Here is a 144,179-nt window from a genome sequence, read left to right as displayed (position 1 = left end):
CACAAGGACAGATAATTCTGTATAAATGAGGAAAAAAGTAATTCTGTTTCTCCTGAGATAAGGGAGGAGGAGAAATTAGGGAGGATCAGGGAGAGAGAAAGAAAAAATATGTTCATTTTAAAAAATAAGTTCAGTAGCAGAGCAGCCAGGGCTATATTCAAAGCATAAATTGGACCCCTGTTACATTTATCTACTATAAATTTCTATGAAAAAATGAGGGAAGACATCTCCAAGCTGCTTCCTGCTGAAAGAGGGTGAATTTGGGGGAAGTAACCCAAAGTTCTTGTTCTCTATTAGGTGGGGCATGAACAGACAAGGGTATTCAGCAATGCAGCAGTCCAGGGGTTCACAGTGGCAGATGGCAGCTGCCTGGACAAGGTATACACAGGGCAGAGATCATGCTAGACAATAATACATGAGAAAGAAAAACATTACTTTTTTGTTAACAATTAGTAAAAAAGCAATTAAAATTTTAGCCAGTCCCTGAAAACCAGAAAAGCAGTAACTTATAATTATGTCAGTGAAAAACAGATCAAGTTTATTGATGTAGGAGTTTAGGAAGATTTGTAGGTCTATGAGATCAGGCTCAAATTAACTCATGACAAATGTACAACTTAAGTTACATTATTAAAAAAAAACACTATTTTTTTCATGTAGGACTGTTCTTAGAATATACCCTCCTGTCAGGTGTTTAATAGCAAAATTCATCAAAACCAACATGTTCTTTTCTGTTAGTTGATATTCCTCACAGATCATTCTTGGGGATGTTCTTGAAGCCTCATAACTCCTTTAGGCTTTCTCTTTCAGCAAAACCCTGAGCCATCCTGGCAGATGCTGACCATACTTGACTTTTCTTGGAAACTTCAGAGACATTTATCTCTCCAAAGACTCTCCTCTTTGCTGAATGTGCACTTCACTCCTGTTCTCTAGGGTCCTCTCAACCTGTTTGATCAGCATATCAGGTCATTAACCAGAGTTTCAAGGCCCACAGAGGATCCTGTTACTCTCTATCTAAACTTGAAAGAAAGGGCCAAAATATTGCATGTTTTTCCCTTGGCCTTTTTACTTCCTTTAATTTTGTTTCCAACATTTTTGTTTTGCACATCTGGTAGGCCAGTTTCATCAGTCTCAAAGTGAGAATAATAAATTATAACTTCAATATCTACAATTTTACAGTTACCCCTTTTATTTAATTGGGGTTATTATTAGTACTGGAAGTTGGTATTATATACTCTCTGTTCTATAGGTTATTATTTATTATTTCAAATTAACTCAAGTTGTTTTATTAGAAACAATGCAAACAAAGCACTGCAAAACAATAACAGACATCAGTTATAAAACATACACAAAATACAAAATGAAAATAAGAGCAAAAAGTATTCAATTTGTGTAATAGCTGTGAATCAAGAAAAATTATCTCTATAATCATGACCTTTACTTAGCTCTATATTGTGTCCTCTGTTATTTTGATATCACAGTAATCTTTACAACAAAAATCAAATTTTTGGACACAACTTTAAATGAGCTTGAGTCTAGACTGTTTTGGAACCATTCCAACATGGAGTAAGGTGAGAGACAGAGCCTTAACTCAGCATGGGGCTCTTGACAAATAGCACAATACTGCATTACATCTGAAACACAAATCAAACAAAGGCTAAGGGAATTTTTAACTTTCCTTTTGTGAAATAATTAGCAAAATTCTTTCATGTTTTACAATGTCACCTTAAAAAGATCAGCTGTCTTTATTACCTTCCAAAAATACATTTAAATTTTTATTCCAGTATGAAGAGTAATATATATATATATATATATATATATATATATATGTGTGTGTGTGTGTGTGTGTGTGTGTGTTTTACAAATATTCAGAACTAAAACATCAAATGACATGAATAAACAACAACCAAATTTGTTATTTATATACAAATATGAGACTACTACAGATAATTTTAGTCTGGAAAAGAACAACTTGGTAAAGTGCTTTCCCCCTAAGCTTTACATTTAATGAAGTTTAATTTTAAACTACAATTTAATTCCCTAATATATAGTAACAATAGTCACAGGTTTGCATGTGTTAGCACTACTGCAAAAGTCAAAGGATAGCCTTAAATCTCTTCTACATTTAGAAAACAGGGTTATTAATCAGAAATAGACTTAGTCAAAGCAAACAAATGTAAAACAAGTAACAGTGTGGCCCTTCTATGTCAGATACAATGTATAAAAGAGAGCACTTATTGGTTACCTTGCCATTAAATATAGATGAACATTCATTTTATAAACTTTTACATAAAACTTAGACAAGGCTCAGACAGATATAGTTCTCAGATATATACTTATATCTAATTACATTTATTTATGGTGTCACCTATATTGTTACAACCTAAAATAAGAGTTGATTATCTAACCAGTTAAAAAGTAATAATCTAAAATACTTTAAAAGATGTAAAACCCTAATTCCTTTAAGACTTAATTTCCCCAAGTAATAAAACCTAACAGATACAAAAAATTATCTTGATACATAAGAGCAGATTGATGTTTCAGAATTTGCTTCATTTCAGTATATTATAGATCAAATAATTTTGTACCACTTATAGCCAATTAAATCACAAACTTCTTGAGGTTTACCTTCTGCAAACCTACTGTGATTTAGACATTCACAACTTTTTACATCTTTAGCTTTATCCTCTATTTCATCTTTGACTTTAAGACAAGACTATTACTTTACCAGAAAAATGCTTTCTCATTCAGAAACATTACTTCTCATTTTCTTCTCTTTTTGCATTATAAAATATATTTCCTTACTTTCTTTTATCTTTTTTACCCTTTCTTAAACTCGTATTCTGAAATAATTTTTATGAATGTTATCTGTGCATGTAATGGATTTTGTCCCAGGAGAGGGATCAGATAATCTGGCACATACAGAAACTGTGCCTTCATCTTTGCTCTCTTAGGTTACATTCAATGGATTGAGCACAGGACATTTGAGCCTGACCTGTCTTTATTATCATAATACCATCAACTTAAAGTGAATTCCCCACTGTCAATTGGACTCAGAGACCTCTTATGGGTCTTTTTCTTATACTAGGTATATTGATATGCAATGGAGAACTTTTCCATCCTTTTCTTTAGACTTTCTTGAAGATCCCTTTGCAGATAATGCCTAGAAAAGACTAGTTGTTCTGTTTCTGTCTTTTTGTTTTCTGGGTATAGTTATTTTTCTGCCACCCTCCCCATGCAGTTTATTTGATAGGATTCTCTCATAGCAAGAATTGCTTTGCCCCAGTGATGGATATCCCTGGGCCAAATGGGGTAAGATGTAAGATATTAAAAGGGGAGACTATTCCTATCCCCATGTCATAAACTAACATTGTTGAAACCCTCTGACATTCTCTGTGGCCAGCAACATTCATCCCACATGGGTAAAAGGGCCTGAAGGCAGGACAGAGGTCGGGTTCTCTTTGGCCATTTTTCTACAGCTGAGACAGCTTTTTCTGGGATATTTTTCCCAGGGTAGGTCTAGTGTCTTTGACCCACAGTCAGATGATCTGTGGCTGCGTGGGGCCAAGCTGAGAAATAGTTCTGGGAGTTTCAGCAAGGGGATTTAAAAATTTAAATCTTTTTAAACCCTTTCTTCTGTGGTCCTGCTTTCCTTGTACACCAGAGGCAATGTCTTTGGGCTCCTTCAACTTACTTCCTGACTGTTCAGACCCCTTATCATGCAACTGCATAAATGTCTGTAAATACAAAATCTATTTCATATACTTTACTTCTGACAGATCTACTTCAACTTCAAGATGGTATAACAATCCAGAAAAAAAACATTCAAAGACCAGATTGTCTTACAATAAACCCTCTTTTTCTTAGATGAGCCCATTCATCAAATCTCTCTCTGCTCAAGGGACTACCGATAAGATTAATGCAGCATGGTCCATATCTTAAAGGGCCAATAATATACAAATACACAGCAGGAGATCACTGAAAGCAGGGTTGACAGAGGGGGACCTTACAATAGACAGACCTGCACATACACATTTCTTCTACATACTTTATCTTTGACAGACCAATTCCAAAAGCAAGATTGTATAATAATTAAGAAAGTTACTCAAAACCAGATCATTAGAGCAAAACATTATACCTATAGGTGCCCATTTCTTTAACTCACTTTATATCTGACAGACCAAATCCAATTGCAAGATTGTACAAAAAGAATCATAGTGCAAATGACAACCAGAGTGGAACCCTAACACCATGGCAAACAGACAGGAACCTTTAAAAACAGACCAGCTGAGGAGGATCCAAGATGGTGGAATTGAGGAGGTACTGTTTCTGGCTGCTCTGTGGAATTAAATCAAGAAAACAGTCAGGCAGCATCTCCACAAGGCCTCACCTAAGTGGAATACAACATCTCAGTGCATGTGACAAGACCCCTACACAGTGGATTTGGATTTTCACAGAAACCATCAGAGCTGAGACCCACCTGTGCAGAAATCAGAGCCTCTGTGTTCCAGTAAGACTCCAGAGTCCGGACAGAAAGCCCACAGTTCTATCACACACAGCACTGAAGTGGCATAACATAAACACCTAATCAGCTATGAGTTGCTCCCATGCAGGCCACAGGGCTGCAATCTAGCCTCAGCACAAAGCCATCTTAGCTGTACCCACCCCCCTCACCAGACACTCAGGCACTGGAAACAGATCAACTCCATCTTAGAAAACCCCTCTCACCATTTTTTGGTGGGAGTGGCTCTCAGCCCGGATCTCCATTTGAACAGGTACCTGATTCCCAACTTCCTTCCCGTTCCTCCCTCCCCAGCTGTGATTACTCAGCACAGTGACTACCCAGTGCAAAAACTGCTATCAGCTGAATGGGAGTGGAAGTGCTGACTATCAGCACAGACCTCCGTTTGAACAGACACCTTGTTTCCAACTTCCTTCCCATCCCTCCCTCCCCAGATGTGATTACTCACAGTGACTACCCAGCACAAAAAACACTCACAGCTGAACAGGAGTGGGAGCACTGTCTATCAGGGTAGATCTTCATTTGAACAGGCACCTGGTTTCCAACTTTCTCCCACTCCCTCCCTCCCCAGAGTTGATTACTTGGTACAGTGACTACCCAGCTCAAAAACTGCTCTCAGCTGAATGGGAGCTGGAGTGCAGTGCAACCAGGGCACCGCCCATCATCTGGTATGTGCCGCAGAATGAGAGGCACCGCAGTTGAGACCTGATAAGTAAAGGAAGGGAGGCATCTAGTGACTTAAGAGCTAAACACCTGAAGCAAAAACAGAGAAACCAGGATTGGGAAGTTCCAGGCAGGAGAGGGAGACAATACGGGGGGGTGGGGATGCTCAAGTCCTCTAACCCTAGTTAAAACAACTTCACATACTGGAAGAGAAGAGAAGCCAAAAGGAAATCTAAGAATTTTGTTTGTTGTTATTGTTTTTTATTCTCTTTTATTTTTTCTCTTTCTTCTCTCTTTTTTCTCTTTCTTTCTTTCCCCTTCTTCTTCTTTCTTCTTCTTGCACCCTTCAAACTTTACTATTTTAACAAACCATAATTGTCTAAATACAGAAGTGTGTCTGTTTTTATGTACTCTACTGCCCTCCCATGTACTTTTGTCTACTCTAAATTACCTCCTGTCTATTCTCTGGCTTCTAGCCCTCTTTATTAGATTTCTCCTTCAAATTTCCTAAGATAAATTAATCTTATACCCTCACATCTTTCCCCCTTAGCATATTGTCCTATGCCCATCACCCAGTTCACTGTCTGCTACCAGAAACTGTAAATCTTTTAAGAAACTACTGATTATATTTTAAATAATAATTGAATCTAACAATTTTGGACATTGAGACTAAATATAAATGTCTTAATAACAATAATTTGTTCATAGTTGATGTACTGTTGATATTAGAATCTGTTAACATTGTCCTTCCCCACAAAGGAGTGATCTTGGAACAATACAAGAGCACTACAAATCTATAGGGTAAAAACAACAACACACCAGTCACATAGAGCAGGGGGGAAAATACGAGCAACATGAAAAGACAAGGGAAGAAAGTACCACAAATAATTCAAGACAACACATCATTAGAACAATTTACAGCTAGAGCAGAAGAAATGACAGAGAAAGACTTCAGGATATACATTATTAAATTGTTTTGGGATCTCAAAGAAGACATTAGACAACAAATACAGGGAGGGAAAGATCACTTTGACAATGAGCTACATAAGCAAATCCAAAAAGCAAAAGATCAACTCAACAGGGAGATAGAGGTTATAAAAAACAAACAAACAGAAATCCTTGAATTGAAGGAAATAATAAACCAAATTAAAAACTCAAATGAGAGCATCATCAATAGAGTAGACTACTTAGAAAATAGAACACCAGATAATGAAGATAAATTATAGCATCTTGAAAAGAACGTAGACAGCACAGTGAAAATGATAAGAAACCATGAGCAGAACATCCAAAAATATGAGATAGCATAAAAACACCATATTTAAGAGTTATGGGGATAGAGGAAATCATAGAGGCCCAAATCAAAGGAATGAGCAATCTATTCTATGAAATAATATCAGAAAACTTTCCAGACATGAAGAATGAAACAGAAATCCATATCCAAGAAGCCTACAGGATGCTGAATATGGAAAATCACAATAGATCCACACCAAGACACACTATAATGAAAATGACCAACATACAGAATAAGGAGAGAATTTTAAAAGCCACAAGAGAAAGGAATCAGATTAAATACAGAGGTAAACCAATTAGGATAACAGCAGATTTTTCAACACAGACCCTAAAATCTAAAGATCCTGGAACAACATATTTCAAGCTCTGAAAGATAATGGGTGCCAACCAAGAATCTTGTATCCAGCAAAAATAGCCTCAAATTTGAAGATAAAATAAAAACCTTCCATGATAAATGAAAGTTAAAAGAATTTATAGCTAGAAAACCAGCACTACAAAACATACTTGGCAAAATATTTCATGAAGAGGAAATGAAAAACAACAATACAAACCAGCACAGGGAGGTAGCACACTAAAGGAAAAACTAATCTAATAGGAAAACACAGTCAAATTTAAAAACAAAAATAAATATGGCTGGAAATACAAACCATTTCTCAATAGTAACCATAATGTTAATGGCTTAAACTCACCAATCAAAAGACATAGGCTAGCAGATTGGACTAAAAAAGATCCAACAAGATGCTGCCTACAGAAGACTCATTTCTAGGAAAAACATGTATAGACTGAAGGTGAAAGGTTGGGAAAAATCATACCACTCACATGGACTACGGAAGCAAGCAGGGATTTCCATACTCAAATCAAATAAAGTAGACTTCAAGCCAAAGTTAATCAAAAGAAATAAAGATGGATATTACATACTGCTCAAGGGAATTATACTCCAACAAGACATATCATAAATATATATGCCCCAAATAATTGTGCAGCTATGTTCATCAAACAAACTCTTCTCAAATTCAAGAGTTAAATTGACCACAACACAATAATCATGGGTGACTTTAACATGCTTCTCTCACCACTGGATAGATCATCCAAACAAAAATTGAATGAAGAAACTATAGAGCTCAATAACACAACTAATAACTTAGACTTAACTGACATATATAGAATATTTCAATGGCATCAAGTGGATACACTTTCTTCTCAGCAGCACATGGATCCTTCTCTAACATAGTCCATATACTATATCACAAAGCAACTCTTAGCAAATACAAAAAAGTAGAGATACTACTATGTATTTTATTGGATTATAAGGGAATAAAATTGAAAATCAATGCAAAATAAAAATTTATGCATCACATGGAGACTAAACAATATGCTACTGAATGAACAATGTGTTACAGAAGACATAAAGGAGAGATTAAAAAATTCTTAGAGGTAAATGAGAACACACACACAACATATCAAAATCTCTGGGATACTATGAAAGCAGTACTAAGATAAAAATTTATTGCATGGAGTTCATTCCTTAAAAGAAAAAAAAAGTCAACAAATAAATGACTTCACACTACATCTCAAAGCCCTAGAAAAAAAGAACAAATCAGCAGCAAAAGAAGTAGAAGGCAAGAAATAACTAAAATTAGAGCAGAAGACAATGAAATTGAAACAAAAGAAACAATTGAAAAAAAAATGACAAAACTAAAATTTGGTTCTTTGAAAAAAATCAATAAAATTGACAGACCCTTAGCCATGCTAATGAAGAGAAGGAGAGAGAGAACTCAAATTACCAGCATATGTGACAAAAAAGGCAATATCACAACAGACACTATAGAAATACAGAAGATAATTAGAAATTATTTTGAAACATTATACTCCAATAAAATAGAAGACATTGAAGGCATTGACAAATTTCTTAAGTCATATGATCTGCCCAGATTGAGTCAGGAAGATATACACAACTTAAACACGCCAATATTGAGCAAGAAAATAGAAAAAGCCATCAAAATACTACCAATGAAGAAAAGCCCAGGACCAGATGTATACACAGCTGAGTTCTACAAGACCTTTAAGGAAGAACTAATACCAATACTCTTCAGTTTATATCAGAAAATAGAAAAAGAGGCATCACTTCCAAACTCATTTTATGAGGCCAATATCATCCTGATTCCAAAACCAGACAAAGACACTTCTAAGAAAGAAAACTTTAGACCAATATCTGTAATGAACATAGATGAAAAAATTCCCAATAACTTTATGGCAAATCAAATACAAAAACACATCAAAAAGATTAAAAACCATGATCAAGTGGGATTCATCCCAGGGATGCAAGTTTGGTTCAACATAAGTAAATCAATAAATGAAATTCATCACATCAATAGACTTAAGAATCATATGATCATCTTGACAGATGCAGAAAAAAAAACATTTGAGAAAATACAGCACCACTTTATGCTCAAAACACTAGAAAAACTAAGAATAACAGGGACATACCTTAACATTGTAAAGGTTATCTATGCTAAGCCTCAGGCCAACATCATTCTAAACAGAGAAAATTGAAGGCATTCCCTCTAAAATCTGGAACAAGACAGGGATGCCCTCTTTCACCACTTATTTTCAACATAGTATTTGAAACACTGGCCAGACCAATTAGACAGATGAAAGAAATTAAAAGGATATAAATAGGAAAAGAAGAACTTAAATTAGCTCTATTTGCTGATGATATGATCCTATACCTAGAAGACCCCCCCCAAAAAAAACTCCACCAGAAAACTTCTAGAAATAACAAATGAATTCATCAAAGTAGTAGGATATAAAATCAACACCCATAAATCAAAGGCATTTCTGTATACCAGTGACAAATCCTCTGAGAAGGAAATGAGGAAAACTACCACATTCATAATATACTCAAAATAATAAGATACTTGGGAAATAACTTAACAAAAGAGGTTAAAGATCTATACAATGAAAACTACAGAACCCTAAAGAAAGAAATCAAAGAAGACCTTAGAAGATAGAAGGATCTACCTTGCTTTTGGATAGGCAAAATTAATATTATCAAAATGACCATACTACCAAAATCACTATACAAATTTAATGCAATTCCAATCAAAATTCCAATGACATTCCTCATATAAATAGAAAAAGCAATCATGAAATTCATATGGAAAAATAAGAGACCCAGAATAGCTAAAGAAATACTTAGCAGGAAGAGTGAAGTAGGTGGCATCACCATACCAGACTTTAAACAATACTACACAGCAATAGCAACAAAAACAGCATGGTGTTGGCACCAAAACAGGCTGGTAGACCAATGGTACAGAATAGAGGACACAGAGACTAACCCACAAAATTACAATCATCTTATATTAGACAAAGGTGCCAAAAACATGCACTAGAAAAAAGATAGCATCTTCAACAAATGGTGCTGGGAAAACAGGAAATCCATATGCAACAAAAAGAAATTAAACCCCTATCTTTCACCATGCACAAAACTTAACTCAAAATGGATAAAGGACGTAGGAATTGAACCAGAGACTCTTCATATAATGAATAAAAAGTAGGCCCTGATATTTATAATGTGGGATTAGCCCCCAGTTTCCTTAATAAGATTCCTATAGTGCAAGAATTAAAACCAAGAATCAGTAAATGGGATGGAATCAAACTAAAATGTTTCTTTTCAGCAAAAGAAACAATCTGTGAGGTGAAGAGAGAGCCTACATCCTGGGGGCAAATTTTTACCCCTCACACATCAGGTAGAGAACTAATCTCTAGGGTATGTAAAGAACTCAAAAAGCTAAACACACACACACACACACACACACACACACACACACACACACACAAATAACCCAATCAACAAATAGGCTAAATACCTGAACAGACACTTCTCAGAAGAAAATATACAATCAATAAATAAATATATGAAAAAATGTTCATCATCTCTAGCAATTAGAGAAATGCAAATCAAAACCACTCTAAGATATCATCTCACTCCAGTAATAATGAAAGCTATTATGAAGACAAACAACATTAAGTGTTAGTGAGGATGTGGGGGAAAAGGTGCACTCATACATTGCTGGTGGGACTGCAAACTGGTACAGCCACTTTTGAAAGCAGTATGGAGATTCCTTGGAAAACTGGGTATGGAACCACCATTTGACCCAGCTATTCCTCTCCTCGAACTATACCCAAAGGACTTAAAAACAGCATACTACAGGGACACAGCCATATCAATATTTATAGCAGCACAAATCACAATAGCTAAACTGTGGAGCTATGCTAGATGTCCTTCAGTGGATGAATGGATAAAAAATTGTGGCATATATACACAATGAAATTTTACTCAGCATTAAAAAAGATCAAAACCATGGCATTTGCAGGTAAATGGATGGCATAGGAGAAGATAATGCTAAGTGAAGTCAGCCAATCCCCCCAAATGAATACCAAATGTTTCTCTGATATAGGGAGGTTGACTCATATTGGGATAGGGAGGGAGAGCATGGAAGTAATAGATGAATTCAAGATAGGAAAGAGGGGTGGGAGGGAAAGGGAGGGGTAGGGGAGTAACAAGGATGGTGAAATGTGATGGTCATCACTATACAAAATACAAGTATGAAGACTTGAATTTGATGTCAACATACTTTATATACAAACAGAAATACAAAAAGCATGGTATTTATGTGTATTAAGAATTGTAATGCAAAAAATAATAATAATAACAATATTTCCTTAGATTAGGTATAGTGATGTGAAAGGAGGGAAGATAGGAGATGTGGGGATAAGAAAAATAGTAGAATGAAACAGACATTATTACTGTATGTATGTGGCTGTTTGACCAATGTGATTCTACAATATGTATACTCAAAAAAATGAGAAATTATGTCCCATCTATTTATGATAAATCAAAGTATATAAATACATTCTAATTTCATGTATAAATAATTAAAAATGAAAAAAAAAATTAATTTAAAAAAAAACAGACCAGCTAAGATCTTTCCCAAGAGACGACCTATAAGATAAATGTGGTATTGGCCATGTCTTAAAAGGGGCAGTAACAGATATAAACAAAACAAAAGCACAGACAACCACAGGGAATTCCCAAACCCAAGGCCAACAAACAGATGAGAACCTAGAATGCAACAGATGGTAGTAAAATTTTCCTAGGTTCTCAATTCCCATGTAACTATGACTGTGGGATACTGCCACGTGATGTGACCAGCATTTTCCTCTTCTGATTGGTGAGGCTCTGTTGGTCACTTCCCATGATCTGGCCACATCAAGTGGCTCTACACAGCGGCTCCAATCTTGGAAGTCATAAAAAATGTCACAAAATGTGTCTTCACGCATAGGTGTGCCTTCCTTAAGCCTCAGAGGTCAAGTTACCTTACCTGTTCTTGTAACCCTGCCCCTCTTGACCTTTGTTGGATGGAAATTTCTAAAGAATGAGAGCCCCCCAATAAAAAATCACTCCCAAATGTGCTAGCTCTCTCACCAGCCTCTCATAATATTTCTTGCTTTCCCATTTGGGGAGCTTGATGCTGACAACAGAAGAGCTGTCCTGGGGCTTGGATTAAAGGTAAATTGTGTGTCTGTCTTATTTGGTACCTTAGAAAATTCACTTTAGCAATGCTTAGTTGACTGCCTGCACTGGTCCTGGGCAGTCATTGGTGCCTAACATTGGGGCTTCTTGAGGGGAATTTCCAGGTTGATTGAGGAAGAAATTTATTGGACTGTGAAATTTTTTGAAGGGTCATGGAGGAAACAGTTTTAGAGCCAAGGACATTAAAGAATTATTATGGGCAGTTCCACATCTTCAGATAGATAGATATATTTAACAATTTTGGAAACCATAATTAACTGAAAAGGAAAGAAACTGAAAAAGATCCAGCTAGCACAGTTCCTGAGAATGGTTAGCGAGGTTTGTCTGTGGTTTAGTGAGCAAAATTTACTGGATTTATGTATTTGCGAGAGACTAGGACGAAAATTGTATAAAGGTTGCCTCTCTGCTGGACTGTCTAGAAGTATAATAGACAGTGTTCAGAAGTTCTGGACTGCATTAGAAATATATCATTTTGATGATCTAGATCACAGTCAATGGCCCCAGGAAGACCTTTTAAAAGAATTTTGGAGAGCAGTTAAGAGAATAGAGCAGGAAAATTTCCAGAGGTTGGGTTTTTTTTTAATTCTCTTTCCATACCACGGTTGAGAGTGGAATCAAATTTCACTCAATCTGCTACCCAGCAGGCAGATGCCTTGGGGCAAGACCTAAAACCAAGAATTTGGTTTCAACTGTACCAGACTAATTCAGAAGAGCCCTAGGAGGCATGTTCCAGGGAGGAAACTAGTCCCAACTGGAGCTCTGTGGGTCAAATTCAAAATGGAGAACAGAATAGGCAGGAGACAGATAAAGAGTCCTAGTGGAGGGGACTTTGTCTGGTGGCAAAGAGGGAACAGAGGAGAATATTGCTAGGTTGCGTTTAGCTGGACTGGCACCCGCCATCTGAATTCATCCACTTTCAGCTGGGAGAATAGGCTTTAATCAGTACGCTGAATTGGCCACAGCTATGCTTATGCCATTACAACATGGACTCAGGAGGGTGCAGGAAGTGGAGGAAGATATTACAGGTTTTCAGCTTTTTCCAGTTTTTGAACAGGTTAAGGAACAAAACCAGTATATCCACATACAAGCTATAATTACCTTTAAAATCTTAAAAGAATTAAAAAATGCTTGTGGTACTTATGGCTCTAATTCACCATTTGTACAAAGCTTGCTCGAATCAATTTGCCAAGAACCTCTTCTACCCAATGACTGGGTGTCCATGGACAGAGCTTGTCTGAATGGCGATGGTTATCTTCTCTGGCAGTCTTACTGGACTGATTTCTTACCAAGCAGGCTGAGAGAAACAGGAGACAGAATCTTTAGACCCCTTTGGAGATGTTGATGGGAATGGGTGAATTCACAGATTTAGAGAGGCAGTTAAACTGTGACTTGGCAGTTTATGATCAGATTACTTAATTTGCAAAAAAGGCATGGCAGCAAATTTCTTCCCGGGATGAGTCTAATATAGTTTTGACTAAGATAAAAGAGGGCTTAGAAGAACTGTTCTCCAACTTTTTATCATGCTTCTACCAAGAAGCTAACAGGTCAATGGGGACTCAGGTGCCTGTGAGTTTATTGTTAAGCAGCTAGCATTTGAGAATGCAAATAATGTCTTCCAGTACATCCTCCAGCCTCATTGGAAAAAGGGGATCATCTCAGAGTTTTTAAAACTCCATTTTAAAAACTTCAGTTTAACCTTCAGTTTCACCAGGCAGATCCACAGATGCCTCCAGTATGGCCTCAAACAAGTTACTTCCCCTCACCCTGATACAAGAGAATGAAGCCCCTGTCAGGCTGTCCTTGCCTGATAAGAGGGAAAGGCAAGAAGATCAGGGTGGAAACCACCAGACCAGATGTTTCTGACATCAGGGTAAATAATGTAACTGAGAATTCTGGTGGTAGCTAATAAGAATTGAAAGGGGGGTCAAAAGCCCCCAAATTTAGTATAAATGATAGAGCAAATGAACAGGGATTCAGCCAGCTGAAACAAGGATGCACTGGAGGTATAGAGCCTGATGAGGACCTGACATCCCATCACTTGTCATCATTCCTGAGACTCTGCATGATCCTCACCACTCTCAAACTCTACTGCCTTGTCTGGACCTTGGTGAGAGCCACAACTCCTCCCTAGGACCCCCTCCTCAACCGGTCATCCACTCCATGCCAGGAAAAGCCTGCCTTGGTTCTGGATCTGAGTGAGTGTGCATCTGCTGGACTTAAAGCAAAAGGCTTAAGACTTTTGAACTTAGCATGCAGAGGAAATGTCTGTCATTAGCCTATCATGATTAAGTGTGTTTTGCAGTGCTTAGAATTAATCTAGAATTGTTTGTTGTGAGTTAATTAATTTGAATTCTTTGCTGTTAATTGATTACGTTTATTGCAGTGCCTAGCATTAAGGATTGTTGTTTTCTTGATTAAGAACCTATAGAGTGAAACTGTATTGAGTAATTTGAGTGAATAAAGCACTTAAAGGGCAGAAACATGTGGACATTCTTTATTTCTCCCCTCGACTGCATACATTGCAATTTTGCCCCCTCACAGCAGGAGGAAAGAAGCCAATACGGCATCTGCCCACCTCCATTTTTACCTTCATTTCTTCCTTCTTTGGTGCCCAAAATGAGGGTAAGGCCTTTCCACAGGCCCACCATGGGGAGAATGAATTAGAGACGCAGGCTCTGACATCATCACAGCATACTATGGCGGACCTCCATTTTTATTGGCAGATACCACCTAGACAGTACTTTTACCACCAGCCATGGTAATTGATTTAACACCTGAAATGGGACCCCAACAGATTTCTACCAGGATCCATGGGCCATTACCCCAGGCACTATAGACTTAATTTGGGGATGAAATCATTTTAAAGAGGCAATCCAAGTAATATTTTAGAGGTGAGCTAACAAGTCACTGTAAAATCAGAATATGCCATTTGGCTTTCTACTAAAGACATGCTAGCCCAATTAATACTTTTACCCCAAAGCTCCATGGATAGTCAGATTAAAATCTCAGTTTCTGAGTTGCCAGGCCAAGCATACTGGGCCCAATTAGTCTGGCAGGAGTGCCTCCTACTGGAACTTAAAATTAATCATAAAATCTTTTAAAGAATTATATATACTTGGGCAGATAAATCTGTTTTATCTTGCTGATTTTGGCCCCAAACCTGGCCTTTACATACTGTGCCAGCCAATTTAGAAGGCATAGGACAGATTTCTCAGCTTGTCCAGAGTGCCCAATATCTTCACTGGGAGGACCGATATGGAAATACTGGAATTTTTAAGCCTTATGTTTTAGACCCTTTACTGGTAAATTTATGGAGAAGAGATAACCTAACCAGCTTAGTATTATTATTAGTAACTCCAAATTCTATCAGGTCATTTGAAGAATTTAATCAGGGGTTTACTCCTAGGGATAGTGAAAGAAATTTACAGGACAAATACCTACTTATGACCCAGGCTCCTGAACAGAGATTAATTAGTGCACCTAACCAAAATTTTTGGTAGGGGCCCTGACTTTTTCATGGCCCAAAAAATAGCAGAAAGGATCACTTGGCTCATGGAAGAGCCAATTTGGGTTAGTCAGTGGCCTCTAACACGGGAAAACTTAAAATAGCTCATATGTTAGTTGAAGAACAACTTAAAGCTGGTCATTTAGAGCCTAAGGTCAGCACTTAATTACACCCATTTTTGTAAATAACAAAAAGTCTGGTAATTGGAGGTTATTACAGAACCTAAGGGCAATAAATCATGCAATTCAACCTATGGGAGCTCTACAATTTGGGCTTTCTTCTCCTACAGTTATTCCTTTGAATTATAGCTTGATAGTAATAGATCTAAAAGATTGTTTTTCTCTATACCTTTGCACCCAGATGACTGTAAAAAGTTTGTCTTTAGTGTACCAGGAATTAATTTCAAGGAATCAGTCAAAAGGTATTGCTGGAAGGTATTGCCTCAGGGAATGTATAATACTCCATCCCTATGTCAGAATTTTGTAGCACAGGCTATCACACCTGTAAGGGAAAATTTTCCCAATGCATATTTTATTTATTTTATGGATTCTTCCAAGCCTCCAGGGCTGGCTTCATTAAAGAGGGTTTGATTCATGAGTAAAAAGCTAGGGAGTTTTAAATTAAAGAGACAAGACTCTAATTACCTTTAAAATCAGCTCGAGGACAGCTTCTCCTAGCTCCAGCCTCCAGCCACCTAATGCAGTAGCGAGGTTTACTGAAGAGGCTAGCGAGAGAGAGAGGGAGAGAGAGAACATGCCAGGGAGTGGACTTTTATTGGGGAACAAAAAATTCAAAGGAAAATGCCATCCAATAAAGGTTTAAGGGGGGCAGCATCCCAAGGTCAGGGGAGACAATTGGGTCTTCAGGAGAGTGGCCAGACACTCCTCTGCACAGACAAGCCCTTGGACCTGGAGAAGGGTGAGGAAAGCTCTGACACAGCTGTGTCTAAGCTACTCTCACCCAGCCAAGGAGGTAACTCAAATCATGTGCGAGGATGGCCTCCCACTATTCCCCTTTTTTTCTTTTAAAAAGCAGGTGATGATTTACTCTCTTGAGTCTCTGCACTCTCACTCTGAAGACTTGCCATCCTATAATTACAACACAAAAAAGAATTAACAGCAAAGAGAACAATCCAATAATGTACAAGGCCGAGTGTTTAAGAATATTTCCAGGGTTAAACCCATTTAATTCCTTCAATATTTGATTAGAAGGATCTGAAAAATCAAGCTCTATTATTTTGAATATCTTGGATATGATGATGGTGTTGCAAAAGATCCAAGCTATTATTATTACTTTGCCAAATACCCAACAAATGGTTCTTAACCTTCTCCCAATCCCAGAGAGAAGCATTGTACTAGGCAGCTGTAACACACACATATTTATAACTTGCGTGGCATTTGAGCCTTTCTTTAAACTTTAAAGCTGAAAGTTTATTACCTATATTTATAAAAGTTGCCTCTAAGGCGTTTAACTTAGTCTCAATCCTTTCATCAATATTTACTTGATTGTGCAGAGCCTTGGAAGTATTTTGGGCTACATTATTAAGAAATTTTGCATGTTGAATATTTTGAGATAAAGGTGTCGAAGCTGTGACTGTGGATGCAATGAAAGAAACCAAGGCCATAACTCCCACAATTATAATTCCATTGGCACATCTAGGTCTCGCTAGCTTGGTATGGATTTGCTGTCAGACTTGAAAAATAGCATCAGAGTACCATGGCTCTGAAATATTAGCAGGCAATAAAACAAAAGAGGGCTGATGAAGTACCAGAACTCCTTTTCCTCTATTATATCTAGTAATACAATTAGTTAGGTTACATTTGTTACATATTACAACATATCTGTCATCTATCCATTTAACTGTTACATTTCCAATGATTAAAAGGTAAGGAGATTGGAACAGGCTTGTAAGCCATAGCAAGATTCTTCCTGACAGCTCTTGCCAACAATTTGGTAAAGGCTTGTCTGTAAAATGTAAGAATTCTGAGGCAGCAATTAAGCACCAAACATCTTTTTGAATACCACCCTCACTGTAAGTCAAAATATTGCTAACAAATCCTGCAGGTATCATAGCAGAATTTTTTCATAATTGCCATTTATCAATTTTTGGAGACCAGTCTAAAATATACCCACTATCTTTAGACACCTTATGTTATACCAGAAAAGTATTTACACAATCTATCCATCTAGGAAAAGTGCCAATGTCAATTGTAGAACTATTAGGACAATGAGGTATTTGTGGAGGTTTTGCAGAAATGACTGATTTGTTATGGGAAAGTCCCATTTTGAACACTGATCTAGTATAAGGTTTTAAGTCTCCATAAATACTATGATTCATCAGTCTAGGTCACCCAATTGCTGTCTTCTCCTCAAATGATACTCTGAGACAGCCAGCATGTTTATCATGGGGACCAACACAAAGGTAATTGGGCACTATAGCCAGAATAATTAAATCTGGTCACATGATTGGGAGTAATATGAGTATCTGTAAATCCTCCCATCATGAATGAGTCATTAGTAAACACTAGAATAAATTCTCTAGTCCACACAGCTGGATATACCAGGGGTGGATCTGGGAAATATGTCCAGTAAGTGTCTGCTTGACTCCCTTTTACCTGTTAGCTCAGCAGGGCAATCACTGTAGCTACCATCATCAATGGGGTCTTATTCCTTCCAAGGAGTCGAAATATTCATGAAGCATGTGTTGTCAGCTTCTTTTCACGTCTTCTCATGAGATCAGATTTTTAGCTGGGTCATGTTGATTCCTCTTTATTCTTCTTCCATATCTCTTCCTTTTGAGTGGAGGCTTCTCTGGGTCAATTTTCAGCCGTTTGAATCTCGGCTCTATCTCTACCATGTCTGATTGTGCATTCAGGTACCCAGATAGGATGGAAAGCACTTTCTGGAAAAATACAAGCATGTCATCTGTCCCACATAATCACTGGATCTGGGCCTTTCCATTGACCAGTCTTTAAGTCTTTCCACAAAACTCTGCCTAAAGGGCCTGTAGGTGTGGAAGACATATGTCTCTCAGCTGCAGTGTGACCTTCTGCATCACAATTTAAAAAATTTAAAACTAACAAGGCATGGTTCTGGCTATTTTGGGGAGTCATAAACCTATTCCCCCCTTTTGTTTTTGTGATTGCAGCTTAATAGATAAGTGAGCTCATTCCACAATGGCTTGATCTTGGGGGTTATAAGGAATTCCTGTTTTATGGTCAATTTGAAACTCTTGGCAAAATTGTTGAAAAGAAGAGCTTATATAAGCTGGTGTATTATCTGTTTTAATCTGTAAAGGGCATCCTAACAAGCAAAGGCTGCTAGGCAGTGAGAAATTACATGCTGAGTATTTTCCTTTGTACAGTCTGTGGCAAAAATAAATCTGGAATGTGTATCAACTATTACATGTACATAACATTGCTTACCAAATTGAAGAATATGAGTTACACCCATTTGCCATATTTGATTTGGTTTTAATCCATGGGGATTTACCCCTGATGGCAGAGATGGAGTGTGAATAACACATTTAGGGCAGTGACTTTCAATTTGATGAGCTTGTTCTCTGATAATATTAAATTTTTTACATAAGCTAGAAGAATTTTGATGATGTAAAGAATGTGAAGCCTGCAAACAATTATATGGAGACATCTGTTGACAAACAGCTACCAATTTATCAATCTTCTCATTACCTAAAGAAAAACATCCTGGAAGATTATGTGAGCTCGTATGTGTCCTATGAAACATGGGTATTTTTGCATTTGCACCACCTTTTTTAAATTCTGAAATAAGTTAAATAGCTCTTGTGGTGAGGTGTATCCAATAACTGAAGTTTCAATATTTTTGGTAACTCCGACTGCATATAAATTGTCTGAATAAATATTAATATGCTCATTTGTAAATTAAGGCACAAATGAGAGCTTATAGCTCTGTTCTTTGGGCAGAAGTATATGAGGTTTGTATTACCTCTGTGTGAACATGGCTATAACAACCTGCTTTACCTGAGCTTGAACCATCAGTGAACACCAATAGGGCTCCATCTATGGGCTGGGCATGTACAATCTTTGGAAAAATAAGCGGTGTTATTGACGCAAATTGAATAATTTTATCCCGAGGTTAATGACTTTCTATCTGACCAGGAAAATCAGCAAAAGCTTTGCCATAAACTAGAAGCTTGAAACAGCCAATTATTTTGTTGAACAGAAAATGGAATAATTATAATATCAGGTTCAGAACCAATTAATTGTAAAACTCTCATTCTACCTTTAATTACTAATTGAGCAATAGAGTCATGAAAAGGAATTAATGTCTTTTGGGGAGAGTGTGCTAAATGAATCCACTGAGTAACTCCTAATCTTTGCCATATGGCTCCGGTAGGGGTATGAGCAGTTGGAAATATTAATAAATATACCAGCTCTTGAAGATTAATTCTGGTAAGCTCTGAATTTGTAATTGCATTTTCAACCTTTTCTAAAGCTGCTCTATCCTCTATTGTCAGCTGACGAGGAGAACTTGGAGAAGGATTTCCTTGTAATATATGGAATCACTTAAATCAGAAGTAGTTAGTTTTATGGATGGCCTCAGCCAATTAATATCTCCTAATAGTTTTTGAAAATCTTTAAAGGTATGTAACTCCTTAACTTTTTGAGGACGGATTGTACATCCTTGAATTATCTGACCTAAATATTGAAAGGGAGGCATCTTTTGTATCTTTTGAGGAGCAATGCACAAAACCACTGCTGTAAGTGAAGCCTTTAACTGAGTAAAAATTTTTGAAAGTACTTCTGAATTAGCATGAGCCAATAATATATCTTCTATAAAGTGAATAATATATGCATCAGTTATTTCCTTTTTTGAGAGAGAGAGAGACAGAGAATTTTTTAATATTTACTTTTTAGGTTTCGGTGGACACAACATCTCTATTTTATTTTTATGTGGTGCTGAGGAGTGAACCCAGAGCCCCACGCATGCCAGGCAAGTGTGCTACCACTTGAGCCACATCCCCAGCCCAGGAAAGTTATTTCTTATAGGAGCTATCACTTGACTCACAAATTTTTGACATAATGTTGAACTATTATGCATCCCTTGAGGCAAAACCTTCCAGAAATATCTTTTAACAGGTTCTTTAAAATTAATTGCTAGGACACTTAAAGGAAATTTTTCACAATCCTCAGGATGTAACCTTATTGAGAAAAAACAATCTTTTAGATCTATTACAATTAAGCTATAATTTAAAGAATTGCTGTATGGGAAGGAAGTCTAGGCTGCATTGATCCCATAGGCTGAATTGCATGGTTTATTGCCCTTATATCCTGTAGTAATCTCCAATTACCTGACTTTTTCTTAATAACAATAACACCTTGGGGTGTTCCAAGGACAAAGCATTGATTCTATATGACAAGCCTGAAGTTGTTCCTCAACTAACATGTGAATTATCTTAAGTTTTTCCCCTGAGATGGGCCACTGAGAAATCCATATAGGCTCTTCTGTGAGCCAGGTGATCTTTTTTGCTGTCTTTTGGATCAGGGAGATACTCAGGGCACCTAGTAAAAATTTTTGTTTGGAGTATTTACTAATCTCTGTCCAGGAGACTGGTTTGTATGCAGATATTCTCCCTGATAATTTTTCTCATTATCTCCAGGAAGAAGCCCTTGATTAACTTCCTCAAATGATCTCATAGAATTTGGAGTTACTAATAGTAATCCTATTTTGCTTAATATGTCTCATCCCCATAGGTTTACTGGTAATGACTCTAACACATAAGGTTTAAAAACGCCACTGTTCCCATCAGGATCCTCTCAATGGAGATAATTAGCACTTTGAGCAGGCTGTGAGATTTGTCCAATTCCCTCTAAATTAGCTGGTGCTATATGTAATGGCCAATTTTTAGGCCAGAAGTGACTGGACAGGACTTATTTATCTGCTCCAGTGTCCACTATGCCTTTGAACATTTTATGATTAATTTTAAGTTCCAGCAGGGGACACTCCTGCCAGACTAATTGAGACTAGTACACTCTGTCTGGCAGTTTTGAAACTGAATTTACTTGTGGGTGTCCATCTGAATTATAGGGTAATAAAATTAATTGAGCAATAGTATTTTTTGGAGTAAGCCGAAGGGCATAATTTGACTCAACATTTAATTTTCCCTCAAAACAAGAATCTACCACTCCAGGTATCACCTCGATGTCCTCTTTTAAATTGTTACATCCCAAAATTAACCCTATACTCTCTCTAGGTAGTGGCCCATAGGGATTTGTTGTGGCCCTAATTCAAGATTTAATTCAATTATCATTGAGGGTCATAAAGAAACGGTCTGTGAGATCCGCTCCAGTAGAAATGGCAGCTGTGGTGACGTTAAATTATGCGACTTTTCTTCTGGTTCCCCTGTTTTTCCAGCCTGGGGTTGGGCTGACCAGAAGTTTATTGACTCCCTACTAGGTGGAAGTGAAGGCCACAATGTGGGCTGATCAGCACCATCTTGGCCTGCCATTTGGTCTTCAACTCTGTAATATCCATTACCAGCAGCAGAGGAAGCCCTGGGCTTAAAATTGCAGGCATTACAATTTCATGTGTAATGGCCATTCCTCCCACAATGAAAGCACCTCCTGTGGGGTCTACGTACTAATTCTTGGGGCTGGAGAGTTTGTTTTAAAGCTGCTGTGAGTGTAATCATTTGTAAATGGGCTGGGTCGATATCAGAACACAAACGAATAAACTCTGAAACTGTACCCTTCTTTCTAAGAGGTCTGAGAACATCTTGACAATATTTATTTGCATTTTTGAATGTCAATTGTTTAACAATAAACTCACAAGCACCTGGATCTCCAATGGAGCAGTTTATGGTCTGGTAGAGCCGTGCTATGAAATAAGAATAAAGTTCATTGGCATCTTGTTTAACTTTAGTCAGAACTAAGCTAGATTGGTCCCTGGAGGCAATTTTTCATCAGGCACACTTTGCACAAGTTGTAATCTGATCATACACTGAAAATTCATAATTTAGTTGCCTTTCCAAATCAATAAATTCACCCATTCCTAAAAACATGTCCATGGGTATTTGAAGATCCTGCCTCTGATTCTTTTCTGCCTGTTCCAAACAAAAGTCTGTCCAATATGGCTGCCCTGAGTAAAAAAATCCCCCCAACTCAAGCAAGCTCTAGCAATAGAAATCCAGTCACTCAGTGGGAGTGGTTGAGAGCAGATAGTTTCAAGCAAGCTCTGCATGAATGGTGAATTTGGACCATAGACTTCACAGGTGTTTTTTAACTCTTTAATAGTTTTAAAAGGAATTACCACATGGACGCTAACACGCTGGTCCTGATCATTAACCTGCTCAAAAACCAGAAAGAGTTGAAAGTCGCTAGTGTCCTTCCCAGCTTCCTGGGCTTTACTAATTCCCCGCTAGAATGGAGTAAGAAAGGTCATGGCCAGTTCAGAATATCTGTTAAAATTCGTCCTTTTAACAGAGAGCAGCCAAATTCGAATGGCCGGGGCAGGTGCCATTAAGCACAACCTGTTAAAATTCCCTGGTAAATCCTGGACTTCCTTGTCTGACTCCTCTTCCTCAGACTGCAATTCCTCCATGGACTCTTCCCTGTTGCCATGTTGAATCTGAGCTTGTAAGTCTCATGGAGGAGAAGGATTTCTGTCTCTCTATGAATATCCTCTGGATTCTCCTGTCCAAGAGAAGGACCTTCTATCCTTCCAGAGGCCTCCTCTCTATGATTCTTCTCTCTGTGGTCTTCCTCCAGACTACTCTGGTTTGGTTCAGGCAAGGCTAAGATTTTTACTTTCGGTCTTGCTCCACGGTTTTTTGTTTGAATATAATTTGTTTTAGTTTTTAACCAGCTTAGAGGAAAAGAGATTTCCTTAGCCTCGAGCAATTTTTCCATTTGAATAGACTTAATGGCCTCTGAATACCTTTCAATAGATCTTCAGGAGGCCATGGGCTTTGGCCCATGTAATCAAAAAGACAGATCTCTAATGCAGTCTAAATCCTTTTGAATATTGTCAATGTTTCCAGGAAATTCATTAGAAAGGCAAATTTTATGTATTTTCCTTCCTAATGTGTCCCATGTATGTTAATTTGGTGAATCTTGGTCACAAAACCAAGGGCAAAATTCACCTACAGTCTTTAAGAATTGTAGCAACTGGGTCTTTTTGACCTGCTTTCCCTTCTGATTAATTATTGACTCTAAAATAGTCAAAAACATGTCTTTATCAGTAGAAGTTGAATTTCCCATCATTAAAGTTTTTTTAATGTCCCTTTGCTCCAAAAGCTGCGAGGTACTTCTGTGACCCTAAAAATTGTCACAAATTCTGCATTTTTATAGCATGCTTTCTAACTCAACCTAGTCAATTTAACTCACAAGCCTCACTTCAGGGCACCACTTCTGCCAAGCGTCCAGTGCTGGCTTCATTAAAGAAGATTTGATTCATGAGTAAAGCTCTAGGGAGTTCTAAATTAAAGAGACAAGACTCTAATTACCTTTAAAACCAGCTCCATGATGGCTTCTCCTAGCTCCAGCCTCCAGCCACCTAATGCAGTAGCGAGGTTTACTGAAGAGGCTAGCGAGAGAGAGAGAGAGAACATGCAAGGGAGTTGGCTTTTATTGGGGAACAAAAAGTTCCAGGGAAAACCCCATTCAATGAAGTTTAAGGGGGGCAGCATCCCAAGGTCAAGGGTGATGATTGAGTCTTCAGGGCAGTGGCCAGACACGCCTCTGCATGGACAAGCCCTTGGACCTGGATAAGGGTGGAGAAAGCTCTGACATAGCTCTGTCTAAGCACCTCTCACCCAGCCAGGGAGGTAACTCAAATCACATGTGAAGATGGCCTCCCCCAATGGATGACATATTTTCAGCTTATGCTAATTTGATGTACTTTTAAGATTTTTCCCCAACTAGAGACTTCATTCACAGCAATGGGTTTGTGCATTGCACCTCAGATATCTCCTTTTCAATATTTAGGTTATGTAATTGAAGAACATATAGTCTGTCCTCAAAACTTACAAATAAGAATCAAGGAGTTGCACACCCTTAATGATTTTCAAAAATTATTAGGATATATTAATTGGCTGAGGCCATCTTTAAAGCTAACTACTTCAGATTTAGGTCCTTTATTCCTGATAATACAGCATGATCCTTCTCCAACTTCTTCTCGTCAGCTCACAGCAGAGGCAAAGATGGCTTTAAGGAAAGTTGAAATTGCTATTTAAAATGCCCAACTTACTAGAATTAATCCTCAAGAGCCTATATATTTATTGATATTTCCAACTGCTCATGGTCCTACAGGGGCGATATGGCAAACACTGGGAGTTATTGAGTGGATTTATTTAGCCCACTCTCCTCAAAAGTCACTAACTTCTTTTCATGATTTTGTTGCTCAATTAGTGATGAAAGGCAGAATAAGAATTTTACAACTAGTTGGATCAGAACCTAATATTATAATCATTCCATTTTCTGCTCAACAGAATGATTGGCTCTTTCAGACTTCTAATTTATAACAAGTAGCTTTTGCTTATATTTTCCTGACCAGATATAAAGAATTATCCTCATGATAAAATTATTCAATTTGCATTAATAATGCCATTTATTTTTCCAAGGATTGTACATGCACAACCTCACTCATGGCTCAAGTTCAGGTAAAGCAGGCTTTTATAGTCATGTCCATACAGAGGTAATACAAACCTTGTATGCTTCTGCCCAATGTGCAGAAATACAAGCTCTCATTTGTGCTTTAAGCTATTTTACAAATGAGCCTATTAATATTTATTCTGACAGCTTATATGCAGTTGGAGTTACCAAAAATATTGAAACTTCAGTTATTGGATACATGTCATCACAAAATGTTTTATACTTAAATATTTATATATTTGTTTTATACCCTACAAAGGATGGTTCAAATATGAAAGCACTCGTGTTTTATAGGCCACATACAGGCCCAAACTAATCTTACAGGGCCTGTACCATCAGATAATGATAACATTGTTAAATTAGTTTATGTTTGTCAGCAAATTTCTGTGTATGATTGTGCACAAGCTTCGCATTTTTTTACATCATCAAAATGCTTCTAGTTTATGTAAAAAATTTAATATTACCAGAGAACAAGCTCATCAAAGTGTAGTCACTGCCCCCTGTGTGTTATACACACTCCATCTTTACCATCTGGGATAAATATCTGTGGATTAAAACCAAATATAGTATGGCAAATGGATGTAATTCACATTACTTAATCTGGTAAACAATGTTATGTACATGTAATTCAGGATACTTATTCTAGATTTATGTTTGCTACAGCCTGTACAAAAGAAAATACTCAGCATGTTATTTCTCATTGTTTAGCTGCTTTTGCAGTATTAGAATATCCTTTACAGATTAAAACTGAAAATGCACCAGCTTATGTAAGCTCTTATTTTCAACAATTTTGCCAAGAGTTTCGTATTGACCATAAATCACATATCCCTTATAACCTTCAAGATCAAGCCATTGTAGAATGAGCTCATTTATCTATTATGCTACAATTACAAAAACTAAAAGGGAAATATAGGACTATGACTCCCCCAAATAACCTCTGTTTGTTTTAAATTTTCTAAATTGTGACTCAGAAGGTCACACTGCAGCTGAGAAACATATGTCTTCCACAGCAACAGGCCCTTTAGGCCGAGTTTGGTGCAAGGACTTATAGACTGGTCAATGTAAAGGACCAGATCCAGTGATTATGTGAAGCAGAGGTCATGCTTGTAATTTTCTAGAAGGTGCTTTTTGTTCTACTTGGTAACTGAATGCACCATTAGGCATGGTGAAACCTAAGGAAATTGATGCTACAAGCTACATGAATGATTCAACTCCAAGGGAGAGCTAAAATCTAATGATGATGTTTAGTGCAGTAATAGCCCAATTCACCTGTCAGGTAAAAGGGAATCAAAGAGAAACTTATTGGACATATTTTCCAGATCCACCTCTAGTACACCTAGCAGTGTGGACTGGGGAATCCATCCCAGTTTTTACTAATGACTCATATAAAATGGCAGGATTTACAGACACTCATATTGCTCACAATCATGTGACTGGATTTAATTATTCTGGCTATAGTGCCCAACTACACTTGTGTTGGTCCCACAATAAACATGCTGGCTATCTAAAAGTGTCATTTAAGGAAAAGACAGTAGTTGAGAGACCTAGACCAACTAATCATACTGTTAATAAAGATTCAAAACCTTATATTAGATCAGTTATTAAAATGGGACTTTCTCATAACAAACCAGTCACTTCAGCTGAAAGTCCATGAGTACCTCATTGTTCTAACTGTTCTGCGATAGGAATTGGCAACTTTCCTAAGTGAATGGATTGTAAAAATATCTTTCCAGTAAAACATAAGGGGTCTAGAAATAGTGGGTATATTTTGTATTGGTCTCCTAAAATTGACAAAAGGCAGTTACACAAGAGTACTCTCATGACTCCTGGAGGATTTGTTAGCAGCATCCTGACCTTCAGTGAAGGTGGCATTCAGAAATATGTTTGGTGCTTAATTGATGCTCAGAATTCATCATTTTACTGACAAACCTTTATCAGATTTTGTAGGCAAGAACTGTAAGAAAGGTTCTTGCTATGGCTTTTGAGACTGTGTTCAATATCCTTACATTTTAATTACTGAAAATGTAAAAGTTAAATGGAAAGATGATGGCTATCTTGTAACATGTAGTAAATGTAATTTAACTAATTGTATCACTGGTATAAATAGAAAAAAAAAGAATGCTGATACTCCATCAGCCCTCTTTTGTCTTATTACCAGCTAATATTTCAGAGCCATGGTACACTGATGCTGGTTTTCAAGTCTTATAACAAATATACACCCAGCTAGTGAGACCTAAATGTGCTATTGAACTCATAATAGTGGGAGTTGTTGCATTGGTTTCTTTTATTGCTTCAACAGTCACAGCTTTGGTAGCTATATCTCAAAATATTCAACATGCAAATTTTCTTAATAATTTGGCTCAAAATATTTCCAAGTCTCTTTATATTGATGAAATGATTGAGACTAAGCTAAATGCCTTAGAGACAACTGTCATAAATATTGGTAATGAACTTTTGGCTTTGAATTTCAAGGAAAGATTTAAACGTCATACTAACTATAAGTATGCATGTGTTATTGCTGCCAAATACAATGCTGCCCAATGGAATTGGGAGAAGATTAAAAACTGTGTGTTGAGTATTTGGCAAACTAATAATAACAGCTTGAATCTTTTGGAACTCCATCATCATATTCAAGATATAAAAAAAGTTAAGATTGACTTTTCAGATCTTACTTCCTTAGCTAATCAAATATTAAAAGAATTAATGGCTGTAATCCTGGAACATTCTTAAACACTCTGCATGGTATATTCTTGTATTTTATCTTTGCTATTAATTCTCTTTTGTATTGTAATTGTAGGATGATGAGCTTTCAAAACAAGGATTCAGAGATTCAAAAATGTGACACATCGCCTGCTTTTTCAAAGAAAAAAGGGGGGATATGTGGGAGGCCACCATTCCATGTGACCAGCATTTTTCTTTCCTGATTGGTGAGGCTCTATCAGTCACTTCCCATGATCTGGCCTCATCAAGTGGCCCTAGACGGCAGCCCCAATCTTGGAAGTCGTAAAAATGTCACAAAATGGATCCTCATGTGTAGATGTGCCTTTCTACAGCCCCAGGGGTGGAGTTATCTTACCTATCCTTGTAACCCTGCCACTCTTGACCTTTATAGGATGGAAATTTCTAAAGAGTGAGAGTCCCCCAATAAAAGACTTACTCCTGAATCTTCTAGCTCTCTCTCTCTTGCCAGCCTCTATTGACATTTCTTGCTCTCCCATTTGGGGAGTTTGAGGCTAAGGGCAGAGGAGCCATCCCAGGGCTTGAATTAAAGGTAAATTGTGTGTCTGAGTTTTATTTGGTACCTTAGGAAATTCACTTGAGTAATCCTTAGATGGCTGCCCATGCTGGTTGGGGGCAGTACATGACCCCTATCCCAAGCATTACCACAGATGTCCCCATGAAGTGGCATAAGATGTTTCCTCAAAGAGAAATCGGGGGTACTGGAATAATATATATCAAGCTCTGAAAGAAAATACATGCCTGCAAGAATTTACAATGAAATAATTGTCAGAACTGACAACGAACTAAAAACCTTCATGATAAACAAATTTAAAAAAAATTGATATCTAGAAAGCCTGCATTACAAAACATACTCAATAAGACATTCCATGAAGAAAAAATGAAAAACAAAAATGAAAAAGAGCTAAGGGAGAAATTATACTAGAAGAAGAGTCAATCAAAGAAGAAACTAATTCAAGTTAAAAATAATAAATAAATCAACATGACAGGGAATGAAAATCACTTCTCCATAACAACATTGAATATACATACCCTAATCTCATAAAAGACATAAAATTGCAGATTTGATTGAAAAGCAAGAAACAACAATATGCTGCTTCCAAGAGACTCACTTCATAGGCATAGATCAATACACACTCAAGGTAAAAGGATGAAAGAAAATATACCATTCATTGGGATCTCATAAAAAGTGTGGTTTCTATTCTCATATTTGATAAAGTGGAATTCAAATCAAAATTAATTAGAAAGAACAAAGGTCATTTCAAATTGTGAAAGGGAATTACACATCAATAAGACATAACAATATTAAATATTTATGCCCCCAATAATGAAGCATCTATGAACATCAAACAAATTCTTCTCAATTTGAAGGACCAAATATACCACAACACAATAATTGATCCACCATTATCACCAGTGGATGTATCCTCCAAACAAAAACCAAATAAGCTATAGAACTGAAAAATATTATGAATAATTTAGACTTAACAGAACTATATAGAACATTTCAAACATCAAAGACTGAATACTCTTTCTTCTCAGCAGCACATGGATCCTGCTCTAAATGAACTGTATATCATCCACAAAGCAACTCTTAGTAAATACAAAAAAGAGAGAAAATATACCTTTCATTCTATCAGAACATAATGGAATTCAATTAGAAATTAATGATAAAATAAGAAATAGAACATACTGTAATATCTGGAAAGTAAATCATATGCTATTAAATGACCAATGGATAGCATAAGAAATCAGACATGAAATAAAAAAAATACTTAGAGATAAATGAAAATAATGACAAAACATATCAAAAAATCTGGGACAATATAAAAACAATGATAAAGGTAAGTTTATTGCCTTGAGAGCATTAATTAAAATAATAAAATTCAACAAATAAATAACCAAACATATCTCAAAACCACAGTTAAAAGAAAATCAACATCAAAAGAAGGAAAAGACAGGAAATAATTAAAATCAGAGCTGAAATCAATAAAATTGAAACAAAATAAAACTAATTTGCTGCACCAAAACTAGAATTAAGAAAGATGAAGTTAAAATTTTGACCTTTACTCCAGGGAATTAGGGTTCTCTGGAATTGCCATTGGGATATTGGATGGTATCAGATGGTAAGAATCATTTGCATCAAGTTTGCCTTTACATTTAGTTATTAAAGGGCTGCTAAATCCATCTAGCATACAAATGTTCTGAGTATTTAAATGTATTAGGTATACTTACCCATAAACATACAAGGAAGCTAGACTAAATTAACAAGTCACTCTAGACTAAGCCCCTCAAAACAGAGGTAAATTTTGTCCAAAGTCACTGTTTGTGGTAATAACCTCAGGTCATGTAGGTCCTTTCCAAAAGAACCATATCAATCTTCTGATTTGCATCAGAAGGTACCTCTGGCCAGGACAAATATCTAAGAAAGCATATATTCAGGATAGGGCAATTACAGAGGGAGTTTAGCAGTAATGGTTTAAGTCTACAGCACAAGATGGCAGCATCACTAATATTTAGAGCTGGAAAGAGAATTGGCTGGACCACACTCCTGGAGCATTTTTTCTAATGCAGTTTTTTGGCAGTTGCCCAGATATTGTTGCTGAGAAGAGGAGGAAATAACTATCCTTGGGGAATGGAATTGCCATTGGGATGATTGGATGGTATCATATATTGATCCCAATCATGTCTTATCTGGATGAGCACTGGAAAGAAGTGTTCAGCTTGCAGATAATACTGTTGGAAAGGATGCAGACAGTGATCAAGTGGGAACTCATCTGGATCCCCAAATAACAGCCCCTCAATTTCATATTTCTAAAGTAAAAATTTTCTTTGCTTTTTTCCAATTCTCTTTTCCACTCTTCCTCTTGTTCTCCTTCCAACATTAATCTAAGGGCTCTCTCTTCAGCTTCATATAGTTCAGAACATTTAAAAATGAGTTTTCTCAGTCACTGAAATTGGTGCTCAAAAGTCTCATCTTCTGAGGCTGGATAACAGACCCCTTTCCTTGTTCCAGACTCTTTCCTTAGTTTTCTCATTTTCCCCAAAGCTCAAAGAATGTCCTACACTCTTTTGGTGTCTGCTTCTTTTATCCTCACTTTAAATAAGATGCCATCAGAAGCAACCTTGAGATTTTGCTCCTGCTTTTTCTCCTCCACTTCCTGTACACATCTGACCCAGTCAATTTCCTGCCCCTATTCCACTGCCATGTAGCCTCTGCCAACCTATGGTCCTCACCATCCTGGACCCTTTCAGTGAAGTCTCAGATGGTGGCAATGCACCTTCTCTAGCCACCACACATCTTGCTCATATAGGTGACATGGGACAATGGCTGGATTGGTATCCATTTTCTTTTGGAGCTTGGTATGTTATCACAAGAGCTCCTAGTCTAAGGATCCTGGCTTTGGAAATGTACAAGACAGCATTCCTTTGGTGAGCAAACTCCCAGCGGGTAACATGCACCCTGTTTCCATACTTGGAATATTATTCAGTTTCTCCTTGGAACTATTAAGATAACTAATACATGTGCAATTCCTAGATGCTATGGTAATGTCCTTCATGAGGAGGCTGCATGCTAGAGACTTATCAGCCTTGATTTGATCTCAGACACTAAGCTCCTAGGAATAAAGGAACCCTCTTGTTAGACAACCTCAATGTTTCACTGAGCCTAAACCTGCCCAAATAACAGTAATTTTATACAAAGGAATTTCTTGAGAGCTACACAAAGCTCCTAATGTTGCATATTGCATCTTAATATGTAACTGAGGAATAAGCTGCATAATGTTGCTAAATCTGTAACCTGCCTAGTAATACAATGAACAATATGTACTAATGATGACAATGATCTAAAGTAACATATTGATATAAATAAAGCAAGCAGTTCAGGTGAGCAGCTTTTGCTTTGACTCTGCACCTTGCTTCTGTCTCATTTTGCTTTCCTTACATACTAGCTTTAAGGATCTGAGTTGAAAAATCAGCTGAGATCTAAATTGTTTTCCCTCTAAATGTGACTTGACATTGTCTCTGGAAGCCTTTAGAATTGTATACTTATTCTGTAAGCTCAGCATTTTATAATAATGTCCCTTGTTCTGAGTCTGTTGTAATTATGTACATTTGAGGTCTTGTATGATTTCTGTATTTGTTTGTCCATTTCATTCTTTAGGTTTGGGAAATTTTTAGTCATCATTTCATTGAAAAGTTTACTCATTCCTTTGGTTTGTGTGTCTGAGACGTTATCTAGCCTGATAAATCTTAATTTTGATCTCTTTATATTATCCAATATTTCTTGGAACTTCTGTTTATGGTCTCTTAATATCTTTTCTGCATGGTCAACTGTATTTTCAAGACTATGTATTTTGTCTGCATTGCCTGAGACTCTATCTTTCAATAGTGTAGTCTGCTGGTGATACTTTTCAATAATTTTTTAATTTTGTTTATTGATTCATGTTTTTGAAGATTTCTGCTTTTTTTCAGAATCTCTATTGAAATGATCTTTTGCATCCTGTATTTTTCCCTTACAACATATTTTACCTCACATATCACTTTAACTATAAACTTTCTAAACTATTTCTCTAACATTTCTTCCACTGTGGTGTCCATGTATTCTGTTTTTGATGTATTTTGGTTTGTTTGAGATGATTTATTTCCTTGCTTTTTCATGGTGTTTATATATCTACCCATTTAACAGTTGATTTTGAGGCAGTAGGGTGTCTACTTTGTAAAATTATAGTGTCCCTGAAGGTTTCCCATACCTCAGACTTTAGGAGGAGACAGATAATACTAACAATTGAGACTGACAAGTTAATGAAGAAAAAGAGAGAGAAAACACAAATAATTAAAATTTATAATGAAAAAGGAAATATACCACGAACACTACTGAAATGCAGATGTAATCAGAAGTTACTTTGAAAATCTATACCCCAATATATTGGAAAATCAGCAGACTGATGGCATTGATAGATTTCTAGAGACATATGATCTAGCCAAATTTAATCAGGAAGACACAGAAAATTTAAACAATTTCAAGCAATAAAATTGAAGATACCATCAGAAGCCTACCAACAAAGAAAAACCCCAGACAAGATGGATTCTTAATGAGTTCTACAAGACTCTTAAATAACTTACTCCAATACCCCTCAAATTATTCAATGAAATAGAAAAGAAGGGAACCCTTCCAAACTCGTTCTATAAAGTTAGTATCACTCTAACTCCAAAACCTGACAAAGATACATTAAGGAAAGAAAACTTTAGGCCAGTATCCTGACAAACATAGATCCAAAAATTTTCACTGATATTCTTTCAAATTGCATAAAAACACATTTAAGAGGCAATGCAACACAATCAAGTGGGGTTCATCTCAGAGATGCAAGGTTGGTTCAACATATGGAAATCAATAAACAATTTACCACATCAATAGACTTAAAGATAAGACTGCCATGATTATGTGAATAGATGCAAAATATTTACAAAATAAAGCATTATTTTATGTTCAAAACACTAGAAAATTTGGGATAGTAGGAACATACATCAACATTTTAAAAGCTATATATGGTAAATCCAAGGCCAATGTCATTCTAAATGGAGCAAAATTGAAAGCACTTCCTCTAACAAAATTGAACAAGACAGGGATACTCTCTTTCACCACTCCTATTCAAAATAGTTCTTGAAACTCTAACCAGAACATTTAGACAAAGAAATTAAAGGGACATGAATAAAAAAGCAACTCAAAGTACTCCTATTTTCCAACAACATAATTCTATGTTTAAAAGATCCCAAAACCTCCACCAGAAAACTTTAAAAACTCATAAATAAACTCAGCAAAATATCAGGCTATAAAATCAACACAAATAAGTCAATTGCATTCCTATACACCAATGATGTATCAGGTGAAAGAGAAATTAGAAGAAGTATCCCCTTCACAATAGGCTCAAAAAACAAAAAATTGGGGAATCAATTTAAGAAAAATGTTTTTTTACAATAAAAACCAAAGAAAAAAATTGAAGAATACCTTAGAAAATGAAAAGAACTCCCATGTTCTTAGATAGGCAGAATAAATATTGTCCAAATGGCCATGCCAAAAGTTCTATACAGATTTAACACAATTTCTATTAAAATCACAATTATGTTCTTCATAGAAATAGAAAAAAAAACAATCATGAAATTATTTGGAAAAATAAGAGGCCCAGAATAGCCAAAGCAATTCTCAGTGAGAAAAGTAAAGGTGAAGGCATCACAAACCACACCTTAAATTATAAGTACAGTTGAGCATGGTGGCACTCACCTGTAATGCTGCTGAGTTGGGAGGCTGAGGCAGGCGGGTTGCATATTCAATACTAATCTCAGCAAAAGAGAGACACTAAATGACTCGGTGAGACCCTGTCTCTAAATAAAATACAAAAATTGAGCTGGAGATATGGCTCATTAATCAAGTGCCCCTGAGTTTAATTTCCAGTAACCCCCCAACCCAAAAAATTATGTTACAGAGCTAGAGTAACAAACACAGCAAGGTATTTGCACCCAAACAGACAAAAAGACCAATGGTACAAAATAGAATACGTAGAGACACACACAAATAAATAGAATTACCTCATACTACACAAAGGTTAATAAAAATACAAAAAAGAAAAAGTAGCCAATTCAACAAATGGATCTAGGAAAACTGAAAATTCATATGTAGCAAAATGAAATTACTTCCCTATCACTTATCCTGCACAAAACTCAACTCAAAGTGGATTATGGAACTAAGCATTAGAGCAGACACTTTGCATATACTAGAAGAAAAAATAGGCCCAATTTTCCATCATGTCAGCTTAGAAACAAACTTCCACAACAAGATTTCTAAAGTGCAAGAAGTCAAGTCAAGAATCAATAAGTGAAATTGTATCAAACTAAAAACTGCCTCACAGCAAAGAAGACAATCAAGAACATGAAGAGAGTGCCTATAGAATGGGAGAAAATATTTACCACCTGCACTTTAGATAGAGCATGAATCTCTAGAATATATAAAGACCTAAAAATCTTAACACTCCCCCCACAAAAAAACCTAATCAATAAATGGGCAAAGAAACTGAAAAGGTACTTCACAGAAGAAGAAATATAAAAGGTCAAGAAATAAATAAAGGAGGAGAAGCCCACCTGTTCAGTCACCCCGTACCCATGTGGAGACCCACCTTATGCTGGGGTTCCTTATTCATCAAAGTGTGGCTCCACAGCCCAGCATCGGGGTACATATAAGCTTGAGGTTGCCACTACTACAAAACTGAGATATCACTGCTTCCATCAAGGGACAACAAGAAGAACCTGGTAAGATGTCACCAAGGTCTTTGTGGGCTTGGCTGCACCAGAAGTTTCTCTACTAGGGGTGCTAACAGTTTATCTTGTTGCTGAGATAACAGGGAGTCTTTCATAGGGTTGCCTGTCTTTGTTTCTCCTACTAACAGTCAACTTCTTTTGATTACCCTCCCACCAGTCATATAATCTAATACCTCCATATTCTCACATTCTACCTCATAAACATTTCAGCCAATCCCCAGTTCCCTCTTCTACCATTGGGAACTATACACCATTATGCAAACCTACTGACTATACAGTAGAAGATAACCAAACTCATCATTTCTGATTACAGTGGCAAAACTGTAAATGTAAAAATAGAAGCTAACTGATATATGGCTGCATGTTGGGTACATTGAGGGCTGTAGTGTTAATCTATACCTTAAAAGTGAGGTGTTGGTAACCTATAAGGCCACATAAAACAATAAGGCAAAATCTTAATGCCTCAGATCTACACTGCAAGAGAGGAAGACAAATAGACATCATGAAGAAACAAGGGAGGAAAGTGCCCCCAAACAGACCAAGATACTACAACAATAGGATCCATAGATAGTGCAGTAGGTAAAATGTCAGAGAAGGAGTTCAGAATATACATAATTAAAATGATTTGGGAATTAAAGAATGACCTAGTGAGCAGATACAGGCAAAAATAAATCACTCCAACAAAGAGATAAGAGAGCAAATAAAGGTTTCAAGAGATTACTTTAAGAATAGAGGTACTGAAAAAAACAGAAATCCTTGAAATGAAAGAAACAATAAGCCAATTTAAAAACTCAATAGATAACATCACCAACTGACTAGACCACTTGGAAGACAGGACTTCAGACAATGAAGACAAAATATACAATTTTGAAAATAAAGTTGACCTCACAGTGAAGATGGCAAGAAACCATGAAAAGAATGTCCAAGAATTATGGGATACCATCAAAAGACTAAATTTAAGATTTATTGGGATAGAGAAAGGTTCAGAGATTCAAACCAAAGGAATGCATGATCTCTTCAATGAAATAATATCAGAAAATTTTCAAAGCATAAAGAATGAATTGGAAAATCAAGTACAAGAGTCCTATAGAACACTAAATGTAAAAAATTACAACAGATATACCCCAAGGCATATTATAATGAAAATGCCTAGCATACAGAATAAGGATAGAACTTTAAAGGCCACAAGAGAGAGAAATCAGATTACCTATAAGGGAAAACCAATTCAGATCTCAGCACATTTTTTAATCCAGACTCTCAAAGCCAGAAGATCCTGGAACAACATATACCAAGCTCTAAAAGATAATGAATGCCAACCAAGAATCTTATATCCAGCAAAATTAAGCTTCATATTTGATGATGAAATAAAACCCTTCCATAATAAAAAAAAAAGCTAAAAGAATTTAAAGCAAGAAATTCTAACTACAGAACATTGTTACCAAAATATTTCATAGGGAAGAAATGAAAAACATCAAAGAAAATCTGCAAAGGGAAGAATTACAATAAAGTCAAAAACAACCAAAGGAGAAACCAAGTAAAGCTAAATATCAAAAATAAACAAAAATTATCAGTAATACAATTCATGTCTCAATAATAACCCTAAATGTTAATGGTCTAAACTCACCAATCAAAAGGCATAGGCTCATAGAATGGATTTTTTTTAAAAAGACCCAGCCTTCAATAGACTTATAGGAAATGATGCCCACAGACTGAAGGCAAAATGTTGGGATAGAATATACTATTCACATGGCCTATGTAAAAAAGCAGGAGTTTCCATCCTCATATCAAATAAAGTAGACTTCAAGTCAAAGTTAAACGAAATGGATAAAGATAGACATTTTATACTGCTTAAGGTAACCATACATCAATAAGACATAACAGTTATAAATATATATGTCCCCCAAAATGGACCATCTATGTTCATCAATCAAACTCTTCTTAAGTTCAAAAGTCAAAAGTAGTACAACACAATAATTCTGGGTAATTTTAACACACCTCTTTCATGACTATATAGATCTTCCAAACAAAAGCTAAACTGTAGAACTCAATAATACAATCAATAATTTAGACTTAACTTACAAATATAAAGTGTTATCCACCAACAAGTGAATACACTCTCTTCTCATTAGCACATGGAACCTTCTCTAAAATAGTCCATATATTATTCCACAAAGCAAATCTTAGTAAATACAAAAAATAGAATACTACCCTGCATTATATCTGACCTCAATGGAATGAAATTATAAATCAATGATAAAATAAAAAAAATAAAAACTATTCCAACATCTGGAGGCTAAATAATATGCTGCTAAGTGAAAAATGGGCTGCAAAAGATATCAAGGAAAAGATTATAAAATTCTTATAGGTAAATGAGAACACTGATACAACATATCAAATTCTCTGGAATTCTATGAAGGCAGTTCCAAGAGGAAAGTTCATTGTGTAGAGTTCATTTCTTCAAAGAAGAAAAAGTCAATGAATAAATGACCTAACATTACATCTCAAGGCCCAAGGATAAGGAGAACAAATCAACCCCCAAAGCAGTAGAAGACAGGAAATAATTAAAATCAGAGCTGAAATTAATAAAATTGAAACAAAAGAAACAATTGAAAAACCTGATACAACAAAAAGTTGGTTCTTTGAAAAAATAAAAAAAAATGATAAACCATTAGCCATGCTAAGGAAGATAAGTAGAGAAAAAACTCATATTACCAATATCTGTGATAAAAATGTAATATTGTGATGGACACTACAGAAATACAGAAGATAATTATAAATTATTTTGAAAATTTGTACTCAAAATAGAAAATATTGAAGGCATCAACACATTTCTAGAGGTATATGATATGCCCAAACTAAATCAGGATGATATACACAGTTTAACAGGTCAATTTCAAGCAAGGAAATAGAGGACACTGTGGGAGGCCATTCTTGCACGTGATTGAGTTACCTTCCTGGCTCAGTGAGAGGTGATCAGACACTTTCTCTTTGTTTTAAAGCTTTCCCCACCCTTCTTGGGTTCAAGGGCTTGTCCATCTAGAGGCATGCCTGACCATAGCCCTAGAAGATCCAATCATCTCACCTGACCTTGGAATACTGCCCCCCTTAACCTTCATTGATTGGGAATTTCCTCAGAATTTTTTGTTCCCCAATAAAAGTCCTCTCCCTGGCATGCTTGCTCTCTCTCTCTAGCCTCTTCAGTAAACCTCACTATGAGGAGCTGTCCTGGAGCTGGTGTAAAGGTAATTGGAGTCTGGGTCTTTAATTTAAACTCCCTTAGGATTTTCCAACATAGCCGAGTCCTCATATATATCGTCTGCACTGGCCACGGACTAAAGACACCATCAGAAGCTTACCAAACAAGAAAAGCCCAGGATTGTTCTTGTACAACACAGCTGAGTTCTAAAAGACTTTTAAAGAAGAACTAACACCAATACTTCTCAAGCTATTCAGAAAGAGATGGAACACTTCCAAGCACATTCTATGAGACCAATATCACCCTGATTCCAAAGACATATCAAAGAAAGAAAACTTCAGACCAATATCTCTAATGAATATAGATGCAAAAATTATCAATAAAATTCTGGCAAATTGAATACAAAAACATATAAAAAATATAGTGCACCATGATCAAGTAGCATTCATCCCAGGGATGCAAGTTTGGTTCAATGTATGAAAATCAAAAAATGTCATTCCTCACATCAATAGAATCAAAGATAGAAATCATATGATCATCTCAATAGATGCAGAGAAAGCATTTGATAAAATACAGCGTCTCTTCATGTTCAAAAATGCTAGAAAAACTAGGGATATCAGAAACATACCTCAACATTGTAAAGGTTAACTAACCCCCAGGCCAACATCTTTCTAAATGGAGAAAAATTAAAAGCATTTTCCCTAAAAACTGGAACAAGACAGGGATGCCCTCTTTTACCACTTCTATTTAACATAGTCCTTGAAACTCTAGCCACAGCAATCAGACAGATGAAAGAAATTAAAGGGATATGGATAGGAAAAGAAGAACACAAATTATCATTATTTGCATATGATATGATTCTATATATGGAAAACCCAAAACATTCCACCAGAAATCTCCTAGAACTAATAAATGAATTCAGAAAAGTAGCTGTATATAAAAATCAACACCCATAAATCAAAGGCATTTCTGTACATCAGTGACAAATCCTCTGAAAGAGAAACTAGGAAAATCACCCCACTTACAACAGCCTTAAAAAATAAAATACTTGGGAATAAACTTACAAAAAAAGTGAAAGACCTCTATAATGAAAACTACAGAATGCTAAAAAAAGAAATTAAAGAAGACCTTAGAAAGATAGAAAGATCTATCTTGTTCTTGGATAGGCAGAATTAATATTGTCAAAATGACCGTACTACCAAAAGCATTATACAGATTCAATCCAATCATGATCAAAATCCCAATGACATTCCTCATAGAAATAGCAATCATGAAATTCATCTGGAAAAATAAGAGACCCATAACAGTCAAAGCAATTTTTAGCAAGAAGAGTGAAGCTAGAGGCATTACTATTCCAGACCTTAAACTATACTACAGAGCAATATTTAAAAAAAAACAAAAACAGCACGGTATTGGCACCAAAATAGACCTGTAGACAGATGGTACAGAATAGAGGACACAGAGACTAACCCACATAACTACAGTTATCTTATATTAGACAAAGGCATCAAAAATGTACATTGAAGAAAAAATAGCCTCCTCAACAAATGATGCTGGGAAAACTGGAAATTCACATGTAACACAATGAAATTAAACCTCTATCTCTCACCATACCCAAAACTGAATTCAAAATGGATCAAGGACCTAAGAATTAAACCAGAGACCTTTCACCTAATGGAAAAAAGTAGGCCCAAATCTCCATCATGTCAGATTAGGCCCTAGCATCATTAATAAGACTCTGATAGTGCAAGAATTAAAATCAAGAATCAATAAATGGGATGGATTCAAACTAAAGAGCTTATTCTCAGAAAAATAAGCAATCAGTGAGGTGAATAGAGAACCTACAGAATTGAAGCAAATCTTTTCCACAAGCACAACAGATAGAGCACTAATCTTTAGGATATATAAAGCACTCAAAAACCTTAACCCCCCCCCAAAAAAAAACCCCAAATAACCCAATCAATAATGGGTCATGGAACTGAACAGACACTTCTTAGAAGAGGACATACAATCAATCAACAAAAATATGAAAAAATGTTCAACATCTCTAGCAATTAGAGAAATGCAAATCAAAACTAAGATTTCTTCTCACTTCAGTCAGAATGGCAGCTATCAAGAATACAAACAATAATAAGTGTTGGTGAGGATGTGGGGGGAAAGGCACACTCATACATTGCTGGTAGAATTGCAAGTTGGTGTACCCAATTTTGAAAGCAGTATGGAGATTCCTTAAAAACTTGAATGGAACCACCATTTGACCCAGCTATCCCACACCTCAGTTTATACCCAAAGGACTTAAAAACAGCATACTACAGGGACACAGCCATATAAACATCTATAGCAGCACAATTCACAATAGCTAAATTGGGGAACCAACCCAGATGCCCTTTAATAGATGAATGGACAGGGAAACTTTGGTATATACATAAAATGGAGCATTATTCAGCATTAAAAGAGAATAAAATAATGGCATTTGCAGGTAAGAGGATGGAGTTGGAGAAATCTATGCTAAGTGAAGTAAGTCAATCCCAGAAAACCAAAGGCCCAATTTTTTCTTGACATGAGGATGCTGACTCATAATGATGATGGGGGGAAGCATGAGAGGAAAGGAGGAACTTTAGATAGGGCAAAGGGGAGAGGGGGAAGAAGTGGTCAAGGGAGTAGCAATGATGGTGAAATGAGTTAGACATCATTACAGTAAATACATGTATGAAGACACAAATGGTGTGAAAATACTGTGCACAATCAATCACTTGAAAAATTGTGCTCTATGTGTAATATAAATGAATTGCATTTTGCCATTGTGTATAACAAATTAGAATAATAAATAGTTTAATAAAAATAGAAATATATGGAAAAACATCAATATCTCTAGCAATTAAAGAAATAAAATTTCATCTCACTCTAGTCAGAATGGCAATTATCAAGAATACAGCTAACAATAAATGTTGTAAGAATTAGGGAGAAAGGTACTCTCATACGTTGCTGGTGTGACTGCAAATTGGTGCAACCACTCTGGAAAAGAGTATGGAGATTCCTTAGAAAACGTGGAATGGAGTCAATTGATTCAATTATCTCACTGTGTGGTATATACCCAAAGGACTTAAAAATCAACCTATATAAAATTAATGAATGGTAAATAAAATGTGGTATTCATATACACAATGAAATATCACTAAGCAGTGGGAAGAAAGAAATTATGTCATTTTTCAGTAAATGGATGGAATAGAGAATATCATGCTAAGTAAAATAAGCCAGTCCCAAGAATTCAAAGGTCAATGTTCTCTCTGATATGTGAATGGTTACCCAAAAACAGCAGTGTGAGGAGGGGAAGAATAGAAGCCCATTGAATTAGACAAATAGAAATGAATGGAAGGAAGAAGGAAGAGGATTAGGAAGGACAACAGAATTAATGAGACATAACTTTTCTATCCTTGTATTTGAATAAACAACCAGGGTAACTCCACAACATGTACAGTGAAAATAATAGGATCTTAATTAGAAAAAAGTTATACTCCATGTATGTATAATATGCCAAAATGTATTTTACTGTCATGCATAACTATAAATAAATAAATAAATAAATAAGAATACAAGTAACAATAAATGTTGGTGAGGATGTAGGGAAAAGTGTACACTCATTCATTGTTGGTGTGACTGTGAAGTAGTGCAACCACTTTGGAAAGCAGTAGGGAGATTCCCCAAAAAACTAGGAAAGTTTCCACCATATGACCCTACTATTTCACTACTTGGTACATATTCAAAAAATTTAAAATCATACCACAGTGACAGAGCCACATCAATATTAATATCTAAGCACAATTCAAAATAACTAAGCTATGGAACCAGTGTAGGTGGCTGTCAACAGATGAATGGATAAAGGAACTGTGTTATATATACACAACGGAGTATTAGTTAGCCATAAAGAAGAATGACTTCATGACATTTTCTGGTAAATGGATGGACCTGTAAATTATCATTCTGAGTAGAATAAACCAGTTCCCAAAAGTTAAAGTTTGAATGTTTTCTCTGGTATGAGGAAGCTTATCCAATCTAAGAGGGGCAATGGATGGTAAAATGAAATAGAAGAGAGATCAGTGAATTAGACAAAGGAGAATGAAGGGAAGGAGGGATAGGAATAGTCAGTGGAATAAATCTGACCTAACTTTTCCATATATAAAATACACACACACACACACACACACACACACACGCGCGCACACACACAGATATACCTCAGTGAATTTTACAGTGATGTTCATCCACAAGACCCTAATTTAAAAAATAAAAAAACTTAAATAAATGGCAGAAAAATCAGTAGAGGAAAGGAAAGAGAGGGAGAGAGAAGGAGAGGAGGAGGAGAAGTACCAGGGACTGAATTAGAATAAATTATATCTCATGCTTCTATAATTGTCATAATTAATCCTATCATCATATATAACTTTTAAAAAGTCAATAAAAATAAAAAAGAATATGACATAATAAAAATAACAAAATAACAGGATTACCTCAAAAAGCACAGAGAAATTATTTGACAAAGTTCAATATCAATTTATGATAAAGACTCACAACAAATTACATACACAGAGATTTACATCAATGTCATGAAGTCATGAATGAAAAGCTCATAGAAAACAACATGCTCTATTGTGGAAATTTTAAAGCTGTTTCTCTAAGAATTGAAAGAATTCACAATAGCCAAATTATAGAACTATCTCAGTTGCCCAATGAGATGATTCATTTAAGACAATGTGTTTTACACACAGTGAATATTTACTCTGCCAAAAGTACCAATAAAATTGTTTTTTTTTTATTTTGGCAAATGGATGAACTAGAGAGAATCATACTAAGTAAAATATGTCAGACACAGTACATCAAAGGTTTAACATTCTCTCATAGCTGGAGAGAAATAAGAATTTGTTTTAAATAGGAAATGCCATTTAAAAACAATTAGAAGGGAGAACAGTGGATCAGAGGAAGGAGATAGAGGGGAGAAAGGATGTATGAGAAAGGAGAGATCTTCAGAATGAAATTTACCAAATTATGCTATGTGCATGTATGACTATATTACATTATACTCTACAATTATGAATATTTAAAAAGCTCTAATTTTAAAAATAAATAAATAAAAGAAAGACCAGTATAGTAGATGAAAGGGAACAGGGCAAGGGACAAGGAGAAGGAAATCAGAATTTCTGGAGATTGAAATGGAGCAGATTATATTTCAAACATATATAAATAGTCAAAATTAACTCCAACATTAGGTGTAATTTTAATATATTAATAAAACATTTAAAAAGCAAAAAAGAAATTATAGCAAGCCATGATTGGTGCCACGTGCTCGTAATTCCAGTTTCTCAGGAGGCAGAGGCAGGTGGATTGAAAGTTTGATGGCAGCCTGGGCAATTTAGTGAAAGTATGACTTGAAAGTTAAAGAAAACTTTTAACATCTCATTGTTAGGGCACTTGCCTAACACATACAAAGCCCTGAAGTCAATCCCCATTACCAGAGAAAGGAGGAAAGGAAGGAAGAAAGAAGAAAGGGAGGGAGAGAGAGAGAGAGAGAGAGAGAGAGAGAGAGAGAGAGAGAAGGAAAAGGAAAGGCAAAAGCAAAAATTTTCCAAATCTGAAGAAAGATTTAAATATCCAGGTACAGAAAGATTTAAGATCTCCAGTAAGATTCACCTCAGACAAGATTGCCACAAGAAATACAGCCAAACTGCCAACAATCAAGTATGCATGGCGCATGCTGCAGGATAGACCATATGTTATACTCCAAAAGAAGTCAGCAAATTTACAAAGACAAAGACCTATCCAATATCTTCTCTGATTCCAAAGGTATGAAACTAAAAATTGATAAAAGGAAAAACTTCAGAAATTTTACAAATATGTGGAAAGTAAACATCATTCTCCTACAGGATAAAGAAGAAATTAAAAGAGAAATTTTAGGGGCTGGTATTGTAGCTCAGTAGTGGAGCACTCATCTAGCACATGCAAGGCACTGGTTTTGATCTTCAGCCCCACATAAAATAAATTTTTAAAAAACATCCAACTACAACTAAAATAGGAGAGAGAGAGAGAGAAATTTATAAATATCTTGAAACAAATATCTTGAAAAAACTGAAATGGAAAAACAGCACAAAACTTACAGAACAGAGTAAAATCAGTCATAAGAGGTATGTTTATAGTAATAATTGTCTGTATCAAAATAGAGAAAAAATTCTCCAAAATAAACACCTTAACATATACCTCACAGGATAGAGAAAGAAGAAACTGTTATCATCAGGTTGTCCAGATGGGGTCCAGATCATTTGTGTCCCAAACAAAGAATTGATTAAGATATATACAAGTAACAGGCAGAGTACAAATTTATTGAAGGTGAAGGTGGAAGTAGCACACCACTAGTTACAGTGGAATGAACCAAGCAAGAGATAATCTCAAGGCCTCCATCTCTAGAAATTAGTGTTGTCTATGCTGAGCTGTGAGGTATTTTCTTCTCAATACAGACCTGATCAAAGACCTTATCCTTTTGCTCCTATTGGTTACTTTATGATATCTGATTTGAATATTGTCCAAATTTCCCCCATTGTTTACTTTAGAAAACCTAATTACAGTACTGTCCACTTTATCCCCATTGGTCTTGTGAAAATACTTTACCTGTGCTGGGAGTTGTAATGATAATTGGACTTATTGTAAACAGGTACATGACTCTTTATCCACCAGCAACTTCTTTTTTTATTTGGTGGCAGGGATACTGGGGAATGAACCCAGGGGTGTTTAACCACTGAACCACATCCATAGCCCTTTTTATATTTTATTTAGAGACAGGGTCTCACTGACTTTCTTAGGGCCTCACTAAGTTTCTGAGGCTGGCTTTACTCTTGCAATCCTCCTGTGTCAGGCTCCAGGGTCAATGGGATTGAACAACTTCTTTCTAATACTCAGTCTCTTCCATCTTGGTGTCCCTGAACTCTTACCTAATATATCCTCCTTAGAAATTTGGTCCTCAAATTCTTTTTAGGTGGCTGAGAAGCTGAAGGTCTCATCTTCTTATAACTGCTTTAGGCTGACAGTGGATTGTTGTCCCTGCCTATTTGTAATTCACAGAACTCTTGCCCTATCTGATTAAGATGAAACAGTGGAGTGCTGGATTCTATTTATGGGATTGGTTTGTAGTTTGATGGCCTAGATTTTTATAGTTTTTGATCAAATAAAGCATGAACACTCAAGGACATTTAGTATCAGGGGAGTCCACAGGTCCATGGTGGTACCTGATAGGCCACTGGGTGAGGTGTACATAGAGCTGGTATCATACTAGGATAATAAAGCACCATTTTTTGTAATCAATTAGCACAAAGACAATTATTATTAATTATCAGTGTTTGTAAACCATGAATACAGCAACCCATTAAGCCTCAAGGTGGAGTCCAACATGGCCTTTTGTTTTTGAATGGAAGCCATTTAATGCTTTAGAAACATTAGCAGAATTATAAGAAACATTTGAAAAATATTTGTTTTTATAATGTCATAGATGATAACATGAGCTATAGTTAGGATATCTCATACCATCTAATTTTTGTAAAATACCTTTCTCTTAGCATTACCTCTGTGTTTAGTAGAGATCACTTTATCACTGTCACTTTGGGCCTTCTCAGTAAAGTTTGTTAGGTCTTTTATGTGCCACATTGCATATTTTAGACCAAAATGAGAGACAAATAGCAGGGGTAGATAATCATAGTGTCAAGTGCAAACATAGATAAAGCCTGCTTATCTAAAAAAGTTTGAAATATTTGCTCATCTCAAATTAACTCAAAAAAAGATTGTGACTCTGACAGTCTCTTTTATTGGTTATCAGGCTCTTATGTCTATGGATCTTTCCTTTGTATCCTGTGGCTTTGCATATTTCTGGTGGGGCTGACACAAGTGTACATCTTAAATTACATTAAAAGAACAATCATCCTGTCTTTTATTTAAAATGTTATTTTTAGTTATACAAGACAGTAGAATACATTTAGACATATTATATATACATGGAGTATGACATCCTATTTTGGTGGTTGTACAAGATGTGGAGTTACCCTGGTCTTTTTTTAAAAATTTTTATTGTTTGTTGTTCAAAACATTACATAGTTCTTGATATATCATATTTCACACTTTGATTCAAGTGGGTTATGAACTTCCATTTTTACCCCATATACAGATTGCAGAATCACATCAGTTACACATCCATTGATTTACATATTGCCATACTAGTGTCTGTTGTATTCTGCTGCCTTTCCTATCCTCTACTATCCCCCCTCCCCTCCCCTCCCCTCCCCTCTTCTCTCTCTACCCCCTCTACTGTCATTCATTTCTCCCCCTTGTATTATTTTTCCCTTTCCCCTCACTTCCTCTTGTATGTAATTTTGTATAACCATGAGGGTCTCCTTCCATTTCCATGCAATTTCCCTTCTCTCTCCCTTTCCCTCCCACCTCTCATCCCTGTTTAATGTTAATCTTCTTCTCATGCTCTTCCTCCCTGCTCTGTTCTTAGTTGCTCTCCTTATATCAAAGATGACATTTGGCATTTGTTTTTTAGGGATTGGCTAGCTTCATTTAGCATAATCTGCTCTAATGCCAACAATTTCCCTGAAAATGCCATGATCTTATTATTTTTTAGTGTTGAGTAATATTACATTGTGTATAAATGCCACATTTTTTATCCATTTTTGTGAATTGTGCTGCTATGAACATTGATGTAACTGTGTCCCTGTAGTATGCTCTTTTTAGGTCTTTTGGGTATAGTCCAAGAAGGGGAATAGCTGGGTCAAATGGTGGTTCCATTCCCAGATTTCCAAGGAATCTCCATACTACTTTCCAAATTGGCTGCGCCAATTTGCAGTCTCACCAGCAATGTACAAGTGTACCTTTTTCCCCCGCATCCTCACCAGCACTTGTTATTGTTTGACTTCATAAAGGCTGCCTTTCTTACTGGAGTGAGATGGTATCTTAGAGTAGTTTTAATTTGCATTTCTCTGATTGCTAGAGATGGTGAGCATTTTTTCATGTATTTGTTGATTGATTGTATATCCTCCTCTGAGAAGTGTCTGTTCAGATCCTTGGCCCATTTTTGATTGGATTAATTGTTTTCTTGTTTATAATTTTTTGAGTTCTTTGTATACTCTGGAGATTGAGCTCTATCTGAAGTGTGAGGGATAAATATTTGTTCTCAGGATGTAGGCTCCCTATTTACCTCTCTTATTGTTTCTCTTGCTGAGAAAAACTTTTTAGTTTGAATACGTCCCATTTGATGATTCTTGATTTTTAACTCTTGTGCTATAGGTGTCCTATTAAGGAATTTGGAGCCCAGCCCCACGAGATGGAGATTAGGGCCAACTTTTTCTTCTATTAGATGCAGAGTTCCTGGTTTGATTCCTAGCTCCTTGATCCATTTTGTGTTAACTTTTGTGCATCGTGAGAGAAAGGGATTCAAATTCATTTTGTTGCATATGGATTTCCAGTCCTCCCAGCACCATTTGTTGAAGATGCTATCCTTCCTTCATTGTATGCTTTTAGCACCTTTGATTATATAAGGTAGTTCTAATTTTGTGGATTGGTCTCTGTGTCCTCTATTCTGTACCATTGGTCTACCCACCTGTTTTGGTACCAGTACCATGCTGTTTTTGTTACTATTTCTCTGTAGTATAGTTTAATGTCTGGTATAGCAATGCCACCTGTTTCACTCTTACTACTAAGGATGGCTTTAGCTATTCTGAGTCTCTTATTTTTTCATAATTGCTTTTTCTATTTCTGCAAAGAATTCCGTTGGGATTTTGATTGGCACTGCATTAAACCTATAGAGTACTTTGGTAATGTGGCCATTTTAATGATATTAGTTCTTCCTATCTGTGAACAAGGTATATCTTTCCATCTTCTAAGGTCTTCTTCTATTTCTCTCTTTAGGGTTCTGTAGTTTTCATTGTATAGGTCTTTCACCTCTTTTGTTAGGTTGATTCCCAAGTACTTTTTTTTTTGAGGATATTGTGAATGGGGTGGTTGTCCTGATTTCCCTTTCCAAGGACTTGTCTTTGATATACAGGAATGCCTTTGATTTATGCGTGTTGATTTTATATCCTGCCATTTTGTTGAATTCATTTACTAGCTCTAGAAGTTTCTTGGTAGAACCTTTTGGGTCTGCTAGGTATAGGATCATGTCACTGAAAATAGTGCTTTAAGTTCTACTTTTCCTATCTTTATGCCTTTAATTTCTTTCATTTGTCTAATTGCTCTGGCCAGTGTTTCAAGAACTATGTTGAATAGTAGTGGTGAGAGAGGGCATCCCTGTCTTGTTCCAGATTTTAGAGGATATGCCTTCAATTTTTCTCCATTTAGAATGATGCTAGGCTGAGGCTTATCATAGATAGCTTTTACAATATTGAGGTATGTTCCTGTTGTCCCTAGTTTTTCTAGTGTTTTGAACATAAAGGAATGCTGTACTTTGTCAATTGCTTTTTCTGCATCTATCGAGATGATCATATGGTTCTTATCTTTAAGTCTGTTGATGTGGTGAATAACATTTATTGATTTCTGTATATTGAACTAGCCTTGCATGAGTGAGTCCTACTTGATCATGGTGCACAAACTTTTTTATAGGTTTTTGTATCCAATTCACCAGAATTTTATTGAGGATTTTTGCATCTAGGTTCTTTAGAGATATTGATCTGTAGTTTTCTTTCTTTAAAGTGTTTTTGTCTGGTTTAGGAATCAGGGTTATGTTGGCCTCATTGAATGAATTTGGAAGCGCTCCCTTTTTTTCTATTTCCTGAAATAGCTTGTAAAGTATTGGTATTAGTTCTTCTTTAAAGGTTTTATAAAACTCTGCTGTATACCCATCCGGTCCTGGGCTTTTCTTGGTTGGTACTCTTTTGATGGCTTCTTCTATTTCCCCAATTGATATTGGTTTGTTTAAGTTGTGTATATCTTCCTGACTCAATCTAGGCAGATCATATGACTTAAGAAATTTATCGATGCCTTCACTATCTTCTATTTTATTGGAGTATAAGGTTTCAAAATAATTTCTAATTATCTTCTGTATTTCTGTAGTGTCTGTTGTGACATTGCCTTTTTCATCCCACATGTGAGTAATTTGAGTTCTCTCTCTTCTTCTCTTCATTAGCATGGCTAAGGGTCTGTCAATCTTATTTATTTTTTCAAAGAACCAACTTTTAGTTTTGTCAATTTTTTCAATTGTTTCTTTTGTTTCAATTTCATTGATTTCAGCTCTGATTTTAATTATTTCTTGTCTTATACTGCATTTGCTGTTGTTTTGCTCTTCTTTTTCTAGGGTTTTGAGATGAAGTGTGAGATCATTTATTTATTGGTTTTTTCTTTTTTTGGGGAATGAACTCCAAGCAATGAATTTCCCTCTTAGAACTGCTTTCATTGTGTCCCATAGATTCCGATATGTTGTGTCTGTGTTTTCATTTATCTCTAAGAATTTTTTTGTTTCCTCCTTGATGTCTTCTGTAACCCATTGATCATTCAATAATATATTGTTCATTCTCCAAGTGATATAGGATTTTTCCTTCCTTCTTTTATTGTTGATTTCCAGTTTCATTCCATTATGATCAGATAAGATGCATGGTATTATCTCTACTCCTTTATAATGTCTAAGAGTTGCCCTGTAACATAATATATGGTCTATTTTTGAAAAGGATCCATGTGCTGCTGAGAGAAAAGTGTATCCAATTGATGTTGGGTGGTATAATCTATTAATGTCAATTAAGTCTTAGTTATTAATTGTATTATTGAGTTCTATAATTTCTTTATACAACTTTGTTTGGAAGATCTGCCCAGTGGTGAGAGAGGTGTGTTGAAGTCACCCATAATAATTATGTTGTGGTCTATTTGACTCTCAAACTTGAGAAGAGTTTGTTTGATGAACGTAGTTGCACCATTGTTTGGGTCATATATATTAATGATTGTTATGTCTTGTTGGTGTATGGTTCCCTTGAGCATTATGTAGTGTCCTTCCTTATCCCTTTTGATTAACTTTGGCTTGAAGTCTGTTTTATTTGATATGAGTATGGACACGACTGCTTGCTTCCAAGGTCCATGTGAGTAGTATGATTTTTCCGAACTTTTCACCTTCAGTCTGTGTATGTCTTTTCCTAGCAGATGAATCTCCTGTAGGCAGCATATTGTTGGATCTTTTTTTTAAAATCCATTCTACTAGCCTATGTCTCTTGATTGGTGATTTTAAGCCATTAACATTTAGATATGGTTTGTACTTCTAGTCATATTTGTTTATTTATGTTACTTAACATGATTTGTTTTTCCTATTTGATTAGTTTTTCCTTTACTATACTACCTCCCACTGTTGGTTTTCATTGTTATTTTTCATTTCCTCTTCATGTAATGTTTTGCCAAGGATGTTTTGAAGTGCTGGTTTTCTAGCTGCAAATTCTTTTAACTTTTGTTTATAATGGAAAGTTTTAATTTCATCTTCAATCCTGAAGCTTAATTTCACTGGATACATGATTCTTGGTTAGAACCTATTTTCTTTCAGCATTTGAAATATGTTGTTCCAGTATCTTCTAGCTTTCAGAGTCTGTGTTGAAAGATCAGCCATTAACCTGATTGGTTTACCCCTAAATGTAATCTACTTCCTTTCTCTTGTGGCTTTTTACATCCTCTCCTTATTCTGTATGTTGGGCATCTTCATTATAATGTGTCTTGGTGTGGATCTCTTGTGATTTTTGCACATTGGCATCCTGTCGGCTTCTAGGATTTGGAATTCTGTTTCATTCTTCAAGTCTGGGAAGTATTCTAGTATTATTTCATTGAACAGATTGGTCATTCCTTTGGTTTGGACCTCTATACCTTCCTGTATCCCAATAACTCTTAAGTTTTATCTCTTTATGTTATCCAATATTTCTTGGATGTTCTGCTCATGGTTTCTTAACTCTCACTGAGCTGTCTATGATCCTTTCAAGTTGATATACTTGTCTTCGTTGTCTGATGTTCTATCTTCTAAGTGTTCTACTCTGCTGGTAATACTCTAATTTGAGTTTTTGTTTTATTATTTCCTTCATTTCCAGGTTTCTGTTTGGTTTTTTTATAACCTCTATCTCCCTGTAGAGTTGATCTTTTGCTTCCTGGATTTGTTTATGTAATTCATTGTCAATATGATCTTTCATTGTCTGATTTTGCTGTCTTATGTCTTCCTTGAGACTCCAGATCATTTGAAGCATGTATATCCTGAACTCTTTATCTGACATTCCATCAGCTGCAGGTATTACCTCTTCTGATGTTGAATTGACCTGCATTGTTTGTGGTCCTTTCTTTCCTTGTCTTTTCATACTGCTCACATTTCTTTCCAGCTTTGTGAAACTGTTGTGTTAATGATTTCCTCCCTATATATTCATATTGCTCTTTTATAGTTCCAAAATCTCTCTTTTGTGGAGAAAGACAATGTTAACAGTTCCCAATATCAATAGTACATCATCTAAGCACAAGTTTTCGTTATTAATACATTTATAGTTAGACTCTTTGTCTACAGATGTTGGCTTCAATTATTATTTTAAAATATAGTCATTAGTTTCATAAAAGGCATACTATTTCTGGTGGCATATAGAAAACTGAATTTCAGGTGTAGGATGTTATGTTTAGGGGGAAAAGAGAAAGGGTATGGGGTTAATCTAACTTAGCAATTTTGGAGATCTCTAACCAATAGATGGGTAATTTATGGAGAATGTATAGATTCAAATTCCTATTTGTATTTAGAAGATTACCCTATGTATAAATAGTAAACGTTAGGGGGTTGAAAGTAGTATAGAGGGAGTAAGAAGGAAAAAAAATAACAAGGAAAGAAAGAGAAAAAAGAGAGGGGAAAAAGAAAATAAGAAAAAAGTTGGGGGACAGAGGTGGGGCATATGCAATTCCTCTATAATATTTTATTCTGGTGATTCAGTTGTTAAAGACCTTTTTCATGCACAATTCTTGGTTTCACATGTGTTGAGGTTGTTAGGACCCGAGGGGGAAGGGTAGAGGAGGTAGGATGAATGGATGGAAAGAGAGAGAGAAAAGAAAGAAAAAAAAGTCTCTCAGAACTCTATTGTCTTTTCTTCCAGTAGGTGTAGTTGTCTATTCCTAGCTTGCATTTCTGCATTCAGGGTGGTTGAGGTAGCCAGTGTGAGAGGACTTGATCTTCCACCTGTAGCCTCCCACTCTTAGTCTCTGAGATGGAAACCAGGTTCCTGTACAGTTGTTGTTTTGTGTTGATAGCTACACCACCACCCCCAAAGCTTGTGGGAAAAATTTTGAGTTATTGCAGCTTAGGGTGGGGGAGTTGGAAAGCGGGTACCTGATCCGCCACAGAACCGTTCTGGTAGCCACGCCTACTGGTTGATGGGTTTTAAGGGTTGATGGGATTTTCCAAGATGGGTTCCATCTGTTTTCTTCCTAAGGTGTTTGGTGAGGTGGGGGGTGCTGGAGAGACCTTATGTTTGTCCAGAGCTCCGTCTGGTGACCCACAAGCAAAGCCTCTGAGTTCTGTGCCACCTTCAGTCTGCACCCCAGCGGCCCACATCGGGCCCTCCTCTGGGTCTGCCATGCAGGCTGGCTGGGCCCCTCCTCTGGTTCTGCCGTGCAGACTGGGCCCCTCCTGTGTCCGGGTCAGGTCTGTCTGCCATGCAAGCCGGCTGGTCGGGTCCCTCCTGCGTCAGGGTTGGGTCTTATTTCCCTTTTTCTAGTCCTGTGAACTTCCTGTCTTCCCCCACCCAGTTTATTGTGAGTTAGCATCTGCATATCTGAGAGAACATTTGGCCCTTGCTTTTTGGCACCTTGCTTATTTCATTAATATGATAGTCTCCAGTTCCATCCATTTACCAGCATATGTCACAATTTTATTTTTCTCTATGGCTCAGTAATATTCCATTGTGTATATGTACTACATTTTCTTTATCCATTCATACGTTGAAGGGCACATAGGTTGGTTCGATGGCGTAGCTATTGTGAATTGGGCTGCTATAAACATTGATGTGGTGAACATCATTACAGTATGTTGATTTTAAGTTCTTTGAGTATATGAGGAGGCGTAGGGTGACTGTGTCAAATGTGGCTCCATTCTAAGTTTCATCTTTATTCAGTATTTATTTTCATTTATTCTAATTATTTATACATGACAGGAGAATGCACTTTGATGCACCATATATAGATGGAGTATAATTTATCTGGTTGTAAATGATGTAGATTCTGGTTGTAAATGATGTAGATTCACACTGGTCATGCAGTCATACATGTACAATGGATAGTAATGTCTGGCTCATTTAGTGTCCTTCCTATCCCACATCCCCTCCCCTCCCTTTATTTCCTTCTACCTAATCTAAAGTATCTCTATTCTTTCCGAGGCTGACCCTTCTTTATTGTGAATTAGCATCCACATATCAAAGAAAACATTCAGCCTTTGGTTTATTGAGGATTGGCTTATTTTGTCTAGTATGATATTCTCCACCTTCATCCATATATTACCAAATGCTGTAATTTTATTCTTCTTTAAGAATGAGTATTATTCCACTGTGTATATATACCACATTTTTTATCCATTTATATGTTCAAGGACACCCAGGTTAGTTCCATAGTTTGAGTTGACTTCTATAAACATTGATGTGGCTGCATTACTGTAATATACTGATTTTAAGACTTTTGGGTATAAATTGATGAGTGGGATAGCTGGGTCAAATGATGGTACCATTCCTATTCTTTTGGGGAATCTCCATACTTCTTTCCAATAATCATTACATCAATTTGCAGTCCTGCCAACAATGTATGAATATGCCTTTTTCCCCACATTCTTGCCCACATTTATGGTTGTTTGTGTTCTTGATAATTGCCATTCTTACTAGGGTGAGATGAAATCTTAGATGAAATCTTAGTTTTGATGTGCATTTCCCTAATTTCTAAAGATATTGAACATTTCTTCATATATTTGTTAATGGATTGTATTTCTTCTTTAGTGAATCTTCTGCTCAGTTTCTTAGCCCATTTATTGATTGGTTTATTTGTGCTTTTGTTAAGATTTTCAGGTTCTTTATATATTCTGGAGATTATTGCTCTATTAGTGTGCATGTGGTAAAGATTTTCTCCCATTATTTAGGCTCTCTCTTTACATTATTAATTGCTTCCTTTAATGAGAAACAGCTTTTTACCTTGAATCCACCCCATTTCTTTATTCTTGAATTTATTTCTTGTGGGTGAGGAGTCTTGTTAAGGAATTCAGATCCTAGACAAAGAGTTGGGACTATGTTTCTTCTATTAGGTGCAGGGTCTCTATTCTACTCCTTGATCCACATTGATTTGATTTTTGTGGGAGATAGGGGTTTTATTTCATCTTGCAAATATGACTTTTTCAGTTTTCACCATTTGTTGAAAAGGCTATCTTTTCTCCAATGTAGGTTTTTGGTGCCTTTATCTAGTATGAGATAATGTATTTAGGTGGTTTGTCTCTTCTGTTATGTACCATTGATCTATATATCTCTTTTTGTGCCAATATCATCCAATTTTTGTTACTCTAGCTCTGTAGTATAATTTAAGATCTGGTATTTTTATGCCTCCTGCTTCACTTTTCTCACTACGGACTGCTTTTTCTGTTCTAGATCTCTTATTTTTTTCAAATTAATTCCATGATTGTTTTCTCTATTTCTATGAAGATCATTATTGGAATTTTAATAGGATTTGCATTAAATCTGTATAATGCTTTTGACAATGTTAATTCTGCCCATGTAAAAACTTGGGAGATCTTTCCATCTTCCAATGTCTTCTTCAATTTCTTTCTTTTGAGTTCTGTAGTTATCATTGTAGAGTTTTTTACCTTTTTTTTAGATTGATTCCCAAATATTTTTTGAGGCTATTTGAATGTAATAATTTTCCTAATTCTTTTTCAGTTGTTTCACCAATGATGTATAGGAATGCATTGGATTTGTGTATGTTAATTTTATATCCTGTTACTATGCTCAATTCATTTATTAGTTCTAGAAGTTTTCTAATGGAATTTTTGGGTCTTCTAAATATAGAATCATGTAATCAGCAAATAATAGTAGTTTGTGTTCTTCTTTTCCTGTTTGTATCCCTTTAAATTCTTTTTTCTAATTGCTCTGGCTAGAGTTTCAAGGTTGATGTTGAATAGAAGTGGTGAAAGAGAACATCCTTGTCTTGTTCCAGTTCTTAGAGGAAATGCTTTCAATTTTCCTTCACTTAGAGTGATATTGGCCTTGGGTTTAGCATAGATATATTTTATAATATTGAATGTTATTTTTATAATGTCTGTTTCTACTGTCCCTAGTGTTTTGACTATGAGGAGGTGCTGCATTTTTCAAATGCTTTTTTATCTATTGTGATTATCATTGTCTTTATGTATATTGATTTGGTAAATTACATTTATTGATTTCCCTATGTTGAACTAACTTTTCATCCCTGGGATGAACACCACTTGATCATGGTACACTATCATTTAAATATGTTTTTGTATGCAATTTTACCAGAAATTGTTTGTTTTGTTTTTTGTTTTGTTTTGTTTTGTTTTGTTTTGTTTTGTTTTGTTTAGAATTTTTACATCTAAATTCATCAGGGCTATTGGTCTAAAGTTTTTTTTCTGGCTTTGGAATCAGAATTATGCTAGCTTCTTGAATGAGTTTGGGAGAGTTCCCGTCTTTCCTATTTCATGGTATAATTTGAGAAACACTGGAGTTAATTCCTCTTTGAAGCTCTCATAGAACTCAGCTGAGATTCAATCTGGTTTGGAGCTTTTCTTAGTTGGTAGGCTTTTGATGGCATTTTCAATATTTATTGCTTGAAAATGATTTACTTAAATTGTGTATGCCCTCCTGATTCAGTTTGGCAAGTTCATATATCTCTAGGAATTTGTTCATGTATTCCAGATTTTCAATTTTATTCTAGCATATTTTTAAAATAGTTTCTGATTATAGTCTGTATTTTATTTGTGTCCATCATGATATTTCCTTTTTTACATGAATTTTAATAATTTGAATCTTCTCTCTCTTTTTCCTCATAGCATGAAGCAGGGTTTATCAATTTTATTTATTTTTACAAAGAACCAACATTTTGTTGTCTCCAATTTTTTAATTGCTTCAATTTCATTGATTTCAACTCTGATGTTAATTATTTTCTCTCTCCTACTTCTTTTGGTATTGATTTCATCTTCTTTTTCTGTGGCTTTGAAATGTAGTGTTAGGTCATTGATTTGTTGACTTTCTTCTATTCTTTTCAATGAATGAGCTCAATGCATTAAATTTTTCTCTCAGCCCCTGGTTTCATAGTGAACCAGAGATTTTGTATGGTTTTTTTTTACTATTCACATTTACCTCTAAGTAATTTTTATTTTGTCCTCATTTCTTATGCTATCAATTCATTACTCAATAGTGTATTATTTAGTCTCCAGATGTTTGATTATCTTCTAATTTTATTCTCAATTGATTTCAATTTCATTCCATCATGATCTGCTAGATTGCAAGGTATTTTTAATCTGCTAAGTATGTTTTTATAAATGTGTTAAGCATTGCTTTGTGGACTAAGAAATTGTCCACTTTGGTGAAGAATTCCTGTGCTGATGAAAAGAAAGTGTATTTGCTCACTGTGTATTTCTGTGATGTCTCTATTATTCATTGTATTATTCAGTTCTATAATTTCTTTGATTAAATTTTTGTTGTGGTTTTTTATTTTGTTTTGTTTTGGAGTATCTATCCAGTAGTGAGATAGTTAGGTTAAAGTCACTCAATATTATTGTGTTGTTGTCTATTTGGTTCTTCAAATTGAGAATTTTTGGTTTGATATGCAAAGATGCTCCATTTTGGGGGGCATAAATATTTAAGATTGTTATGTCTTGTTGATGTATAATTCCCTTAAGCCATATGAAATATCCTTCTTTGTCCATCCTAATTAACTTTGGCTTCAAGCCCACTTTATATGATGTGATGACAGAATCCCCTGTTTGTTTATGTGATCTATATGAGTGGTATGTTTTTTCCATCCTTTCATCTTCAGTCTGTGACTATCTTTGACTATGAGGCAAGTGTTTAGGAGACTTAATATTCTTGGGTCTTATTTTTAAATTCTACCAGGCTATGTCTTTTGATTAATGAGTTCAGGCCATTAATGTGCATGGTTATTATTGAGATATGATTTGTAATCCTAGTCATTTTGATTTATTTCTAGTTTTTTTTAGTTTCTTCTTTTTTGACTATTCATTCCTCCCTTCACTGGTTTTCACTTTTTTCTTCCATTTCATCTTTATGAAATATCTTGTTGAGAATATTCTGTAGCAAGCTTTCTAGTTGCAAAATTTTTAAATTTGGGTTATCATGGAAGGATTTTACTTAATCTTAAAAGGTGAAGCTTAATATTGCTGGATATAGGATTCTTGATTGGCATCCATTTTCTTTCAAAGCTTGGTATATGTTATTTGAGGACTTCATACCTTTGAGATCTGGGTTGAGAAATGAGCTGAGATCAAAGTTGCTTTCCCCCCACAAGTAATCTTTTTCTCTTGAAGCTTTTAAAATTCTCTTCTTGTTCTATATGCTAGGCATTTTCATTATAATATACCTTGATATAATGTGGGTTGGTTGTAATTTGTACTTTGTGGTCTTGTATACCTCTTGTACTTTATTTACCATTCATTATTAAATATGAAAACTTTTCTGATATTATTTAATGGAAAAGGTTGTGCATTCATTTGGTCTGTATCTCCATGCCTTCATCTATCCCTATAAATTGTAAACATTATCTTTTTATGTTATTCCATCATTCTTGGAAGTTCTGCTCATGATTTCTTAACATCTTCTTTGCATGACCAACTCTATTTTCATGATTATATATTATGGCTTTATTGCCTGAAATTCTGTCTTCCAAGTCATCCAGCTTGTTGGTCATGTTTTCTATTGAATTTTTAATTTGATTTATTGTTTTCATCATTTTGAGGAATTCTGCTTGTTTGTTTTTTTTTTTTATTCTCAGAACCTCTGCCTCTTTTTGAAGTGATCTTTCACTTCCTGTATTTTCTTTTTTATTTCACGCTTTATACTGTCCTTTACTTCACAGATCACCTTAACTGTAAATTCTAAATTCTTTCTCTGATATTTCTTCCACTTTTTGTCAGTGAAATCTGCTATTGAAGTATCTTGGTTTTCTTGCAGTGAATTCTTCTCTTACTTTTTTATGTTGCTTTTGTGTCTACCCATCTAACACTATAAAGCTCAGTCAGTAGAGTTTCTAACTGTGGATTTATAATGTCCCTGAAGGTTTCTAGCACCTCAATGTTTATGGGAGACTGGTAATAACAACAACCAATGCAAACGATAGAGAGCTTAAACCAAATAGTTCCTATTATTACATCTAATTGTAATTATCTAATTAATAGCACAATGACCAGAAATGATATAATCAGTTATTGCCTATAATAAAAACAGAAAGTTTGCAAAAGTGTTTACAATATAAAATGGTGGACAGGGAAAGAACAGAGGTAATATAGAATGATGATTATGAGGAAGGAGAAAGAACAGAAGTAAAAGAATAAAGGAAGAGTGAAAGAGAGAACAATAGAGATTGGCTGTTAGTGGAAGAAAAAAAGAGATATTTAAAGAAAATAGGTAGAAGGAAAAATATATAAAGTAAAAATTAAAAAAATAAAAGAATACAAAATAAAAACAAAATATAGTAATCAAACATCCCAGCTCATAAAAACTAATTCATGTAAAATAACTGGCTTCAAAAATGCTAGAAATGAGAAAAAACTTATATGAAATTGCATTAGTGTCCATCAAGGTCACAATTAAACAGTGAAATGGAATTTAAAAAGAGAAGGAAAAAAATCCTGATTAAAGCTGAAGAATTCTTTCCATTGGAGTTCAAAATGTTCTCAGCTTCTCTTCTCAGCAGTTTTAGGTGGGTAATGCTTAGATTTAGTGCAATGTTCCACCCTCTGGAGTCCTGGAGTGAGAGATGTAATCCCATAGGTGGAGTTCCTGGAGGCAGAGTTAAGGTTTAGGCAGACTCCAGGCTCCTTAATTTAATAGCAGCCTCCTCCAACTCCTCATCATCTGTAGGATTTAGCTGATCCTGACCATCCTCATTATCATTATTTGTCATAGCACAAATATTAGTTTTTTTTACCCCTGTTTAAAGGGAATCTCCTCAATAGGAGCCAAAGGTTCAATTGAACTAATCTTATATTTTAAAGTTTCACTTTCAGGATTGGGGTCTAACATGTCTCTTAATAAATTCCATAGAGCTATAGTATCCACAGACATGTTATCTGGCCCATGATAAGAATAATGCAATCTCAAAGCTTCACCTATTTTTGTCCAAGTTTTTAAGTCTAAGGTTCCTTCCTCAGGAAACAAAGGGCAACATTCCTGAACAAAATGAAAAAAAAACTTTTGTAGCTGTGAAGTAGAAATGTGAATTCCCCTCTTTGTAATCATATGCTTCACAATGTCAATAAATAATCCTCTTTCTTTAGATTCTGTATGTCCCATTTTTATTTTACCTATTACCCACTCTCACCTACTCTATTAGTAGAGGGCTTGTGAAACCCACAGGTAAGAGCCTAACCACTCTAAAATTACACTCTGAAATCATACTCTGAAATTGGGGGGATTACCTTCAGGTCCCTGTTTCAGGTGCCAGATGCTGAGGTCCAGCCCCAGTGGAGGGGAGTGGGGTTCCAGGGGTCCTGAAGAAGGATTGTCATCAGTGAAGGAAGAGGAGTCAGGACAACAGGTTGCAAGTTACGAGCAGCCTCCAGAAGAAATCTCTGCTCCTAGCATGGTCCTAGCCCTACAAGTACCTCACCCAGCAGCCTGCTAGGTGTTGCCATGAACCACCTTGATGCTAAGCCTTTGAGTGTGTGTGCCTCACCTGATATAAAATTATAACAAATCTAGATCATCAAACTTCAAACAAATCTCACAAAAGGACCTCTACACTCCCCTGTCCCATCTTTACCAGATAGACAGGGACATTTTCAGACTGAAGCAGTTATAAGAAGATGAGACTTTCAGCCCCTCAGCCACCCAAAATGAATTTGAGAATCAAGTCTCTCAGGGGGAAATGTTAGGTAGAAGTTCAGGGATGTCAAGATGACAGAGATAGAGTATTAGAAATAAGCCACTGGAGGAAACAACAAGGGGATAAGTACTAAGTTTATAATAAATCCCATTACCATGACAATGACCACAATTGAGGACTTATCATGATGACAACTCCCATCACAGGTATAGCATTTTGACATGACCTATGGGGATAAAGTGGGCAGTATTCTAATTAGGTTTTCTAAAATAACCAATTAGGGGGGGAATTGGGCAATATTCTAATCAAGTATCTTAAAATAACCAATGGAAGCAAATGGGGTAAGATCTTCAGTCAGTTCTATATAGGGAAGAGGATGCCTCACAGCTCAGCATAAAAGACACTAATTTCTAGAGATCAGGTCCTTGAGCTCCTCTATCTTGCTTATCCTCCTCCACTTTGGCAACATCAAAACAAAAGAGTATATTATAATTAAAAACAAAAATGAAAATGAAAACAGAACTGTATATTCAAAACAGAAAGAAATATTTTATCTCCCCAAATTAGTAGAGAGGGCACCCATGGTCCTGGTCATAGGAAATAAAAAGCAGTGGTGAGCACCCAGCATAGGGACCAGAGGTATCTGGCTACAAATGTTAGTGGGGGGTTTACATAAGAACATCAAGAAAATAACCAAGGCAAGATTCCTAATTCCCCAAGGGGATTCTTTGGATGGAATTCAGAGCCTTAATGATAAGACTTAAAACCTATCTTCTAAGGCTGGAAGATTGTCTCTGTTGTACAGCACATGACTAACATTTACAAAGCACTGGGTTCAATCTCCAGAACCACCCAAAACAAAGAAACAAGCATACAGAAACCCTCTTCTCTTCTCAAATACCCAATATGGAAAGAATCACTTCAATTTCACTGGAATCCCTGCTTGGATGTAACCTCAGTCACTGGAGATGTTTCAACCCTGACAATTTGGAAAAAAGAAAAGGAAAAAAGAAAAAGAAAACACTCCTTTTTAAAATTAGTGCATGCCTCAATATGAGCTAGGGGATTCAGATCAGTGGCATTTGAATGAAAGCCAAAATTCTAATACCATCCTGCAACTAGACCTCTTTTGCAGAAGACAAAGTGGGTGGCCAGAAGTCCCATACTTTAATCAACATCTGTAGCATTGTCTCTATAAAGATCTACTTGCAAAAAGCTACAAGATTTTTGTTTCCTGTCTGTTTTATGTATGGGTGTCCACCTGTATATTGTATTGTTGTGTCTACATAAGTGCTTGTGTCCATATATTGTGTACATGGTATCAAAATTGTCATAAAGATAAATGAGCACTGATAATCAAAATTTAAATAAGAAATGGATCTAAATATTTCTTACTTCATGTGACTTAAAAAAGAAGTTCAACTTAATTTAAGTAAACAGAAGAGAGTAAAGCTGCCTTCAAAATTACTAACTCACATGTTTTTATAGATAGTCAGACAATAAAGTTTTGCTTTCTATAAAATGACTCAAATATAATACCTATTGCTTCTAGAACTTTTCTTCAACAGGGAAGAGATGGTTAATACTTTTGAGTACAATTGTTGATATTATTGTTTTAACAGTTAAAAATGAGTAAATTAGATTTTAAATAAATGGGATTAATCTTCATAAATGTGTTTATTAAAGAAGACATCTGATTAAATAGCAAAGTCAAACTGCTAAAACATCAACTGAAAAATATAAAATCAAGAACCCTTAATTTCATAAATTCCATAATGTACTGTATGTAAATATTAAGGGTGTTTTTGTAAATTGGTACAAAGAAACAATTTAAGATTGCTTTGTTTTTGTGTCTTCACTAAAATTAAAGCTACTATTAGTTAAGATTCTTTTAGGTGTAATTTTATATACAAAGGGTACAAAAGATTTTAGTTAGTTTTCTATTAAAATACCATAAAACGTAAATTATTACACTTTATTAAAGTGAAGTAATTTGACTAAATTTAGAAACTTTATACAAATTGTTTTAAAAATATAAATATAAAAAGGAGTCAATGGCTAGAAAAGAGACATAAGAGTGTTCTCTAATATAGGAGGTTTAAGAAAAGTGAAATGTTTCTGGATATGAAAGCCTTCTATGTGGTAAAGTTAAAAGTTGTAGAATGTTTAAGTTGCATAAGGTTTGTGGAAGGTGAATCTCAAATAGTTTGTGGTAAATAAGTTGGCAAAAATAAGCACAATCAGTTAAAGTTATTTAAGGCTTTTTCCTAAGGTCAGATACTGACGTTCTGAAATAATCAAAGTTTTATTCTCTACATGTTAAAATAATAAGGATTTCTTTTTTATATATACTTAAGGGCATACAATATATTTCAAGGATATATTCTTTAAAATTTTTGATTTGTTCTAATTAGTTGTACATAATAGTAGAATGCATTGTGATACATGGTTTTCACCTCAGTCCCACCACTCCCTCCAGCCTCTCCTCTTCCACCAGACCTATGCTGGTACTTCTCTGTGGTCTTGCAGGTAGCAACAGCCAGTCTCTCCATGTTCTTTCTCCTATGCTATGCATGGTGAGCATTCCCTGGTCCTCAGAGTTCTGTGACATCACCGTCAACATATGGAGTAGGAATCAGGCTCAGAGAGGTCAAGTCCACAGTTCAACGGGAGTGACCCCAGGCACCGTTCACCAGTCCACTTCTGGAGGCATTCAGAGTCTGGGTTGTAAAGGCAAAGTTTACATGGAGACTGGAAACAGAGATGAGTTTTATCCATCACCAGAAATCGAACGTATCTTGCCGCCCCTGACCTGCACAGGCAGCTGAACTTAAGTTCGCTGGTTGAATTTTCAGGAATACCAAATAAAACACAGACACGATTTACCTTCACACAAGCTTCAGAATGGCTTCTATGCTCTTGGCCTCAGGATCCCCAAAATGAAGAGAAAGAGAAAGTCACGAGAGGCTAGCAAGACAAAGCGAGCACGTTCAGAAGTGGGCTTTTATTGGGAGGACTCTTGTTCTTTAGAAAGTTCTATTAATAAAAAGGCCAGAAGGGCAGGGTTACAAGGGACAGAAGAGTGTAACTCAATGCCAGGGGTGACACCTACATCTGAAGACATGTCTTTACTATCCAAGCTGGACAATGCCCAAGTCACCATGAAATGTAGCGATGGGTCAGAGGCTCCCTCTTCAGGACTGGAAGGTATGGGTCATTCGGAGTGGCTCCCCATAGTATCTAAAGTTGAAGATGTTGAAAAGAGAATGGATGTTAATTCTAATTTGCATCCATTGCTTCACATGGTCTGGGGGTAGAGGAGGGTGGGGAGAGGGAAGGACTATGTTATCACTGATGTTCAGAATTCAGTAGACCTTTCCTCTATTTCTTATTGTTTCTAAACACTCTATGGACCACATACCTCCTTATTGATTGCATGGGGGGGGGGGAATAGATGTTTCCTGAAGTCCGTTTGTGTGTCCCCAAGAGCCACACTTGTCCCATCCAGCAAAGCTGCAGGGATCTGCTCTCCTCTTTAACTCCCCTCTTCCTCTCTCTCCTGCCATTACTCATTATCCTTCCACATGGCTCTGCGCCTTGTCTCCACCACACCAAGGGGGTGTAATTGGCAAAATGTGGCAGTGATCTTCCCTGACAGTGTCACTGGGAGGACCGACTACAGCAGTGCCCAAGAAGCCCTCTGCTCAAGAGCCTGCAAACAGCAGCAACACCACCTTGATCTTGACAGTGTCTCTGACATCCTGGGTGGTGTCTCCTCATTAAAACTTCTCTGGGGCTGGGGATGTGGCTCAAGCAGTAGCGCGCTCGCCTGGCATGCGTGCGGCCCAGGTTCAATCCTCAGCACCACATACAAACAAAGATTTTGTGTCCGCCGAAAACTAGAAAATAAATATTAAAAAATTCTCTCTCTCTCTCTCTCTTAAAAAAAAAAAAAAAAAAACTTTTCTGATCTATCTGCAGGGTAGCCTCTTTAGACATTCTGACCTTACAGAAAGTTCAGAAATATCTGTCCCTCCCTTCCTGGGGCACTGGTTTGTCCTGCCCCTCTGTCCCAGTGCCTAGCCCAGGGCCTGGCTCCCAGGAGCTGTCAGTGAACATTTGCTGAGCCAGGAGGGCTGCCTTGCTGCCCCAGGCTCACAAGTTTGGGAGCCCAACAGATCCCAAGTCCATGAGATGCTCTTGGGTGTTGGAAGCCATTCCCATGCTGAAAGAGACCAGTAATCTCCATTCATGATCTTTAAATATTTCCCACAGAACAGGGGACCCACCTGGGCCAGGGGAAGTGTAGGCTGAGTCATCAGGTCCCAGGTGGGTCAGGCAATTTGGCCAGAAGGAGAGACCAAACACTAAGGTGGAGGAGGTGGATGGAAAGAAACATGCAGGGTCTTCGCTGAGGCTGGAGAGTCCAGGGCTAATTAGATATGGTGTTGGGGGAGAACATAAGCCTAAGCACTCCGGGATCAGGCTCTGAACACCATGAGGGTTTAGACAGTCTCCACTCTATGAAATGCCCGAGACTGGCTGGGTAAGTGGCTCAGTCATGGGATCAACATATTCCCTTCCGCCCAGGTAGATGGTGAAAGTTGCCTCACCTGTGACAGTTGCTTCTCCTGGAAATTGGCAGGGGTTATTCAAGTTTTTGCCTCTGTCCCTGGTCTAGGTTCCAGGGAAAGACCTCAACCCACACTGGTTCCCTATAGTCTGCACAGAAGCCCACATGCACATTTTGTTTTTCCTCTAGGGAGGTTGTGTCACCCTCCTCAAAAACCACCCTTTCTTGCAGGACCCCAAGTCCTTGTGTCTGGGAAACTGACCTGATTGTGAGCCTCCAGGTGCTTGAGTCTTCCTCTTCCCAGAGACCAGTGATCTCCTGAAAACCATTCCTGGAGCTGCCCTTACCTCTCATGCCCCTTGGAGGGCATCTGCCTGGCCTTCAGTGTGGCCACCCCAAGGAGCTGTTTTTATCAGGGGGTGACAATTTAATACAAAAGAACAACTGTCCAAGGGGAGAAACTGCAGGCGGTGCTGGTGCAGTGTCGGCATGTATGTGTGTGTGTGTGTGTGTGTGTGTGTGTGTATACGCACATGTGCAGGGAGATCCCCTGGGGGGACTGAGTTCCACATGAACAGATCATCTCAGAGATGGTGCTGTGGAACCCAGAGGGGCCCAGGCCATGCAGCAAGAGCTGGAAAGGCCATGGGAAGGCCTTCTATTCTCCAGGCCATCTTCAATTTCTTTCTTTAGTGTTCTGTAATTTTCGTTGTAGAGTTCTTTTACCTCATTTGGTAGATTTATTACCAACTATTTTTTGAGACTATTTCTATTTCAGTAGATTCATCACAAATGTATAGGAATGCATTTGGTTTATGGGTGTTGATTTTAAAACATGCTATTTTGCTGAATTAATTTATGAGTTTTAGCATTTTTCTGGGGAAAATATTTGATATTCTTAATATAGAATCACATCATTGGGACAATAGTTATACTTTGAATTATTTTCCTATTCATATACCTTCATTTTTTCATCATTCTCCTTGCTCTGACTAGAGTTTCCAGGACTATATTGTTTAGAACTCATGAAAGAGGGCATCCCTTTTTTTCCAGTTTTTAGAGGAAATGCTTGCAATTTTTCTCCATTTAGAATAATGTTGGCCTGGGCTGGGATTGTGGCTTAGTGACAGAGTGCTTGCCTGCCTCCCATATATGCTTTCTGGTTCAGCCCCATTGAGTCTGGAAGAATGGGGCCTTTCTCTGCTGGGATCATCCAAACTGTTTGTGAAAAGAATCATCCTTTAACAATGGCACACAGGTGCCAGGCAGCATTCAAGACAGCCAGCCCAGCCCTTCAAACAATAGATTAAGTGACCAAAAACTACAAGGTGAAAAGAGCAAGCTGGGCAGTATTGGGGAGCCCACAGGCACAGGGCCAGGTGCGGAGGGTGAGGCAGGGAGCTGTCACCATGCTGGCCTTTCCTGAAGTCATTGCTGTTTGCAAAGGAGTGTCCTAGACATTGTGGGATGCCACCCTTTAACAGCTTGGTTTAAGTATCAGGCACACAAAGATCTGCAGGTTGCAAGTTCACAATTAGAGAGAAGTTCACTAAGTAGCCTCTTCTGGAACCAGCAAGCAGATCAATCTACAAGGGCCAAAAGTACAGAGGGCTTTTCTCTGCCACCTTCTGGGTTTTCACCACATATACCCCAGGAAGATGATGGCCTCTGTGCAGATGTCTAACTCTGCAGACTAGTTTGGTCTTTGCATAGCATCATTTTTATGTGCTCTGGCCTCACTGTCATTACTTTGAGATTCATGTGTAGGGTTCTGTGTCCTTGGTCTTGTTTGTTCTCATTGCAGCCTAATGCTGATACAGCATTGCTTACCAATTCACCTGTCTGCAAGTGGAAATTTATTTATTTATTTATCTTAAGGAAATAGAGCTAACACAAGATGTTTTAAATATGCCACCATGTCAAGTTTTTCAGTTTACTGTTTAGATATCTCAAATCCTTACAGATATATTTTTGTTTGTTTTATTAGATATAGAAGTTTTGGCTGGTGTGGTGTCTCTTGCCTGTAATCTCAGCACCTCAGGAAGATGAGGCAGGAGGATCACATGTTTGAGGCCAGCATGGTCTACTTAGTTAGGCCCTACACAACTTAGCAAGACCCTGTCTCAAAGAAACAACAACAACAATGTGCTGACTATGTGGCTCAGTGGTTAAGCACCTGAGGGTTCAATCCCCAGTTCAAAGTGTGGGGGAATAGCAATGAAAGGTTTCAACATAGCATACTTTATTAATGGATTTGTCTGTTTTTCCTGCTAATCATGCCAAATTTGTGCAATGGTCCCCAGGCCATCTTACCAAGTGCATCTAGAGTTAGGGTGTGCACATGTTCCTATGGTTTAATTCCTTTGTTTCTTCTTCCTGGTAACATTTTCTCCCTGACATTGAACCTCTTCTAGCACAGGTGTAGTTTGCATCTGCCTTTCTCATTTTGCTTCCTATTATTCTTCTCATCCCTTGGCTTTCACCCTTCTTGTGCTCTCATATTGGACTTAAAGCTGTGTCTGTGTTTCTATCCTGGTGATCTGAACGTGTTTCTGCACTTGCTGATGTAGCCAGGCTCGTTCTTCTCAGGTCATCCTATGTTTTGTGTCTTACCTGCCTCTTCCATGACCTTTTTTCTCCTTTCAGCTTTTGACATTGTTTATTTCCTCCCCCTCCTGGTGCACCACTGTTCTTCAGCTGTCCTGCGAGTTTGCACTGGATGTCTGGAACACATTGCGTGACTCCTGAAAATGTGGTGCATTTTTATTTCTTTCATTTTTCCAGGGGAGCTGAAATGTGAGGTGTTTGACTCCATCCTATTTCTCTGTTGGGATGGATTTCCATTTTATGCATGTATACCAAGCTTGGCAGGACCTTCCCAGCTCTGCTGGGTGGTCAGAGCTGTTGGATGCTTAACCACATACAAACTCCAGCTTTCTCCCTCCCACCTGTTCTCTCAAGCTTGGGTCAGGAGGGCTTCCTTCTACCTGAAGGACTGCAACTTCTTTTAATTTGTACTCCCTGGGGACAGGCTCTCCTGGGGTCTTTGTTGAAAACTGTCACTATTTATCAGCCCAGTGTCCCAGGGAAAGCAGCAGTGATTCCTGTCAGCTGATGCACCTGGGGACTTAAGCCTGCACCTTTCCCTGGGAGTCTGGCTGGCCTCTGTCACCGAGGCACTGAGACTGAAGGAGACTTGACTTTGCAGCATTTTGGTAACTTGGCTTCCCACTGGTGAAGCTCTGGGACTCAACAAAGCTGTTGTCCATGCCCCAGGTGAGCCATTACTTCAGTCTCCTGTGACCACTTGTGTCCTTGCTGGGGTTTTTTGTTTGTTTGTTTGTTTGTTTGTTTGTTTGTTTTTAACCACAGACCTGGCCACTGCCGGGCAAGCTCAATTTATTATAAAGTGTCTATAATATAAATTATTTTTACCTAAATATATAATATGCACTACATATTTTATGATGTTGACCTATTTATTTTAGAGGTCATATTTTATTTATTGTCCCAGAATCTTCAGGGATGGGGGGAGGGTGGGAGTAGCATATAAATCCTGAGGAACCTCAGCAGGGGCTCTTAGGGTCTTTACAAAGGTTGAAGGGAACCCACTTCCTGTGACATATATATGGCTGTTCCTGATGGCCCAGCAGGAACAGGAGACTGTCCAGCTTCACCACATGCACTCAACAGATGGCCATATTGGGGTTAAAAGACCCACGTCATCCATGCAGAGCCCTGAAAGTAGCAGAGGAAGTTTGCTGGGTTGGGAAGTGAGGCTGCTGCAGTCCCCACCCTCCATGAGCTCCTTCCCTGCAGCTACAGGAGATGAGACCACATTGACACCATCACAGCTGCCCTGGGTCAATGGCTGGCTGCCAGTGCTCTTTCTTTCTGTGAACAGCTGAGCTATTTCATGCCCCTCACCTGCCTCTCACAGGCAATAGCCCTATAGATTGTGACACTGCACAGGGCAACGGGGAATGCCTGTCCCACTCACACCATGTCCTTGTGTGATAGTAGGAGCAAATGTGACTCCATTTTGTTTTATGACTTCATCCTGTAAAACAACTATGCCAAGTAGAAAGGTCATGACTGGGGCAAAATGTTCTTTTCCTTTTGCTATAGAAACCTTTAAGAACACAAAACTACCTAATGGGGTATTGTTTCTGTAACTAGGGTAACAGGGCTCTGTTTCTGTAACTGGGGTGACTGGCTAACTGTGATTGGTTAGGCTTCCCTCTGCTTGACTGCACTGTCCCGCTTCTGTAACCTGGTTTACTTGCATTGGCTAGACCCCCTGAACATCCCTTTTGCAGTTTTCAGGCTTATAAGGAGTGCCCTTGCAATTGTTCAGGGCTGATCAGGGGAATAGCCTTATGTTCTGGTCAGCCGCCACCGGTGTGCTTCAATAAAAGCTTGATTCGATTATACGTGAGTAGTCTGGAAGTCAGTTTATGAAACCCTGGGAGGAAGCTTTAACTATAACACTTGTGGCTGGTGGTCTTTACAGAATCCCCTCAGAGCACCTGATTTTGGAGACTGCTTCTGGCACCACTACTGTTGGGTGTGGTCCTCCTAAAGCTGGTCCTGGCAAGAGCATCTGAGAGCAGAACTTCCTGTGGGAAGGGAGTGGAGAAGTGGCACCTGGAGGGGACACAGTCATAACAGTGTGTTATTAAACCAGTGACCACAGGCACCTTTGGGGTCTCCAGGAAGAGATGTCAAACACATGCCTTTGGATGGTCTCACTTGAGGTGCTAGGAGAGCCCAGCTCTTCATGCACCAACCTTTGTGGGTCATTGTGTTGGGCTGCTTTGGGGGGTTGCTGAGACCACTGCATGCCCAGCTTCCTGGCTGCCCAAGCCTGGGCAAAAAGCCCTAGGGTTTGTGTGAGACAGATGGTGGGACATGGATGACATCTGCTACACTCAAGCACTGGCACTCAGAGGCCTGGTCACTCACTGAATACCTCACTAGTTGGGGACTAGAGTAGGTGAGCTCCATCATTACTTGTACATGATTTAGCTTCTTTAACAAGGAGCCCTCTCTTCTCTCTCACTGTTGCAGAATGTCACCATGTATGCATGTGTTTATCAATAAAATTTATAAGGTGTCAATACAATTAAAATTTTAATTATTATTGCATACTAATTGTACAATTCAATGGGTTTCATTGTGGTCTTTCCATACACGCATATGATGTACTTTGATAGCATCTTGCCCTCTTCCCTCCCCTGATTCCTTCCCCTTTCCTATAACCCCATTTCACATTCATGTTGTCTTTGTTTTCTTTATAGATTCCATATATGAAAGAAAATATGTGACACTTATCTTTCTGAGCCCAATATACTTTGACATGATGATCACGAGTTTCATCTATTTTCCTGCTAACTGACACAATTTTGTTCTTTATGGCAGAATGATACTCCATCATGGACAACCTTTTCTTTATCTATATTGGAGTTCAGATCCATGAAATCCAGGCAGAGCCCCCAAAGTAGCAGAGGACCACTGATGGGTATCCCACTTGGCTGTTATGAATAGTGTTGCAGTAATGGGGGGCATGCGGGTGTCTCTATAGTATCCTCACTTTTATTTATATGGTTACATACCCAGGACTAATATAGCTAGACTGTTTGGTAAACCTATTTATGTTTTTTTGAGGAAACTTTATGTTGTTTTCCATAGTAGCTATACTCATTTACATTCCCTCCAACAGTTCATTAGGGTTTCTTTCTCTTCATATCCTCTCCATAATTCATTGTTTCTTTTTGTGGGGACAAGTGCATGGAGTACTGCATACATGGCATATGTTAAGGGTGTCTGAGTGGCAAACCACTTCTCTCATGATAGGCATGTGAGTGGCAAACTGCTTACCCCGTATGTGGGAAGCCATCCTGACACGTGACTGGGCGACTCCCGTTAAGGGTCTGAGGCTTCTGGCTGTGTCAGAATTTTCCCGGCCCTTTCCTGATGAGAGAACCCGTCCGTGTGGGGGTGTGACTGACCACTGACCCCGGGGGCCCAATCACTGACCCTGACCTTGGAGTGCAGTCCCCCCTCAACCTTCATTGGATGGAATTATCCCCTGAATTTCTTGTTCCCCAATAAAAGGCTACTCCCTGGCGTGTTCACTCTCTCTCTCTCCTGCTAGCCCTGAGTAATCCTTGCTGCCCTGTTGGGCGGTTAGAGGTCAGAGCCAGAGAGGGGAGCCGTCTCGGACCTGGCAATAGAAATAAGGCAACTGAGTCTGTGTGTTTTATTTCGATCTCTTCTAATTAACTTTATGCCTAGAACCTCATTAATGAAACCATTGCGCAGGCCTCGTGGTAGACCCGTAGGCACAGCCCTGGGCATGAGGCCACACGCTGTAGTCCCTGCACTTGCTCCATGGCCTGCTCCTCAATTGGTAGCTATAAGGACAGTTGACAGGATATTGTATTGGTGGCTGCCTCCAATCTGCTTAACTACTGCCTGAGTATATATACATGGTAGCTGCACAATAAAATCAGACCTGCTTCCAGCTTGGTCTCTGGAGGTATTGATTAGCATAGCCGCAGGCACATTCTCCTCTGCCTTGTTCCATGGACCTCCTCACTGAACAAGAGAGATCCCATGCAGCTGACACCTGAACAGGGACCTGAGGTAAGCCTATAAGATAGGGTGTGGTCTCTCACAGAGCAGTGAGGAAGGGGAAATGGGGAACCTACCAAGTTCAAAGAAAGACTTGCAGCTGTAAGAGCTGTGCACTCTCTAAGATACTAAAGGTCTAACCCTGAATAAGAGAGAAGCCCAGAAGGTGTGGGGAAGTAGCTATAGACAGTAGTTCATGAATCAATGCTGCTGATGTTTTTGATTCTATGATATGGGACAAGATTATGGCAAATGAGTGGCAAGCTGAAGTGAGACAGGGGTATACTTTACCATTACATTTTTTGTGACAACCATTAAGCAAAGTTTAGGGGGCACTGCAACAGGCCCTAGTCATATAATGATGGCTCTGTGGGAAGATGAACCTGTGAAAGACAGACAAGGGAAAAAAAGTGGGGGCAAAAATCTACTTCAAAGCAAGCAACCACAGCAGGCACAGGAAAGTGAGGGTGAGAATTTACTTCAAAGCAAGCAACCAAAACAGGTGTAGGAGGGAGAGAGACAGAAAATGGTACCACTAGTCTTCATGGTGCAGGAAGTGGTGACCACAGATTGCATAAGTGCACCTTCTAGTGACACACAAAGATTGTGTCCTTCCCTGAGTCAATGGCAACTGCCTCCTTATGAGGCAATGCCAAAGTCAGCAAGAGACTATGATAGCTTAGAAATGACCAAGCCACGAGACAGGTACAAGCCATGGTTTCCCAGAAACCCATTCCAAGAGGCCACAGATCCTTTTGAAGATCTATGTAAATAAGAGATGAAGAATGAGATAAGGGAACACAAGCCTTCCCAGTCAACACAGTGCTCTGCCATTTGGTATCTACAAACATTGGGTAACCTGAATGAGTTAAAGAAGGCAGTAAAAGAGGAAGAGCCCTGGGGACCATTTGCAGAACAAATGCTTGAATCACTCAGTCTTGAACTTAATTGCCCTCAAGAGTAGAAAGACCTATCCAGCTGCTCTTGAGCCCGCAACATTTTTGAAGTGGAAGGCATTCTTCTATGATGAATGCGAACAGCAAAGGGACCAAGGGATCATAACCACACAGTAAATGTTAACCTCCCAGTTGAGTGCTTACAGGGAGAAGAAATCTACAGTTACCCTGTGGGACAAGCTACTGGTCCACCAAATTATTTTGATCAGATGTGACTCTGTGCTCTAAGAGCCTGGAGGAAATTGCCAGCTTGGGGAGGTAGTTTCTATACAGGTCTAAGGCAGAAAGCCACTGAGGACTTTCTGCACTTTATTGACAGAGTAAATAAGGCAGTAAAAAGTAAGGTGTCTCATGAAGGAGTTAGGGTGACCCTAGTGAAGGAATTGATCTGAGACAGACTAATTAAGGAACACAGAGAAGCAGTGGCATCAGTATGCAATTGCATCCTTGATGACTGGATTTCAGCCACCTAGGACATAGGGACACAAGCAAATCAAGGCTCTCTGCTGGCCTCATTCATGACAGTTGCATGAAATCAGAACTAAGGAGGCTTGCAAACAGCTAGTCAGAGACTGCAAAAAAATGTACACCCTTTCTCCCCATTGGCCCTTTACAACCTGCTGGAGTTAATCCCCAAGGGTTAAATTCTAATGCTTTATGGCAAATGGATGTCACTCTCTATGCAGTTTTGGAAATTGAAAATATATTCAAGTAATCATTGATATCTAATTCAAGCTGTATAATGACCACAAGCTCCACAGAAGAAACCACAAAAAAGGTCATCTCCCATCTACTTAAATGTTTTGGAATAATGGATGTTCCCATGTCTATTAAAACTGACAATGGGCCAGCCTATACTAGAAAGACATTTCGGGTGGTTTGCAATGATTGACATACACAGCACTTAACTGGGATCTCCTATTACCCTCAGACTCAAGGCATCATTAAAAAAATACACAAGGAATTAAAGACCATGCTACTAAACAGAGGGAGGAAACTATACCAAGTCCCCTCATGATACCTTGAACAAAACGTTATTTACTTTAATTTTTTCCAATTTCAAAATTTTCTACAGAAATAATAGCCCATAAACATTGAGCCCCCCTCACACGGCCCTCTCATCTACCTATGATCTCATGAAAGGATTCCATAACAAATACGTGGGATGGCCCAAGGCCCCTCCTAACCATGGGTTAAGGGTTTACATATATTAACAAGAGCCTAACCCCATCTGGGTGCCTGCCAGAAAGTCAAGCCCTGAACCCCCATAACCACCAACCAATAAGATTAAGGAATAACTCTGGAGGAGAAACCTTACAAGCAAAGGATTCAACAATGCAGACAGACCTCATGTAAAGTATCCTTGGGTGATATTAAAGATACTGTTGACCAAGCCACCAGATTGGTCCCTTTGCCTGTAGGGAACCTCATTCCTGGGCCTCTGATAGTGGTCCTATTTTGTGAAATGCTCACTGCTAACAGTGAAGTTTCCCATCAGGTAAATAGAGCTTTGGTCACTAAGCAACCACTTTTGGCAGTGACCAATTGGGAAGGAGCTCTACCTAAGCTCTTTTCCAATAATTTCAACCTTATTGATCCTGAGTTATCCATCCAGGAGGTGGCCATACCTTGGAATGCCAGCATTTCCATACCTACTCTGCCCATTTGTTTCTCCATAGTAGATAATAAAATCTATGCTCCAGAAAATCCCCTCTGTTTTGCTCTTGCTAATGAAACTTTATTGTAGACAACTATAATAATTCATATTTGGGGCTTTCTCTCACTAATCTTAGAGTTATAGTTAATACTATCTATGGCCATAGACTCCCCCATGGCAAATGCAAGAAATCCTTTCTGCCAACATGCCCATAAACACTTTTTGCAATCCCCCCATGGATAATTATATCATTTTGTCTAATCAATGTGTCACAGCCATAACTCATCTCTTGGATAAGAGTAATTTCTCTGGAGAAGAACAGCATTTATGTGCCTGGGCAGGTGCAGCTCCTTGGTATGTAACTGATGTGCCCCCAAACCATTTGGGCTACTGCAGTACCTGCTACACAGGACAAGACATTGCCAACCATTATGCATCATAGATATCACACCAATAATGCTAGCTGCTAGACTAATCAAATGGGCAACAGCCGGCTAGATGAATGAGTCAATATTGAGTCCAGACCCTGACCATAGATTTGCCTTTATCCCAAATTATACCCATACCCACTATACACAAGCTTGTGTTATGCCACCCTTTGCTAAGCTAATAATCAATGATACTGAAGGCATAAATATCACTCATACAGAGATCTCTAATTCCTGTTATGAAAGCTAAAAATATATTTATCCTTATAGTGGCCCCAGCAATTTCGCTTCCAGTAACTTATCCAGAGGATGGAGAAGTCCATGGGACACAGAGATGAAGAATGTTCTGAATGAGATTCTGCCCCAGACAAGGCATAAAATTAGCCTCATTATCACTGAGATTATTGCTCTGGTAGCAACCATTGCCACAACAGCCACTGCCTCTGCTTCACTCACCCACAGTATCCAGACTGCTCAGACTGTAAACAATTCATCTACTGCCATAGCAGAAGACTTTGCCGTTCAAAATGACTTAAATAAACTGTACAAAGCCACTATTTTAGTCATTCAGCAAGAACTAGACCTCCACTAGGAACAACTAGATACTCTGTTTATGTTGTAAAGGCTCACTTGTGATCCTGGATTTCATAGTATTTGTGTCACCAAATATGCTATATCTGAAATTGTAACCTTATACTTCTCCAATCTTTCTCAGTATATTAAGTGTGCTAGGGATGCTAACTATGTTATTACTATGCATAATATTACTAAGGCAATTGTCAAAATCAATGAGATGAAGGTGTCTATCTTAACAACCTCCTTTTTCTTAAGCTATTAGCCTGTTAATGCTATTAACATGGCCCTACTGTTTATGATAGTGATATTTTTTTTCTTGTGTTGTGAGACACATACATAACAATATAAAGGCCACTGAATAAAAAACAGCAATGCTGGCTGAAGTTCTTGCAACACAGTCAGAGGGGGAGAGGTCATTAACTTAGAAGGGAGAGCAGTGGAGTAGATGAAGGAAATGGAGGAGAGAGTGAACGTATGGGAGAGGGGAAAACTTCAGAATGCAATTGAGTAAATTATGCTATGTGCATGTATGAATACATCACATTGTACTCTTCATTTATGTATAAAGCTCCAATTTAAGAATAAATAAATAGAAGAAAGACAAAAAGAGTAGAGAAAGGGTGCAGAGCAAGGGAAAGGGGGAGGGAAATCAGAGGTACTAGGAATTGAAATGGAACAAATTATATTATAAACACATATGAATATGTGAAAATTAACCCCACTGTTATGTGTAACTATAATTTACTAATAAAATGTTTAAGAAGTAAAATCGAAAAATACCAAGCCAGGCTAGGATACACACACTTGTAAATCCCATCTACTCCAAAGGCTGAGGCAGGAAGATTGCAAATTTGATGACAGCCAGGGCAATTTAACAAGACCCAGACTTAAAAAAAATAAAAGATGAGAGTATAGCTCACTGTTAGGGCATTTGCCTAACGCAAACAAAGCCCTGAAGTCAATACCCATTACCAGAGAAAGAAGGAAAGGAAGAAATGAAGGAAGGAAAGAAGGAAGGAAGGAAGGAAGGAAGGAGGGAAGGAAGGAGGGAGGGAGGGAAGGAAGGAAGGAGGAAGGAAAGAAAGAAAAAAAGACAAAAGTGTAAACAAAGAAGAAACATAGAAAAATGAAGAAAGAAAAAAGGAAGGAAGGAAGGAAAGAAGAAAGAGAGAGGAAAAGCAAGAATATTCCAAGCCTGGGCAAAGATTTAAATATATAGATTCAGAAAGATTTAAGATCTTCAGTAAGATTCACCCCAGAAAAGATTTGCACAAGAAATACAGTTGAACTGTCAACAATCAAGTTCACATGGAACATGCTCCAGGATAGATCATATGATAGACTTCAAAACAAGTGAGTAAATTTATGAAGACAAAGTCCTATCCAATATCTTCTCTGACCCCAATGGTAAGAAACTGGAAACTGATAACAGGAAGAACTACAGGAAATTCACAATTATGTGGAAATTAAATCATTCTCTTACACAAAATGTAAGTCAAAGAAGAATTAAAAGAGGAATTTTAAAATATCTTGAAACAAATTAAAATGGAAACACAGGACAACGTAACTTACAGAACACAGCAAAAGCAGGCAAAAGATGGAAGTTTATAGTAATAAATGCTTGTATGGGGGGGAGAGAGGAAGAAGAAGAAGAAGAAGGAGGAGGAGGAGGAGGAGGAGGAGGAGGAGGAGGAGGAGGAGGAGGAGGAGGAGAAGAAGAGGAGAAAAGAAAAGAGAAGAGAAAAGAGAGAAGAAATCTCCTAAATTATCACATTAACATTATACCTCACAGGATAGAGAAAGAAGAAATTGTTATCATCAGGCTTATCATCAGTCCAGAATGGGGTCTAGGTCTTGGTGTCCCTAAGAAAGAATTGATCAAGACACACAAGTAACAGAGTACAGATTTACTGAAGGTGAAGGTGAAAGTACTCCATTATATAGAGTGGAGTGGCCAAGTAAGAGAGAAAAGCGCAGGGCCTGGATTTCTGGAAGTTAGTATCTTATATACTGACCTTTGAGGTATTCTTTTCCCAGTATGAACCTGATTGAAGACCTTAACCCATTTACTCCCATTAGTTACTTTATGATATCTAATTAGAATATTGTCCATTTTTCCCCATTGGTTATTTTAGAAAAGCTAATTAAATTACTGCCCACTTTACCCCCATGGGTCATTTAAAAAGATAGAAACTGTGGTGGGAGTTGTCATGGTGATGTCCTCAGTGGTGGGAGTTGTCACAGTAATGGAAGTTATTATTAAATGGACAGGACTCATCTCCTTGTTCTCCTCCAACAATTATTTTTGTACTGTGAATTGAATCCAGGGATGCTTAACCACTGATCTACATCTCTAGCTCTTTTTATATTTTATTTTGAGACAGAATCTTGCTGAGATGCTTAGGGCCTCATTAAGTTGCTGAGGCTGGCTTTGAGCATGTGATCCTCCTATTTCTGCCTCCTGAACTGCTGCAATCCAGTGATTTCTTTCTAATACCCTGTCTCTGCCATCTTGGTATTCCTGAACACCTACCTAACATTTCACCATGAGATACTTGATCCCCGAATTCTTTTTGGGTGGCTGAGGGGGTTAAGGTCTCATCTTTTTATGACTGGTTCAGGCTGATAATGGATTGTTGTCCCTGTCTATTTGGAATTCACAGAACTCTCACCATATCTGATCAGGATGAGACAGTGCAGTGTCTGGGTCCACTTATGGGATGGGTTTGTAGCTTAATTCCCTAGATTTTTAATGCTTTTCTATCAGGTGAGGCATGGACATTCAAGGGCATTCAGCATCAAGAGAGTTCAGAGTCCCTTGGCAGGAGCTGGCAGGATACTAGGTGAGGTATGTATACACAGGGTCAGGATCATGCAAGAACAACACATAGTACAACAAAACTTCATTTTCTTGCAATCAATGGGAATAAAAGCAAATATATTAATGGTCAGTCTTTGAAAACCAGGAATAAGAAAACCAGTTAAAGATTAAGGTAGAGTCCCACATAGCATTGGTTTGTGAAAGGAAGCCATTTAAGGTCTTAGAAACGTTAGTAGAGTTGTTAGAAACATTTAAACAACACTTAGTTGGGTACTTTTTACACTTAATGTTTATAATGCCATAGATGTCCCCATGAGGTAGAGTTAAGATATCTACTGATGTTTTAAAAATACTTTTCTTTTGGCATTATCTCTGTGATTAATAGAGATTCCTTTATCTCTGTCACTTAGGGCTTTCTTAGTAAAGTTAACTAGGTCTTTTATTGCCACACTGCATCTTTTAGACCAATATTATAGGTAAATAAAATTGTCTATTTAGCAGGGCTAGATAATCATAGTAGCAAGCATAGAAACACAGTTCAGGTCTGCCTATGTAAAATGTTACAAAGATTTGCAGGTCTCAAATTAACTCAAAAAAACTTGTAACTCTGACAGTCTCTTTTGCTAGTTATTAGGCTCTCCTGACTAAGAATAATTTTTATAGCCTCAAGATTTGCTTACTTTTGGTGATTCTGACACAAGTGTACATGATAAATTACATTTAAAGAATAATTTTTCAAAACAGCAACAAAAACAATGGTTGTCTTTTCGTTTTCATTGTTTTATTTGTTCTTTTTATTTATACATGACAGTATAATGTATTTAGACATATCATATACACATAAAGTATAAATTCTCATTTTTGTGGTAATACAAGATGTGGAGTTACCCTGGTGATGTATTCATATATGAATAAAGCAAAGATATGTCTGATTCATTATACATTTTTTTCTATTTCTGCCTCCACTCACTTCCCTTCATTTCCCTTTGTCTAATCTAGTGAACTGCTATTCTTCCCTCCACACCCCCTTATTATGACTTAGTATTCACATATCAGAAAGTATGTTAGGCCTTTGGTCTTTGGGTATTGCCTTATTTCCATCCATTTACCAGCAAATGCTATAATTTCATTCTTCTTTATGGGTCAATAATATTCCATAATGTATATATACCACATATTTCTTTATTCATGTGTTGAAGATCATCTAGATTTGTTCCATAGCTTAACTCTTGCAAATTGAGCTGCCATAAACATTGATGTGGCTGACATCACCATAGCATGCTGATTTGAAGTCCTGTGTTATATTGAGGAGTGGGATAACTCGGTCAAATGTGGTTCCATTTCTAGTTTTCTTTCTTTAAAAGTTTAAAAATTTGGGGCTGGGATTGTGGCTCAGCAGTAGAGTGCTTGCCTAGCATGGGCAGGACCCAGGTTCTATCCTCAGCACCCCATAAAAATAAAGGCATTGTTTAGTGTGCATCTCTATACCTAAAAAATAAGTATTTTAAAAAATTTAATAATTTATTCTAATTAATTATATATGACAGTAGAGTGCCTTTAGACACATCGTGCATAAATAGAGTATAATCCTCATTCTTCTGGTTGTACATGGTGTACAGTTACACAGGTTGTGTAATCATATATGCGCATAGGGCAATAATGTCTGATTAATTCTATTATCCTTTCTACCCCATGCCTGCTACCCTCCCTTAACTCCCCTCTGTCTAATCCAAAGTACTCCCATTCTTCCCATGCCTCTTATTGTGAATTAGCTTCTGCATACCAAAGAAATATTTGGCCTTTGGTTCTTTGGGATTGCCTTATTTCACTTAGGATGAAATTCTCCAGTTCCATCTACTTACCAGAAAATGTCATAATTTCATTCTTTTTTAAGACTGAGTAATATTCCATCATGTATACATACCACAATTTCTTTATTAATTCATCTGTTGAAGGGCACCTACTTAGTTCCATAGTTTAGCTATTGTGAATTGAGCTGCTATAAGTGTTGATGTGACTGTGTCATTGTAGTATGCTAATTTTAAGTCTTTTCAGCATAAACCTATGTGTGGTATGACAGGGTCAAATAGTGGTTCCATTCCAAGTTTTCTAAGGAATTTCATGCTGCTTTACAGAGTGTTTGCACCAATTTGAAGTCCCATGAGGAATATATGAGTGTATGTTTTCTTCAAAATCCTTGTCAACAGTTATTGTTACTTGTATTCTTGATAATTGCCATTCTGACTGCAGTGAGATGAAGTCTCAGTGTAGTTTTTTTAATAGCTGTATTTTATTCATTTATTTTATGTGATGCTGAGGATTGAACCAGGGCCTCACATATGCTATGCAAGTGTTCTACTACTGAGCAAAACCCCAGCCCCTCAGTGTAGCTTTGATTTGCATTTCTCTAATTTCATATTTTTGATCAATTGTATTTCTTCTGAATCATTTTTTTTGCTGAGGATTACTTTGGCTATTCTGGACCTCTTAGTTTCCAAATACATTTTCTGATTGCTTTTTCTATTTCTATCTATGAGTTCTTCAGTCAATTTATTGATAGGGTTATTTGGGGGGTTTTTTGTGTGTGTATGTGTGTGTGTGTGTTAAGTTTTTTGTGTTCTTTATATATCCTAGAGATTACAGTTCTATCTAAGTTGCCAGTGATAAAAATTTTCTCCCATTCTGTAGGCTCTCTCTTCACATTATTGATTGTTTCCTTCACTATGAAGAAGTTGTTAGTTTGATTCCATCCCATTTATCAATTCTTGATTTTACTCCTTGTACTTTAGGAGTCTTGTAATGGAAGTCAATCTCTAAGCTCCACACAATGGAGATTGGAAACTACTTTTTCTTCTGTTAGGTGCAGGGTCTGTTCTAGTGCCTAAATCCTTGATGCACATTAAGATTTTTTTTCAGGGTGAGCAATAGGGGTGTAATTTTATTTTGCTACATATGTATTTCTGGTTCTCATAGCACCACTTGTTGTAGAGGAGGCTATCTTTTCTTCAATGTAGGTTTAGGGCACCATTTTCTAGTATGAAAGAACTGTATTTATTGGGTTTGTCTCTGTGTCCTCTGTCCTGTATAACTGGTCTTTATGTCTGTTTTTATGCCAGTACCATGCTGTTTGTGTTACTAAAGATATGTAGTATAATTTAACATCTGCTTTTGTGATGCCTTCTTATTCATTTTTTTTTCCTTTGGCTACTCTGGACCTTTTAGTTTCCAAATATATTTTCTGATTTTTTTTATTTCTATGAAGAACATCATTGGGATATTAATAGAAATTGCATTAAATCTGAATAGCATTTTTAATAATATGCCCATTTTGACAATATTAATTTTGTCTATCAAGAGCATAGGCAATCTTTCTATATTCTAAGGTCTTCTTCAATTTCTTTCTTTAGTGTTCCTTAGTTTTTATTGTGGCAGTCTTACACCTCTTTTGTTAGATTGATTCCCAAATGAATGGAATCAATTTTTTGGAGGGTGTTTTATTGTGAATGATGTAGTTTTTCAATTTCTCCTTAAGTTAATTCATCACTGATGTATAAAAATTCACTTAATTTATGAGTATTGATTTTATATCCTACTTATTTGCTGAATTCATTCATTAGTTCTAGAAGTTTTCTGGTGGATTTTTTTGGATTTCCTAAATATAGAATCTAGTTTTCTGCAAATAGTGATAGTTTCAGTTTTTCTCTTCCTATTTGTATTCCTTTAATTACTTTCTTCTAATTGCTCTTGCTAGAGTTTCAAAAATAATATGGAATAGAAGTGATGAAAGAGGAAAGGCTTGACTTGTTTCAGTTTTTAGATGGAATTTTTTCAATTTTTCTCTATTCAGAATGATATTGGCCTTGGATTTAGAATACATAATTTTACAATGTTGAGGTAGGTTCCTACTATCTCTAGATTTTCTCATTTTTTAACATGAAGTGGAGCTGTATTTTGTCAAATGCTTTCTATGTATCTATTGAGATGATCATATTATTCTTGTCTTTAAGACTATTGATATGGTAATTAAATTTATCGATTTCTATATGATGAAGAACTTGCAACCCTGGGATGAACCCAACTTGATCATGGTGCACTATCTTTTGAATATTTTTTGGATTCAATGGTAGATTTTATTGAGATTTTTTGCAAGTATGTTCATCAGGGATATTGGTCTAAAAGTTTTCCTTCCCTGATGTGTCTTTGTGTAGTTTTGGTATCAGGGTGATACTAGCTTCATAGAATGAGTTTGGTGGGTTTCTATCTTTTTCTATTTAATGAAATAATTTGAGGGGTATTGGTATAATTTCTTCTTTGAAGGTTTCTTAAAACCTGATGGGAATACATCTGGCCTGGGATTTTCTTTCTCCATAGCTTTTGATGGCCTTATCAATTTCATTGCTTGAAATTGATCTGTTTAAATTTTCTATGAGCTGATTCAATTAGGGTAGGTCATATGTCTCTAGAAATATGTTGATATCTTCAAGATTTTCTATTTTCTTGATGTATAGATTTTCAAAAGAGTTGTTGATTATCTTTGGTATCTCAGTAGTGTGCATTGTGATATTTTCTTTTTCTTCATGAATTTTAGTAATTTGAGTTTTCTTTCTTTTTCTCTTCATTAGTGTAAATAAATAATTTTATTTATTTTTTAATGAACCAACTTTTTTGTTTTGTCAAGTTTTTTAATTTTTGTTTCAATTTCATTGGTTTCAGCTCTGATTTTAATTATTTCCTGTTCTCTTCTGCTTTTCATGTTGATTTGTTCTTTTTTTCTAGGGCTTTGATATGTAATGTTGAACTATCCTCTTTGCACTGCCTTTGAAGTGTCCCAGAGATTTTATATGTTATATGAATATTATCACTTACCTCTAAGTAATTTTTTTTATTTCTTCCCTGATTTCTTCTGGTATGCATTCATTATTCAACAGCATATTTCTTGGTCTTTCCATGTGTTTGAGTAGCTTTTAAAGTTTTTGTTTTATAATAGATTTCTAATTTTATTCCATTGTAATCTGATACAATGCAGTGTATTATGTGGGGTTTTTTTTTTTGTTTTGCTAAGAGTTGTTTTGTGGCATAAGATATGATCTATTTTACAGAAGGATACATGTGCTGCTAAGAAGAAAGTGTATTCACTCATTGATGAATGAAAATTCTATATATGTCTCAAGTCTAAGTTATTGATTGTATTATTTAATTCTATAGATTCTTCATTAGTTGTTGTTTGGAGTATTTATCCATTAGTAATACTGTCACCCAGTATTATTGTTTTGTGGTCTGTTAGATTCTTGAAATTTAGAAGGGTTTGTTTGATGTGTGTAAATGCTGCATTGTTTGGAGCATAAATACTTATGATTGTTATGTCTCATTGATGTATAATTTTCTTAAGCAGTATGAAATGTTGTTCTTTGTACCTTCTGATTAACTTTGCCTTGAAAATGGTTCATCTGATATGAGGATAGAAACTCCTGCTTGTTTACATGATCCATTTGGGTGATATATATATTTTTTCATCCTTTCATCTTCAGTCTGTGGATATCTTTGTCTATGTTGTGCATCTCTTGGAGACAGAATACCATTAAGTCTTATTCTTTTAAGCTATTCTGCTAGTCTATATCTTTTACTGATGAATTTAGAGCATTGATATTTAATATTATTATTGAGATATGTTTTATATTCTCAGTCATTATGATTTATTTCTAGCTTTTAATTGGAATTAGTTTCTCCTTTCATTTAATTGCATTAAATCTGTATAGTGGTTTTGATCATATGGCCATTTTGACAACATTAACTCTGCTTATCCAAGAACATGAGAGATGTTTTCATCTTCTAAAGTATTCTTTAATTTCTTTTTTTACTATTCTGTAGTTTTCATTGTACAAGTCTTTTACCTCTTTTTTTAGATTGATTCATAAATAATTTTGATGCTGTTGTGAATGGGATACTTTTTATAATTTCTCTTTCAGTTGATTCATCCCTGATATATGGAAACACAATTGATTTATGGGTGTTAATTTTATATCCTTCTAAATTGCTGAATTTATTTATGAGTTCTTCAATTTTTCTGGTGGAATTTTGGGGTATTTTAAATATAGAATTATGTTGTCAGCAAATAGCGATAGTTTTGTGTTCTTTTTGTTCCTATTTGTATTCCTTTAATATCTTACCTCTCTCTACTTGCTCTGGCTAGAGTTTCAAGGATGATGATGAATAATACTGGTAAAACAGGGCATCCTTATTTTCCAGTTCTTAGAGAAGATGCTTTCAAATTTTTCTCCATTTATAATGATGTTGACTTTGGATTTAGTGTATGCAGCTTTTACAATATTTAGGTATGTTTCTACTATCCCTAGTTTTTCTAGTGTTTTAAACATGAATGTATACTGTATTTTGTCCATTGCCTTCTCTTCATCTACTGAAATAATCATGTGATTCTTATCTTTAATTCTATTAATGTGGTGAATTATGTTTATTGATTTCCACACATTGCATCAACCTTGCATCCCTGGTATGAACCCCTGTTGATCATGGTGCACTGTCTTCTTAATATGTTTTTTTATGTCATTTGACAGTGTATTTTATTAAGAACTTTTGCATCTGTGTTCATCAGGGTTGTGTGTCTGACATTATCTTTCTTTGATTTGTCTTTGGTTTTAGTATCAGAGTGATACTAGATTCATGGAATAAGTTTGTATTTTTGTATTTCCTGGAATAATTTGAATGTGTAAGTTGTTCTTTGATGGTCTGGATAAACTTGGTGAGAATCTTTCTGGTCCTGGGTTTTTCTTTGTTCCTAGGTTTTTGATGGCTTCTTCAATTTCATTGTTTGAAATTGATATGTTAAATATTGTACAAGGCCTGATTAATTTTTCAGTAGCTCATATTTCTCCAAATATGTTGTTGTCTTCAAGATTTTCTATTATATTGGCATATAAATTTTCAAACTAATTTATAATTATTTTCTGTATTTCAGTACTGTGTGTTGTGATATTTTCTTTTTCACATGAATTTTAGTAATTTGAGTTTTCTTTCTCTTTCTCCTTATTTATAGCTAATCATTTATCAACTTTATTTAGATTTTCAACAAAACAACTTTTGCTTAATTGATTTTATAAATTGTTTTTGTTGTTGTTGCTGTTTGTTTGTTTCAATTTCATTGTTTTCAGCTCTGATTTTAATTATATCCTGTCTTCTCCTGATTTTGTTGTTTATTTGTTCTTCTTTTACTAGGGCTTTGAGATGTGATGTTAGGTTATTTATTTGTTGACCTTCTACTCTTTTAATTAATGAATTAAATGCAATGACTTTTCTTCTTAGTCCTGTCTTCAGAGTGTCTCAGAGATTTTGATATTTTTTGTTATTTTCATTTACCTCTAAGTATTGTTTACTTTATCCCTGATTTCTTCTGCTATCCAAACATCAGTCATTGTTTGGTCTTTTCAGGTGATAGGGGGTCTTTGATTTTTTATTTTAGAATTGATTTCTAATATCATTCATTATGATCTGATAGGATGCAAGGTATTATCTCTACTTTTTATTTGCTGAGAGTTGCTTTGTGGACTAATCTAGAATTCATTTTAGAGAAGGATCCACATGCTGTTGAGATGAAAGTGTATTCTGTCATTGAATAAAATATTGCATATGTCTGTGAAATCTAAATTTTTCATTGTTTTTTAGTTCTATAGCTTCTGTAATTAGTTTTTATTTGGAGCATCTATCTAATGTTGAGAGAGGTGTATTAAAGTACTTAATATTACCGTGTGTGGTCTATTTGCTCCTTGAAATTGAGAAGGGTTTGTTTGATGTGCTTAGATGCTTCATTAGTTGAGGCATAAATATTTAAGATTATTATGTCTTATTTATATATAATTCTCTTGAGCAGTATAAAATGACCTTCTTGGTCCCTTCTTATTATCTTTGACTTGATATCCACGTCATCAGATATGAGTATAGGAACTCCACTAGTTTATGAGATCCATGTGAATGATAAGTTTTCTCTCTTTTCTTTAAAATAATTAATTGTAGATGGACAAAATACCTTTATTTATTTATTTATTTTTGTGTGGTGCTGAGGATTGGGCCCATTGCCTAACATGTATGAGGCAAGTTCTCTACCACTGAGCTACAGCATCAGTCTTTTTTCCATCTTTATACTTTCAGTCTGTTGCTATCTTTGTCTATGAGGTGAGTCTCTTGAAGACAGCATATTGTTGGGTCTTGATTTTAAATCCCATCATTCAGCCTATGTTTTTTGATTGGTGAGTGTATGCCATTTACACAATGGTATTATTAAGAAGTGATTTTTATTCCCTGTCATTTGACTTTTTTCTGGCTTTTAATTTGAATTAGTCTTTTTTGATTGACTATACTTCTAGTGTAATCCCTCCATTTGCTGTTTTTTCACTTTCATGTGTTTTTTTTTATTTCTTGTTCATGAAATATCTTATTGAATATGTTTTGTAGTGCAGGCTTTCTAGTTGTGAATTCTCCTAACGGTGTTTATCATGAAAATCTTTTGTTTCTTTGTCAATTCTGAAGCCAAATTTTGCTGGATTTAGTATTCTTAGCTGGCATTCTGTTGTTTTTTTTTCACCCAGTGTGCTATATACATGATTTCAAAAACTACTAACTTTGAGGTCTTTGTTGAGAAATCAGCTATAATAAAGATTGGTTTCCCTCTAAATGTGATCTGTCATTTTTCTTAGACAGACTTTAACTTTCTATTCTTATTCTGTATGTTAGATATTTTCATAACAATTTGCCTTAGTGTGGGTCTGTTGTAATTTTGCATATCTGGGGTCTTGTAAGCCTACTGTATTTAATTTTTTATTTTATTCTTTAGGTTTGGCAATTTTTTTTACACTATTTGATTGAAAAATGGTGAATCTCTTTAGTTTGTATCTCTAAGCCTCCATTTATCCTGATGAATCTTAAATTTGGTCTTTTCAGGTTATCCCATATTTCTTGGACCTTCTGTTCATGGTTTCTTAACAACTTTTCTCCATAGTCAACTTTACTCTCAGGATTATATATTTGGTCTTCCTTGCCTGAAATGCAATCTTCCAAGTGATGTAGTCTGTTGATGATGCTTTCCATTGAATTTTTGTGGCTTTTTTTGTATTCCTTCATTTTGAGGAGTTTTGCATTTTTTTTTAGAATCTGTATCTCTTTAATGACATGATTTTTTATTTCCTTTATTTTCTCTCTGACTTCACTTGATACATTGTCCTTTACCTCACAGAATTTTAACTATGTATATTCTAATCTCCTTCTCTGACATTTCTTCCACTGTGTTGCCAATGGATCCTTCAATTGGAATATCTTGGCTTGTTTAAGGCAATTTTTCCCTTGCTTTTTCATGAGGGTATCTTTTTTCCAATATATGTTTTGGTCTCCTTTGTCTAATATGAGATAACTGTATTTTTGTGGGTATGTCTCATGTCCTTTATTCTGTAACATTGGTCTACAAGTCGATTTGGGGGGCAATACCATGCCACTTTTGTTACTATTGATCTGTATAGTTCAAGTCTGGTATAGAAATGCCACCTGTTTCACTCTTCTTGCTAAAGATTACTTTGGATATTCTGGGTCTCTTATTTTTCCAGATAAATTTCATAATTCCTTTTTCTATTTCTATGAGGAATTTCATTGGGATTTTGATTGGAATTGCATTAAATCTTGTGGGAGGCCATCCTTGCAGGTGATTTGAGTTACTTCCCTGGCTGGGTGAGAGGCACTTAGATACAGCTGTGTAATGGCATTCTCCACCCTTCTCCAGGTCTGAGAGCTTGTCCTTGCAGAGAAGTGTCTGGCCACTTCCCTGAAGACCCAATCATCTCCCCTGACCTTGGGATGCTGTGCCCCTTAACCTTCATTTGATGGGATATTCCCTGGAATTTTTTGTTCCCCAATAAATGTCCACTCCCTGGCATTCTCTCTCTCTCTCTCTCTCTCTCTCTCTCTCTCTCTCTCTCTCTCTCTCTCTCTCCTCTTCAGTAAACCTCACTACCACATTAGGTGGCTGGAGGTGGGAGCTAGGAGAAGCTGTCCCAGAGCAGGTTTTAAAGGTAATTAGAGTCCTGTCTCTTTAATGTAAAACTCCCTAGTGTTTACTCATGAATCAAACCTTATTTAATGAAGCCAGAATTGGTCGTGTGGCAGAAGTGGTGCCCTGAAGTGAGGCATGAGTTAATTGACTAGATTGAGTTAGGAAGCGTGCTATAGAAATACAGAATTTGTTACATTTTTAGAATCACAGAAGTACCAGGCAGTTTTTGGAGTAAAGGGACTTTAAAAATTTTTAATGATGAGGAATTCAACTCCTACTGCTAAAGACATGTATTTGATTATTTTAGAGTCAATAATTAATCAGAAAGGAAAGCAAGTTAAAAAGACTCAGATGCTACAATTCTTAAAGGTTGTTGGTGAATTTTGTCCTTGGTTTTGTGAACAAGATTCATCAAATTTACATACATTGGACAAGTTAGGAAGGAAATTACATAAAATTTGCCTTTCTAATGAATTACCTGGAAACTTTGAGAATATTCAAAAGGTTTGGACTGCATTAGAGATCTGTCTTTTTGATTACATGGGCCATAGTCCATGGCCCCCTGAAGATCTATTGAAAGATATTCAGAGAGCCATTAACTCTATTCAAATGGAAAAATTGCCTGAGGCTAAGGAAATCTCCTTTTCTCTAATTGGCTAAAAACAAAAACAAATTATATTCAAACAAAAAACCTTGGGGCAAAACCGAAAGTAAAAAACTTAGCCTTGCCTGAACCAAACTTAAGTAATCTGAAGAAAGATTATAGAGAGGAAGACCATAGGGAGGCAGACCATAGAGAGGAGGCCTCCAGGGGGATAGAAGGTCCTTCTCTTGGAGAGGAGAATCCAGAGGAGATTCATAGAGAGATAGAAAGTCCTTCTCCTCCACAAGACTTAGAAGCTGAGATTCAAGATGGCAACAGGGAAAAATCTACGGACAAATTGCAGACTGAGGGAGAGGAATCAGACAATGAAGTCCAGGATTACCAGGGAATTTTAACAGGCTGTGCTTAACAGCACCTGCCCTGGCCAGGTTAAAAGGTTTAAAGGACAAATTTTAACATATACTCTGAGCTGGCGATGACTTTTCTTACTCCATTCCAGTGGGGAATTAGAAAGGCGCAGGAAGCTGGGGAAGATACTAGCAAATATCAGCTCTTTCCAGTTTTTGAACAGGTTAATGATTAAGACCAGCGTGTTCATGTCCACATGGTAATTCCTTTTAAAACTATTAAAGAGTTAAAAAACGCCTGCGAGGTCTAAGGTCCAAATTCACCATTCATGCAGAGATTGCTTGAGACTATCTACCCTCAACTGCTCCCACTGAGTGACTGGATTTCTATTGTTAGAGCTTGCTAGAGTAGGGGGGATTTTTTACATTGGTGGTCATATTGGACAGACTTTTGTTCAGAGCAGGCAGAAAGGAATCGGATACAAGATCTTCAAACACCCGTGGACATGTTTCTAGGAGCTTGGAAAGGCAGCTAAATTATTAATTTACAGTGTATGATCAGATTACAGCCTATGCAAAGCATGCCTGGAGAAAGATTACCTCAAGGGACCAATCTAGCTTAGTTCTGACTAAAGTTAAGCAAGGTGCCAATGAAATTTATTCTGATTTCGTAGCACGATTCTACCAAACCACAAACTGCTCCATTGGAGATCCAGGTGCTTGTGAGTTTATTGTTAAGCAATTAGCATTTGAAAATGCAAATAAATATTGTCAGGATGTTCTCAGACCCCATAGAAAAAAGGGCACAATTTCAGAGTTTATTTGTTTGTGTTCAGATATTGATCCAGCCCATTTACAAACAATTACACTCGCAGCGGGTTTAAAACAAACTCTGCAGCCCCAAGAAATAGTATGCAGACCCAGTGGGAAATGCTTTCAGTGTGAGAGGAATGGCCATTACGCAGGAAATTATAATGCCTGCAATTTTAAGCTCAGGGCTCCCTCTGCTGATGGTAATAGATATTACAAGGTTGAAGACCACATGGCGGACCAAGATGGCACTGATCACCCTGCCTTCTGGTCTCCACTTCCGCCTAGTAGGGAGTCAAAAAATTTCCAGTCAGCCCATCCCCAGGCTGGAGAAACAGGGGAATCATAAGAAAAGTCGTGCAATTTAACGTCATCACAACTGACCATAGGGAGAGGCCATTTCTACGAGAGCGGATCTCACAAACAGTTTCTTTATGACCCTCAATGACAATTGAATTAAATCCTGAATTAGGGCCACAACAAATCCCTACTGGGATTTTTGGGCCACTCCCTAGAGAAAGTATAGGGTTAATTTTGGGACATAATAATTTAAAGGGGGCCATTGAGGTAATACCTGGAGTAGTATATTCTTATTTTGAGGGAGAATTAAATGTTACTGTAAAGTCAAAGTATGCCCTTCAGCTTACTCCAAAAAAAAATACATTTGCTCAATTAATTTTATTACCCTGTTATTCGGATGGACACCCACAAGTAAATTCAGTTTCCAAACCACCAGACAGAGTGTACTGGTCTCATTAGTGTGGCAGGAGCACACCCTACTGGAACTTAAAATTAATCATAAAAAGTTCAAAGGCATGGTGGACACAGGAGCCAATATATTAGTCCTGTCTAGTCGCTTCTGGCCTAAGAATTGGCCCTTACATATAGCACCAGCTAACCTAGAGGAAATTGGACAAATCTCACAGCCTGCTCAAAGTGCAAATTTTCTCTGTTGGAAGGATCCTGATGGGAACAGTGGAGTTTTTAAACCTTATGTGTTAGAGTCCTTACCAGAAAACCTATGGGGAAGAGATATATTAAGCAAAATAGTATTATTATTAGTAACTCCAAATTCTAAGAGATCATTTGAGGAAATTAATCAAGGGCTTCTTCCTGGAGATAATGAGGGAACTTATCAGGGAGAATATCTGCTTACAAACCAGTCTCCTCAACAGAGATTAGTAAATACTCCAAACCAAAATTTTTACTAGAGGCCCTGAGTGTCTCCCTGATCCAAAAGCAGAAAAGATCACCTGGCTAACAGAAGAGCCTATATGGATTTCTCAGTGGCCAATCTCAGGGGAAAAATTTAAGATAATTCATATGTTAGTTGAGGAACAACTTCAGGCTGGTCATATAGAATCAATGCTTAGTCCTTGAAACACCCCCATTTTTGTTATTAAGAAAAAGTCAGGTAATTGGAGATTACTACAGGATTTAAAGGCAATAAACCATGCAATTCAGCCTATGGGATCATTGCAGCCCAGACGTCCTTCCCCCACAGCAATTCCTTTAAATTATATCTTAATGGTAATAGATCTAAAAGATAGTGTTTTTTTCTTTCAATAAGGTTGCATCCCGAGGATTGTGAAAAATTTGGTTTCAGTGTTTCAGAAATTAATTTTAAAGAACCTGTTAAAAGATATTGCTGGAAGGTCAAGGGATGCATAATAGTCCTACTTTATGTCAAAAATTTGTGGGTTAAGCGATAGCTCCTATAAGAGATAACTTTCCTGATGCATATATTATTCATTTTATGGATGATATATTATTGGCTCATGCTAATACAAAAGTACTTTCAAAAATTTTTACCCAATTAGAGGCTTCACTTACAGCAATGCATTTGTGCATTGCTCCTCAAAAGATACAAAAGATGTATTTTCAATATTTGTGAAATATTTGTGTCAGATAATTCAAGGACGTACAATCCATCCTCAAAATCTACAGATAAAAGTCAAGGAATTACATACCCTTAATGACTTTCAAAAATTATTAGGAGATATTAATTGGCTGAGGCCATCCTTAAAACTAACTACTTCTGATTTAAGTCCTTTATTTCAGAAATTGAAAGGAGATCCTTCTCCAACCTCCCCAAGTAAGCTGACAATAGATGCTAGAACAGCTTTAAAAAAAAAGGTTGAAAGTGCAATTAAAAATGCACAACTTACCAGGATTAATCCTAAAGAACTAGTATATTTATTAATATTTCCAACTGTGCATACCCCTATGGGAACCATATGGCAAAGATTGGGAATTATTGAGTGGACTCATTTAGCCCAGTCTCCCCAAAATACATTAATTCTTTTTCATGACTCTATTGCTCAATTAATAATTAAAGGTAGAATGAGAGTTTTACAATTAATTGGATCTGAACCTGATATCATAATTATTCCATTTTCTGTTCAACAAAATAATTGGCTTTTTCAAGCTCCTAGTTTTTGGCAAGGAGCTTTTGCTGATTTTCCTGCTCAGATAGAAAGTCATTACCCTCTTGATAAAATTGTTCAATTTGAAGCAATAACACCATTATTTTCCTAAGGATTGTATGTGCCCAGCCCATATATGGAGCCCTATCAGTGTTCACTGATGGTTCAAGCTCAGGTAAAGCAGGTTTTTATAGCCATGTTCACACAGAGGTAATACAAACCTCGTATACTTCTGCCCAAAGAGCAGAGCTACAAGCTCTCATTTGTGCCTTAAATTACCTTACAAATGAGCCTATTAATATATATTCTGACAGCTTATATGCAGTCAGAGTTACCAAAATTATTGAAACTTCAGTTATTGGATATACCTCATCACAAGAGCTATTTAAATTATTTCATAATCTACAAAAAGCGGTGCCAATGTGAAAATACCCCTGTGTCATAGCACACATACAAGCTCACACTAATCTTCTAGGACCTTTAACATCAGGTAATGACAAGATTGATAAATTAGTAGCTGTTTGTCAACAGATGTCTCCATATGATTGTGCACAAGCTTCACATTCCTTGCATCATCAGAATGCTTCTACCTTATGTAAAAAAATTAATATTACCAGAGAACAAGCAGGTCAAATTGTAAATCACTGCACTAGGTGTGTTATTCACACTCCATCTCTGCCATCAGGGGTAAATCCCCATGGATTAAAACCAAATCAAATATGGCAAATGGATGTAACTCATATTCCTCAATTTGGTAAGCAATGTTATGTACATGTGATAGTTGATACACATTCCAGATTGATTTTTTTTTTTTTTGCCACAGAATGTACAAAAGAAAATACTCAACATGTAATTTCTCATTGTCTAGCAGCCTTTTCTCTGTTAGGATGCCCTTTACAGATTAAAACAGATAATATACCAGCTTATGTAAGCTCTTCTTTTAGACAATTTTGCCAAGAGTTTCAAATTGACCACAAAACAGGAATTTCTTATAACCCCCAAGGTCAAGCCATTGTGGAATGAGCTCATTTATCTATTAAGCTGCAATTACAAAAATTAAAAGGGGGGTAGGTTTATGACTCCCCCAAATAGCCTCAACTATGCCTTGTTTGTTTTAAATTTTTTAAATTGTGACACAGAAGGTCACACTGCAGCTGAGAGACATATGTCTTCCACAACAACAAGCCCTTTAGGCAGAGTTTTGTGAAAGACTTACAGACTGGTCAATGGAAAGGCCCAGATCCAGTGATTATGTGAGGCAGATGTCATGCTTGTATTTTTGCAGAAGGTGCTTTCCATCCTATTTGGGTGCCTGAGCTACAATCAGACATGGAAGAGATAGAACCGAGATTCAAGTGACTGAAAATTGACCCGGAGAAGACTTCACTCAAAAGAAAGAGATATCAAAGAAGAATGAAGAGGATCCAACTGACCCAGCTGAAAAGCTGATCTCATGGGAAGACATGAAGAAGCTGACAACACATGCTTCATGAATAATTCTACTCCTAGGAAGGAATAAGACCCCATTGATGATGGTAGCTGCAGTGATTGCCCTGCTGGGCTGTCAGGTAAAAGGGAGTTGAGCAGACACTTACTGGACATATTTCCCATATCCACCTCTGGTACATCAGCTGTGTGGACTGGAGAATCTATTCCAGTGTTTACTAATGACTCAATCATGATGGGAGGATTTAAAGATACTCATATTACTCCCAATCATGTGACTAAATTTAATTATTCTGGCTACAGTGCCCAATTACCTTTGTGTTGGTCCACAATAAACATGCTGGCTGTCTGACAGCATCATTTGAGGAAAAGACAGCAACTGGGAGACCTAGACTGATTAATAATACTATTTATGGAGACTTAAAACCTTATACTAGATCAGTGATCAAAATGGGACTTTTCCATAACAAACCAGTCATTTCTGCAAAACCTCCACGAATACCTCATTGTCCAAATAGTTCTACAATTGAGATTGTCACCTTTCCTATATGGATAGATTGTTAAATAATTTTCCAGTACAACATAAGGTGTCTAAATATACTGGGTATATTTTAGACTAGTCTCCAAATATTGATAAAAGACAATTATGAAAAAGTTCTGCTATGACACCTGCAGGATTTGTTAGCAATATTTTGACTTACAGTGAGAGTGGTATTCAAAAATTTGTTTGGTGCTTAATTGATGCCTCAGAATTCTTACATTGTACAGACAAGCCTTTACCAAAATTTTTTGGGAAGAGTTGTAAGGAGGGATCTTCCTATGGCTTATGAGCCTGTGTACAATCTCCTTACATTTTAATAATTTGAAACGTAAAAGTTAAATGGATAGATGACAGATACTTTGTAACATGTAACAAATGTAACTTAACCAATTGTATTACTAGGTATAATAGAGGAAAAGGAGTGCTGGTACTTCATCATCCCTCTTTTGTTTTATTGCCTGCTAGTATTTCAGAGCCATGGTATGCTGATGCTGGTTTTCACGTCTTACAGCAAATTCATACCCAGCTAGCAAGATCTAGATGTGCCATTGGAATTATAATTGTGGGAGTTTGGGCCTTGTTTTCTCTCATTGCATCCACTGTCACAGCCTCGATAACTTTAACTCAAAATATTCAACATGCAAATTTTCTTAATAATTTACCCCAAAATACCTCCAAGGCTCTGCACAATCAAGTAAATATTAATGAAAGGATTGAGACTAACTTAAACACCTTAGAGGTGACTGTTATAAATATAGGTAATGAACTTTTGGCTTTAAAGTTTAAAGAAAGGTTTAAATTCCATGCAAGTTATAAATATGTGTGTGTTACAGCTGCCAAGTACAATTCTTCTCTCGGGATTTGGAGAAGGTTAAGAGCCATTTGTTGGGTATTTAGCAAAATAATAATAATAGCTTGGATCTTTTGGAACTCCATCATCATATCCAAGATATTCAAAATAATAGAGCTGATTTTTCAGATCCTTCTTCTTTGGCTAATCAAATATTGAAGGAATTAAATGAATTTAACTCTGGGAATGTTCTTAAACACTCAGCCTGGTACACTATTGGATTGTTCTCTTTGCTGTTAAGACTTTTTTTGTGTTGTAATTATAGGATGGTGAGTCTTCAGAGTGAGAGTGCAGAGACTCGAGAGAGTAAATCATCGCCTGCTTTTTAAAATAAAAAAGGGTAGTGATTTGAGTTACCTCCCTGGCTGGGTAAGAGGCCCTTAGACACAGCTGTGTCAGAGATTTCCCCCACCCTTCTCCAGGTTGGAGGGCTTGTCTGTGCAGAGGCGTGTCTGGCCACTTCCCTGAAGACCCAATCATCACCCCTGTCTTTGGGATGCTGCCCCCCTTAACCTTCATTGGATGGGATTTTCCCTGGAATTTTTTGTTTCCCAGTAAAAGTCCTCTCTCTGGCATGTTCTCTCTCACACACACACTAGCCTCTTCAGTAAACCTCGCTACTGTATTAGATGGCTGGAGGCGGGAGTTAGGAGAAGCTGTCCCGGAGCTGGTTTTAACGGTAATTAGAGTCCTGTCTCTTTAATTTTAAACTCCCTAGCATTTACTCATGAATTGAACCTTCTTTAATGAAACCAGCGCTGGTCACATGGCACAAAATCTGTATAGTATTTTTGGTAGTATGGTTACTTTGATAATATTGATTCTGCCTATCCATGAACAAGGAAGACCTTTCCATCTTCTAAGGTCTTCTTTAATTTTTTATTTGTTTTAATTAGTTATACATGACAGTAAAATGCATTTATGCACTTTGATATATTACTCATAAATAGGATATAATTTCTCATTTTTCTAAGTGTACAAGCTGCAGAATCATATTGGTCATGTAGTTACATATATACATACAGTAATAATGTCTGTTTCATTCTACTATCTTTCCTATTCCCACATCCCCTCCCTCCCCTCCAATCACTTCCCTCTACCTAACTTAAGGTAACACTCTTGTTCCCTAGATCCCCTTGCCTTATTGTGAATTAGCATATGCATATTAGAGAAAACATTTGACCTTTGGTTTTTGTGGGATCATCTTATTTTGCTTAGCATGATAGTCTCCAACTCCAACCCTTTACTGGCAAATGCCATGATTTAACTCTTCTTTAAATATGAATAATATTCCATTGGGATATATATATATATAATTTTCTTGATCCACTCATCTATTGAGAGACATTACCTAGGTTGGTTCCATAGTCTAGCTATTGTAAATTGAGCTGCTATAAAGACTGATGTGGCTGCATCACTATTTTTAAGTCCTTTGGATATAAATCAAGGAGTGGGATAGTTGGGTCAAATGGTGATTCCATTCCCAGTTTTCTGAAGAATCTCCATACTGCTTTCCAAAGTGGTTGCACCAATTTGCAGTCCCACCAGCAATGTATGAATGTACCTTTTCCCACACATCCTCACCAACATTTATTATTGCCTGTATTCTTGATGATTGCCATTCTGACAAGAGTGAGATAAAATTTTAGAGTTTTGATTTGCATTTCTTTGTTGCAAGAGATGTTGAACACTTTTATATATTTGTTGATTAATTGTATTTCTTCTTTTGTGAAATGTCTGTTGAGTTCCTTAGCCCATTTGTTGATTTTGGGGGGGGTTGTTAAGTTTTTTGAGTTTTTTATATATCCTAGAGATTAATGCTTTATTGCAGGTGCATGTGGTAAAGATTTCCCCCAATCTGTACGCTCTCTCCTCACTTTATTAATTCTTTCCTATGCTGACAAGAAAACTGGAAATCCATGTGTAGAAAAATGAACTTAAATCTCTCCCCCTGGATAAAAATTAACTCAAATTGGATCAAAGACTTAGGCACTAAAACAGAGACTCTGTGCTTAATAAAAGAAAAATAGACTTAAATCTGCATCACATTGGCCTAGGATCTGACTTCTTTAACAAGACTCCTAAAGTGCAAGAGTTAAAATCAATAATCAATGAATGGGATGGATTCAAATTTAAAGGCTTCTTCTCAGCCAAGAAAAATAAATATCTTGTTTCTTTATTTTTATGTGGTGTGAGGATCGAACCTAGACCCTCACACATGTGAGGCAAGTGCTCTACTGCTGAGCCACAAACCCAGCCCCTGATTTTGTTCTTTAATATACTTTTAATGAATACTTAAACACCTAAAAATTGTACATAGCCATGGGGTACCATGTGATGTTCCTATACACATATGCATTACACAAGGTATGATTCATGGTAAACATACCCACATGCTGGAATGAGTATTATTTCACTGGGGTGAACACATTCCACATCCCTTCTCCAGCTGCTCAAAACACACAGTATGGTGCCAGTTCCACAGTCACCCCAGTGGGAACCCCAGCATTCCAGAGCTTCCTGCTTCTCTCCAACTCCATCTACCTCATTGACTGACCTTTCCCATCCCTCTCTTTTTCCTATGATTTGAAAATCTGTTTGACACACATCTAGAGTACATTTGCTGGGGTGTGCTTTATGGCTTGGGCTGGCTTTGTAAGAAACTCTCCAACAGTTTTTCAGTGTGGGTTCCACTGGATATGAGGTAAAATTGGCATTAGTCAGCACAGCACCAGCCTGGCATTTTTTGTTTGGGGTTGGGGCCATTTCAGTAAGTGTGTCATGGGTTCTTGTTCATTTGCTGTTCCCAGGTGACACAGGGTGGAAAGCACATATTGCAGGTTTATCTCTTCCCATTTATCTTCTCTTGCAGTGCATCTTTTAGACATTCTTTATGAATTTTATTTGGGTTGATCAGTTTCTTACTGTGGATTTTCAAGAGTCATTTGTAACTTTAGACACAGGTGCTTTGTCAGATATGGCCCCTCTTGTCTTTCCATTTCCACAACAGTCTTGCACACAGGAGATTTTAATTCTAATAAAGTTCGACTTCTCAGATTTTTCCTTTGTGAATTGTCCATTATGGTTAGATCTAAATCTTAAAGGATACCAAAGGAAACTTAGATTTTCTTTCTCATTAATTTTCTCTGCAAATTGTATAGATTTGCAACTTGCATTTAGTTCTAAGATGCATTTTGAGCTAATTATGGAAGAACTTGTGGAGCTTGTGCCTGTTGTGTGTGTTTGCAGTTGATCCAGCACCACATGCTGATAATACGATGCTATTTCACAGTATGTGGCCTCAGTTACTCTTGGAGAGAGCAATTGGCCTGCTTTGAATTTGGTTGTGTACATACAAAAAGTGAAGTTTGAGGGTCATATTGCAATAATATGTTCAACTTTCTGAGGAAGCACTAGCTGTTTTTCCACAGTGGCTGCACCACTTCATATTCCACCAATAAGACACAGGATTGCAAACTATATTCATCTTAGCCAATCTTCATTAACTTAAAGTTTTGATGATAGTCATCCAGAAGTTTCTGAGGTGTTATTGCATTGTGATTTGATTTTCATTTTCCAATGGCTGCTGGTATATCAGGAGGCTCTGAACATTCTTCTGAAATAGTCTCTTCCTATCTGGTGAAAAATTTGTTAGTTCAGGGAGAGATATAGACAACTGAGATGGGGAAAATGTTTTGTTGTTATCATTCTCTGTGTGTGTGTGCGTGTGTGTATGCTTATGCAATGCATTTGCATTTGTATCATGCATGATGTACACACCTGTACATGCACCAATTCAACTTGCTTCTCTTCCATAATGCAGAGGAAACATGTTTTTTTCTTTCCTACATAAGATGTAAACTTCCTGCATACATGACTAGGCCCAGTAAATGATGGTGGGATGCCCAAAAGGTGGGAAACAGGTGGGCTGAAGGGGGAAGGACAGGATGGTGCAGCCCAGGGCACATTAATTAACAACCTTATAGATCCCTCTAGGGAGGGGCAATTCCTAGGACAGGTTATGTCAGCAACAGGTTGGAGAAGGGGCAGGTTCTTGATAAGGATGGAGAAAGAACTCTGAAGGAATTAAGATTTCAATCCCTCATGGGACAGTCTCCAGCTTCCTAGATTTACCTATCTATACTGACTTCTTGTCTAATTCTGGCTTCACCAAGAGCCAAATGAAACTTTTTTCCTTCAAGTTGTCCTCATGTATTTGTTACAGAGATGGAAAGTGTGACCCCTACCCTGGATGTTGGGCCTCAAGGCTGCAGATGGAAGGAACTCCACCCACAGTAAAGTAGGCAGTGAGAAGGGGCTCCTGGGATCTCCCTGGCTCAATCCACACAATTCCTGTGGAGACACTTGACACGTCCTTGTGGAATTTTTTCTCCAGAACCTGCCATGCTAGCCTATCCAGACCTGTGATCTTTCTAGAGTCCAAGAAAATGGGGGAACAGCACTTGGCAGGACATCTAGTGGGAACCTGGATGTCATGTGAACATGATTAGAAAGAGGTGAGTCTCCCTCCTGCAAATTCAATCCTCCACACAGCTGAGTAAGTTGTACCTGAATGTTCAAATACACTTCTCTGCCTTCCACCAATAGGTGGGACCTCTTCTTCTAGATGGGCAATGATTGTTTCCCTCATTTAGGGGTTGAATGACATTTATCCTGGACTCAGGGGCATGACTTTTCTTACCCTATGCCCACATGTTATTCTAGTTCATTGTGAACCTTGAATGAATTTGATTTGAAGTGTTTGTCTAGTGTTCTGGTTTGAAGATGGCATGTCCCCCAAAAGCTCATGTATGAGACAATGCAAGAATGTGTAGAGGTGAAATGATGGGTTATGAGAGCCTTCGACTAATCATAGCATTAATCTTCAATGGATGGTAACTGTGGGCAGATGGAGTATGGCTGGAGGAGATGGGTCACTGGGGAGAAGGCTTTGGGTTTATATATTTTGTCCCTGGTAATCCAAAGGATCTCTGCTTCCATTATCATGTCCCAAGCTGCTTTCTTCCACCACACCTTTCTACTATGATGTTCTGCCTCACCTCAGACACAGCAATGTGGTAGCTACTGATGGACTGGGACCTATAAAACTGTGAGCCCCAAATAAACTTTTCCTCCTCTAAAATTGCTCTTCTCAGGTCTTTTAGTCACAGCACACACAAAAAACTGACCAAAACATCTAGTAAATCCAACATCTATGCTTCCTCAGGCATGGAGCTGGCCATAATTCCATCATGAAAAGTGAGTATTTAAATGTAATGTGGCAACTAGAAATGAGATTCAGAGTAGACCTTCCTTGGGCTTCTCTATTTCTTTGAGTATTGAAGGCTGTAGGAGACGCTTGTTTTATAAGTCCTGAATTGTTTTGTGAGGACTGAGTTACCAGTTAAATATGGTCACTGAGGACTCTGTCCCTTCAGCCTTATTCCAACTATATTTTGAAAGAGATTCCCATGAATTGTTTCTGTTAAAAACAACCAACAAGGCTGGGGATATAGCTCAGTTGGTAGAGCACTTGCTTCGCATGCACAAGGCCCTGGGTTCAATATCCAACACCAAAAAATAAAAAAAAAAATTACAAATCTATCTTGTCAAAAAAACCAACAAAACAACAAATAACAAGAAATCACATACTAGCCAAAAGAACACAACTCTAAAAATCAAAAGCAAAACTAGAAGACGCCACAGTCTCCCTTGCAGAGTGGCTCTGGGTGGTCCCTGGTTTATCAATTTGCAAGTTGATGCTGAGCCTAGAACCAGCCCCAGTGGAGGTCTTGCCTGACATAGGCCACTTCTGAGTTTGTCTTTTTCCAAGCATCTCCTTGATACCTTCACTAACTAGGATGGGTGATGTGAATGTCCTAATTTCCCCTCAAGCCTTCCCCCAGGACTTCAATCAAGGCATTGGGTAATTTATGGTGTGTCTAGACCATTCTGTTTTGCAACCAGCAGGCTGCAATTTGCTGGCTCAACTTTCCATATCTTTAAATAAAACATGACTGTGTTCCACCCTGAGTGAAGTCAGGTGAAAAAGAGAAGAGTGCCTTGTTTCAGAACTTCAGGTAGCTCCAGACAGCTAGGGACAGGCAGGTCACATAAATTGTGAACAAGTCTGCTCTGCTCCTCCAGAGCCAGGCATCAAGGTACTGAGAAATGGGATGCTGCCTCTTCAGACCACTGCATATCAGGGCAGGTCTTGGGCAGTGACATTGTGACCATCAGAATCATCCTCCTCCTACAGCCACTAGAATTCCAGGAAATTTGCTTATGAGAGTTTTTAATTGTTTTGAAGTTTCTGTTGGGTACAAGAACTTGGAGTTACTTACTGTGTCACTGTAGTGATCCAATGAATTCCACACCTCCTGAAGAAAATAAGAAAAAAAAATAGAGATATGTAGACAGGTACTGGTGATATATGTGTAGGTACATTGTGTTAGACAGCTAGTTGTCATTGAAACCAAAATAACTGACACAAATAATTTAGAGGAGGCAAAGTTTTTTTTCTTCATGGTTTTCAGAGGTTCGGTTCATTTTTGGCTGGCTCTGTCACTCTGCGCCTGAAGGAATGTCAGCATGGAAGGATGTGGGAGGAAGTCTGCTCACCATGGCCTCCAGGAAGGAGAGGGAGGGGAGGGAGGAGAGAGAGAGAGAGAGAGAGAGAGAGAGAGAGAGAGAGAGAGAGAGAGAGAAGAAGAAGAAGAAGAAGAAGAAGGAGGAGGAGGAGGAGGAGGAGGAGGAGGAGGAGGAGGAGGAGGAGAAGGAAGAGGAGAAACAAGTGAACTAGAATCCAGGGAACCAATATAATCCCCAAGTCACACACTACATGACCTACTCCCTCCAGCCACACCCCCAGCCTAATCCAGTAATCCATTCAAATTATCAATCCATCAAGGTGATCAATCCACTGATGAGCTTGCAACTCTCACAATCTAATGATTTCACCTCTGAACATTCCTATATTGTCTCAGATGGGATTTGGGGCTCAACTCATATCCAAATCATAATACTCGACCCCTGGGCCATAAAGGGTCATAATGCAAAATGCACTCAGTCCACCTCCAAAAGTCCCCCATAGTCTTACAGTTTTCAACATTACTCAAAAGTCCATGTCCAAAGTCACCTCTGAAACTCAAGTTAAAATTTTGGCTGTGAGCCCCTGAAAAACTCACAGCAAGTTACATAGATGCAATATCCCATGGCATAGAGAAGACATTCCCATTCCACCAGGGAGGAGCAGGGGCATAGAAAGAAGGGATGGGGTAAGGCAAGACTGACAGCCAGCTGGGCAGACAAGCCCTGTGGCCCCACTCCTGGCATGTGGGGTTCTGGGCAGTGAGATGTGATCTCAAAAGGCTCATGCAGCACCATACCCTTGACCTTGCTAGGTGAAGCCCCATGCAGCCCTTTCCCATGATGTTCTGCCTCATCTTGGGCCCAAATCAATGGAGTTGGTCATCCATGGACCAAACCTCTGAAACTAATTCCCAAATAAACGTTTCTTTTCACAGTTGTTTTTGTTGGGTGTTTTGGTCACAGCAATGCAAAAGTTGAATGACGCATCCTCCACCTGGAGCCTGTCTCTTGAAGTCCCAGTCACCTTCCAGTAGTGCCACTGGCTGGGGACCAAGCCTTAAGCACACGAGCCTTTGGGGAATGTTCTAGACCTTAATTCTATTGATTTTGTTTGCTCCTTTGTCACAGATATGTTGACTATAGTTGGGGGTTTGTTTCTGGACGCTGTGCTGTCTGACTTACCTGTCTATTCTCTCCAAGACCACACTGCCCTGGCTACTGCAGCTACCTAAGCCTTGAGCACAGGGAGCATCTGTCCTCCAACTCTGTTCTTTCCTTCCTATGGAGTTGAATATTCTGGGTCTCTTGTCTTGCTGCATAATCTTTTTCCCTCTCTCTATAAATTTTAGAAAAATAAGATCCTGGGATTTCAGTGGGGGTCACATTGAATCCATACATCAAGCTGACAAGAACTGTCCACTTTACAGTCATTGAGCTCCTGCTATTAGCAGGAGCTTCCTGCTCACCTGGTTGGTGGGTTTCAACTGAGTACTGTATTTTCCCTTCTCTAAATCTGGTACCTATCTTGTTAGATAGGTACAGGAGCATATCACTTTTGTGCTACTGTAACTGGTGACATGGTTTAAATTTGGATTTCCACCTGCTCAGAGCTGGTGTACAGGAATGTGGTCAACCTTGTGCATTTGTTCTGTGCCCTGCAAGCTCACTGTGATAACTTGTCTGTGCTGGCAGCTCTTTCCTTGTCACTTTGGATATTCTATGAAGGAAATCATGTCACATGCACACCAGGACAGTTGAATCTCCTCCTTCAAAATCTGTCTATCTGCTTTGGTGGTCCCGCTGGACTGATAATTGCACTGAATAGACTGAGAGAAACCAGAGGCAAGGTTTTGAAGCCCCTTTAGGGATGTTAACTGGAACTGGAGATTTTGCAGATTTGGAAAGGCAACTTAATTATGATCTGGAAAATTATGATCAAATTACAGAATGTGCCAAAAAGGCATGGAGGGAACTGCCTAATAGAGGTGAATCAGCTTTGGATTTTAGTCAGATCCAACAGGGATCAGAAGAGTGATTCTCAGATATCGTGGCACATCTCTAACAGGCATCAAACTGAACAATAGGAGACATGAATGCTTCTGAGTTCCTAATCAAGCAGTTAGCATTTGAAAATGCTAATAAAGTTTGTCATAAGATCCTCCAACTCCATTGGAAAAGGGGAACTACTTCCAAATTTATTTGCCTTTATGCAACTGTGGGTTTCACACAGCTACAGAGCTTAATACTTGCTGCTGCTCTGAAACAGGTGCTGCAACCTCAGTCTTGGAGATGCCATTCTTTTGGACAATGTTTCAACTGTGGTAGAACTGGGCATATGGCTCAGGACTGCAGGTCTCTGTACAATAGGGCAAAAACCTCTCCTCGTTCATGCAGATATAGCTACTGGAGAGATGACCACATGGTGTGGGGAAACTTCGACAGATATGGCAGGGGTGACTTGCCACCATTTCTAACCTCACTTCCACCTTCTTCACCTCAGGAAACTGGGGGGCAAGGCCTGCCCTGGCCCTGTCAAACAGTATAAGCATTACAGTATATACTGGTGGAAGAGTCATACACTCAGACATCACCATGCCAGGTCATCATTATTACCAGCTGACTCCATGGAGATATTACAGTTATAACCAGCCACAGAAATAATCCTAACACCTGAAATGGGGTCACAATGAATCCCTACTGGGATTTTCAGGCCACTACTACCACATAACATAGGCTTGATTTGGGGGTGAAACAGTTTACAAATGGAAGTTCAAATGCTACCAGGAGTTATTGATCCAAATTTTAGAGGAAAAACCAAAATCATTGTACAGTCAAATTGGACTACTCAGCTCTCTTCAAGAGATACATTGGTGCAGCAAATATTCTTGCCTTGCTGCTCCATGAATGGCTCAGATGAGAGTTCAACTTCCCAGTCCCTGGACCGAGCATTGGGCTCAGTTAGTTTGGCAAGAGTGCCCTCTACTGGATCTTAAAATCATTCATAAAAAAATGTTAGGGTATCATGGATACTGAGGTTGATAGATCTGTTCTATCTAGTAGATTCTGGCCTAAGAGCTGGCCTTTACATATTGCATCCACCAACTTAGAAGGGATTGGTCATATCTCTCAGCCTGCACAAAGTGCTCAGTATCTTCACTGGGAAGATAAAGATGGTAACTCTGGAATTTTTAAGCCTATGTCTTAGATACCTTGCCAGTAAATTTATGGAGTCCAAATATTCTAAGCACCCTAGGTTTGTTGTCAACAATTTCAAGTTCTATCATATCAACTGAGGGACTTAATCAAAAATTTATTTCTAAAGAAATTGAGGAAAATTTACAAGAAGGGTATTTACCTATAACCCAATCGTCCCAGCAGAGACTAGTTAAGTCCCTTAGTCAAAATTTTGGTAGGGGCCCTGACTCTATCCCTAAACCAGAAAAGACAAGAAAAAATCAATTAGTGCACAGAAGAGCCAATCTGGGTTAGTCAGTGGCCCTTAACAGGGGAGAAATTTAAAATAACCCACATGCTAGTTCAGGAACAACTTCAGTCTGGCCATTTACAACCTATTCTCAGTCCTTGGAACACACCCATCTTTGTAATTAAGAAAACATCAGGCAACTGGAGGTTGTTATAAGATCTCAGGACAAGTAATAGTGTTATTGAGCCCATGGGAGCCTTATAACCAGGGCTTCTTTCTCCTGAAGGTATCCCTTTGGATTATCATTTAATAGTAATAGATTTAAAAGATTGTTTCTTTTCTATACCTTTGCACTCAGACAACTGTAAAAGGTTTGCCTTCAACATCATGGCAATAAATTTTAAAGAACCAATTAAAAGATATTGCTGGAAGGTGTTGCCTCAGGGAATGTGTAACAGCCTTGCCCTATGTCAAAATTTTGTGGCACAGGTGATAACACCTGTGAGGGAAGAATTCCCTGATGCATATATTATTTATGTTATGGATGATACACTTTTAGCTCATGATAATCCAGATGTACTTTTAAAAATCATTACCCAAATAGAAAATTTTCTCACTGCAATGGGTTTGTGCATTACACCTGAAAATGTACAGAGGACATACCGTTTTCTATATCTAGGTCATATAATTGAAGGAAACACAATCCGTCCTAAAAATTTATAAATAAGAGTCAAAGAATTACACACCCTTAATGGTTTTTAAAAACTATTAGATAATATTAATTGGCTAAGGCCATCTTTAAAACTAACTACTGCAGATTTAATTCCTTTATTTCAAATATTACAGGGAGATCCTTCTCCAACTTCTTCTTGTCATCTCACAACAGAAGTGAAAATGGCTTTGAGAAAAGTTGAAATTACTATTAAAAATGCTCAACTTACTAGAATTAACCCACAAGAATCTGTATACTTATCAATATTCCGAACTGCTTAGGCTTCTACAAGAACTATATGGCAAACATTGGGAGTTATTGGTTGGATTCATTTAGCCTACTCTCCTCAGAAATCATTAACTACTTTTCATAATTCTGTTGCACAATTAGTAATTAGGGGCAGAATGTGAGTTTTACAGTTAGTTGAATCAGAACTTAATATTATAATCATTCCATTTTCTACTCAACAGGTGTTCGGCTTTTCCAAACTTCTATATATGGCAAGTAGCCTTTGCTAAATTTCCTGGTCAGATAGAAAGTCATTATCCTCATGATAAAATTATTCAATTTGCCTTGTAACTGCATTTATTTTTTCCAAATATTGTGCATGCATGCACAATCAATAGGTAAAGCACTAATGGTACTTACTGATGGCTCAAGCTCAGGTAAAGCAGGTTTTTATAGTCAGGTTCATACAGAAGTAATACAAACCTCATATACTTCTGCCCAACTAGCAGAACTTCAAGCTTTCATTTGTGCTTTGAGTCATTTTACAAATGAGCCCATTAATATTTATTCTGACATTTTATATGCAGTTGGAGTTACTAAGAATATTGAAACTTCAATTATTGGGTATAAACCATCACAAGAGTTATTCAATTTGTTATATACCCTGCAAAAGCTGGTACAAATGCAATAACACCCATATTTTATAGGCTGCATATGGGCCCATACTAATCTTCCAGGTCCTTTAACATCAGGTAATGATAAGATTTATAAATTGGTGCTGTTTGTCAGCAAATGTCTTTGTATGGCTCTGCACAAGCTTTGCATTCTTTGCATCATCAAAACACTTATAGCTTGCATTTAAAAAATTAATATTACTAGAGAACAAGCTCATCAATTTGTACATCACAACCCCCAGTGTGTTATACACACTCCATCTTTACCATCTGGGGTAAATCCATGTAGATTAAAACCAAATCAATTATGGCAAATGGATGCAGTTCACATTCCTCAATTTGGTAAACAATGTTATCTACATGTAATTGTAGATACTTATTCTAGATTTATCTTTGACATATCCCATGCAAAAGAAAATACTCAACATGTTATTTCTTATTGCCTAGCTCCTTTTTCAGTATCAGGATGTCCTTTACAGATTAAAACTGATAATGCACTGGCTAAAATAGCTCTTCTTTTCAGCAATTTTGCCAAGAGTTTTGTATTGACCATAAAACAGGTATTTTTTTATAACCCTCAAGGTCAAGCTATTGTCCAATGAGCTCATTATCTATCAAGCTAGAATCACAAAAGAAAAAGGGGGAAATAGGACTAGCACCCCCCAAGAAAAATAACCTTAATCATGCTCAATTCATTTTAAATTTTCTAAACTGTGACTCACAAGGACACACTGCAGCTAAGCGGCACATCCTTCATAGAAACAGGCCCTTTAGGCCGAGTTTGATGAAAGGATTTGCAGACTGGCCAATGGAGAAGACCAGATCAGTGATTGTGTGGGGTGAAGGTCATGCTTGTATTTTCCCAGAAGGTGCTTTTTGACCTATTTAGGTACTTGGACATGCCATTAGGCATGAAGGACCTAGAACCAAGATTCAAATGACTGAGGATTAATCCAGAGACACCAGACCTGACCCCCACCATCAAAAAGAACTCTCAAAGAAAGAGGGGAAAGAAGATGGCCTAGAGAGACCCAAAGGTGAAGAAGCTACCCTCATGGAAGTAGCTGAAGAATCTGATGCTAGAGGCTGAACAAATGATTCAACAGTAAGAAAAAAGCTAAATCTCCAATGACAATGTTTGTGGCAATACTAGCTCTATTGAGCTGGAAGGTAACAGGGAATCAGGGAGAAACCTACTGGACATATTTTCCAGATCCACCTTTAGTACACCCAGCAGTGTGGACTGAAGAATCCATCCTAGCATTTACTAATGACTCATATATGATGGGAGGATTTAGAGACCCCCATATTACTCCCATCCATGTGACTGAATTTAATTATTCTGGCTCTAGTATTTAATTACCTAGTGTTGGTCATGCAATAAACATGCTGGCTGTCTAAAAGTGTCCTTTGAGGAAAAGACAGCAGTTGGGAGACCTATAGCAGCTAATAATACAGTTCTTGGAGACTCAAAGCCTTACAGCAGGAGACAGAAGACAGAATGGGGTGGTGGGAACCTCCTGGGAAAGGGGCCTGGGTGAGAAATGTCTTCACAGGCAACTTATGTCCATTCACAACTGCAAAATACAACAGCTTTGAATGTGAGTTTGGCCTGGCTTCCAGGACTGAGGAGGTCTGATGTGGCCTCCAGAGCTGGGACACTCTTGCTTTACAAGTCTGGAGCAGGACAAGCTTCACATTCTTTTTCATGTTCCTGTAATGCTGCTTCAAACACACATATGTAGCTCCTTCTCTGTGTGCATAGCAAATAAAAAGAAGGAATCATACAATATTTTAAATCCCTCAGACTTATTGGTATAGTCATCAAGGCTCAGAATTTAATGTTGAAATTCAGGAATGTTAAGCCTCACAAGAACATGGACCTAGAGTAGAAAAAAAAACATTTACTGATAATAACATCTAACAATTAAGAACCACAATCAGGATTGTGGGAAGATGGCGGTGAATAGAGTGCATCACCCCCGTGTACCGTGTCACTGCGCAGGTGAATAACGAGTTAGAGTGGCCAAAAGCTATCTTGTTAGGAATTTCCAGCAAAATTGGGGTGCACCAAAACCTAGAGAAAGGATTTCCATCACCCGAGGATCAATTACTGGGGCTCAATTGAGAGTGAACCGTGCACCCGGAGATTCAGGCTGATTGATCGGCGGCCTGCCCTGCAGCTAGAGACTGCGGCACGCCGAGAAATGGCATGCCAGCAATGCAGAGAAATGGTGCTGCAGATTCTGTGGGGTCCTGCCAACTGTGCCCTCACTGTGCTCCAGGATGAGTTCTGGGTTTGAGACAGGGGAAAGAAACAGTCCAGTTCTGTCCTCCACACTGGACAACCCACCTAGGAAGCCAGCGGCCACCATCTTGGAGAGCTGATGTCACCATCACCAGTTTCTGACAGATCGCAGCAAGTTCAGCAATAGAACAGGTGTGTGACATTTAGCCCATCTCCCATACAGTGGGGAAACCACATAAAAGCTCTTCCTGGCTTCCCGGGGGCGTGATTAACAGAGTGAGCATTAATAGAGGCATGGGGAAAGGTAAAGGCACCTGACTTCCAACTCCCCCCTCCCACCAGCAGCGAAAAAGAAACCTGTCTCACCAGCTCTTGGAGGAGTGGCTATCAGAGGGAATCAAAACAACAGGGGGCCAGTTCCCAATAGCCTCGCTCCACATCCAGGAAACTGCAGGACCAGAGTGTAGCTTGAACTGCGGAGAGGTATCACACTGGGGAAGGCCTATCTGGCAGGAGAAGCAAGGAGACTAGAGACCAGGAATAAACCTAAGCTAACAGGTTTGGAGAGACACCAGGTGGGGGAGGTGGGAGCGGCCTCACACAGATTGTTTCCTACAGCCGGAGGGCAAAATCTTGGCCTGGAAGGCACAGCACCACTTACTGGAAGCGAAGAAAATAGAAGCCTAACAGTGCCTTTTTTAAAACAATTTTTTAACTTTTTAATTTTAATTTTTTTAATTGCTTAATTTTGCTGGATACAGGAGATAGAGATTTTTTTAAAAAATCAAACAGTAATCCTAGAAATGCAGGAAACCATAAACCAAATTAAAAACTCAAATGAGAATATTACAAATAGACTAGATCAAATAGAAGTCAGAACATCAGATAATGAAGACAAAGTTTATCAACTCGAAAAGAATATAGTCAACATAGAAAGGATGTTAAGAAATCATGAGCAATGAAACCAAGAGATATGGGATATCATAAAAAAACAAACTTGAGAGCCATTGGGATAGAAGAAGGTATAGAGGTTCAAACCAAAGGAATGAACAATCTGTTGAATTAAATAATCTTAGAAAACTTCCCAGATATGAAAGATGGAATGGATTGCCAAATCCTGGAAGCCTACAGGACCCCAAACATACAAAACCGTAATCAGACCAACTCCAAGACATATAATTATAAAGATATCCAACATACAGAACAAGGAGAGAATATTAAAAGCTATGAGAGAAAGGAGGCAGATTACATACAGGGGTAAACCAATTAGGTTAACGGCTGATTTTTCATCACAGACGTTGAAAGCAAGAAGATCCTGGAACAACTTATTTCAAACGCTGAAAAATAATGGATTCCAACCAAGAATACTGTATCCAGCAAAATTAAGCTTCAGATTTGACAATGAAATTTAAAAATTTCATGATAAACAAAAGTTAAAAGAATTCACAGCCAAAAAACCAGCACTGCAAGACATTTTGAGCAAAACACTACAAGAAGAGGAATTGAAAAACAGCACCCAAAACTAACAGTGGGAGGTATCTCAGTAAAGGGGGGGGGGGATAACCAAAGAGGAAAAACTAGCCAAATTAAAATAAATAAATAAATAAGCATGACTGGAAGTACAAACCATATATCAACAGTAACCCTAAACGTTAATGGCTTAAACTCACCAATCAAGTGACATAGGCTAGTAACTTGGATTAAAGAAAACAGACCCAACAATATGCTGCCTTCAGGAGACTCATCTGACAGGAAAAGACATACACAGGCTGAAAGTGAAACGTTGGGAAAAATCATACCATTCATATGGTCCTCAGAAGCAAGCAGGAGTGGCCATACTCATATCGAATAAAATCAACTTCAAACCTAAGTTAATCAAAAGGGATAAAGAAGGACACTATATACTGTTAAAAGGAACCATTCACCAACAAGACATAAAATTATCAATTTGTATGCACCAAATAATTGTGCCGCAACGTTCATAAAACAAAGTCTCCTCAAGTTCAAGAACCAAATAGATCACAACACAATAATTATGGGTGACTTCAACACACCGCTCTCAGCATTGGACAGATCCTCCAAACAAAAGCTGAATAAATAAACTATAGAACTCAATAACACAATCAATAACCTAGACTTAACTGACATATATAGAATATAACAACCGTCATCAAGAGGGTATACGTTCTTCTCAGCAGCACATGGATCCTTCTCAAAGATAGACCATATATTATACCATAGGGCAACTCTTAGTAAATATAAAGGTGTGGAGATAATACCATGTATCTTATCTGAACATAATGCAATGAAACTGGAAATCAATGATAAAAGAAGGAAGGAAAAATCCTGCATCACCTGGAAAATGAACTGAATGATCAATGGGTTACAGAAGACATAAAGGAGGAAATCAAAAAAATCTTAGAGATAAATGAAAATACAGACACAACATAACAGAATCTATGGGACACAATGAAAGCAGTTTTAAGAGGGAAATTCATTGCCTGGAGTTCATTCCTCAAAAAAAGGAAAAACCAACAAATAAATGAGCTCACACTTCATCTCAAAACCCTAGAAAAGGAAGAGCAAAACAACAGCAAAGGTACTAGGAGGCAAGAAATAATTAAAATTAGAGTGGAAATCAATGAAATTGAAACAAAAGAAACCATGGAAAAAATTGACAAAACTAAAAGCTGGTTCTTGGAAAAAAATAAATAAGATCGACAGAGCCTTAGCCATGCTAACTAAGAGAAGAAGAGAGAGAACTGAAATTACTAACATACGGGATCAAAAAGGCAATATCACAACAGACACTACAGAAATACAGAAGATAATTAGAAATTATTTGGAAACCCTATATTCCAATAAAATAGAAGATAGTGAAGATATTGATAAATTTCTTAAGTCATATGATTTGCCCAGATTGAGTCAGGAAGATACACACAATTTAAACAGACCAATAACAAAGAAGGAAATAGAAGAAGCCATCCAAAGACTTCCAACAAAGAAAAGCCTGGGACCAGATGGGTATAAGCGGAGTTTTACAAAACCTTTAAAGTAGAGTTAATACCAATATTTTTCAAGTTATTTCAGGAAATAGAAAAACAAGGAGCTCTTGCAAATTCATTCTATGAGGCCAACATCACCCTGATCCTGAAACCAGACAAAGACACTTCAAAGAAAGAAAACTTCAGACCAATATGTCTAATGAACATAGATGCAAAAATCCTCAATAAAATTCTGGTGAATCAGATACAAAAGCATATCAAAAAAATTGTACACGATGATCAAGTAGGATTCATCCCTGGGATGCAAGTCTGCTTCAATATACGGAAATCAATAAACGTTATTCACCACATCAATAGACTTAAATATAAGAACCATATGATCATCTCGATTCATGCAGAAAAAGCATTTGACAAAGTACAGCATCCCTTTATGTTCAAAACACTAGAAAAACTAGGGATAACAGGAACTTACCTCAACATTGTAAAAGCTATCTATTCTAAGCCTCAGGCTAGCATCATTCTAAATGGAGAAAAACTGAAGGCATTCCCTCTAAAATCTGGAACAAGACAGGGATGTCCTCTCTCACCACTTCTATTCAATATAGTTCTAGAAATACTAGCCAGAGCAATTAGACAGACAAAAGAAATTAAAGGCATTAAGATAGGAAAAGAAGAACTTAAATTATCACTATTTGCGGATGATATGATTTTATACATAGAACACCCAAAAGGGTCTAAAAAGAAACTACTAGAGCTAATAAATGAATTCAGCAAAGTGGCAGGATATAAAATCAACACGCATAAATCAAAGTCATTCCTGTATATCAGTGACAAATCTTCTGAAATGAAAATGAGGAAAACCACCCCATTCACAATATTCACAAAAAAAAATAAAATACTTGGGAATCAACCTAACAAAAGAGGCAAAAGATTTATACAATGAAAACTACAGAACCCTAAAGAGAGAAGTAGAAGAAGATCTTAGAAGATGGAAAAATATACCCTGTTCATGGATAGGCAGAACCAACATCATCAAAATGGCAATATTACCAAAAGTACTCTAAAGGTTCAATGCAATGCCAATCAAAATCCCAACAGCATTTCTTGTAGAAATAGATAAAGCAATCATGAAATTCATATGGAAAAATAAAAGACCCAGAATAGCAAAAACAACTGTAAGCAGGAAGTGTGAATCAGGCGGTATAGCGATACCAGACTTCAAACTATACTACAGAGCAATAGTAACAAAAACAGCATGGTACTGGTACCAAAACAGGCGGGTGGACCAATGGTACAAAATAGAGGACACAGAAACCAATCCACAAAACTACAACTATCTTATATTTGATAAAGGGGCTAAAAGCATGCAATGGAGGAAGGATAGCATCTTCAACAAATGGTGCTGGGAAAACTGGAAATCCATATGCAACAAAATGAACTGAATCCCTTTCTCTCGCCATGCACAAAAGTGAATTCAAAATGGATCAAGGAGCTTGATATCAAATCAGAGACACGCTGTCTGATAGAAGAAAAAGTTGGCTACGATCTACATACTGTGGGGTCGGGCTCCAAATTCCTCAATAGGACACCCATAGCACAAGAGTTAATAACTAGAATCAACAAATGGGACTTACTCAAACTAAAAAGTTTTTTCTCAGCAAAAGAAACAATAAGAGAGGTAAATAGGGAGCCTACATCCTGGGAACAAATCTTACTCCTCACACTTCAGATAGAGCCCTAATATCCAGAGTATACAAAGAACTCAAAAAATTAGACAATAAGATAACAAATAACCCAATCAACAAATGGGCCAACAACTTGAACAGACACTTCTCAGGGGAGGACAGACAATCAATCAATAAGTACATGAAAAAATGCTCACCATCTCTAGCAGTCAGAGAAATGCAAATCAAAACCACCCTAAGATACCATCTCACTCCAGTAAGATTGGCAGCCATTATGAATTCAAACAACAACAAGTGCTGGCGAGGATGTGGGGAAAAGGGTACACTTGTACATTGCTGGTGGGACTGCAAATTGGTGCAGCCAATTTGGAAAGCAGTATGGAGATTCCTGGGAAAGCTGGAAATGGAACCACCATTTGACCCAGATATTGCCCTTCTTGGACTATTCCCTGAAGACCTTAAAAGAGCATACTATAGGGATACTGCTACATCGATGTTCATAGAAGCACAATTCACAATAGCTAGACTGTGGAACCAACCTAGATGCCCTTCAATAGATGAATGGATTAAAAAAATGTGGCATTTATACACAATGGAGTATTACTCAGCACTAAAATATGACAGAATCATGGCATTTGCAGGGAAATGGATGGCATTAGAGCCGATTATGCTAAGTGAAGCTAGCCAATCCCTAAAAAACAAATGCCAAATGTCTTCTTTGATATAAGGAGAGCAACTAAGAACAGAGCAGAGAGGAAGAGCATGAGAAAAAGATTAACATTAAACAGGGACGAGAGGTGGGAGGGAAAGGGAGATAGAAGGGAAATTGCATGGAAATGGAAGGAGACCCTCATTGTTATACAAAAATTACATATAAGAGGATGTGAGGGGAAAGGAAAACAAAACAAAACAAGGGAGAGAAATGAATTACAGTAGATGGGGTAGAGAGAAAAGATGTGAGGGGAGGGGAGGGTATTGAGAGCCACAGCCGAAGGGGCCCCAGCAAACTTCCGGCTGCCAGCAAACTTCCAGGTGCCGGCTGATGATTGGCTCACAGCGGCCCCAGCAACATCTAGCTGATTGGCTCCTCTGTGGTGATGCTCATTGGAGATGCTCATTGAGCTGTTTCCCCGCCCTTTCAGACTGCCAGCTGATGATTGGCTCACAGCGGCCCCAGCAACATCTAGCTGATTGGCTCCTCTGTGGTGATGCTCATTGGAGATGCTCATTGAGCTGTTTCCCCGCCCTTTCAGACTGCCAGCTGATGATTGGCTCACAGCGGCCCCAGCAACATCTAGCTGATTGGCTCCTCTGCGGTGATGCTCATTGGGCTGTTTCCCTGCCCTTTCAGACCACGGAGCTGCTCATTGGGGGACTTTTTTGGCTCCGCCCATGCAACCCAGCCAATAGGCCTCAAAAGCAGGTGGATGGGGGGAGGTGATGAAGCTGGTGGTTGAGAGAGAGGCTTGTGGGAAGCCGGTGGTGGCAGTTGGGGCTCTGAGGGTTTTTCCAGAGGAGCTGTTTTGTTTGGTGTGTGTGGTTCTAAAAATAAAGTTAGTGTCTTTTGACAAGTGGCTCCTGACTGTGCCCAGCCAGACTGCGGCATTTGGTGGCCCATACGGGGAGCGACTGCGGGTAAGTGATAAGGTAAACTGCTCTCCCCTGAGGGTAGGGCGAGAGGATGGGTAACCATTTTAAGATTTCTCTTTTGTTTTGCTTCCCTTTTGTTTTAAGTTACCTGTCCCTGGAGATGAGTGAGACGGAAGAAAAACCGCTCACATCTGAGGAAAAACTATTTGCATCTGAGGAACAGATAAGGAGAAAGGCTATAATGATTTTTTGTTGTTCCATTTTTATTTCATTCTATCTCGGTTTTGATTGGTGTTATCTTGTTGTGTTGTACTATAGTAGAAATATGGGATCAGAAATTAGTAAAAAACAAACCAAAAGAGTGTTAAGTAAATTGTTAGAGGAAGGCGGTATCCCAGTAAAATCAAGAGCAGTCAGAGCATACGTTGATACAATACAAAAATGTAGCCCATGGCTTTTTAAGGAGGAATTGTTAAATATATCACAATGGAACCATCATGGTGAAGATTTAAATAGTATAGAAAAGAAAAGCCCAGGGACTCTGCCAGTTGGCACATTGCCATTGTGGACATTCGTATCTTGTTTGCTTAGTCCAAAGCCTTCAGTTCAGACAATGGTAGAGGAAGGAGAAGACATATTGATTCAAGTAAAAGAGAAGGTCTCTCGAGCTAGTCAGACAGAGGAAAAAATTCAAGTAAAAGAGAAGGCCTCTCAAGCTAGTCAGACAGAGAAAGAAAGTTTGTAAAACAGAAAAAGCCATCAGGGGGAAAGTTAAAACAGGAGACTGCTAATAACACCTTTTTATCACCAGAGGGTGTAAGTGTCCAACCAACAGCACCACCTCTACAGGAGACTGCTACTAACACCTTTCTATCACTGGAGGATGTAAGTGTCCAACTAACAAGGCCACCTCCATATGCTGGGAGGCCCCCAACCCCCACAGTTGATAGTTGGGATCCTGAGACAAGATCTCAAATATTAACATTCCCTGTATTTGAGGCAGGAGGGCAGCGAGTTTACCATGCTTTAAATTTCAAAACAGGGAAGCAGATAAAAGAGGCTGTAACAACCTATGGTCCTCAAGCACCCTTCACTGTAAGCATGGTAGAATCCATTAACAACTTGAACATGACGCCAGCAGATTGGGCTAATATGTGTAAAGCTGTGCTAAATGGAGGACAATACCTGTTATGGAAGATTGCCAATGAGGAATTTTGCAAGGAGACGGCTAGGCGAAATGCAGCAGCTGGTTATCCTCAGAGAAATCTAGATATGTTGTTAGGAAAGGGACCTTATGAGGATCAGCAGCAACAAATTGCATATGATCCTGGTGTATACGCACAAATTGCTGTAGATGCAATTAAGGCATGGAAGACTTTACAAGGACATGGAGGTTTACAAGGTCAATTATCTAAGGTAATACAAGGAGCTAATGAACCTTATGCTGAATTTGTAGATAGGCTTATTCAAACAGCTACCAGAGTTTTGGGGAATACAGAACAAGCAATGCCATTACTAAAACACCTGGCTTATGAGCAAGCGAATCGTTGGTGCAGAGATATCATTAGACCATGGAAACATGAAGATTTAAACACATATATTAAATTATGTAGAGACATTAATGAACAAGAGCAAGTCGTGGCAGCTGCAGTAAAACAGGCTTTAGATGCCAGAGACATTAATGAACAAGGGCAAATTGTGGCAGCTGCAGTAAAACAGGCTTTAGATGCCAGGCCAAGAACATGCTACAATTGTGAACAAACAGGACATTTTAAAGGGAATTGCCCCATAGGAGGAGGGTTTAACAAAACTAGGTATCAAAGGAGTAGAATACCAAGTATTTGCGCACGATGCCGTAGAGGGAGACATTGGGCTAATGAATGCCGTTCTCAAACCACCATAGAGGGTACTCCATTATCAAAAAACAAACAAGGACTAGGTGTTTATCCACGATATCATGGAGAAAGGCATTGGGCTCCGTTACCAAAAAATGGACAGGGGGGCCCAATGCTCCGGGGCCCCAAACCACAAATATACGGAGCACTGGAGGAACCCAGCAACCCCATCAGGGTAGTGCCCAGGACACATTGTCCATCAGATCCCTCATCAGACAAACCAGAGGGAGCGCAGGGTTGGACATCTGCGCCTCCGCCAGAGTAGTACTAACTCCAGAGATGGGAGTTCAAATCATTCCCACAGGGGTAAAAGGACCTCTTCCCAAAGGAACAGTAGGCTTATTATTGGGACACAGCTCTTCTACTCTAAAAGGACTTATGATAAGTCCTGGGGTAATTGATCCCGATTATGAAGATGAAATAAAAATTATAGCCAGTTCTCCAAAGGGTATATCAGTAATTTCACCAGGAGATAGAATAGCACAGTTACTAATAATACCCAGCATACATGATAAATTTTCCAGTCGTACTGTAGAAAGATGTTCCAAGGGATTAGGCTCCACAGGTGTAGATTGGGCTATGCTTTCTTTAAATTTAGATTCTCGCCCCATGCTAAAACTAAATATTCAAGGACATGAATTTAATGGGCTACTGGATACAGGTGCAGACCTTAGCATCATCTCTTGTCAAGAATGGCCAAAAGATTGGCCATTTCAATAAGCCATTCAAACGCTTCGAGGCCGCCGCAGTCTGGCTGGGCACAATCAGGAGCCACTTGTCAAAAGAAACTAACTTTATTTTTAGAACCACACACGCCAAACAAAACAGCCTCTCAGGAAAAATCCTCAGAGCCTCAACTGCCACCACCGGCTTTCCACAAGCCTCTCTCTCCCCCACAAGCTTCTCTCCACCTCCCACAATCCTCCTGCTCTTGAGGCCGATTGGCTGGGTCACGTGGGCGGAGCCAAAAAAGTCCCCCAATGAGCAGCTCCGTGGTCTGAAAGGGCAGGGAAACAGCCCAATGAGCATCACCGCAGAGGAGCCAATCAGCTGGATGTTGCTGGGGCCACTGTGAGCTGGCAGCTGGAAGTTTGCTGGGGCCCCTTCGGCTGTGGCTCTCAACATCTCCCCCTCTCTGTTTAAACAACAAGCATGTGGCTTAGGGACCGTGCCTGCCTTAGGTTGTCCAATAGTACGTATGGTCCTTACCCGTTAGGTTGGTACCATTGCAATTGGATCTTACCTGTCACTGACTACCGGTCCAGTATACAGCCACACCTGTGGAGAGGTCTTTGTACCAGCGGTGGGGTGAGGTTCTTTGCTGAACGATCATGACAAGCAGAAGGGAGAGAAAGATACACCAAGCCAATTGACGGCTCAATTGGGAGGGGGGATAGCAGAGGATAGGAAAGGTAGACAAATACAACAGTCACTAGTATGGCAATATGTAAAAAAGTGGATGTGTAACCAATGTGATTCTGCAATCTGTATACGGGGTAAAAATGGAAGTTCATAACCCACTTGAATCTAATGTATGAAATATGATATGCCAAGAGCTTTGTAATGTTTTGAACAACCAATTAAAAAAAAGAACAACAATCAGACAGAAGCAATTGGGATTTGAAAAATTAGCCACAACATCTTAATACAAACACTCTTCTGGATAGGGATTTACCTTCTTCTAGGGCAGAGCTACCCTTGATGGCCCTGTACTACTCCTCCTTATCCTGAGCCCCCTGAGTGCCCTGAGTTCTCTGCTGATTCTGAGATCCCCCTGCTGGTCCTCAGGCCCCTGCTGGTCCTCAGCTCCCTGCTGGTCCTCAGCTACCTGCTTGTCCTCAGTTCCCCCTGCTAGTCCTCAGCACCGCCTGAAGGCAGGTGGGTGACTGGGCTCACACTGGGTTCCCCTCACTCTGTATCTCCTACTAGAACACATAACTGTATCATTAGGTTTCATGCTGTTGAGTGCTAATGAGACCTGGATCTTGGAAGTGTCCCTAGTGAGGCTGACTCTCTATCAGTGTATATTTCAACCACTGCAGATGCAATTGCTAAGGACACCTGGAAAATAGAATTAGGATGTTCTCAGGTCCATCAGGGAGCCCTGGGGACCAGCATGGAACTCAGGACCAGGTGTGTGATGGTATCTGCTTCCACCACTGTCTATCTTTCTGACAGTGCAGGTGAGGCACAGGGTGTACAAGGGCTTCACCAGGCCAAGTCCCAACTCTTGTAGCTGCACCTGGGATATGACACCAGGATACAAGAAATATCACCTCCTAATAATCACACTAGAACCTGCATGTCCATTCTCAGGCATGGCTGGGCTTTCAGGCTGAGACTGGGGGCTGTTTTGCATACAATTGGGGAGTAGGGCAGGGCCACTGTCCTCTGCAGTGCCTGCTGCTCAGAGGCACTGGAAGGGACCCTGGGTGGGCTCCTTCCTGCTTCCTGCTGGTCCTCCTCCTGCCAGCCTTCCAGGAATAGGGATGCCCAGTGGTCAGGGTTGGCAGCACCACACAGAGGAGGTGTTCCCTGCAGGAATGCACAGCTATTCAGAGGGAGGACACAGGGGGTGACCTCCTCAGTGTCTTTGCTCTGCTCTGTCAGCCATGCAGGAAGGTTCTGGATGAATGTTGTGGTGTGCTTGTGAGGCTCTTGCAGGTGCAGGGGATGGTATGGTCAAGGGACAGCTTACATCCTTATTATGTCGGGATCAGTGGGGTCAACAGATTCTGTAGTACTCCTGTTTAAATACATTCAAGATGAAGTTGCTCACACCCCTGAGATGCCTGAGATTTCTCAAGGTCTCAGAGGTTGTCTGGCCTGCCTGTGTCTGTGCCTGCACAGTTGCACCACTGGAACTCTGGGTGTGGGGTTGGTCTCTTATCTTTCTCTCTCCCTCTTTCTCTCTCCCAGAGCAAGTAACAAAACAGGTGTTACTTAATGTCCTCATAGGATTAGTCAGGGGTAGGATGGAAAATCAGGTATTTTAAAGACTCTTCTAAGAGTTACCATGGGAGAACTGGCTCTGCTGAGATAAACAGAGAAGGAGGCAGCACCAAGGAAAAAATTGTGCCCATGCAGAGACCAGATGTCTGTGGTGGCTGCTGTGACAGCACCAGCAGGGAGACAGTCTGAGGTCATCTGCTGTGGGGCAGGACTTGGCCTGGGCTCCTGAGGCTGCAGAACCCCCTGTGGATAGTGAAGGGCTGTTGGCACAGAGCAGAGGCTGTGGAGTTCCATCTGGCCAGAGGCACCCACAGGAGGAGAGCTAAGTGGGAACCCCCAGCACCCCATGCTGTGCCCTGGGGAGCAACACTTAAAAGAGGAGGATGGGGTCCCAGCCTTGAGCAGCTGCAGATCCACCTGTGGGAGAGGCCTGGAGAGCAGGGAGGTGGGAAGGACGTTCAACCAGCTCAAGTGTGTTCAGGAACCTGGGGACTCACCAGAGGGCAGCCTCCAGGGAGCACTGAGAGAGCAGGGGCTCTCACAGGGGAAAGGCCCCAGGAATGGAGAGCATGTGGTCAGCTGCTCACCATCAGTCCAGCCTTTCACACTCCAGATAGATCCCACTGGACAGGACACCCAGGTGTAGTAAATGTGGAAAGTCTTCAGCAGAAATGCCAGTCACATTGCACACCTAAATGTTCACACTGGAGACCAGCCTTTCCCATGCAGTGAATGTGGGGAGGGTTTCAGGCAAATCCCACACCTGCTCAGCACCACAGGCTCCATGGTGGAGAGAGGCTTCTGAGTGAAATGATTGTGGGAAATTCATTAGCCAGCACCTTTTCAGAACCCTGGAGAGGACGTGGAGCTCACAGGCATTGAGAAAGCAGGTAGTGTGCAAAAGACTCTAACCACTGCTTTACTGTCTGACTCAGGAGCTCAATTTTCACAGCCTGCACAACCCCTGAGAGGGCAGTGAGTATGGAGAGAGGCCTCAGCCAATGGGGCCACCGTGTTCCACACCAGGACGTCCATGCTGCAGAGAGGCCCGAGGTGCAACCTGACTCAACAGACATGTTCTGAGAGTAGCCTTTGTGGTAGAGCCAGGACTGAACCTCAGTCCTGCACACTGCACAGTGAGCCCAGAGCAGAACTGCTGCTGCCTTCCTCCTCCCTAGAAGGTGGCCCTCCGCCTGGGCTCCAGGATATGGGAGCCCATGTCCTGAGCCACACTAGGGGCATCTTCATCCAGCTGAGCCAGGAGGCAGGCATGATCCCAATGGTCTTCATTAAGGAAGACTGACTCTTGCTCATCACACTGAACATTAGATTTTCCTAAATGAACTTTATTTGCTGTAAAAATATTTCTTCTAAGAAATTATAATGCATAATTAGGATTGACAATCAATGAATAAGACAAACTTAAGTTATGATTAAGTAAAGCAGAGAATCTAGTAGAACAGGGAGTGGGGAGACTTAGCATGGACAGTCCCTGTCTATCACCCTGCAGGTGATGGCCACTGTTGAAGATCAGAACTGTTGGGAACTTAGGGAGCCTCTCCAGCTTTAGCCAACAGGACAGGCACAAGAACACCCAGAGCCAAGTGTCACCCTGGCCACACTGGATGGCACCTGGGGATGCTGAGGGATGCTCAGGCCTATTTGCTCCTGCCAGCCTTACTGGGTCTGGACCTACCTACCACACTGGTGCTGGTCCAGGGCTCCTGGGCTTGCTGTATGGATGAGGAGAAGACCTGTGTCCTCCCCTTGTACATCTCTGGCTGTCTTGCCCACTTGTCAGGACCACCTTGCACAGTGGATGTGAAGCAAGGCCATATGAGGGCACCCTCCTGCAGGAGTGCACAGTGAGTGTGTCCAGGCTGTGCTGCTGGGTGTTCATCCTGCTCCCCAGCACAAGTGACCTCCTGTATGTGTTCCTGGAGCATGTCTGGATGGCCTGAGGTTTCCTTGTGGAAATGAAGGAGACATGTCCTAACTAATGGAGACAGACCTCACTTGTGGGATCTCTGGGTGACCATCACCATGTCAGAACTGCTTCTCTTGTCTCCGGAGATCCCCAGGAAGGGAGGAGGATCTTGCCATTAGGCTGAAGGAGGCTCCACTCAGATTTTTCTGATGCTGTCCTCATGGGGAGCCTGGGGTGTGGGAGTAATTTCATGGGAGCCTCATTCCCATCTCATCATGTCAGGGAACATTCTAGAATGACCTTCACTGAGGGGATTTGCCCTGTCCTCTTCATCACCTGGTATGGAGGGGTGTGGCAGGATTCTGCACCTCTTGCTACTCTGCTCCCCTCTCTATGGAGCTCCTGAGAAGTAGGTTCCCAAGCACAGACCCCACTCATGGGAGTAGAGTTAAAGAAGAGTCAGTGGAAATTGCTTGTAATTCTCCCAGACTGCAGAGGGGTGTTGACTCCAATATTTGCTAAATTGTGTATTTAGGTCAGGGTGAGCTCAGGAGAACATATTCATATCTTGATCTGTAATCTCCTGCTGTGTTCTGCATCTTGTGCTCAAATTTTCAAGCTTTCTCCAATGGTCCTCTTTTCAATCAGTTCTGCCATCTTTTCATGTGTTCCTGCCCTGCTCAGGGTGGCCAGATCACAATCTGCAGGTATGTGCCTGAGCATCAGCTGGGTGGTTGTGTGAGCACATGGCATCCCATGACCACAGATGCCCTCCATGTAGGAAGCTCACCCTACAGGGCCTGGCTGGGCAGCTGCAGTCAGATGAGAACTGCAGAGGACACAATCCTGAGGCCCAGCCCCCACTCTTGCCTGAGGGTGTCAGGGTGGCCATGCAGACAGCCTGCCCAGCACCACTCAGGTCCAGTCCACGTCCTCACCTGCCTTTCCCCAGAGAGCTCACCCTGCCCACGGCTTCCCTTCTGCCCCTCTGCCCACAGCCATGATGCCACAGCCAACTACAGGACAGGGGGATGGCCCAGGTCCCACCAGGTCTGCCAGGACTGCACCTGGGAGAAGTAAACAGCAGGCACAGAGACATGGCAGGATGGACTGATGGTGACTAACAATGAATGAAGGAGCAGAGTCAGGGCAGGGGACCTCGGGATGGTCCTGCAACACATGAGAGGAGAACTGATGGGAAACCACCTGAGGAGGCCAGACACAGGCTGGTCCAAACCCAGATGAGCACAGTGAGGCCAACTGCAGTCCAACAGCCATGATGAACTAGGGGCTGGAACTCTGCAGAGAAGTCCTGGCAGGCTGGAGCTGAAGGGCAGGGCACAGTGAGAGAGCCACACCTTGACATGGGCCACCTGCCTGGGGTGCAGGGACAGCTAAAGGAGCAGCCCACTGTGGTTTCCTCCTCAGCACAGCAGAGGCCAATGTCCCAAGAGCATCTCAACTAACCTAGAGTATACCACTGGGCGAAATCCAGCACTTTCCATGATGAAAGCCACCAGCAACTTACTCAGGAGGAACAGCACAGTGAAGGTCATTTGTGAAAAACACACAGCAAATCCTGCTTCATTGGGAAACCCTGAGTGCTTTTCCCTGAGTTCTGTACCAAGGCAAGGAAGGCCCCTCTCAGCCATCCTCTTCCACAAAGGTCTGGGAACTGGCAAAAGGATTATCCAGTAAGAATGTTGAATGTCATCCAAGTCAGAAAGATAGAAACTACCCAAGTCTGTTGGCCTATGCTGTGAACACATGGGTCAGAATCTGAAAGAACAAACCAACCTAAAACACCCTAATGTGCAGGAAAAATCAGGAATGTGCCAGTGGGAAAGCAAGAACTTTAGAAAATTTTCACAGCACAGGAGAGGAGAAAAGTAATTGCATTGAAAGAGAGCCTAGAGATTTGGTGAACCCCTCTACTAATTCAGGATTAGTACCCAGAATATATAGAGTTCAAAATCTTTAAGCTCCCAAAACAACTAACCCAATTAAAAAATGGTCAAAAGATCTAAACAGACACTTCTCAAAAGAAGAAATACAAATTACCTACAAATATTTGAAAAAGACAATCATATCTCTAGTAATTAGGGAAATGCCAATGCCAATGAGGTTTCTTCTCATTTCATCAGAATGGCAGTTATCAAAATACAAATAATAATAAATTTTGGATAAAACGTGGGGAAAGGCACACTCATACATTATTGGTAGGACTGCAGAAGAGATCAACCCTGGGGAAAGCAGGATTGAGATCCCTCAAAAGAACAGGGATGAAGCCACAATGAGACCAAGCTATCCTATATTTATCCCAAAGACCTAAAGTCAGTGCAGTACAGTGACACAGCCACTGCAGGGTTGATACATTGCAATTCCCAAGAGATAGGTTATGCAACCAGCCCACAGGCCCATCCATAATCAATTAATGAATATAATGTGGATTATATACCAATAATGCATCTCTACTCAGCGAAATTATGGTGAATTAACAGAGCTGGAGCACATTAGGATAGTGAAATAAGAACTGAGTCAGGGTTGAGTGTTTTCTCTCATATGTGGAAGCTAGAACAAATAAGAAAAATAAAGGAAGTGGAAAACCAAGAAATTAGGAGATACCAGTGGAGAAGAGGAAGGTGATTAGGGGTGAGGGAGGAGGGACAGGAAAAGTGTGGAGCCAGGGAGTGAACTGAGCAATATGAATGGTCAATTCTACACACGTATGGATCCTGCTCATGTAGAGTGTACCACAGTGAGTTCATCTCACACGCACACACAGAGAGACACACACAGAGATAGACACACACACACAAATAAACACACACAAACCTAGTGTTGATGTAATGAAAACTATAAACATGTATAAAAAAGATCAATTGGATAAAGTAATTGGTGAGTAGGATAAAAATGAAAGAGGGAAAAAGATATTATAATCAATGAATGTACATGACCATGTCAAAAAAAATGTCAATAACAAGTACCTCTAAGATGCACTATTTTAAAAGGAAAATATATCACAAAAAATAAAATAATTATATGCAGATACATCCGAGTCAAGTATAAACCACAGGTCCACAGACCTCCCCTGGAAATCTGTTACATGGAGAGGCCCCCAGATGTAGGAAACCAGCCCCCACCCCCTCTGCACCTGCTCCTGGGTGACCTGAGCTCCCTGTGTGCTGAGCGCCCCCTGCTGGCCCTGGGCACCCTGCAGGGAGGTTTGTGTCGGCTCACACTGAGGTCCCCTCACTGTGTCTCTGGCACAGTAATAGATGGCTGTGTCCTGGGTGGTCAGGGAGTTCAGCTGTTGATCAGAACTGGTTCTTGGATGTGTCTCTGGAGATGGGCACTTGGCTTTTGAGAGATGGGCTGTAGTTAGTGTTACCATTATAACATATGAGCCCTATGTACTCCAGCCCCTTCCCTGGGAGCTGTCAGATCCAGCTCCAGTAGTAACCACTGGTTGTGATGGAGAATCCAGAGACAGCACAGGTGAGGGACAGGGTCTGCGATGGCTTCACCAGGCCAGGTCCTGACTCCTGCAGCTGCACCTGGAACAGGACACCTGGGGGTAAGAAGAGGCATACCCTGTCACCTGCAGTCACAACCTCCCCGTGAACCCAAGTCTGACACTACTCAGTTGGGGAGCTGTGACCAGGCACAGAACAAGACCCTCATCTTCTAGACCACACCTGCCTTCCCAGAGACCTCAGCCCTGTCTGAGCAGAGAGCTGGGAGATCCCACAGCCCAGAGGGCCTTTGAACCCAGAGCAGGAGGAGGGATTTGCATGTGGGTGAGGCTCTTCTGATATCTGGAGAGGCTGAGGTCAGGGTGCCCAGGTCCTCTGTGCTCCTGAGGTGTGTCCCTGTCTGGAACCCAAGTGGAGCTTCACCTGTGAGAGGAGAGCAGGTGGTTTCAGGGGAGCTGGAAGGCTGTCAGAGGAGGAGCCCACCCTCCTGAGCCCAGCCCTGCCTCCTCCAAGCCCTTCCCCCATGGACCTGAGTCTTGTGGGGGACAGGACCTCTGCCCAGGGTTCACAGCAGGTGGAACAAATAGTCCAAGAGGTCTGTCCTTAACTCTTTACTCTATGAGTGTTTAAGCACTTTTCATGATCACCCTGTTGTCCCTTAACTTATATGTGGAAAATATGCTGTCCACAGGGGAAGAATGTAATTTAGCCAACAAAAATGGTGTCCTGTCCCTCCTGGTACTGGGCATGGCCCTGGAGCACTTGGACCTAGCTGAAATGAGTCAGGCAGAGGGAGACCATCCCCACACCATCACTCATGTGGGGAAGCTACTGCATCAGGTCCTGGAAAGAGAGAGGACAGTGGCCCCTGGAGATGGGAAGGTGCAGAGAGGGCGAGGGTGAGGGTGGGTGCTGAGGGCCACGTGCAGAGAGGGCCTTGTCCTGGGGCTCTGCAGCTCACAGGGCAGCTGTGGCCCACAGCCAGGCTGTGCTTCACAGTGACTGGGGCAGAGCAGCTGGTGGGCTCCCCACACCCAGGAGGGACAGGTGATGGACAGCTGGGTGTGCACAGCCTGGGACCCATCATGGCACCTGGCACCCCTGTGTCAGGGTGCTGTCCTCTGCCTCACTAGAGCTGGGTTTCAGTGTAAGTGTGGAAATACAGCTGGAATGGCCAGCTGTTGTCTGATGGAGAGATGCTGACATTCTTAGTGATGTTGATAATGAAACACACTCACATGAGAAAGACAACAACATACAGCATATCAATTCATAATCAGGTTTTTCAAAATATATTCAACTGTGAATACCTAAATCTAATTTACTTAACTATGTACAATTGTTGTAGTCAGAAATGCATGGTTAAGCAATCAAACACAGACTCTCTGCAAGTGAGGGGTATCATGGTTAGGGGAAGTGACCCCAGCATCCACCAGGCTTGGTCATGAGCAGAGAAAGGCCCTCAGAGCAAGTCCTGAGGTTTCAATGAGGCAAAGCAGACAGACACTAGACCACTGGGGAATATAGATATTGGGAAAATTCTGTCTTCATTTAGATATAATATCCCTTTTTGTTCACTAAATTACAATAAATTGTATAATGCTAAACTATTACTCAGGTATGTCTCAGACCACCAGATATACAACAAAGAAACATCAGTGCATTTGTATTTAATATGAAGAAAAATAGAAAGTAAATTGAAGAGATGGTAACAGGAAGGAAAATTTCAGGTAGAAAATATAGGCAGGAAGCCACTACTCGGCTATAAAATTTTGCTTATGAATCTATAAATTTGTCAAAATGAGCAACACATTTTGCACAATTATATACACAAGTAAAATATTAAAATGTAGAAAAACTTGGAACTATTATTGACAGAAATATAAGGGTCACAAGTTGTTATAAAACATAACACTCTAACTTGGCAACTTACAAATTTATACAAAATTCATACTATACCTCTAAGCACATATTTTTTAAAGAGAGAGAGAGAATTTTTAAATATTTATTTTTTAGTTTTTGGTGGACACAACATCTTTATTTTATTTTTATGTGGTGCTGAGAATCGAACCCAGCACCCTGTGCATGTCAGGTGAGCGCGCTACCACTTGAGTCACATCCCCAACCCTAAGCACATATTTTTAAAATACACAAATGATTAATTCTGTGGAATGATCAAGGACTAGCTTAGGACAATCTGAGATATAAAAATTGCCACTGATCATCCTCACCCAGACTGGAGCTGGACTCTCAGGACAGGGTGAGCACTGACGTGATCAGGAACAGAGCCCGGGGTGTCCCTTTCTGTGATCCTACAATCATCCACAGGGGCTGGAAACCCAGTCAGGCTCCAAGCTGCCTCTCTCCAGCATCCATGTGTCCTGGGGCTTCTCAGGCTCAGGGTCACCTCACAGCAAGTATGGGGTTAGAGTGGTCCTGGGCACAGCGCTTCTTCAGGGTCCTGAAGTCAGTGGCAGAGCCAACCTGTAGCTGCCAGTCCATGTACAGCTGACCACCCTCCCTCCTGGGTCTGTCAAGAGAGCCTCTTTCTCTCCAAGTCCTTGCTCAGGTCACCCCTGTCCACAGGTCATACAAAACTGCATGAGGAGTGGGTATGTCCACCCTTTGGAGCCCTGGGTGTGGGGTGTGGCATGTTATACAGCCTCATCATGAGGGACAGACAGCTGACATACACCAAGGAACACTCTGAATATACATATTTCTATGCATTTTAATAAGTGTTAAGATTTTCTGTCACCGTTTCTGTCAGCCCATGAATATTTGTGTCAGATAATTCCTTGCTGTGGTCTCTAAAAACTAGATGCAGGACTCACTGGTCTCTAAAAACTAGATGTCAGGGCAATGCCCCCTTAACATGTGAAAACAATTCCCTCCAGTCATTGTCAATGGTTCCCAGGGACAAAAAGTTCTGGCAGTAAGTGGGCTCCAGTAAGAAGTGTGTATAATGAGCTGATTCACCACAGGAAGGACACTAGTTGGACTGAAAATGGGAAGGAGTCATGGAAAGGGAACAGGGGATCCACCTGAATACGCAGTAACACATGGCGTCAGGAGTTTGTAAAGTTCAGCAGGTGTGGTGGAGCTCACCTGTAGCCCCAGGTACACCAAAGGAGAATCATAACCTCAAAGTCAGCCTGGGCATCTTAGGGAGAACCTGTCTCAAAATAAAACACAAATAAGCCTGGAATGGAGTTCAAGGGTAGAGCACCCTGGATTAAATTCCCAGTACTGAAAAGAAAAATCTGTAAACTTCACTTTAAAGACTCTGTTCAAGAAATGTCACTAAAAAATTAATCTTTATCTGCAAAATTTTCTCATCTGTTCCGAGAGAGAGAATTCCAAAGAAGCAAGACCTACACAAGAAAAAATCCTACAGAGGGTCGGGCAGAGGAGAGACCTTGAGAATCTGCAGGCAAGGTGGAGTCAGGGAGGTGCTGGGTGGGCAGGAACCTCAGGGCCTGAGGTGAGCTGCTCTCTCCTCCCTCTGCACCTGCTTCTGGCTGACCTGAGCTCCCTGTGTGCTGAGCGCCCCCTGCTGGCCATGAGTGCTTTGCAGGGAGGTTTGTGTCTGGGCTCACAGTGAGGTCCCTTCATTGTGTCTCTGACACAGTAATAGATGGCCTTGTTCTCAGCCCTCAGACTACTCATTGCAGGTACAGTGTGTTCTTGGCATTGTCTCTAGAGATGGTGAATCAGCCCTTCACAGAGTCTGCATAGTTGATGTCACTGCTATCACCACTAATGTATGAGATCCACTCAAGCCACTTCCCTGGAGCCTGGCATATCCAGTGCATGAAGTAATAGCTGAAGGTGAATCCAGAGGCTGCACAGGATAGTTTCAGGGACCCCCCCACCCCCAGGCTGCACCAGGCCTCCCCCAGACTCCACCAGCTGCACCTCACACTGGACACCTGCAAACACAGAGGCAGCCTGGTCAGGACACTGTCACTCATCCACTCTTCCTCTCACTCCTGTCCTCTCACACACTCAGGATCTCTGGTTCTCCATTCATTACCTTTGAAAACAGCCACCAGGAAAACCCAGCTGAGCACACTCTCCATGGTGAGCAGCTGTGTTCAGTCCTGATCACTGAGTGGGCTGAGCTGGGAGTCCAGGGCTGGGCTCCTGTGCAGAGCTGCAGGGTCAGGTGGGCTGGTTTTCATGAGCAGAGGGAGGCCCTATTTGCATGTCCTCCTGCTATATAGCAGCTCTGGGTGGAGGCCTCATAGAGCAGCACTCAGTGAAGTTGGGAGAGTCATGGAGCAACCTAGTGGATAGATTAGCTTTCAGGAAGGTAGAACTTCTTCTGTGATCTTTTTTCTTTTCAATTATTGTTTGTGGATTTATTTTTAACACACCCACTAAAAGATATATTTGAGGTGGTAACTCCAGGGTGCAAATGTGAAATTCCACACAGAAGTATGAGTGGTGGTTCATTGTGTCTAACTGCTTATGTTTGATATGAGTGACTACTATATAGCAATCTGTATTTGGAGACCTCAAATACAGCAGAGCCCCAGCAGTTATGAGCTTGCTTCTTAGCTGGTGGCAGCTATCACTTTCCCTTTAACATGATTCCATATCATTACAGGGGTCTTATGGGTCCAGAGTCCTTCCTAATATTTCATTTGCTGCATGTGCACACATCACCTGATGGAAGCTCTATTGTGTTGTCCGTCATTTTATGGAAAAGTGCAGACTAAGTTATAAATGATTGTTTTCTGTGTGCAGATCTCATGCCTTGTGAGCCCTATCCCTAGTGTCTGGGCCTGTGCTCTCCATCACCAGCAGGAGGAGAGCTGTGTGCACAGCCTGGGATCCATCATGCCACCTGGCACCAATGTGTCAGGGTGCTGTCCTCTGACTCACTAGAGCTCAGTTTCACACAGCTGCCCCAAATCAGTCAGTAACCATGTCCCTGGAAGTTGATTGAACACACTCAAAGAGGAAACTCCACACATCTAGCAGAGGAGAGCTGAGGAGAGGGATGCTGCTGCCCACCCCTCCCCTGAGCAAGGTCTCCTGGGGCTGAGGATCCTGGATGCTGCCCTGAGTCCAGTCAGACTCGCCTCCCTGCTCCCTCCAGGCAGAGGGGCTGTCCATGGTGGTGGGGAGAAGCCAGGGGACCAGGACTGTTGGTGGTGCAGCAGAAGGGTTGGAAGTCCTCAGACCTGAGGACAGGCATGAAGCCCTCTTTCTTACAGAGACACTGAGTCCTTCATGCAGCTGTCCCTCTTGATGACAACACAGCAGACTGACCTTCAGATGAGGGTAATGACTCTGATGCTTCCATCCTCCAAAGACACTTGAGTTTTCAGACCTCAGACTACTTTCAATTGTGTACAAGGTGTGTTTGCCTCTCAGAGAAATTCATGAGATGAAGAAAACATGTACTTATAAATGAAGGAAAATTTAACAAAGAGTCTGTTCCATGCCAGGGGCTTGGACATTCCCCAGGTCCTCTACAGCAGGTGCATTCCAGGGTCTCTTTAGGTTCTATAAGGTAGAGAAAGAAAGGAAACCCCACAGGATTACAGTGAACATCTCACTCCCCAGGTTCCTATCTGTTCCTGCTCCTTGGTCCCTCCCTGTGCTCCTTGTTCCCCAGTGCACCTGCCTGTCCTGAGCTCCACCCCTGATCCTGAGCTTCCCATGCTCGTCCTGATTTTTACCACTGATTCTTATCCCCCTGCTGGTCCTGAGCTCCCTGCTGGTCCTAATTCCCCTGTTTTTTCTTAGCTACCATGCAAGGAGGCTTGTGCCTGGGATCACACTGAAGTCTCCCACTGTGGGTCCTGCACAGTAATACACAGTTGCATCCTCATTGATCACAGAGCTCAATTGTAGGGAGAACTTGTTCTTACATGGGTCTTTAGACATGCCTTCATTAATATCAATGAGCCCCATTCACTGCAGCCCCTTCCCTGGATGCGGTTGGATCCAGCTCCACTAGTAACCACTGGTGATGAAGTATCCAGAGACATCTCAGGTTAGGGACAATGTCTGCTAGGGCTTCACCACCTGGGTCCTTACTCCTGCAGCTGCACCTGGATGAAGGACCTGGAGACAGAGAACCAGAGTGAGTAATAAACTCAAATGCAGCTGCCCCTCATCTTCCTCCTTGACTCCATAAGACACTCACATCTGGGAGCTCAGCAAAAGGAAGAAGAACCAGGATGTCTCCATGTTTCCCAGAGAAGATTTCCAATCCTAGAAAACACCTTCCAGATGGAGAAGACCCTGAATATGAATGATCAGGGGGCTGTGGTTTAACCTGGGGCCTCATTGTGCATCTGGTGTGGTGAGGCTTGTATCAAGGATGTGGAGGGAGGGGCAGACACCTTTTTCTGTGGGAGGCTGCTGGCTGTGCCTCAGAAAGGTCCATCTCCTGCCTGGGGTGCATATTAACAGGCCCAGGGAGCCCTCATTCCAGGACAGGACATATGATGAAACTTTTCAGGGAGCAGGACATATCCATACATGACAGAGGGCTTTGGGAACTGGTTACCAGGCTCACCTCCCAGAGGTTGTAGGGCTAATGGCTGTGTGTGTGTGTGTGTGTGTGTGTGTGAGAGAGAGAGAGAGAGAGAGAGAGAGAGAGAGAGAGAGAATATATGTATGTTTGTGAACAGATCACAGAAATGCATGTTATACAAGCCTATATCTTAGTCTAAATTACAAAATTATGATTCAAATACATGTGCAGTCACTATACGGTCATATTAACCTTTGGGGTTCCAGAGGTTGATGCAGCATCTTAATGTTGCAATCTGTGTAATTGACAGTAAGTTCCTTTAGATCCAAAACTCATCAGGTGCTGGAAAACTTTAGGTGACTCATGAACTGAGATTCATGTTTCTTCATGTAAATTGCCCTTGACTTTTTGTGGTGTAAAGGACTACACTGGAGAGAGCTTGTCCTCAACAAGCTTCATACACTGTGATTCAGTGTGATGTAGACACTTTGCTTACATGGGGTCCATTACTAGCTGTCAGAGCAGGGAGGCCCTTATTCTTGATTTTTCCTTTGGAAACATTAGGTCCTGCAGGAGCAACTGGTCATATGGATTCTCCCCTTGGTGGAGAGCAGTGAGAAACAAAGGCCATCTCAGAGATGGAAACAGGGGCGTCTGGTGAGAGACTCTCAGTTCAGGGATGTGGGGCACAGTGTCCTGCAGGAGCCCTCCAAGCTCTCTATGAGGAGCAGAACTTTGTCTCTGTCTTTCTCATTCACTGAAATGTTACCACCATGTTGGAAAGAGGACCTTCCTGGTCACCTAGTCCATCTGCCCAGCCAAATATTCTCAGATGAAATAAGATAATCTGGACCCAGTAAGCTACCAGTGTCATGGCAGGTCTCTGTAAATGGCTGTTCAAGCTCATGTGGGCCAAGGGGTTCCCTGTGCCCAGACTCAGGTCTCTGTAAACAATACTTTGCCCTCCTTGACTATGTGTAACTGAATCCTGGATTGAGGTAAGATCTGAGCGTGGTGTTGGCAAGAAGCACCTAGTCCATCTGTCCTCACCATGAGACCCTGAAGATGTGGACTGCACACATGACTTCCAGTCTGAAATGCATGAATTGGGGATTATACCAGCAATTCTGTGTAATTTTTACAGCAAGGCACCCAAGGAATACAATATTGTCATCTACGTTAATGCCATGATTCTGTTTTATACTTTAAGTGCATCTGTGTTATCCCTCATCATGGAGCCAACAAGGCCACCTGCTCTGCTATTGCCTGATATGCCACAGTTACAATTTGGGCAGATCACAGAACTGCAGCCCTGTGCCCTCACATGGGCATGTACTAAGAATAACTTACCCCAAATAGTGAAATATCTCTATAAGGAAAACTATAAAAACTGTCCAAAGCAATTGAAGATGAAACACAGACAAAATGGAGATATTCCATGTACAAGAATTGGAAGAAAAATATTAACTGTCCACACTTCATAAAACCACCTGCAGATTTAATGCAGCCTTTGCCAAAGTTTCTGAGACATTCTTTACAGAAAAAGAAAGCATAAACATAAAATCCACAGAGAATCAAAGGGACCCTGAACTGGAAAAGCCACCTTCACCCAAAATAAAAATACCTGGTCTTATTTCAAACTGGATGTCAACATGTACCACAGGTGACAGCAGCCCAGACAGCTGGCCCTGCACTGAATCTACACACAGACCAGAGAGGGAATAGAAGACAAGGTTAGCACCACACATGCAGTCCATGGGGTTTTGGCAAAAATGCCAGGACTACTTACTGGAGGAAGGACGGATTCTTTAACAAATTGCTCTGGGAAAGTGACAACCACATGCAGGAGAAAGTAACCAGACCCCTAACTCTCACTAAATAAAAACTGACTCCAAATCAATGGAAGACTTACATACAGGTCCTGAGATGTGAAAGCCCTGGAAGAAAACCTGAGAGACATTGCATTATGCTCATACAGGAGGAGAGTTTGGATAGAAACCTAAAATCAAAGAAAATAAAAGGAAAAGTGGACATGAGGGATCCATCAAGGAGCATGATTCTCCACCACAAAGGAAGCTACAGAGTGATGAGAAAAGATACACAGCAGCATATCCTTTTGCTTTGCTGAATTTATTTACAGTTCTAGAACATTTGTAGTTGAATTTTTTTGAACTTCTTAATATGGAATCTTATCATCAGCAATAATGAACATTTGAGTTCTTATTTTTCTGTTTGTATCTCTTTAATTTCTTGTGGGAGGCCATCCTTGCATGTGATTTGATTTATTTCCCTGGCTGGGTGAGAGGCGCTTAGACACAGCTATGTTAGCTATCCCCCCCCCTTCCCAGGTCCAAGGGCTTGTCCATGCAGAGGCATGCCTGGCCACTGCCCCAAAGACCCAATCATCACCCCTGACCTTGGGATGCTGCCCCCCTTAACCTTTATTGGATGGGATTTTCCCTTGAATTTTTTGTTCCCCAATAAAGCCCACTCCCTGGCATGTTCTCTCTCTTTCGCTAGTCTCTTCTCTAAACCTCGCTACCGCATTAGATGGCTGGAAGTGGGAGCTAGGACAAGCCGTCCCAGAGCTGGTATTAAAGGTAATAAGAATCTTGTCTCTTTAATTTAAAACTCTCTAGGAATTACTCACAAACTGAGAACTGTGGCACTTGCCTGTAATCCCAGTGGCTCAGGAGTCTGAGGAAGGAGGATTGCAAGTTAAAAGCCACCCTCAGCAATTTAGTGAGGTGCTAAACAACTCAGTGAGACACTGTCTCTAAATAAAATGCAAAATTGGGCTGGAGATGTGGCTCAGTGATAGAGTGCCCCTGAGTTCAATCCCCAGTATCCCTCCTCCAAAATTGTTTCATGAAATAGAAAACAATGAAACCATCTCAAACTCATTCTCTGAAGCTAGAGAAAAAGACCCAAAAAGGAAAGAAAAATTCAGACAAATATTCCTGGTGAAAATTGATGAAAAACTTTTAAATAAAATACTGGCAGAACACATACAGAGAGACATATTAAGAAGACAGTGCATCATGATCAAGTGGGGTTTATCCCAGGAATGCAAGGTTAGTTCAACATAAGAAAATCAAAAAATATAATTCACCACATCAATAGACTTAAAGATAAGAATCACACGATTATTTCAATAGAATAAAGAAAAAGCAATGGACCAAATACAACATTCATTCATGTTCAAAACACTAGATAAACTACAGGTAGATTATACCTCAACATTGTAAAGGCTATGTATGCAAAACCCAAGGACAACATTATTCTAAATGGAGAAAAATTAAAAGCATTCCCTCTAAGCACTGGGAAAAGATAGGGATGCACAATTTCACCACTCCTATTCAACATAGTCCTTGAAACTCTAACCAGAGCAATTAGAGAAGAGAAAAAAATTAAAGGAATATGAATAGAAAAAACTCAAACTATCCCTATTTGCCAATGACAGGACTCTATATTTAGATACCCAAAAACTCTACTAGAAATCCTCTAGAACTCATAAAAAATTCAGAAATGTAGCAGAATGTAAAATCAACATCAATAAATAAATTGCATTCCTGTACACCAATGGCATATCAGCTGAAAAAGGGAAACAATTTCACTTGCAATAGCCTCAAAAACCAAATACAAACAAACAAACAAAAAATACTTGGGAGACAGTCTAACAAAAGAGTGTAAGACCTTTACAATGAAAACTACATAACACTAAAAAAACATATTGAAGACTTTAGAAGATGTAAAGACCTTCAATGTTTTTGGACAGAAAGAATTTATATGTCAAAGTTGCCATATTACCAAAAAGGCAATACAGATTTAATGGAATTCACATTAAAACTCCAATGCTTTTCTTCATAGAAATGAAAAAAAGCAATCATGAAAGTCCTTTGGAAAAAAAGGCCCAGAATAGCCAAAGCGATCCTCATTGAGTAAGGTGATGCAGGAGGCATCACAATATCAGACTTTAAATTATACTACAGAGCTAGAGTACAAATACAGCATGATATTGGCACCAAAACAGACATGAAGACCAATAGTACAGAGTAGAAGACACAGAAACAGAGGTACATAAATACAGTTATCTCATAGTAGACAAAGGTGCCATAAACATACACTGGAGAAAAGATAGTTTCTTCAACAAATGGTGATGGGAAAATTGGAAATCCACATGTAGTAAAATTAAATTGAACCCCTCTCTCACACCCTCCACTAAACTTAACTCAAAATGGATGAAGGAACCAGGCATGAAACCAAGGACCCTGCTCCTACTAGAAGAAAAATTAGGCCCAATTCTCATTATGTCAGATTAGAAACTGACTTTCTCATCAGGACTCCTTAAGTGCAAGAAGTAAAATCAAGAATTAATAAATGAGATGGTATCAAACTAAAAAGCTTCCTCACAGCAAAGCAAACAATCAAGAACGTGAAGAGGGCCTAGAGAATGAAAGAAAAACTTTACCATATGCAGCTCAGATTGAGCATTAATTTTCAGGATATATAAAGAACTCAAAAAACTTAACACCAAAAGAACAAAGCAAAAAAAATCCAATCAATACATAGGCAAATTAATTGAACAGACACTTCACAGAAGAATAAATATGGAAAAAATATTTAACATCTTTAGCAATTAGAGAATTGCAAATTAAAACTACACTGAGATTCCATCTCACTATAGTCAGAATGGCAATTATCAAGAATGTAAGTAACAATAAATACTGATGGGGAGAAAGGTACCCTCATACATTGCTGGTGGGACTGAAATTGTTACAAGTACTCAGGAAGACAGTTTGAAGATTCCTTAGAAACCCTGGAATGGAGCACCATTTGATCTGGTTATCCCACTTTTCAGTATATACCCAAAGGAATTAAAATCAGCCTTCTACAGTAAAGCAGCCACATCAATGTTAATATCAGGTCAATTTGCAATAGTCATGCTATGGAACCATCCTAGGTGTCCTTCAATGGATAAATTATTAGAAAAATGTTGCTTACATACACAATGGAATATTACTCAGCCATTAAGAAGAATAAAATTATGGCATTTTCTGGTAAATGGGTGGAATAGGAGAATATCATGCTAAGTACAATAAGCCAGTCCCAAGAAAAACAAAGGGCTAAGGGTTCTCCTTAATATGTGATAGCCAATCCAAAATACCAGGGCAAAAAAATAGAAAAGAATGAAAGAAATATCAGTAAAGTAGACAAAGGAGAATAAAGGGAAGGGAGGAAGAAAAAGATATGGAAAGTTAGTGGAATGTATCTGACCTAACTTTTCTATGTACATATGTGAATGTACCTCAGTGAATCTCACCATGATGGTCATCCACAACACACTAATTTAGCAAAAATAAAGAAATAAATAGCAGAAAAAGCATTAGAGTAGACAAAAGGGAACTGGGGAAGGGAAGAGGCAAGAAGAAGAAGAAGTACTGGGGACTGAATTAGAACAAATCAGATCCCATGCTTTTATAATTATGTCAAAATAAATACTATTGTCATGTATAACTAAAAAGAATCAATGAAAATAAAAAGAATGTGGTGCATCATAATAAAAAAACAAAATAACAATTATTCAAAAAGCACAGAAAAAAATCATCTTACAAATATCAACATTCTTTGATGATAAAAACTCACTACAAATTACACACACAGGGATTTACAACAATGTCATAAAGGCATAAATAAAAAGCTCACAACAATGGTCAATTGTGAAAAGTTTTAAGCTCTTTTTTTTCTTTAATTTTTATTGTTGGTTGTTCAAAACATTACATAGTTCTTGACATATCATATTTCACACTTTGATTCAAGTGGGTTATGAACTCCCATTTTTACCCCATATACAGATTGCAGGATCACATCGGTTACACATCCACTGTTTTACATATTGCTATACTAGTGTCTGTTGTATTCTGCTGCCTTTCCTATCCTCTACTATCCCCCATCCCCTCCCCACCCATCTTCTCTCTCTACCCCATCTACTGTAATTCATTTCTCCCCCTTGTTTTTTTCCCCTTTCCCCTCACTTCCTCTTGTATGTAATTTTGTATAACCATGAGGGTCTCCTTCCATTTCCATGCAATTTCCCTTCTCTTTCCTTTTCCCTCCCACCTCTCTCCCCTGTTTAATGTTAATCTTCTTCTCATGCTCTTCTTCCCAACTCTGTTCTTAGTTACTCTCCTTATATCAAAGAAAACATTTGGCATTTGTTTTTTAGGGATTGGCTAGCTTCGCTTAGCATAATCTGTTCTAATGCCATCCATTTCCCTGCAAATTCTATGATTTTGTCATTTTTTAATGCAGAGTAATACTCCATTGTGTGTAAATGCCACATTTTTTTAATCCATTCGTCTACTGAAGGGCATCTAGGTTGGTTCCACAGTCTTGCTATTGTGAATTGTGCTGCTATGAACATCGATGTAGCAGTGTCCCTGTAGCATGCTCTTTTCAGGTCTTTAGGGAATAGACCGAGACGGGGAATAGCTGGGTCAAATGGTGGTTCCATTCCCAGCTTTCCAAAAAATCTCCATACTGCTTTCCAAATTGGCTGTACCAATTTGCAGTCCCACCAGCAATGTACAAGTGTACTCTTTTCCCCACATCCTTGCCAGCACTTGTTGTTTGACTTCATAATGGCTGCCAATCTTACTTGAGTGAGATGGTATCTTAGAGTGGTTTTGATTTGCATTTCTCTGACTGCTAGAGATGGTGAGCATTTTTTCATGTACTTATTGATTGATTGTATGTCCTCCTCTGAGAAGTGTCTGTTCAGGTCCTTGGCCCATTTGTTGATTGGGTTATTTGTTTTCTTATTGTTTAATTTTTTGAGTTCTTTGTATACTCTGGATATTAGGGCTCTATCTGAAGTGTGAGGAGTAAAGATTTGTTCCCAGGATGTAGGCTCCCTATTTACCTCTCTTATTGTTTCTTTTGCTGAGAAAAAACTTTTTAGTTTGAGTAAGTCCCATTTGTTGATTCTAGTTATTAACTCTTGTGCTATGGGTGTCCTATTGAGGAATTTGGAGCCCGACCCCACAGTATGTAGATCGTAGCCAACTTTTTCTTCTATCAGACGCAGAGTCTCTGATTTGATATCAAGCTCCTTGATCCATTTTGAGTTAACTTTTGTGCATGGTGAGAGAAAGGGATTCAGTTTCATTTTGTTGCATATGGATTTCCAGTTTTCCCAGCACCATTTGTTGAAGATGCTATCCTTCCTCCATTGCATGCTTTTAGCCCCTTTATCAAATATAAGATAGTTGTAGTTTTGTGGATTGGTTTCTGTGTCCTCTATTCTGTACCATTGGTCCACCCGCCTGTTTTGGTACCAGTACCATGCTGTTTTTGTTACTATTGCTCTGTAGTATAGTTTGAGGTCTGGTATCGCTATACCGCCTGATTCACACTTCCTGCTTACAGTTGTTTTTGCTATTCTGGGTCTTTTATTTTCCATATGAATTTCATAATTGCTTTATCTATTTCTACATGAAATGCCGTTGGGATTTTGATTGGCATTGCATTAAACCTATAGAGAACTTTTGGTAATATCGCCATTTTGATGATGTTAGTTCTGCCTATCCATGAACAGGGTATATTTTTCCATCTTCTAAGATCTTCTTCTATTTCTCTCTTTAGGGTTCTGTAGTTTTCATTGTATAAGTCTTTCACCTCTTTTGTTAGGTTGATTCCCAAGTATTTTATTTTTTTGAGGATATTGTGAATGGAGTGATTGTCCTCATTTCCATTTCAGAGGATTTGTCACTGATATACAGGAATGCCTTTGATTTATGCGTGTTGATTTTATATCCTGCCACTTTGATGAATTCATTTATTAGCTCTAATAGTTTCTTTGTAGACCCTTTTGGGTCTGCTAGGTTTAGAATCATGTCATCTGCAAATAGTGATAATTTAAGTTCTTCTTTTCCTATTTTTATGCATTTAATTTCTTTCGTCTGTCTAATTGCTCTGGCCAGTGTTTCGAGAACTATGTTGAACAGAAGTGGTGAGAGAGGGCATCCCTGTCTTGTGCCAGATTTTAGAGGGAATGCCTTCAATTTTTCTCCATTCAGAATGATGCTAGCCTGAGGCTTAGCATAGATTGCTTTTACAATTTTGAGGTATGTTCCTGTTATCCCTAGTTTTTCTAGAGTTTTGAACATAAAGGGATGCTGTATTAAGCTCTTTTTCTAAGAATTGTAAGCAGATAAGTTCATTTCACAATACCCAAATTACAGAACTAGCCTAGTTGTACATAGAAATGACTGATTAAAGACAATGTGTTATACACACAGTGGAGCTTAACTCTGCCAAAAGAAGAATAATATTATGTAATTTCCTGGTAAATAGATGGAACTAGAGAGAACCATACTAAGTAAAATCAGGCAGACAGAAAAAGACAAAGAGTGAATGTTTTTTTCTAATAGCTAGAGAGAAATAAGGGATTCTTTTAATGGAGACTACTATGAACTTAGAAGGGAGAACAGTGGAGAAGAGAAAGGGAATTGAGAAAAGGGATGAAGTATTGGAAAGGGAAGTACTTCATAATGATATTGACTAAATTATGCTATGTGTATGTATGAATATATAACATTATTTTACATTTATGTATATCTATAAAAATTCTATTAAATATAAATAAATAGAAGAAAGACCAGTAGATTGGAGAAAAGAGAGTAGGCCAACGGATGAGGGGAGGGAAATCAGAGGTACTGGAGATTGAAATGAAGCAAAATATATTATAAACATGTATGAGTATGTCAAAATTTACCCCACTTTTATATGTAACTATAATATACTCATAAAACATTTAAAAAGAAAAAATAAATAATAGAAGGCCAGGCTTGATTTCACATGCTTGAAATCCCAGATACTCAGGAGGCTGAGGCAGGAGGATCACAAGTTTGATGCTAGCCTAGGGAATTTAGTGAGACCCTGTATTAAATTTTTAAAAAATTAAAGAGGTGGGGGTATAACTCATTTTATAGCATACACCTAACACACCCAAAGCCCTGAGTTCAATCCCCATGACCACAGAAAAGGTAACAGAAAGAATGAAGGAAGGAAGGAAGGAAGGAAGGAAGGAAGGAAGGAGGGAGGGAGGGAAGAAAGGAACACAAAAGCTCTTCAAACACGAGGAAAAACTTAAATATCCAAATACAGAAAGATTTAAGATCTCCAGTAAGATTTACCCCAGACAAGATTACCACAAGAGATACAGTTAAACTGCCATTAATCCAGTACACATGGAACATGCTCAAAAATAGACCACGTGTTAGACTTCAAAACAACCCAGCAAATTTACAGACATAGTCCTATCCAATATTTTCCCTGTTTCCAAATGTATAAAGCTAAAATCGTTAACAGGAAGAACTACAGGAAATTGACAAATATGTGGAAATTAAACATTGTTCTCCTAAACAAGCAATAGGTCAAAGAAAAAATTAAAAGATAAATTGTTAAATGTCTTTAAACAAATCAAAATGGAAATACAACACAAAAAACTTACAGAACACATCAAAAGAAGTCCTAACAGGAAAGTTTATAGTAATAAATGCCTGGAGAGAGAGAGAGAGAGAGAGAGAGAGAGAGAGAGACCCCCAAATAATCACCCTAAAATTACGCCTCACAAAATAAAGAACAAATGTTATCATCAGGATGTATAGATGGGGTCCAGATTCTTGGTGTCCCAAACAATGAAATGATCATGCCATACACAAGAAACAGGAAGAGTACAGATTTATTGAATATGAAGGTGGAAATGCACTCTGTTTTGTAGAGCTGAGTAGACTGATCAAGAGAGAGAAGCTCAATGCCCTGATTTCTGGAAATTAGTGTCATATATGCTGAGCTGTTAAGTGATATTTTCCCTATAAGGACCTGATGGAAGTCTTTTAACCCATTTGCTCCCATTATTTATTTTATTCTACCTGATTGACCAATTTTCCCCCAATGGTTACTTTAGAAAACCTAATACTGCCTGTTTTATCCCCTTTGGTCATTTTAAAACAGCAAATCTGTAGTGGAAGTTTTATGGTCATAAGTCCCCAATGGTGGAAGTTGTCATGGTAACAGTTTTTATTATAAACATGGACAAGAATCATATCCTTGTTTTTCTATCTACCTACCTATTTATCTATCTGTTTCCCCTTCCTTCCTTCCATTCTTCCTTCCCTCTATCTTCCCTTTGTTTCTTTACTTCTTTTTTCTATTTTTGTCACTGGGTATTCAACCTAGGGGCACTTAACTATGAGCCACATCCCAGACCTTTTAATTTTATTTAGAACAGGGTCTCCTGAGTTGCTTATGGCCTTGTTAAGTTGCTGAGAATAGCTTTGAACTCGTGATCTTCCTGTCTCAGCCTCTTGAGCCACTGGGATTCACCAACTTCTTTGTAATACACTGTCTCTGCTATATTGGTGTCCCTGAACTCCTACCTAACATTTCACCCTGAGAGACTTGATTCCCAAATTCTTTTTGGGTGGCTGAGGGGATGAAGGTCTCCCCTTCTTATGACTGCTTTAGGCTGAAAATAGATTGTTGCCCCTGCCTGTTTGGAATTCCCATATAATTCTCACCCTATCTGCTCAAGATGAGACAGTGGAGGGTCTGGGTCCATTTGTGGAATTGGTTTGTAGTTTTTATGTTTTTTTTTTCTCTCAGTTGAGGCATGGACACTCAAGATCATTTAACATCAAGGGATTCCTGAGGTTCATGTCAGCAGCTGACAGGCTACTGGGTGAGGTGAACATAGGGCCAGGATCATGCTTGGACAAGAAAACATAATTTTCTTGCTATCAATTATCACAAAAACAATTAGGGTTAATGGTCAGTCTTTGAAAACCATGAATATGGCAACTTGTTAAAGCTTAAAGTAGAGTCTAATATGGCATTGGTTTTGAATAGCAGCCATTTAAGTGTTTAGAAACATTAGCAGTGTGGTTAGAAACATTTACACAACATTTAGTTTTTATAATGTCATATATGTCCCCATTAGCCATAGTTAAGACATCTAATATCATCTGGATTTTGTAAAATATCTTTCTATTGGCATTACCTCCATGTTTAGTAGTGATTTCTTAATCTCCATCACATATAGGTTCTTGTTAAAGTTGGTTATGTCTTTTATGTGTCACATTGCACATTAGATGAATATAAGGGACAAATAGCAGGGCAAAATAATCATAGTAGAATATGGAAACAAAGTTCAGGCCTGGTATGTAAAAATTTTATAAGATTTGAAGTTCTCAAATTAATGTAATAAAAAAAGTTTGTGACTCTGACAGTCTCTTTTGTTAGTTATCAGACAATTCTGACTAAGAATCTTTCCTTTATAGCCTCCAGCTATGCTTACTTTTTGTGGAGCTAACACAAGTGTACATTGTAAATTACATTTTAAAAAAAAGATTGTTGTTCCTTTTATCTAAAATTTTTAAAAACTCATTCTTTTCAGTTAAACATTACAGTAGAATGTATTTATACACAGGGTATAACTTCCCATTTTTGTGTTTGTACACAATGTGGGGTTACACTGGCCATGTATTTATATATGAACAAAGCAAATGTATGTCCAATTCATTCTACTCTTTTCTATTTTTGTCCCTCTTCCTTTTTCTTTATTCCTCTTAGTCTAATCCAGTGAACTTCTATTCTTCCCTCCACTCCCCCCCCCAGTTTTTTTTTTGTGATTTAGCATCTTCATATCAGGGAAAACATTTGGCCATTGGTTTTGGGGGGGATTGGCTTTCTTCTGTTAACATGATAGTCTCCAGTATCATTCATTTTCTGAAAAATGCCATAATTTCATTATTCTTTATGGCTCAGTAATATTCCATCATGTATATGTACCACATTTTCTTTATCTAATCATGTGTTGAAGGGAACCTAGGTTGTTTCCATAGCTTAGCTGTTGTGAATTAAGGCACTATGAACATTGATGTGGCCAACATCTCCATTCTATGCTAATTTCAAGTCCTTTGAGTGTATGCCAAGGAGTGAGATAACTGGGTCAAATGTGAATCCATTCCAAGTTTTTGTATTTG

The sequence above is a fragment of the Marmota flaviventris genome, chromosome 2 (assembly GCF_047511675.1).
Source record: "Marmota flaviventris isolate mMarFla1 chromosome 2, mMarFla1.hap1, whole genome shotgun sequence".
Lineage (NCBI taxonomy): Eukaryota > Metazoa > Chordata > Mammalia > Rodentia > Sciuridae > Marmota > Marmota flaviventris.
The sequence above is the reverse complement of the archived record's forward strand: the minus strand, read 5'-3'. Positions refer to the sequence as shown.